A 144,179-nucleotide genomic window follows, 5' to 3' on the forward strand; every position below is an offset into this window, starting at 1 on the left:
TTCTCATGTAATTATAAATTAATTTTTCCCACTAGTTTATTATATTGAACCATGTGTTTTGTGGTATTACATATACCCAACAAATGCCTTGCTTGTCTTTGTATAGTATCTGCAGCCGTGTTTTAGGTAAAATTAAGTGGCGTAGAGAACGACGATTCTTCTGTTTGTTCTACATACAGTTTTGCAAGTATTTTATAAAATCATAAAACAAATGAAGACTGATTTATTAATAAAATGACATGTTTCATAAAACAACAAAAGAAGTGTTGCCATGGACAAATATGATTGGAGAATTCATGCCGCTGTCAGTGTTTCACAAGACATGTTACCATTTGAGTATCTTAGATAATTCCTGTAATAAAGAAATATGCTTAAATTTCCTAAATGCATTGTTTCGCAGACTTATGGTTATGCAATACTTATCATTATCTTTTACAATTAATGTCCTCCTGGAAGTAATTTGAGAACAAAAATTTCATATTACTAGAAGCAATATAAGAATTTGATAATTAGTTTATAAGATAAGTAATCCAGCCAGGCAACTGACAAGATATAAATTATGAGTGATGCTCTGGTTCACAAGTAAGCAAAATGATGTTTATATTTTATTACAAGTCACATTTTCCATCTTTGTGGCCTTTATCTGGTTATTAAATATCTCTACCCTCTATTGGCTCCATCTCAAAGAGCTGAGAAGCAGAGTAAATTACAGTATACGAGCAAAAAAAAGCACAGAAACCTGGCAATTGTGAATCTAGTCAAGTTTGATGATTGAATTTTACAATTTATTTCCTCTATTTTTCTTGGATCCTTGAATGTGCATAGGAATTATTAAATCCTACATAAACTAATTTTAAGAGTTTTTTTTTTTCCTCCCCTGGAGTATTATTTCAGTATCAGTGTCTGCTTCATGTGGAGTGTATGGATTGATATTTATTGTACTTGCTCAGCTATATATTGCTTTGCATCTATGTATCTATCCATCCATCTGTATCTAGCCTATCTGTCCCTATTTCTGTAAGACAGATGAAAAAGCAATTGAAATGTATTTGCAGAACCAATCATTTAGATTAGTATGCTTGTTGAAACACTCTTTGAAGATTCAAGAGAACTGCACAACTTTCCCTTTTTTATGTCTGTTCATATTTTAAAATCATGAGTTTTTACTTGTTTTCCTGTCACAGAGCTAAATAATAAGCTAGAGATTGCTGTTGTGGGAAACATAATGTCTAGTGTGCCATTCAGCAGAGAAAGGAAATCACCTGTGGCTAGTCTAAAGTTTGTTCCTGAAATAGATAGGGATCTGTCATCACCTGATGTGATAGAAACCCAACGAATCCTTTTATCTCAGCTGTGCTGGTGAGAGTGCCTTTGTTTAATCATGATGAAAAAAGATCCCCCGGTAAAAGGGAAATGGGTTCCCCACAGAATAGGTGGCTCCAAACGGCCATTAAAAATGTATGCAGATAAACATCATTTATACGGTATTGCTTTACAGCAGATTATAGAGTTCATGTCGTGTGCCATGGACACCATGGGGGAATTAGGAGAGAAACAGTTTCTATTTCCCTGGAAGTCCTTTCAGGGTAAAAGAGCTAAAGTAGTGGCTAGAAGTAATCCCTCAACAGTTTGAAATCACATTGCTTTAAAGGACAATAACAGATACAAACCAGTATAATATTTGGCACAATTTTCTAATATATTTATTTTAGATAATAAAAATATCAATTCCATGTGCCAAGAATATTTCTCAATTATAACTGCATTATGTTAAGAGAATAATAAATCCATTTATTATTTATTAGCATATATTAAAATAGTGTCCTAAGAATAAAGAAAAAGTACAGTGGTGTAGGTACTTGAAACATGTATTTTTAAAAGATTAAATTTTTCATCTCATGATATTCATCACCTTATGATTCACAAAATGTCTATAACATAATAATTGCTTTACTGCACTAGGGTAATTGTAGTGGCAATGAAAATATATCATCATTGTGTGCATACATGTGCGTGTGTGTGTTTTCCTATGTATTTACAGAAGAGATGATAAGTCATCTAAGAGATGACTAGCTAAGAGATGATAGTCAAAAATACAATCAACAATACATCACAGCAGGATCCTCTAATGGGACCTAATTAAACCTAAAAGCTTCTACACATCAAAGGAAACTATAAGCAAGGTGAAAATACAGCCTTCAGAATGGGAGAAAATAATAGCAAATGAAGCAACTGACAAACAACTAATCTCAAAAATATACAAGCAACTCCTACAGCTCAACTCCAGAAAAATAAATGACCCAATCAAAAAAATGGGCCAAAGAACTAAATAGACATTTCTCCAAAGAAGACATACAGATGGCTAACAAACACATGAAAAGATGCTCAACATCACTCATTATCAGAGAAATGCAAATCAAAACCACTATGAGGTACCATTTCACACCAGTCAGAATGGCTGCGATCCAAAAGTCTACAAGCAATAAATGCTGGAGAGGGTGTGGAGAAAAGGGAACCCTCTTGCACTGTTGGTGGGAATGCAAACTAGTACAGCCACTATGGAGAACAGTGTGGAGATTCCTTAAAAAACTGGAAATAGAACTGCCTTATGATCCAGCAATCCCACTGCTGGGCATACACACTGAGGAAACCAGAATTGAAAGAGACATGTGTACCCCAATGTTCATCACAGCACTGTTTATAATAGCCAGGACTTGGAAGCAACCTAGATGTCCATCAGCAGATGAATGGATAAGAAAGCAGTGGTACATATACACAATGGAGTATTACTCAGCCATTAAAAAGAATACATTTGAATCAGTTCTAATGAGGTGGATGAAACTGGAACCTATTATACAGAGTGAAGTAAGTCAGAAAGAAAAACACCAATACAGTATACTAACGCATATATATGGAATTTAGAAAGATGGTAACAATAACCCTGTATACGAGACAGCAAAAGAGACACTGATGTATAAAACAGTCTTTTGGAATCTGTGGGAGAGGGAGAGGGTGGGATGATTTAGGAGAATGGCATTGAAACATGTATAATATGGTATAGACCTAACAGAAGCAGAAGATATTAAGAAGAGATTGTAAGAATACACAGAAGAACTGTACAAAAAAAATCTTCACGACCCAGATAATCACGATGATGTGATCACTGACCTAGAGCCAGACATCCTGGAATGTGAAGTCAAGTGGACCATAGAAAGCATCACTGTGAACAAAGCTAGTGGAGGTGATGGAATTCCAGTTGAGCTATTCCAAATCCTGAAAGATGATGCTGTGAAAGTGCTGCACTCAATATGCCAGCAAATTTTGAAAACTCAGCAGTGGCCACAGGACTGGAAAAGGTCAGTTTTCATTCCAATCCCAAAGAAAGGCAATGCCAAAGAATGCTCAAACTATTGCACAATTGCACTCATCTCACATGCTAGTAAAGTAATGCTCAAAATTCTCCAAGCTAGGCTTCAGCAATACATGAACCGTGAACTTCCTGATGTTCAGGCTGGTTTTAGAAAAGGCAGAGGAACCAGAGATCAAATTGCCAACATCCTCTGGATCCTGGAAAAAGCAAGAGAGTTCCAGAAAAACATCTATTTCTGCTTTATTGACTATGCCAAAGCCTTTGACTGTGTAGATCACAATAAACTGTGGAAAATTCTGAAAGAGATGGGAATACCAGACCACCTGACCTGCCTCTTGAGAAACCTGTATGCAGGTCAGGAAGCAACAGTTAGAACTGGACATGGAACAACAGACTGGTTCCAAATAGGAAAAGGAGTTCTTCAAGGCTGTATATTGTCTCCCTGCTTATTTAACTTATATGCAGAGTACATCATGAGAAACGCTGGACTGGAAGAAGCACAAGCTGGAATCAAGATTGCCGGGAGAAATATCAATAACCTCAGATATGCAGATGACACCACCCTTATGACAGAAACTGAAGAGGAACTCAAAAGCCTCTTGATGAAAGTGAAAGTGGAGAGTGAAAAAGTTGGCATAAGGCTCAACATTCAGAAAACGAAGATCATGGCATCCGGTCCCATCACTTCATGGGAAAGAGATGGGGAAACAGTGAAAACAGTGTCAGACTTTATTTTTCTGGGCTCCAAAATCACTGCAGATGGTGACTGCAGCCATGAAATTAAAAGACGCTTACTCCTTGGAAGGAAAGTTATGACCAACCTAGATAGCATATTCAAAAGCAGAGACATTACTTTGCCAACAAAGGTTCATCTAGTCAAGGCTATGGTTTTTCCTGTGGTCATGTATGGATGTGAGAGTTGGACTGTGCCATAGCTCATGGCATCTATTGAATTAGTATAATTGTGATGAATTTTTAAAAAGCTGTCTTTCTTTGACTTTACTTTATTCATTGTGTTTTATTTTCACCACACATTATTGTATAAGATGTCCCTTATTAATACCATCATAGTCACATGTAGACTTGGAAATTTATATGTCTCCAAGGAAAAGGATATCACAGTAATTTTTAAGGATATAATTTTCAATAGCTCATATGGGAATTACAATTAACATTTTTATGGTATTTTTATTTTATTTAAATAGACTCATAAATTGCCTATGGTGCAAAATATAAGTTTTTAGAATGTGAGACTTTCCTGGTATTCCATTTGTTGGGAATGTACAACTCTACTGCAAGGGGCATGGGTTCCATCCCTGGGCAGGGAAATCCACATGCCTTGCAGTGTGGCCGTAAAAAGGGTTAGGGCCTATTCTGAGCCATCAAGATATGATTCAGTAATAAAGATGATAATTCTCTTTTCCGTGACAGAAAAAAATCCGTCATTAAAAATGTAATCAAACAACTGAAATGAATGAAAACAAACATTTTTTGGAAATCAAAACTTGGTACTGACCTTAAGCCAAATACAGAGAAATGACAACTGGGCAAAGAATATGCAGTCACTGGTTTCAGTGCTTTTCAACCCTTTATGAGGCTTTCACAAATATGCTATTTATTGTTTGAAATAGAACCACTATGAAGCAGCCTCATGTTATATTGGAGGTGTAGAAAGTCAGAATCAGATCAGATCGGATCAGTCGCTCAGTCATGTCCGACTCTTTGCGACCCATGAATCGCAGCACGCCAGGCCTTCCTGTCCATCACCAACTCCTGGAGTTCACTGAGACTCACGTCCATCGAGTTGGTGATGCCATCCAGCCATCTCATCCTCTGTCGTCCCCTTCTCCTCTTGCCCCCAATCCCTCCCAGCATCAGAGTCTTTTCCAATGAGTCAACTCTTCACAGGAGGTGGCCAAAGTACTGGAGTTTCAGCTTTAGCATCATTCCTTCCAAAGAAATCCCAGGGCTGATCTCCTTCAGAATAGACTGGTTGGATCTCCTTGCAGTCCAAGGGACTCTCAAGAGTCTTCTCCAACACCACAGTTCAAAAGCATCAATTCTTCGGCGCTCAGCCTTCTTCACAGTCCAACTCTCACATCCATACATGACCACAGGAAAAACCATAGCCTTGACTAGATGAACCTTTGTTGGCAAAGTAATGTCTCTGCTTTTGAATATGCTGTCTAGGTTGATCATAACTTTCCTTCCAAGGAGTAAGCATCTTTTAATTTCATGGCTGCAGTCACCATCTGTAGTGATTTTGGAGCCCAGAAAAATAAAGTCTGACACTGTTTTCACTGTTTCCCCATCTCTTTTCCATGAAGTGATGGGACTGGATGCCATGATATTAGTTTTATGAAAGTCAGAATAGGGGAAATTAAAAGGTTTTTAAAAATAATTAGTTAACCACATTTGTAAGACACACAACTTAAAAAAATATCATTTATTTTAAAACATTTAAATTTAAAAATTATTTAATTTTATTTCTACTTTTGGAGATTTATAAAGTTGTTTAATACTCTGTATTTTTTCTGCATTAAATATTGCTTTTAACAGGCATTTAAATAGTTTTAAAGCTTCATTTAAATAAAAATTTTAGTAAAAGTTTAAATTGTTCCTCTCTCTGAGAAATATTATAGTTTCTTAAATATTAAGTAAATAGTTTCACTTTTTCCTTGATGTTATAGAGTTTACTGAAATAAATTTATTTGATATAAATATAAATAAATATAAATGACATTATTTATATAATAAAATAAATAAATTTGCCTATATAGTTGAGCTTTTTCTCTGAGGGGTTATGTATTTTTACTTATCCATATACGGGTATATACTTGATCCTCTCTTTGTGTCAATTTTTCTTTCTTTCTTTTTTTTTTTTTGCCAAATTCTCATGAAATGGAAGACTATACCTTTATAATCTGTTTTCTGTGTCTCATTTAAAAAATATTCTTAATATTTTTATTTGTCATGGCTTGTTAAAAGGGAAATCGTGGGCTCAATTTTCCAATATTCTTACTCCATTTAGCCTTAAAATGATCACTTAATTCATTTTAAAAGTTATTTATTTCTGAGAGGCCCTGTTATTTCTTCTTGGTAATAGCATGTTCTTGTTTAAAATCAGCTTTTCTTGTTTCATAGATATAAAATTATCCTTTTCTATAAAGGTCTCTATGAAGGTATTCACTCATATTCATCCAATAAATGTGGCTTCCAATTGCTTCTTCCTTTAAGAGATATCTTACCACTTATTTCTGATACTAAAATGTATATTAAAATAATCAATCACAGGGCCGTGCAAGGAGTTACCCCTTTATAATATTGTTTTCATTCATAATCTGTTCCCCTCAAATTAGAAGCCATTGAAGTTTGATTCCATATCCAGAGTAATGTCTTTTTGCAAATACTGTATTTTCTTGACTATCTTTGAAATTATTACCTGACTTATTGGAGGTAATCTTTCTTCAACTGTTAAACAGCTCTTTGCCATAGTTTCATCTGTAAACTATTTTCTTTATTGTTATTTTTTTCTGTTTTGGTCTTGTTTTCATCATGTGCCTAGGGATTCATTGTTACTGTTCATGTTGAAGACTAATGGATAAATTTATCATTTAATTGACCTCTCTTCCCAAGTGTCTGTAGTTTGTTTTTCCAAAGGTCTGTTTTGTACAATTAAAAGCTGTGTTGTATCATTTGTTGAATGTGTCTTGACAAGTGACTCGACTTTAGGGCAGGAAGGTATTGAAGCAGCTGCTTGTGTTACAGTCTCCATAGGCCAAATTGAGAGTTTGCTTTGCTTTGTTGAACCCATACCAGAAGATGTCATTTCCCCCCATAGTTCTATACTTTTTACAAGGGTAGGAATGAGAAGTGGATGTCTCTAGTTGCTCTGGTGTATCAATCTAGACTTAACTAAAGAAACTGAACCAATAAAATGTGTATATCCAATATATGTTGTTGTTGTCTAGTCGCCAAGTCGTGTCTGATTCTTTTGTGACACCATGGACGCTAGTCTGCCAGGCCCCTCTGAACATGGGGTTTCCCAGGCAAGCATACTGGAGTAAGTTACCATTTCCTTCTCCAGAGGATCTTTCCCACTTAGGGACTCAACCTGGGTCTGCTGCATTGGAGGTGGATTTCTTACTAGTGAGCCATCTGGGAAGCCCTATATTCAACATGTACATTTTGTTTTATCTGTTCTATTGATATACATATGGAGAAGGCAATGGCACCCCACTCCAGTACTCTTGCCTGGAAAATCCCATGGACAGAGGAGCCTGGTAGGCTGCAGTCCATGGGTCGCTAAGAGTCAGATATGGCTGAGCAAATTCACTTTTACTTTTCACTTTCATGTATTGGAGAAGGAAATGGCAACCCACTCCAGTGTTCTTGCCTGGAGAATCCCAGGGACAGGGGAGCCTGGTGGGCTGCCATCTACGGGGTTGCGCAGAGTCGGATACGACTGAAGTGACTTAGCATTGATATACATATATTAATTAGAAACAAGTCATACATTCTGTTCACACTCAGGGGAGGGGAATATTTAGAGTGTGTCCCCATCTGATTACTGTTTCCAAAAGTGGAAGTAAAGATTGAAAAATTGACAGGCACAGTTCTCTTTAGCTGAACTTTTAATAAATTACTTTTCTTTTCCAAGATTCACTCTTAACTGTATAATTAAGAACTCCAAATTTAGAAACTCCTCTGAGTTTTATATGAAAGATTATTTCTCGTATTAACAATATCTAAAAGAGCCCCTTTCTGTGGAAATAACATTTTAAAAAATTACAGTAGTCTCATTTGAAGATGTCTTCAAGATTCAGTTTGGAGAAGGAAATGGCAGCTTCCTCTAGTAGTCTTCCCTGGAGGATCCCATGAACAGAGGAGCCTAACAGGCTGCGGTCCATGGGGTTGCAAAGAGTTGGACATGACTAAGCACACACTCAAATTAACTCAAGATTCAGTTAATGTTAGGGAAACTGGAAGCCATTTAAAACCACAAATCAATTTAAAACCTCAGAGCAATTTTTCTTTTTAAGTGTTTGTTTTTAAAGAAACTTTAGTTTGTCATTAAGGGCTTCTGCTATCTCTGTTACTTGAAGCATGGTTGAAGTTGCACCTGCATATAACACTTTTTTGGTAGCATGCATAGAACATGTAAAAATGAATAGGCATTCCTACACAACTCTATAAATATAAGTTGAATGTTAAAAAAGAAAAACTATAGCTCTTATCTAATTTTACTGGCCTGCTCAATCAATTTTTTCACTACCATTGAGTACTACTAAGCAGTGGTTCCACACTGTGACATCCATACATTTTATATTTATTTTTGAACAATAAGATAGCACGTTGGCCATGTTCTGTGGTATTTATTTTTGTTTTATTATAGTATTGAGAGTTACAATATTAAATTTTGAAAAGTGGTAGATGATTTCGAAAAGAGACTATAAGCAGGTGCAGACTCATCATGCCCAACTCATTTTCACTGCCTTTTCCTCCTCTTGTTTACTTTGTAATAGTCACCCTTGCCTGACAAAGCCAGTTACTTGAATGGGCAGTCAGTGACAGGAAGAGCCAGATGAATTGTACCACCACTCTGGGTTTCTCTCTCACAATTATGTGGTCATCATGCTGAGAAAAACACTTGCTGGAGAATGACCACTGAATTCCCTTTCACCAAGGTGACTATTATCCCATGGCCAGTGTTGCTCTGTGGGACACTCTAGAAACATCTAAGTGTCTCCTGTGGATGTCATTATTGGTTGGGAAAAACATCTTATTTTTTAAAATGTTACTGATGGTTTATTCTAATGGAAACCAAGATAGGACTTTTTTTTCCTCTGAAAGTAAGCCAGCATACTAAATGTGTGACTGTTATGCCTTCTAAATCTACTTGTTGATTAACAGTATATATTAAAGGTAATTGCATTAATATTGTATATCGAGTAATACAATAATAATCTGCTGAGTGTTTGCTTTGAAAAAACCATAGTTCTGGGTTATGGGAGTGAAATTTAAGACACAGTGCCTGTCTTTTTAAGAATCACTATTTATTAGTAAAACTCTGCAAACCCACTCTCTAAAGTATTAAACTTGTCAAAGCTATTAAGTGTTAACTGGCTGAGAAAAGATTATTAGCAAACATTTTGAATAGAATAGACAATATTAGGCTAATTTCCCTTGTTATGGTATCAGTAGTATTAATAAGAATCTTAACATCTTTAGTATTTTATCCTGCATATTATTGCTAATTGTGTAATCATAATAGAAAACCTATAAAAGTAATAAATCATTATTTTTCTTAAAAGTCACATGGAGAAACTTGAAAACATTGTTAAAAAATGTTATATAATTCTATGTGTGTGGAATGTTCAGAATTAGTAAATAGTATTAGAAATTGTATTAATGGTTGTCTAGGCTTGGAAGTTGAGGGAATAACAACTAGTTGGTAAATTTGGAATGATTAGAAGTATCTTATAATGTATTGTGATGATGATGCCTAGATCTGCGATTATGTATATTTGCTATCATTGAATTATATATTATGAATTGGTTAATCTTATGGTATAAAAGGGCTTCCCAGATAGCGGTAGTGATAAAGAATCAGCCTGCCAATGCAGGAGACATAAGAGACATGGGTTCAATCTCTGGGTCAGGAAGATCCCCTGGAGGAGGGTATCACACCCCATTCCAGTATTCTTCTTCCCTAGAGAATCACATGGACAGAGTAGCCTGGCGGGCTATGGTCCATAGGAAGACCCCATATGACACCCAGGGCAAGTCCATGCACCACAACTGCTGAGCCTGAGCTCTGGAACCCATGAGCCACAACCACTGAAGCCCGGGCACCTGGAGCCCATGCTCCGTAACAACAGAGAAGCCCTCACTTACCTCAACTAGAGAAAAGCCCACGCAGCAACAAAGACCCAGCATGACCAAAAATAATTTTGAAGATTTAATTTTTTAAAAAACATTGTGACTTATTTTCTTAAAATGCACTGCTTACCGTGAATGGTATCATAAATTGGAAACCATCCTGAGATGACAGTTGCAGCCTCACTGTAGAGTAATGGATCAATGTCAATGTACACTTTACCAATGGCATCATTTGCACTATATGTATCATGGTCAATAACTGTGATCTGGAGAGGTTCATCTTGTAAATCTTCATCATCCACCTAAAAGAGGATACTTTAAAAGTTAAATCTTATAATAAAAATATAATAAGAATCTTATAATAAAAAAAAAGAGTTGGAAACAGCGGAAGTGGCTTAGCACAGAACACAACACATGGCATAAAAATGATAAAGCTGTTAAAAATTGTCCTTTGTATAACCTGAATTATGGTACCTCAAGACAGTTTCCCAGAACCTCATATAAAGTAAGAGTTAAATATGTTTTTTCATGTAAGTTATTTACTTGTCTCCTTCCTCCCTTTTCTGTCTTCATTATTACCATCATCACTTCATTGTCATCATTATTAAGACTGTATTTATTTTCCACAAATTTTACCAATAACCTCTGTTAATGTTAAGCCTCAGTATAAAGAGGAAGGTGGCAAAGGAAATTTGCACTTTTTTCAGGACTTTTAATACACTGTTTTTGGCTTCCCGGGTAGCTCAGAGGTTAAAGCATCTGCCTGCAATGTGGGAGACCTGGGTTCGATCCCTGGATCAGGAATATCCCCTGGAGAAGGAATGCAATCCACTCCAGTATTCTTGCCTGGAGAATCCCATGGACAGAGGAGCCTGATGGGCTATAGTCCACGGGGTCGCAAAGAGTCAGACACAACTGAGCGACTTCACTTCACTTTCACTTCTGGTTTTAAGGAATTAGAATGGCTCAAGAAACTCTAAACCCTTTATTTCTTCTTCATTCCTAGAACAATTCTTTACACTTAACCCATTATTTGTCTTTTAAATACCCCTTAACTCTTTCCTTTTTTTATTTATTAACTTATTTTTCTCTCTCTTGATTGGAAGATAATAATATTATCTCCTTTTTTTCAAAAAATCTATTGATTTTTTTTCTGAAAAAATTACCTCATGGTTTACTCTTTGTAACAATAATTAGTCCAGGGTTTCAAACATGGCTTAGTGTATTATTAATCTAAATAAACAGATTCACTATCCATATAAGTTGGTGTTCTAGGATTCTCTCTGTTTTAAGCAGAATAATCACTAATTAAAGACTGTTGCTGCTGCTGCTGCTAAGTCGCTTCAGTCATGGCCAACTCTATGCGACCCCATAGACGGCAGCCCACCAGGCTCCCCCGTCCCTGGGATTCTCCAGGCAAGAACACTGGAGTGGGTTGCCATTTAATCCATGTACTTTCCTGGCATATCTGATGGAATGGAACTAGGTTAGAATCACTGTAGTCAATATCACTGCCTAAATTACATGTCTAGTAGCTGATGTCAATAACATGCCATCAGAATTTTGGTAAAGTCTCACACTCACCACTGCTGGTTCTTGGTACAGGGGTTTCTGCTAGAATTTCTCCCAGTATTGCATCTGAAACTTACATGTCTCTCAAGATGACTCCTGGATGACTTCTGAACAAACAACGTTTCTTCACAATCTTCCTAGTGAAGGAGCACATTGAGTGTTTCTTATTTGTGGAGCCCACAAATGCCTGATGTTTAGAATGTCAGAGTAGGGAAAGGGCCACAGACTTGGTTAACATCATTGAGATTCTACACTTCTTAGTGCAGGGGTTGGCCCTTGCCGCTCACTGACTCAGGAAACACATATGCCCTAGTTTAATCATGGTCCTACTTTTAGCCTTGCAGTTGAGTTAGATATTATATTTCATTTTTTTACAGCCAATTTGAGTTAGAATTTATATTGTGTTCCCCAAAAGTTACCCTGGCTAATATCAATCTAGATGTACATATCATAAGGCCAAAATAGCCCCTACCAAGAGCAGCATAAATAAAGCCCAGCAAATCAACTTGTTTTACAAAAAGAAAGAAATGAAATTTAAACTTGGTGATTTGTTTTAATCACACACACAGTGATTCCAGTTTGGGCCTACCTGATTCTGCTTGCCTCTTTTCCCTTGTTGTTCAGTTGCTAAGTTGGGTCCAATTCTGCAACCCCATGAGCTGCAGCCTGCCAGTCTTTCCTGTCCTTCTATCACTAACACCTTCTATCACTAACACTATCACCCTGAGTGTTTTCTCTAATGCTCTTTATAATGAGAGTTAAGACAGAACTGAAACCTCTTAGTATTTTTGTTGTCTGATGAGGACGCAATCCTGATGGTGACTGTAATTCTTATGCATATGGTCTCATCTCAGTGTACACATTAAATTCTCTATTTTCTTAGAGCTCCAGTTTCTGACATACTGTTTTAAAATTTTTTAGATTCCCATGTGTTTAGTCCTGTTACATGACTCCCCTCCTCTCCAAAATAGTCTTTATTGAAGTAATTAAACATGAGGTAAATGAATTTTAAAATACTCACCTTGAGAAAACTGTTTATAAGGTCAATTGTAATATTTTTCCCATAAAATGGTTTAGATAAACTTAGGAGCCGAATATTTTTTTCATTTTGTATTATAGCTGGGGATTAAATTACTTTCCAATACTTTCTCTAGTGTATATATATATATATAATATTTAATTTGTATCTTATTTCTCAGTGTATATGAATTCTCTCAGCATGTATCCTAAACAGAAAAATTGTGCCATTTTCAACTGTGTTTATGATGTTCAGAATAATCAGACCCCTAATGTAAATTTTCTTTTATGCACATGCATTATTAATTTGCAGAATACTGGATATTATAAAAAATATCAAATCATTCTGTGAACATCATGAATAAAACCTTACATTCTAAGTGACTTTACTCATTTCCTCTCCTGTGCCTTCCACAGGAAATTTAAGCTATATATACATACTTTTTTCTTTGCTATGGATTATTGAATTGAATATTTAATAGAACAGTAAATTTCACTGTCAGACTATACTGATACTTCATATTATTTTATTTCTCATATCTCAGTTTCCTTATATAAAATGACAGATAGTTGTTCAGATCAGATTATACTGATCTTATTCATACAAATTGGATGAATAAAAGTATAATATAAAGGAAATATGATTTTAGATATGAGAAATTTATTAAATAATACAAATCCAGGAGAAAATATAGTATTATTTTGTAAGTACCACAGTGACATATTGTGTCATTCAATTATGTATTTTATTTAATTATTTTAATTCATATATGTTGTTGAATATTTCCTACTTTTAATTAATGAAATATAAATCTCAAGAAGTAAATATTTTTATTTATGTGAAAATTGACCATGTGATTTTTGTCATTGCTGTTTTGCGATGTGATGCAGAACCAACCTAGGTATAAAGGTTATTAAATTTACAGCTTATGCACTTTTAGCTAATATCTCAGTATCTAGCTCAAATCTGATTTTCTATCAATTAACTTGACAATGTGAGTGCTTCAATTACATACAAACCATGTAACTGCTAACTCTACAATATCCCATCCTAAAACATATCTGCAGTATGGAATAAATATTTAGAGGGATCATTTCCTTTCTTTTAAAATTAATTTTCTGATGTTAATATCAAATGATATTAAGTCCTCCACACCCTTCTTTAAAATGCATAAATGGCATGTTGATATAGGCTTCTAAAAATTCATATATTGCCACATTATATACACTTGATATCTAAACTCTGAGCCAAAAAATGAGGGATTAGTCTCAGACAGAATCAATTCTGTGATGGTGCTCAACCAACAAGGTTTCTTCTCCACTTCTCATTCTGTTTTGAGTCATTTACAAAGCAGGGAAATTGCCTTGGACTTTGTCTGAGAGCCAAACCAGAAGTGACAGATTGCCCTGGTTAATTGCACTGGCTGGTTGACCTCTCAATGCCTTTTACAAAATGCATCAGAATATCCCTAGAGGGATCCTATAGAGAGAAAAGAACAACAACAACAAAAATATGGAGCACAATAAGTACTTGTTGCTTGTAAGAAACTACATTAAATAAGTTTTAATATGAGATTTAAAACATATTTTGCCAGAGTTACCTTAGTTACATATTTTAAAATGTAGTCTTAGTAGCTAAATAATTTAATAGATGGTGGCATTAGATTTTGAAAAGGGACAAGTTTGACACTACTGAATTTTTATATTTAATTAATACATGTGTAATTCAGTTTAATTGATTAGAAACATATAGTTTACCTAAAACTAAACATGACAGATGTAAATTGTTGTCTGGTCCAATGTTTTTAATGTATGACTGGTTTTTTTTTTCATAATCTTGGTTACATAACATTGTGTGGGTATTTCTTTGACATTGTACTTAAATAAGTATATAGTTATAGATAACTGAAAAATTATGTAATCAATATTCACCATTTTTTTAAGCAAATGATAGTTTTATACCACCTTGGGGTTCCCTTGTGGCTCAGCTGGTAAAGAATCTGTGCGCAATGTGGGAGACCTGGGTTCGATCCCTGAGTTGGGAAGATCCTCTGGAGAAGGGAAAGGCTACCCACTCCAGTATTCTGGCCTGGAGAATGCCATGGACTGTGTAGTCTATGGGGTCGCAAAGAGTTGGACACGACTGAGCGACTTTCACTTCACTTTCACTTGCTTAGGAAAGAATGTTTCCAATAATGCCTTTAGTTACCCTAAACTAGGAGTTGAGTTTTAGAAAAGTTGGTTAAAGTTTTCTGTTATATAGACTTCTTGGTGACAAAGAATGATTTTCATGTTAAAAAAAAATGTCCATTGAAATAAAATTGTGATGAAATTCTCATTCATTTTAGCAAATGTGTTGGCACTTGGCTTATAATAGTAGATAATTTAAAGCTCTTATGTTTACGAACATGACTTGTACATATTGCTAAAAACTATAAAATTTTTTAAAAACCTAATTTCTGTGAAATATTTTTAAAGAAAAACATATCAAATGTGAAGGAAATTTAAAGCAATAAGTTGAGAGGAAGATCAGGAACATCACAGAAATTGTAGTTGATAAGTGACTCAAAATTTTTATGATTTTGTAAGTAGAATAGATGCAAAGAAGATCTAGATAGGCTAAAATTCAATAGTTAACAGACCCCCAAATTGATGGTTTTAAAATATAAAAGCTTAATTTTCTCTTTCATCTGACTGCCTGGAGTTGAATTTCAGTCTGGAAGGGTAGTTTTGCTTTGTAGTTTTGAGGTTCACATTTCCTCTGTGATACTGTTCTTATTACAGCTCTTAAAGCATTGGTCAACAAATGAAAGTTCAGGAGATAAATATGACCTGCTGTTTATTTTTCAAATGAAGTCTTATTGTAACATAGCTATACCAATTCCTGTATGAGTTGTCTGTTCCATGCTTTTGTGATGCAATGCATACATACAGTGTGATTCATGAAAATCGAGCCCCTATAATGTGATTAGTCCTTTTTATGAAGAGGGAGAGGAGGTTTCACTAAGTACACACATGAAGAGGTTACATGAGCATGCAGTGAATCACCAAGCACTCCACACCAGGAAGAGGGCTCTCACCAAGAATCTGTAGGCACCTTGATCTTGAACTTCCCCCTCTCCAGAATTAAGAAAACTAAATGTCTGTTACTTAGGGAAACCAGTCTATGATATTTTGTCAAAGCAGCCCAAGCTGACTAACTCAAGAAAGTTATATTTATTGTTGTGTTAACATGCTGCTGCTACTGCTAAGTCACTTCAGTCCTGTCCGACTCTGTGCGACCCCATAGACGGCAGCCCACCAGGCTCCGCCGTCCCTGGGATTCTCCAGGCAAGAACACTGGAGTGGGTTGCCATTTCCTTCTCCAATGCAGGAAAGTGAAAGGTGAAAGTGACGTTGCTCAGTCGTGTCCCACTCCTCAAGACCCCATGGACTGCAGCCCACCAGGCTCCTCCGTCCATGGGATTTTCCAGGCAAGAGTACTAGAGTGGGGTGCCATTGCCTTCTCCAAGTGTTAACATATGTCCATACAAAACTCTTCTGGAGAATTCTAATGGATTACTTCTTCATTTCTTCTGGTACATAAAAAGTAATTTTGAATACTCAACACAGTCTAAAACTGAATATGTCTGTTGAGTGATTAAAAAATAGCATGATACAATCACTTACTTTTTTTTTTTTCCCCACGCTGGAAGGCATGTGGGATCTTGGTTCTCTGACCAGGATCAAGTCTGGGCCCCCTGCATTGGAAGCAGAGTCTTAATCACTGGACTGCCAGGGAAGTCCAGCCACTTAACTTTCTTTGTACTTTTTACTTCTGTGTGTTTGTGTGCATGTGCTCAGCCACTTCAGTCAAGTCTGACCGTTTGTGACCCCCCTAGACTGTAGTGTGCCAGGCTTTTCTGTCCATGGGATTCTTCAAGCAAGCATGCTGGAGTGGGTTGCCATGCCCTCCTCCAGGGGATCTTCCCGACTCAGGGCTTGAACGTGCATCTCCTACATGGCAGGCAGATTCTTTACTACTGAGATACCGGAGAGGCCCCCCTTTCACTTCAATTACATCCCAAAGCTGAATAAAATGAGTTCTAGATATTCACAGGCTCAAAACTGATTTGGCAAACAGATGTGGTATGAATTTTCATTGAACCAGGACTTCCCTGAGGGGCTCTCTTTATGCTTTTCAACATAGTCTGATCATATGATGGGGATAGATTGTACAGTTTCAGGTACATGAAGAACTTGTATAGATATAATTTTATCCTATTTCTTTTTATAACATCATCACAGCAAAAAAATTTAAGATTTATTAGTACAAGCTGTAAAAGAGTTATTCTTTGTCTCATTTTATTTATAACACAACTTGAACTAATTCTGTAAATTTAAGGTGAGTCTCAAACATCATCTTTAAGTTTTTTAAGCAAATGATCTTTTATACTTTAAGGAGACAGACCTGCAGTTTCTGATAAACACTCCCATACAAATAAAGATATTTTCTGTGATCCGAGTGGAAAAGTAAAGGAAAAAACCATGCTTACTACAAATGAGTCCCAGATCTAACTTGTTTAACCAAAAGTTCATTTCTCATTTATGTCACAGTCCAATACATGCTTGAATCCACACAAACATTTAGGGATTCCATTCCTCCGTCTAATACATCTATCTCCCTTACTGAACCTTCAGTTCAGTTCAGTCACTCAGTTATGTCCAACTCTTTGCGACCCTATGAATCACAACACTCCAGGCCTCCCTGTCCATCACCATCTCCTGGAGTTCACTCAAACATGTCCATCTAGTCGGTGATGCCATTCAGCCATCTCATGCTCTGGTGTCCCCTTTTCCTCCTGCCCCCAATCCCTCCCAGCATCAGAGTCTTTTCCAATGAGTCAACTCTTCGCATGAGGTGGCCAAAGTACTGGAGTTTCAGCTTTAGCATCATTCCTTCCAAAGAACACCCAGAGCTGATCTCCTTTAGAATGGACTGGCTGGATCTCCTTGCTCAAACTCATGTCCATTGAGTCAGTGATGCCATCCATCACCTCGTCCTCTGTCGTCCCCTTCTCCTGCCTTCAATCTTTCCCAGCATCAGGGTCTTTTCCAGTGAGTCAGTTCTTCACATCAGGTGGCCGAAATATTGGAGTTTGAGCTTCAGCATCAGTCCTTCCGATGAATATTCAAGACTGATTTCCTTTAGGATGGACTGGTTGCAGTCCAAGGGACTCTCAAGAGTCTTCTCCAACACCACAGTTCAAAAGCATCAATTCTTCGGCGCTCAGCTTTCTTCACAGTCCAACTCTCACATCCATACATGACCACAGGAAAAACCATAGCCTTGACTAGATGGACCTTTATTGGCAAAGTAATGTCTCTGCTTTTGAATATGCTATCTAGGTTGGTCATAACTTTCCTTCCAAGGAGTAAGCATCTTTTAATTTCATGGCTGCAATCACCATCTGCAGTGATTTTGGAGCCCCCCCAAAAAATATTAAACTTTAGAACTGTCAACTAGATGCCTAAGGATTTAGGAAGGAGATTTAGAAGTTGCTTACTTCACTTTTGACTAGATTTTATTGGCAGAACTCAGTCACATAACTATTATGAATGGGAGAGATATGGAAACTCTCTGCATATTCTAGCACGAGACTACAGGCTCAGGTTGGCACTGTTTTCTGGTTTATCCACTCTACCCTTTGACTGTTTTCTGGTTTATCCACTCTACCCTTTGAACACCATATGTCAATTCATTCCTTGTTTCCCAAACATAAAATAGTCTTCTGGTAAAAATGCACAGAATTTAGTCAGTGAAAAGAGCCATTTAATTATGCTGACAGTATGTGGTTCAGGATTTGGGAAATACCTTAATCAAGAAATTATTTCTTGGAGTTGCTCATGTGTTTGGAATATGTCAGCATGAATCAATTATTAGCTGGAAGCAGATGCCATTTCTAGGATTGACTGGGCAAGATGACCGTGACAGCTCATCCACATGGCTCGCATTTGATGCTGCTGTCAATTGGGAGCCCATCAGGCTGTCAGCAGGAATTTCCATGTAATCATCAGAGGGGAAATGATAAGGTATACTGATATGGGCTATATGACTCTAAGAATCACAAAATATTAAGTATTTTAATTTGCTAAACTTAAGAATAAGATTAAGAAAAATATTAGCACTGGGATTATATTCAGTAAATAATTTATTTGAGAAAATAATCACATTAGTAAGAATGAGAAAAAGTGAATAATTATGTTGGAAAACAATTTTAATAAAGTTTGTGTTATATTTATATTAGGAATAATTAGGAATAATTTTCATTAAAAATTCAGTTAAATGGTTGAAATACACATCTTTTGCTCTTTTTTGAGCATGTGATGGAAATATTTATTTCTTTATATGTGTATATATATTTGTTTGTTCATTTATTTAAAAAAAACCTCAGTTTACAGAATTGTAGATCTGTACATTGAACACTTGTGATAACAATCCAGATGAGATATTAAGAAATAGATGTTTGTTCAGAACAATAGAAGCTTTCTGTTACTTTCTTCTCTGTCATTAACACCATCACTAGGAGTAACTAACATTCTGATTAATATTTCTAAACATTGTGTACATGGTTGCTTTTATTCAGTGTTATTGTATCTATAAAATGTATCTATACCTTCTTGATATCAATATATAATATAATATATTGTTATATAGATAACTTGTGAATATCCGTTATATCTCAATGAACAATTTGCATGCACACACACAAACACACATCCATTTTAGCTTTGTATATATCAAGAAGTTCAGTTGCTAGTTCTTGGGTATGCATGTCTGGGTTTTATAATTGCTCACAAAGATTTTTCCAAAATGCTATATAGTAGTAAATAACACGTCTAGGTATGTGTCTCCCTCTCCAACACTTGGTGTCTTTCTTTATTTACTTTTTTAACGTTTAGGTATTTTGGAGTACCTCCCATCTCATTATGATTTAAATTTCTATTTTTATAATAAACAATGATGTCGAACCTTTAGATAATCTTATAAACCACTTGGCTCTCTTGTCCATGAATCTTCCAGATTGCCCAGTATTTAATTTATGGGGGCGGTCATTTTGTACTTGATGTGGAAGAGTATTTTATCTTGAATATGATTTCATTTTCAATATATGCATTACACAACTTTTCTCACTCTGTGTCTTGCCTCTTTCTTTAGGCATCAGTCAGTCATTCAGTTCAGTCGCTCAGTCCTGTCGGACTCTTTGCAACCCCATGAATCACAGCACGCCAGGCCTCCCTGTCTATCACCAACTCCTGGAGTTTACCCAAACTCATGTCCATTGAGTCAGTGATGCCATCCAGCCATCTCATCCTCTGTCGTCCCCTTCTCTTCCTGCCCCCAACCCCTCCCAGCATGAGGGTCTTTTCCAATAAGAAGACATAAATATATTCTACTAATGAAGTAAACATTGATCTTTAACTTTATGTGTGGTATCCTTTATTTGGGGGGTAAAAGGTCCTGAGAAAATTTTCTATGTTTTTCTCCAGAAGCCTTACTTTAAAATAACACTTTTCATATAGGACTGCAGACTGGAACTTGTTTGCTATGCTGTGATATAAGGGTCTTTTGTAGTGTCTAATTTACTTTTTATCTAACATAGTTATTAATTTCAGTCATTGAAATTTTTATTTCAAGGATTTCCATTTGTTTCAGGTTTTGTTTGTTTGTTTGTAACTTCAATTCTCGGATGAAATGCTCCAGCATATCTTATCTTTATTTCGTCATATTCACCATGGGTATTTTAAAAATTTTTCCTGAGATTTGTAGCACCTGGAATACTTGTCTGTTTTCTCTTGATTCTTCATCAGTAAATCCCATATTCTGGCTGGTCTTTTAATTTGAAATGTTTGATTTTGTTTACCCAAAACATTACTGTCTCTGAAAGTCATCTTCACCCCAGGAACATTCGGTTTGTTCCTTGCAGCAGAGATTGATTACAGGCACAGCACCTTGAGCCACACAAGGCTAGTCTATTTCCAGTTTTTATATAATCATAACGTATAAACTGTTCAGAGCACTGACTGAGTGTCTTGCATGCTTACTAGCTGTTCTTTTTCTTTTGCCCCTGAATCCAAGCTTTTTGCTTCTCCAGTTCTCCTATGAGAGCACCAAATTCTCTGCTTAGCATTTCAATCTTTCAAAAAGTTGTTTTCTTTCTTTCTCTCTAAGTAACAAATTCTAAGCTTATAATAAAAACCCCACAATCATATATATGACCCTGGGGCTTTTATTACAAAGACCCTGGGGTTTATATATATATATATATATATATATATATAAACCATATATATATATAACCATATATATATATGGTTTCCCTGCTGGCTCAGAAAGTAAAGAATCTGCTTGCAATGCAGGGGACCCATGTTCAATCCCTGGGTCAGGAAGATCCCCTGAGAAGGCAATGGTAACCCCCTCCAGTGTTCTTGCCTGGAGAATCCCATGGACAGGCTAGCCTGTCTGACTCTTTTGTGACCCTGTGGACTGCAAGACGTCAGGCTTCTCTTTCTTCACTATCTCCTGGAGTTTGCTTAAATTCATGTCCATTTAGTTGATGATGCCACCCAACCATCTCATCCTCTGTCATCCCCTTCTCTTCCTGCCTTCAATCTTTTCCAGCATCAGAGACTTTTCCAGTGTGTTGGCTCTTCACATCAGGTGGCCACAGTATAGGAGCTTCAATATCAACCTCGTTCCTTCCAACTATATTCCAGGTTGATTTCTTTTAGAGTTGACTGGTTTGATCTCCTTGCAGTTCAAGGGACTCCCAAGAGTCTCTCCAGCACCACAGTTCAAAAGCATCAGTTCTTCAGTGCTCAGGTTTCCTTATGGTCAAACTGTAACATCCATACATGACTACTAGAAAAACCATATTTTTGACTACACAGAGCTTTTTTAGCAAAGGGATGTCTTTGCTTTTTAATACACCATCTAGTCTTCTCACAGCTTTCCTTCCAAGAAGCAAGTGTCTTTTAATTTCATGTCTGCAGTCAGTATCCATAGTGAGTTTGGAGCCCAGGAAAATAAAATCTGTAACTACTTCCACTTTTTCCTCAACTGCTTACCATGAAGTGATGGGATTGGATGCTGTGGTCTTAGTGTTTTGACTGTTGAGTTTTAAGCCAGCTTTTTCACTCTCCTCTTTCACTTTCATCAAGAGGCTCTTTAGTTCCTCTTCACTTTCTGCTATAAGGGTGGTGTCATCTGCATATCTGCAGTTATTGATATTTCTCCCAGAAATCTTAATTCTAGTTTGTGGTTCATCCAGCCTGACATTTTTCATAATGTACTCTGCACATAATTAAATAAACAGGATGACAATATATAGCCTTGTCATACTCTTTCCAATTTTGAACCAATCAGTTGTTCCATGTAAGGTTCTAACTGTTGCTTCTTGACCCCCATAGAGGTATATTATGTATGTGTGTGTGTGTGTGTGTATACATCACATTTATTTGTGTCACTTGAATGTTTTATACAGTTTTTAATATTGATGTACAAAAAAATGCACACAAGTTTCTAGTGATTAAATAATATAACTGTTTCATTAAGATATAAACCGTGGTTCTATAATCATGCGTCTTAGAGTTATAGCCAAAAGGCTAAAAAGATATAGTATTACTAAATGCACTAAATTTGGATCTCAGAACCTCTTTTGTATTTCTGCAACATAATCTTATAACCAAAGTGCTTTAATTTCCATGGTTACTCAGTCAGCTAATGCTTGCTATGGTTAAAATTTGTATGTCAGATATCTGGGAGATTTTTAATAGAAGTTGACAGTAATATAAAATTATTTCTGAAGTTCCAAATTTTTACAAAACTTGGGTAGGTGAATGCAAAGTACAGATTTTTTTTTGAGTTCTTATTATCTTTCAGAGATATCTTTAATTGCTTTCAGATAGGTGCTCTGCGTTTCTGTCTTTGATCAATGAATCTCAGCAGCTGTTTGCGTGTTTAGGTTTGTTCTCTAGACTCATTAAAAAAAAATCAACTAAGGTGGTACAGTTTAGAAGATTGACTTTAAATGATGGTAATTATTGCAAATCATGTGGGAAATTCAAGTTTCCTCAATGATTACAATTCCAGTAATGATTTTTGTATTAGAACCTTACTATTTAGTTTTCAATGAACCTATTTTATACAGGCTGGTATTTGCTGACTTTTCTGTGTTTTTTACACTTTGATATACTCTCAGGATATTAAAAAAATTAATATAAAATGTTTTATTTTCATTTGTTGAGATATAGCACATATTCTTTTCACATTATTCTACTTAACTAGTAATCTGTTGTCTAAATTTTTTAAATTAAGTGTTCTTTGGTTTTTATAAATCACTTATTCATGAAGATGGAAGATATTATTATATCAACTTGATGCTTATTTAATGCTTGCTTTATTTAATAAAAATTTAATTTTTACCTTGCAGCAGAAAGCTTAATGATCCTTGACTGCTGTCTTTCTGAAAATATGAATGAAAGAGTGACATAATCTATTGCAAGGATTGTGGTCATAATCATAAAATGTGAGAGAGGGAAGAGATTCTTTTTTAACATAATAGTAGTGTAAGTCCACATGGATTTCTATGTATACATTTTATCAAGTGGGTGGAGGGTAAAGTATGACATATACAGCTTATGTTTTCAAGAACATACGAAATTTACTCTCAAAGTTTTATTATTCTATAAACTGGAGCTACACATAAGTCCATATATCATCAGTAAATGAAAAGTTAACTCTATTTACATGCAAATATAATATGGTAAAAGCAACTCATATTGTGATGCTGCTTGCTAAGTATCCAAATTTCTAAGTTAACTTCACATTTTATGAGCATTATTTTTGTAACTGACTATGAATCTTAGTTTTATTTAATATGTCATATAAAGTTATTATGTATTTTCACAAACTTTTTATTTATTTGACAATGTATACTTAGTAAATCTTTTTGAAAAGAGGCAGAATACATAGTGGTTAGATGTCCTGGAGGATGGGATTCAATCCAGATCTGTGTTCACATTCCTGTCTTACCATTGACTAGATCTGTACCTTTGGACAATAGTTCTTGTGCTTCTGGTCTTTGTCCTGTAATCAGAGTAGTGTCACTGTTCATGTCACACATTCTCTATGAAGGTTAAATAAGTCAGTGTTTTTCAACCTTTTTTTTCCCTAAGTTTTTCTAAGGAAACTTTTTAGATTATTTTCTTCCTAATTTCTCACTATTAAATTTTTATAGCATCGATATATGTATCAGTTGAAGGACTGTGGATCTTTCAGTTCAGTTGCTCAGTTGTGTCCGACTCCATGTGACCCCATGAATTGCAGCATGCCAGGCCTCCCTGTCAGTCACCAACTCCCAGAGTTCACTCAAACTCAGGTCCATCGAGTCAGTGATGCCATCCAGCCATCTCGTCCTCTGTCGTCCCCTTCTCCTCCTGCCCCCAATCCCTCCCAGCATCCTCCCAGCATCAGAGTCTTTTCCAAAGAGTCAACTCTTCGCATGACGTGGCCAAAGTACTGGAGTTTCAGCTTTAGCATCATTCCTTCCAAAGAACACCCAGGACTGATCTCCTTTAGAATGGAGGATCATAAATTACTATAACATGTTTTTTTTTTTTTTTTTAATATCTTTTTCTCCTCCAACCCCGAACAGATTTCTGCCCCTTAGGTTGATATTACCCCTGCTGAAGATACATGAAATAATTTGAACTCTTAATGAATGTTTAAGTTTGTATCACTCAGTATATCAATACATGGAGATTCTATTATAATTTATATGGCCTATAGATGAAAATGAAATAAATCCTTGAATGTGTATTAATACAGTAGGGTTTTGATTAAAACAGTTTTATTGAAGATACATATTCCATATAATAAGAAATAACAATTTTACTGAAATTTTATTGTCTCTAAACATAGACTTATGATTTTTATTAACTTTAAAGGCAACAACAATATTTTAACCCACATATAGCAACAGATTTATTACTTATGGAGATAGGTGATTGTGCTGTAAATAGATACATAATTCAATGTTAGAGTAATTCAAAGGTTTGGTAAAGAATAAATAAATCCTGTGCATTCAGATTAATTCTACTTTGACAGTATTTAGAAGTAATTTCCATATCATGAGGACATAAAATCACAACTCAGAAGAATGTGAATTGTGAATAATAGAATGAAGTCTGTCATCCAGCAGGACCCAGATGATGCACACCACTTTTCCATGTGCTCTTCTTGTACATGGCTGGCCAGAGACATGGGTTCCCATCAGGTTTCTGCTTTGCTCATCGGTACTAAGCTAAATTTTCCTTGGTAATATTTGGTACTGCTGGGAACCTCACCCCCTTTTTAAAAATTTTACAGTGACTTCTAGAATATTAGTAAAAAAAAAAAAAAAAAGAGCTATATTTAGATTATATATTTTATTTAGCCAAAAGGAAATATATTTTGCCATATCATGAGTGATACTATTATCAGAAGATAATATACATATTGCCTGAAACAGGAGGTTGTGAAACAATTCATACTAATTCCCCTACAGCCACACCAAGATCTGTGGATGAGGTTGTTAAGGAAATTCTTTCAATTTATATTCAATAATGGGTCACAAAAATTAGCAGTCTCCAAACTTTTCAGTATATTTAAATATTTAGTATTTCTTTATGTAAAACAGACCAATGTGCAAAATCATTGGACATTACTTTCCACATTTCTGTGTTAAATCAGAATAAGATGAAGTATTATACTAAAGAAGAAATAATAATCTGGGAACGTTTCCCAGGACTTCAAACAGCTTCATCTTACCTTCTGTGCTCCTAAATAGAGGACCTTTTCATAACCATGCCAACAAAATGAATAAAGCCTTTGACAGTTCAAAAATTTGGATGATGAAGAAATGGGGACAAAATATATGAGAACATAATATTTGCGTGAGGAATAATTTTTAGAAATTAAAACAAAAATATGTGGACTTCTGATTCATGTTAAATTTTGAGATTGTATCAATCTCACCTGTTTTTATAAATAAAGAAAAATGAGATTTAACATTTTAAAAGAATTACGAAAATTAAGCTCATACAAAATAAACATAAATCAACCAGTGGATATAAATGTGAATGCAATCAAAGAAGAGTAAGAAGGTTGAATACAATATGGTATAAAGCTGCATAACTGTAGAATTATGAAAAAAATGAAACAAAAATTGGACTACATTATGCATGTGTCAGTGACTGATTGAGAGCTAGCTCCAAACAGTTAGCCCACTGAGGGCTCACATGTCACCTGTATAACCCTGGATTAGAGGCCCCATAGGAAAGTGGAGAAATCTGTAGAACATCTGGAGTAGGAAGTGTAAGAAAAGAGATAAAACAAGTAAATAGAAACACCCAACACTAGATACAAATTCAAAGACATGAAATTTTAATACAATGAAAGTCAAAAACTGGTATAACAGGGGGATCAGTCCCTTAACAAATGAGTTAAAACATGCACAGAAGCCAAGTTTAACTTAAGTTCCTGAAAGAAATATTGGGAAACAAAAATCACTAATAGTCAAAAGGAAAAAGAAAAAATACAAGCAGACAAACGTGCATCAAGAAGTACCTATGAAATCCATAGTCATTGATGTTTAAAAAAACCTCTTCCATTGTGCATTTACCTTAGGGAGTTTTCTGTGTCTATAATATATCATATGAACAAAATTATAAAAAACAACTCTCAAAGACAGAGTAAACTTTGTATTAGTCATAATCCTAAGTAGAATTTGTGAATTAGAATTTAGTATTGAGGATTAAATCCAGCCCTCTCACTGAAATGAGCACAGTGAGATACAGAAGGGGAATGTGAAAGAGAAATAAATGAAGATAAGTGGAAGATATTGAAAGATTCCAATACACTTCTAATAGGATGTCCTAAAGAAGATGATAGATAGAGTGGCAGAGAAGCTATATTCAAAATGATGGTGACTGAGAATTCTCTAGAATTAAATTCATAATTCTTCCAAGAAAAAGCTATCATGGACGCTTAACCAATACAAACACTTTCTTATAAATAAAAATCCATTTTCTTTTAACTGACAAACGTTAATAGTGAGAAAATCCCATAGGTACTGGAGAAAAAAAGTGTGCCTTCTAATGAATTACAGACTACAATAAACAAAAAGTAATGGGAAAATGGACTGGCATGTTCAGAAGAGGTGTGGGCAGGTTGATCTACTAAACTAGAATTATATGGGCAGTCAAATTAATATCTGAAAATAAAATCTTATCAAAGACATTTTCCAAAGAAAACAAATTTTTGGAATCACGCTATCAGGAATGACTAGTAAGAGATTAACTACATATATAGTAACACTATGAAAAGTGCTAAAGACACACAAACACACACAATCCTCGCCCCCTTTTTTTTTTCACTTATTATGTATCAAAGCTCTCATTTTTTTAATTAAGAATTTAATTTTTAGGACAGGATTAGAGTCACAGCAAAACTAAGGGGAAGGATAGCGACTGCCCATAAACCAGCTGTACCCATGCCTGTATAGCTCCTCTATTATCAATATCCCTCGTCAGAGCTATGCATGTTTTACAACTGATGAACCTACACTGACACTCCAAGCTGACTTAAATTCTATAGTTTACAGCACAGTTCACTCTTTATTTTGTATATTCTATAGATTTGGACAAATGAATAATGACACATATCCATCTTTACAGTCTCATGAAGAGTATTTTTAAATGTAAAACTCCACTATGCTCTGCCTCATCTTCCCTCCTCCCATTTCCCACCCAAACCCAGGCCATTACAGATCTTTATACTGTTTGCATAGTTTTATCTCTTCTAGAATATTGTATAATTGTGTGCTGTGTGCTTAGTCATGTCCAACTCTTGCGATCCCATAGACTAGCCTGCCAGGCTCCTCTTCGTGGGATTCTCCTGGCAAGAATACTGGAGTGGGTTGCCATTTCCTTCTCCAGGAGATCTTCCTGATCCAGGAATCGAACCCAGGTCTCCTGCATTGCAAGCAGACTCTTTACCTACTGAGCTACAAGGGAAGCTGGTTGTATAATTGGAACCGCACAATATGTATTCTTTTCAGACTAATTTATTTCTTTTCAGTTCCGTTCAGTTCAGTCGCTCAGTCGTGTCCGACTCTTTGCGACCCCATGAATCGCAGCACACCAGGCCTCCCTGTCCATCACCAACTCCCGGAGTTCACTAAGACTCACGTCCATCGAGACAGTGATATGCCATCCAGCCATCTCATCCTCTGTCGTCCCCTTCTCCTCCTGCCCCCAATCCCGCCCAGCATCAGAGTCTTTTCCAATGAATCAGCTCTTCACATGAGGTGGCCAAAGTACTGGAGTTTCAGCTTCAGAATCATTCCCTCCAAAGAAATCCCAGGGCTGATCTCCTTCAGAATGGACTGGTTGGATCTCCTTGCAGTTCAAGGGACTCTCAAGAGTCTTCTCCAACACCACAGTTCAAAAGCATCAATTCTTCAGTGCTCAGCCTTCTTCACAGTCCAACTCTCACATCCATACGTGACCACTGGAAAAACCATAGCCTTGACCAGACGGACCTTTGTTGGCAAAGTAATGTCTCTGCTTTTCAATATGCTATCTAGGTTGGTCATAACTTTCCTTCCAAGGAGTAAGCGTCTTTTAATACTCATTTAAGGTAACCCCGTGTCTTTATGTAGCTTGACAGCTCTTTTGTTATTTTTTTAAAAGCATTGAATTATATTCCATTGTTTCATATACTAAAGGATATGTTGCTGCTGCTGCTAAGTCGCTTCAGTCGTGTCCGACTCTGTGCGACCCCATAGATGGCAGCCCACCAGGCTCTGCCGTCCCTGGGATTCTCCAGGCAAGAATACTGGAGTGGGTTGCCATTTCCTTCTCCAATGCATGAAAGTGAAAAGTGAAAGTGAAGGCGCTCAGTTGTGTTCGACTCTTAGTGACCCCATGGACTGCAGCCTGGTAGGCTCCTCCGTCCATGGGATTTTCCAGGCAAGAGAACTGGAGTGGGGTGCCTTGCCTTTTCCAAAAGGATATGTAGATCACTGCCAAATTTGGCAAATGTGAAAAAGCTGCCATAAACATTTATGCACCAATTATTTTGTGTACATAAATTTCAACTTTGTTTTCTGGATTGTATGATACAGATGGTTTTAATTTTGAAGGAAATTGTCAATGTTCTTCAAAAGTGGCTTGCCCCTTTGCTTTCCCACCAGCAATGAGTGAAAGTTTCTGTGCTTCTCATCTCCTCCGCATTCGATTTTGTCAGTATTCTAGGTTTTAGCCATTCAAATAAGTGTGTAATGATTTATCATTGCTCTTTTTGTTTGCTTTTTCTTAATGACATGCAATGTGAAGCATGTTTTCCTGTGCCTTAATTTGCCATTTGTATATTCTCTTTGTTGGAATATCTGTTAAGGTCTTTGACTTAGTTTTTAATTGGTGTGCTTGTTTTGTTATTGTTGACATTTAAGAGGTCTTTGTGTATTTTGAATAACAGTCCTTTGGAAATATTTTCCCCATTCTTTGGCTTGTTTTTTAACCCTCTTGCCATTGTTTGTCTCAGACCAAATCTTTTACTTTTATGAAGTCTGAGTTGTCAATTATTTCTGTCATAGATTGTGCCTTTGGTGTTCTATCTAAAAAGGCTTTGCTAAACCCAAGGTCATCTAGGTTTTCTCCTGTGTTATATTCTAGGAGTTTTAAAGTTTTGTATTTTGTTTTTTGGCTTGTTTTCTATTTTGTGAAAGGTGTAAAGTCTAACTTTTGTGAAAGGTATAAGGTTCATGTCTAGATTCGTTTTTTATTTTTGGCATGTGAAAGTCCAGATATTTGAGTAATTTGTTGAAATTTGTTAAAAAGACTTTTCACTTATTACATTGTTTTTGATCCTTTGTCAAATATCATTTGGCTATATTAATAGGAGATATTTCTGGACTCTCTCTATATATCACTGACCACTTTGTCTATTCTTTGGAAAATACTGAACTGCTCTATAGCAATTCTTGAAGTTGGGTAGTGTCATTCCTCCCAGTTTGCTCTTCTGCAATAATATGTTGGGTATTTTGGGTCTATTGCCTCTCTATATAAACTTTGGAAACAGTTGATAGCCACATACTAATTTACTGGGGTTTTCATTGGGATTGAATTAAATCTGTAGATCAAGTTATGAAGAACTAATATCTTGATAATATTGAGTTTTTCTATCCATGAATATGGAATATCTCCCCTTATATACAGTACTTTAAAAATTTTGCCTATCAGAGTTTTGAATTGCCTGTATCTCAGAACTGTACCTATTTTCTCAGATTTATATCTAACTATTTCATTTTGGAGGCTACTAACATAAATGATGTTTCATTTTCATTTAAAATTCCACTTGTTCACTGGGGAAATATAGGGAAGCAATAGTGTATCACCCTTGTATCCTGAAAACTTGTTGTAATTCATTTATAGTTTTTTGGGTGTTTTTGTTGATTCTTTCAGATTTTCTACATAGATGATCATGTCATCTGTCTTCAAAGACAATTTTATTTCTTCCTTTCCACACTTCCATCTTTTATTTTCCTTGCTTGTATTATTACATTAGCTAGGACTTCCAGTACAATCTTGAAAATGACGGATGAGAGAGGACATCCTTTCTATACTAGGTTTTATTAGGAAAATTTGTAATATCTCACCATTAAGTATGATCTTAGATATAGGGTTCTAATTTTTTTTTTGGTAGGTAGTTTTTTATTAAGTTGAACCCCTCTATTTCTACTTCACTGAGAAGTTTTATCATGGATTTAAATTGTTCTTCATTTTCTAATTTCCTAAATTGAAAGCCTAGATATAGATTCTTGACCTTTCCTCTTCTCTGATATATGCCCTTAATGCTTAGTTACCTCTCAGCAGTGTTTTCATAGCATTCCAAATATTTTGATAAGTTGTGTTGCTTTTTTATTTGATAAAGTTGTGTTGCCTTTTCATTTAATTAAAAACACTTTAAATTTTCTCTTAAGATTTCATTTTTGAAATGTATTATATAAAAGTATACTGATTAATCTCCAAATATTTGGGAGATTTTCTGTCTGTCTTTCTATTCTTTTTTTTTTTTTTTTAAACTTTACATAATTGTATTAGTTTTGCCAAATATCAAAATGAATCCACCACAGGTATACATGTGTTCCCCATCCTGAACCCTCCTCCCTCCTCCCTCCCCATACCCTCCCTCTGGGTCGTCCCAGTGCACTAGCCCCAAGCATCCAGTATCGTGCATCGAACCTGGACTGGCAACTCGTTTCTTACATGATATTTTACATGTTTCAATGTCATTCTCCCAAATCTTCCCACCCTCTCCCTCTCCCACAGAGTCCATAAGACTCTTCTATACATCAGTGTCTCTTTTGCTGTCTCGTACACCGGGTTATTGTTACCATCTTTCTAAATTCCATATATATGCGTTAGTATACTGTATTTATGTTTTTCCTTCTGGCTTACTTCACTCTGTATAATAGGCTCCAGTTTCATCCACCTCATTAGAACTGATTCAAATGTATTCTTTTTAATGGCTGAGTAATACTCCATTGTGTATATGTACCACTGCTTTCTTATCCATTCATCTGCTGATGGACATCTAGGTTGCTTCCATGTCCTGGCTATTATAAACAGTGCTGCGATGAACATTGGGGTACACGTGTCTCTTTCCCTTCTGGTTTCCTCAGTGTGTATGCCCAGCAGTGGGATTGCTGGATCATAAGGCAGTTCTATTTCCAGTTTTTTAAGGAATCTCCACACTGTTCTCCATAGTGGCTGTACTAGTTTGCATTCCCACCAACAGTGTAAGAGGGTTCCCTTTTCTCCACACCCTCTCCAGCATTTATTATTTGTAGACTTTTGGATTGCAGCCATTCTGACTGGTGTGAAATGGTACCTCATAGTGGTTTTGATTTGCATTTCTCTGATAATGAGTGATGTTGAGCATCTTTTCATGTGTTTGTTAGCCATCTGTATGTCTTCTTTGGAGAAATGTCTATTTAGTTCTTTGGCCCATTTTTTGATTGGGTCATTTATTTTTCTGGAGTTGAGCTGTAGGAGTTGCTTGTATATTTTTGAGATTAGTTGTTTGTCAGTTGCTTCATTTGCTATTATTTTCTCCCTTTCTGAAGGCTGTCTTTTCACCTTGCTAATAGTTTCCTTTGTTGTGCAGAAGCTTTTAAGTTTAGTTAGGTCCCATTTGTTTATTTTTGCTTTTATTTCCAATATTCTGGGAGGTGGGTCATAGAGGATCCTGCTGTGATGTATGTCTGAGAGTGTTTTGCCTATGTTCTCCTCTAGGAGTTTTATAGTTTGTGGTCTTACGTTTAGATCTTTAATCCATTTTGAGTTTATTTTTGTGTATGGTGTTAGAAAGTGGTCTAGTTTCATTCTTTTACAAGTGGTTGACCAGATTTCCCAGCACCACTTGTTAAAGAGATTGTCTTTAATCCATTGTATATTCTTGCCTCCTTTGTCAAAGATAAGGTGTCCGTATGTGCATGGATTTATCTCTGGGCTTTCTATTTTATTCCATTGATCAATATTTCTGTCTTTGTGCCAGTACCATACTGTCTTCATGACTGTGGCTTTGTAGTAGAGCCTGAAGTCAGGTAGGTTGATTCCTCCAGTTCCATTCTTCTTTCTCAAGATCGCTTTGGCTATTCGAGGTTTTTTGTATTTCCATACAAATTGTTAAATTATTTGTTCTAGCTCTGTGAAGAATACCGTTGGTAGCTTGATAGGGATTGCGTTGAATCTATAAATTGCTTTGGGTAGTATACTCATTTTCACTATATTGATTCTTCCAATCCATGAACATGGTATATTTCTCCATCTATTAGTGTCCTCTTTGATTTCTTTCACCAGTGTTTTATAGTTTTCTATATATAGGTCTTTAGTTTCTTTAGGTAGATATATTCCTAAGTATTTTATTCTTTCCGTTGCAATGGTGAATGGAATTGTTTCCTTAATTTCTCTTTCAGTTTTCTCATTATTAGTGTATAGGAATGCAAGGGATTTCTGTGTGTTGATTTTATATCTTGCAACTTTACTATACTCATTGATTATTTCTAGTAATTTTCTGGTGGAATCTTTAGGGTTTTCTATGTAGAGGATCATGTCATCCGCAAATAGTGAGAGTTTTACTTCTTCTTTTCCAATTTGGATTCCTTTTATTTCTTTTTCTGCTCTGATTGCTGTGGCCAAAACTTCCAAAACTATGTTGAATAGTAATGGTGAAAGTGGGCACCCTTGTCTTGTTCCTGACTTTAGAGGAAATGCTTTCAATTTTTCACCATTGAGGATAATGTTTGCAGTGGGTTTGTCATATATAGCTTTTATTATGTTGAGGTATGTTCCTTCTATTCCTGCTTTCTGGCGAGTTTTTATCATAAATGGATGTTGAATTTTGTCAAAGGCTTTCTCTGCATCTATTGAGATAATCATGTGGTTTTTATTTTTCAATTTGTTAATGTGGTGTATTACATTGATTGATTGTCTTTCTATTCTTGATTTCTCAATAATTACAAGGCATCCAAGAATGATACCTGATAAAAAGCCCCACAGTTTCATTGAAAATATTCAAAGAAATACTTTGTGATAGCTACTGAAGCACTCCTAAGGACTCAGACACAAATGGATATTGCATGCTCTAAGGTTTATCACAATAAGTAGCTTTAATCAAAACCAACTATTGGAACAATGAATGCTACTAATATTCAGGAAAGTTTAATAAATGGGCAAGTGACTGGATGCTACACAGAAAGGAGTTATAATGCTAATTCCAAGAACAGCATTAAAAAAAAAAAAGTCTTCTTTGTTCCAAATCTTAAGCTAATATGAATCTTTCTAAGTCTTTCTGATCTCCAGTACTGGCTAACAAAATCAAATAAAAGCTTAAAACATAGTAGGTTTGACTCAGAGAATGTGTTCTCTCAACTCCAAAAGAGATAAAAACGTTTCTTAGGTTACTTGACTAGGTTTATATATATATATATATGTATATATATATATATATTTTTTTTTAAACTAAAACTTGTTTGACTTTGCTATAAAGTGAAAGTGAAAGTTGCTCAGTCGTGTCCGACTCTTTGTGACCCCATGGACTTAGTCCATGGAATTCTCTAGGCCAGAATACTGGAGGGCGTATCCTTTCCCTTCTCCAGGGGATCTTCCCAACCCAGGAATCGAACCCAGGTTTCCCACATTGCAGGAGGATTCTTTACCAGCTGAGCCACAAGGGAATCCCAAGGATACTGGAGTGTGTAGCCTATCCCTTCTCCAGTGGAACTTCCTGACCCAGGAATAGAACCGGGGTCTCCTGCTTCTCAGGTGGATTTTTTACCAACTGAACTATGAGGGAAGCCTTATTTTTGCCATAAAGATAACTAATATACATTAAATTTTGATCTAATATTCTAGCTCAGAAACACCTACAAAACCATCTAAAGGCAAGGCAATGTTCACATCTTCAAACTAATTTAAAATGAAAGAAAAATAAGTGACATTTTTACCTATTTAAATATTTGACAGATATGCACATGTTATTTATATTGAATACATTACAATTCACATTATAAGCAGAGATCATATTTCCAGGAATTGAACAGTATCTTTCTTAACAAACCAATTGATAAACTTGTTTATATGGGGCATGTTGCTCAGTAATTGTGTGGAGACATTATATATTCTCTGTAATAGTCTCATGCATGCTGTTCAAATCAGCAAACAGACTATTCAAAAGACCAATTATCTAAATATATATAAACCCCAAACTTGAAATATAAAAATTACCACACCTGCTTACTAGAAGTATCTAGTTAATATATCAGCAGGATAGAGTATATTTTGTTTGCATTCAATTACAAAAAATTAAAGAATGATCGTTTGGCAGTAGTTCACATTACTGACAAAATATGTTTCTGTAAAGGAGTGTAGAAAAATGCAAAGCATAATAAAATATAAAAATTAAATTAATACATGCCCAAAGGTAACTTGTCTGTCTGCTTGCCAAACTATGGAATAATACTATTTCATTTTTATAAGTTTAGGAATGTCACCTATCCAAAAGCTAGTTTTGAAAAAATACTGATTTCTGTATTTCCTACTTAATTATACAGAGTGCCTGATTATTTTCTAATGAAATATCTTTTTGCAAAATATTACATTGATCATAGATATTTCCTATAGGAAAATACACCTTTTACTTCAGATGATACATTCTTTTTATTCCAAAGGGATATAGTTAGTATATTATGTTTTCTTAATGTTGATAGTAGACATTTTTATTATTAAAAATTTAATCTTAAAGTATTCATGAAAAAATACTAAGTATTAATATAATGGCTTTGGTAAACTTTTTTTTGTTACTGCATATAAAATGAATGTTTTTGACAAATGTGTATATTCTGTATGTTTTCATTTCCTGACATCTGACAAGATTAGAGTTGGTGTTTACCCTGAGTCACTTTTTCTTATCAATTCTAATATTATAAACCTCTAAGTGAAAAGTAAGTTGAAGATATATATATGTGTGTGTGTGTGTGTGTGTTAGTAACTTCTTTCTGAAAATTCTACATTGACATTAAGATAAATGACCACAAAATAGTACATGGGTTCCATTTATTTTATTAAAAACTTATTAATATATATTAACAAACAATTATATGTAAACTCTTTGCATATAATTATAGTAAAGCTGGTCAAAAATATGCACTACAACCTTCTTTAGGAAACAAACTAAATTAACTAAGAAATGGCATAAAAATGTAAAAAATTAAAAATGTTTAATGAGCATTTAATGTTTCCTATCTTAAAATAATTAAAATGGTAACTCGTAAGTAGTGAGCCAGTTGTATAAATAATACAGTATAAATAATAATATACAGATAAGAAAAAAATTGAATAGAAGAATTGAAATTCAGTGCAGAATTTAGCTGAGCTATCTTGGAAAGAAGAAAGATTCTTAATAATTTGTGAAACCCACATGTATGTCTTATCATGTGGAAATAAACTGTGTCCAGGTTATATACTTAAAATGGTACTTCCATGAATTGATTCTAGTTCCTGTTTTATATTTGTTCTTTTGTGTTACATTGTTAACCCTGGCAAATTGCCAAATTAGAACCAAGAAAGATCCATTGCAATGCTGACAATGCTTGCTTGTCAACGTTCATGGTATTTTTCACAAATACCAGTGAACTAGTGTCTCAACTGCTATTTAACAAATGACTCCAGTTCCTCTCCAAGTGTCTCCTAAGGCACAGCCGAAGTATTGTGAAGCCTTTTCTTATTGCCTCTTTCAACATTTTGCTTCCTCTCTTTCACCTTTAAGGCTATATTCCTACCTTATCAGACTCTCATTTCCTTTCTAGAAATTAGTTTTCCTAAGTAATAGTTGTTATGCCTTTTAAAAATCAAACATGCAGAAGAGTCAATAATGTAAGTCACACTCTGCCTTGCAATCAACCTTCAACCCTCTCACCTAAAATATATAATCTATTTAAATTCTTCTATTTGAAAATTGTTATACATACATACATATATATATATATATATATATATCAGTCCATTATTCTCAGTGCTATTCTGATAATTTTACTTTCTTTTATATTTGCAATTGTTTCTTAGGTATGGGAAAAAAATTAGTTAAATAATTTCACCTTAACTCTAGATTTTCCTTTTTTTCTGTTGAGTGCTATTTTTGGTAATTTCTAGCTCTTATTTTAGCTTATTTATATAAATTTGAAAATTATATTTCTTGTCCAAATTCTTCTGGACAGATCTATTCATTACAGAAACTGAGCTATTTTCACAACCCTGTCCTGTTCATTACCTCTCTTATTTCGCCCCTCAAAGTTGAAAATGTGTGCATCCTCTTCTAAAGTAAAATTATTGTCATCACTTTAAAAGTTGTTTTAAAATTTAAAAATAATCTAAAGAGTTTTTATTTGCTATAAATGTATACTATTGCTAATTACAGAAAAATTAACTTGCTTCTAAAATGTATTTCCGTTTCTAAAGCCCCATTTCTCTTATCCATACACTTAAGAGGTTTCTCTTAGAAATTAAGGCCAAACAAGCTAGATTTTACTTTGCTTTATTTTGAAGTACAATTTTATAATTTCTGTGCCAACTCTGTAATTTCCATCCCTTTTCTAATATACACATGCATAATGTGCCTTCCTCTATACTCAGAGAGGAAAATATTTTAAAAACACTTTTTCCCAGTATTGGGGGAGTGTGTAATTTCCTCAGTTCTATCTCTCCACAACAAAGATTTGAAACGGCAGACCAGTGTTGCAGCTTGGTTACAATTCAGTTTTATTCAGCAAGCAAAGGATAGTACACCCTCGAGGCATGAGGGAGGGCCACATATAAAAAGAGAGAGGTTTAGTCTTGGCTCCTCTTTTTATATGATTATCTCCTCCCCCTGAGGCTGCCCTGTGTAAATTGGTGTAGCCAGGAAGGCTGTTTGTTTCACCTGAGGTTCTCACTCTGGTCCTCGGATTTTCTTTTCCTCCATTTTCTCGGGCTATTTCCTTTCTTTGTCTTTTAGCCATCACCATTTTGGACTCCTTTTTCCTATTCTAACTACCTAACACCAGGATAATTTGTGTCTTCTCTCTCATTCACCCAGGTGTCTGACTCAGCTCTGGTTTTGACCAGTATTTTTTAAATTCACTCCCCACCAGTTATCTGGGCACATGTACTTAAGAATAAGATGAAATGGTTCTTCTGTCTTCTGTTTTGGTAGTCATGTCAATTCTAGGCATAAGGAGCGCTACACATGATCTTTTTGAGTCTGTGAATATCTGGAAAATGTCTGTTCTTTCCCTCCCACTTCATTGATTATCTGGCTGAGTATAGAGCTCAAATTCTTAGATAATTTTTCTTAAAGTACCATGGAAGCTTTCCTCGTGATTTCTGGAAACCTTATTTTGGTTTAACTCTCTCATGCCAAGGCTTGGTCACATTTCTTTACAAGTCACCTTTTTTTATGACCTCAAATTTTTTAAATTTTCATGAGGTTAAACGTTGGGTGGTTCTTCCATTCCTCATGCTTACACTTAGGGATTGCTGCATATCTGAAAATCTGTTTTCTCTTACTTGAGACACTAGCTCCTATTATTTATTTAATAGTTGTCATCTCCTTTTTATTTATTTATTTTTTTCTGATTTCTTTCTGAAACTCGTGTGTTTGTTGGTTTATGGATATAACTTCTTTGTCTCTCATATTTGTTACATTTTTTATCCCTATCCTCTAAGAGTATAGACATTTTACTAACTACATTGTCTAACCCAAATCTTTTCTGGAGTACCATGGACAGGCTTTAAAACCCACTGAGTGCCTCACTATATGGATTCTGGGCTCTGGCGGCCTACTCAACTATTTTATCCATAAATTCACTCCCTAGCCATGTACATCCCTAACCTCCCAGTAAGTCTAAATAGGAACTCCTAGTGTCTTCCTGTATCTTTGTTGGATAAATCTCACTTATAAACTTCTATTCATTGATTTAGCTTTTAATTACATACATGTTGTGTGTGCACTCAGTTGCTCAGTCATATCTGACTCTTTGTGACCACACGCCCTGCAAAGCATTTCTGTCCATGGAATTTTCCAGGCAAGAATACTGGTGCAACTTGCCATTTCCTACTGCAAGGGATCTTTCCTACCCAGGAATCTAACCTGCATCTCTTGAGTCTCTTGCTTTTGCAGTTGGATTCTTTATCACTGGGTCACCTGGGTTAGCTTCTATTTAGTTCTGCTTCTCTCCTAACTTTTACTGTTCTCCAGGTAGTCTTATCTGTTTCCACCTTAATATAGTAAATGTTTAAATGTAGGTTTGGAGCAAGCAGATAATTTACAGAAAGAATCAGTTAACTACTCATAGATGGAGCAGAAATTAAACTCATGTTTTCTCATCTAAATTGAATATTCTTCCATTGATGTGCTTTCATTATCATTTTTCCACTTCCCTTTTACTTGCTATTTAAACAATAAATGTAAACAATGACAGAGACCATTGTGTTTTTTTTCTCCTGAAGGCAAGAAAGGTGAGGGAGAGGTTGATTTTGGTGAATAAAGAGGAGGCGGCTGAGAGAATGTCAGCTTGACCCTAGTTTTGATTCTGTGTATCTCCTACCATCATGTCCATATTACAGAATTACATAGCAACTTTAGTTTTCTAAAAAATACCTTCATTTCCACTACCTTATGTGATTGTAGAACACTCTATGTACAGTGACCGCTGAAATGAAAAAAAAAAAAAAATGATGATAGGCATATTTAAACAATTTTCCAAAAAGTACATCTGTAGTAATTGGGAGAGATGAGATTAGCACTTAGAATAGTTACCTCAGTTTCTAGTGCTCTTTTTAACTATTCCTCTAGCAGTTTCATAAGAGACAAAAGTAAAACTATAAAGAAAGATATAAAGTACAATTCTAATGGAGATGTATATTTAGAAATCTGAGTATTTATTTAACCATCCAAACTTTTTATGATTCCTTCCTTATTTTCAAATTGTGGATATAAATGTGGATAGGATATAAGCCTAAATTGTATAGCACTCCTAATATAAAATTTTACTAAAAATAAACTTTCAGTAAATACTAGTTCTAATTTAGTTTATTATTTAACTTCAATATAGTTATTATCTTCATATTATATAAAACACATAGGTCTTTTTATATGAACTGAAAAAAATACCAGAGATGTTTTTAGGCATCTTTCATCCTACTTGAACAGAAACCTACTGCAAAAATAACCTTTATATTATTAAATATGAACTATCTTTCTGATTTGGAAAAAAGCTATGATAAATTGAAAATCCAATTGTACCTCATTTAAGACATCCTACACATTAATTTTATTTCTGTGAAAACTAATTCTTGATTTGCCAAATCAATGTATAACCAATCCCAAACAACTTGGTAAAACAAATACTACAGTGCTTTGCTGCTGCTGCTGCTGCTAAGTCGCTTCAGTCATGTCCGACTGTGCAACCCCAGAGACGGCAGCCCACCGGGCTCCCCCATCCCTGGGATTCTCCAGGCAAGAACACTGGAGTGGCTTGCCATTTCCTTCTCCAATGCATGAAAGTGAAAAGTGAAAGTGAAGTCGCTCAGGTTGTCTACCTGAAAGCTATACAGTCATGTCCGACTCCTAGCGACCCCATGGACTGCAGTCTACCAGGCTCCTCCGTCCATGGGATTTTCCAGCAAGAGTACTGGAGTGGGGTGCCATTGCCTTCTCCGCTACAGTGCTTTACTAAGAATTTAATTACTGTAAGATTGTGCTTTGCTTAGTTGCTCAGTTGTGTCTGACTGTTTGTGACCCTATGGACTGTAGCCCACCAGGATCCTTTGTCCATGAGGATGCTCCAGGCAAGAATAACGCAGTGAGTTGCCATGCCCTCTTCCAGGGGATCTTCCCAACCCAGGGTTCAAACCCAGGTCTCCCACATTACAGGGGGACTCTTTACCATTGAGCCACCAGGGAAGCCCACTGTAAGATTAACTTGTAAAAATATATGTCTGATAATCTTTGTCAAAAGTGTTATAAAAAATGTCACAGCTATATATTCATCACTACTGCCAAACTCCATTAGTATACAAAATCATATTATTTTGTTAATAATTCCAGACATAATGTGTATATTTGGTTATTGAAAAAGTTTCAAAATGGCTATTAAAAATACAAAGTGTGAGGAATGTCCCATATAAAAGAATTGCTCTGTAATGACTATTTAATATTTTTTACCCAAAAATAAACTAATTTGCCACATATGCTGTGTAAAACACTTACTATCCACTGAAATTATTGTACTCTTTCTTATTTGTAGTGTAGTTAGACCAAAGGAAAAAGGAAAAAGAATGCCTTCTCTGGATGAATAGGAAAAGAAATTGTGTAGAAATTATAGAAATGTAAAGAAACCAGATGATACAACTGTTAAAACTAGCAAGTCTAATAATATTGTTTCTTTTGGAGCTGAGATTTGGTTTAATTCGGTTGATACAAATCAAAAGTCAACAGATTCACTGAACAGGTTTTATCTACAGTGGTTCTTTGGGACTATTTCTTTCAGACTTCAAATTATATCCTATAGACCATTTGTTATCAAACCAACAGAACATGAACTCTTTATTCATTTTCTATTCATGAAGCTATAGTACAAAAAGTGAAGGTTAGTTTTTAGATCTCTTTGTAACTATTAGCATTGACCTTTATCATATAAATGCCCATAGCTGGCGTATGGCTAATATTATTGGGAGTCCTATGAGTTTTTGACTTTTGAGGTATTTGGAAGAGTAAGTATCAAATATAAATGCTGTGGTTTCATTGGACATTTCATTATTAATTTATAATTTAATGTTTTATCAGAAAGTGTGAGTTACAATAAACATTCTTTGAGTTTGTAAGTTACTTGGTATATAATACATAGTGAATTTTGTTAACAACCCTTATTTGTTAGAAAAGATGTGTTGTCTCTAATTTTTGTAGTGGGCTTCTGCGTTCTTCATTTCTTCATTAAATCTATTATGACTTCTATATTATATATTTCTATATTTTCTGATTTCTTTTTTTTTTTTTTTTTCTTTTCTTACGGCTGAGTAAACTTGCCAGAGGGAAAGGTACTTTGTTAGTTCATGACAGAAGTGTCAACTGGAAAAAATGCACAATATAAAAATTGAGAATTAAGTTTTATTTGGTGGACAAAACTGAGGACTTCAGCCTGAGATGCAGCCTCTCCAGTAACTCTGAAGGATTGCTCCAAAGACTGAAGGTAAGGGAGGAACCAAGAGATATAGCATTTTTTGCCACAAAGATCAGGTATTCTGAACTTCAAAAGATTACTGTTAATTAAAGAAAACCAGATACCTCAATAGGCTTCCCTTGTAGCTCAGTCGATTAAGAAACTGCCAGCAATGCAAGAGACCCAGTTTCGATCCCTGGGTTGGGAAGATCTCCTGGAGAAGGAAATGGCAACCCACTCTAGTATTCTTGCTTGGAGAATCCCATGAACAGAGGAGCCTGGCAGGGTTTATAGTCCATAAGGTCACAGGAGTTGGACTCGGCTTAGCTACTAAACCGCCACCAGATACCTCAAGTTAATGAATTTAGTACTTTTTTCTGTATGGGAAGATTCAAAAGTCTGGGCCCATTGAAATCATTCCCTTGATTTGCAAAATAGCCTGTTCCTTCCCATGCTGAATTTTCTCAGGGTGTGCCATTAGGGATCACTACAGTGGCTGAGGGCTTGCCAGCAGGCAGCCACTTTTATTTCCATCTTGAGTTCCCTCAAGGCTCATGTCAGGGCAGTCTGAGGGCTGCAACATCCATCAGGGCAGCAACATCCATCAGAGCAGCAACAGCCTAAAGGGGATTTATTGTGAATCTCACATTTTCATGGGATTCTTTGATGGTATAGACTCCTGACATGAGCAAATCCAAGTTCTTAGTAGAAGAAAACATCTCCTATTTAGGCACTTGGAATTCCAACAATGCAAAAATAAAATAAAAACAAACCTAAAAACTGGCCACATTTCAAGGAGAAAAAAAAAAAGAACCATTATTGAGATATGTAAACTGAAAAAAAAATTTTTTTCTAAGGCCAGGAAATTGCCAGGGATATAATAAAATTATTTGCATGGAAGTATTTAAAGAAATGAACGTTGGGAATAAAATTCAAGCAAATGTTTGTGGTTATAAATTCTATCAAACCAATTTTAACAAATAATTAAAGAAAGTTCACAAATAAAAAAAATATGATAGTTGACCTTTAAAACTCATCAAAGGTGTTAAAGAGTTTTGTTTAATGTTAACAGGGAAAAAACTAATGAAGTCAGAAATGAAAGACATAACAGATCTTCATGGCAGTAGACCTCTTACGAGGTACAGTTGAAGCTAGACAGAAGTGGACTCATATCTGCTAAGACATGAATGACAACTATCAATGTTGAATTGTGAACACAACAAAATTCTCATTCATCAAAAAATAAAGACAATTGTAAACAAATACTGAAAGTATTATAATAATCATCAACAAATGTTCACTATAGAACATTCTATAAGACATTTTAAGATGCTAAAATTAAAGAATAAGACAAATGGTAACAAATCAAAGCAAACAGCTTTATATTTCTCCAAATTTATGTGCAAAATTTTATGTTTATATAGACTATGAAATATCACTGGGTATTAAAAAGATATGAGCTATGAAACTACATGAAGAAATCTTAAATGCTTTTTATTAAGTGAAAGAAACAGTCTAAATAACAATATACTGTATGCCTCCAGTTGTATGACATTTTGGAAAAGGTAGAACTATAGACACAGTAATTGGCAAAGGTTACAGAGGAGGAAGGAATGAATAGCCAGTGAAAATACTTTCTATGATACCATTATGATGGTATATGTAATTATTCATTTTCCCAAGCCCATAGAATGTACAGCACCAAGAGTGAATCCTAAGGTAAACTAGAAACACCAGATGATTATGAAGTGTCAATAAACAGTTATAACAAACACATCACTCTGATGGTGGTCATGATAATGGGAGAAATCTGGATGTGCAGGGGCAGAGGTCATATGGGGAAATGTCTGTACCTTCTGATCAATATTGCAGTGATCCTAACACTGCTCTAAACAGATAAAACCTTTAAAAAATGCTTTAGTTAATTCAGATTTCAGTCTACATATACAGTTTCAAAATCAGAAAGATGGAATGTATTTTCTAAATGATTATAGATTTACTGGAGCTTTTTAAATCAAAGACTACCTTCTTCATGATACTAGGCAAGAATAAGGGTTTTCTGCAATAATTTTCCATCTGTGGAAGATTCTTTTGCAGTTTGTTTCTGGCATTCCGGATATGAGAATGCTCCTGGGTGGTTTGCTAGCACGTTACCCACAGACATAGTTTCCTCTAGTAATGCTGCTCAAGTCCTTGTTACATCCTGTGACTGCTGAACACTCACTGGGGCAGGGTATATGCGGAGTAAACTCATGCACATTACAGATTGAATCTCCTGAGTGAACTCATGGGCACCACATAGTTCCAGCTGGTGTTGGCTGTGTGCCCTGTGTAAGGACAGATGCTGATGGGTCCAGAATTTGTCATGCAAGAGATAAATCCACTGATCTCAATTTCATGGTATTTATGTGGATTGTAGGTTGGTGAGATCATTTTGACCAGTCCATAAATCAAAGAACTTACTGTCTGCTGTTACTTATTACTGCATCTCTAGTAATTATATAATTATGCAAAAAGTTTATTGTGAACTTCTTTTTAAAGAATGAATAACTAAATTTTGCCTAAGCTTTCCCAATCAAAGTAACTTTAAATGGTTTTCTAGAAACATAATAGTTATTCTGAGGCATTTTACTTTCATATATTTGAGTTAGGAGGCTTTGTTTAAATACACAGAACTCTAAAATGGTTGCATTCTGTAAACAATGAGTGGAGCCATTTAAAATATAGGCCGAGCAACCATTCCAGAGGACCTGCCTTGCCTGTCCTCTTTTCTGTACCTCTAAACTGGACCAAACCACCAACGTTCTAAGATACTAAAGAAACTAGAATATCTTATTGAAAGGACTGATAAATGAACTTTTACCCAGTGAACACTTCACCCGACCAGTCAATAAAGTACAAATCTAGTTTTACCTCATCTCTCACCAGGACACTTCAGTAGATGGATTATCTCATCTTGTACCAATAAATGCTTCTAAAAAAAAAAAAAAGTTACCTCACCTTCCTCTCCTTTCCCCATAAGAACCCTGAGCCCCTCTCTTGCAATAGAGATTCTCTTTGGGTTTCTAACAAAATCTTTGTACCCTAGATTGCAATTCTTTGATCCCAAATAAATGCTTTGCATCTTGACTTGTACTCTCCTTTTTTTAATTTTTCTTTTAGGTTGACAAATCCTTTATATTCCCTTAAAAAGGGTTAAGGTCAGTAATAATATGTTTTCTATGATCTTTCTTATACAATCTAGAATTTAAAATTTTATATGTAAGTGTACAGTGCCAGGTATTTGTATTATTGTAGCCGAAATTTGAGGTCCAGCTACTCACTGTTCAAGAGCCAATGAAGAGGCAAGAAAGAAAAAAGAAAGTATTAGTTGCTCAGTCATGTCTGACTCTTTGCAACCCCATGGACTGTAGCCTGTCAGGCTCCTTGGTCCAGGGGATTCTCCTGGCAAGAATACTGGAGGGAGTTGCCATTTCCTTCTATAGGGGATCTTCCAGACCCAGGGATCGAATCAGGGTCTCAGGCCTTGCAGGCAGATTCTTTACCATGTGAGCAACCAGGGAAGCCCTAATGAAGAAACAAGGTTGATGGAAAGGAAAGTTGCTTTATTTCAGATGCCAACAAATGGTAGCAGGTGGACTCCTATCCAAAATTCAACTTCCCCCACTGACAGTCAGTGGGCAAGAGCTTTTATAGCCAGAAGGAGGGGGCTACATGTAGAAACAGTACAGTCAACTGACAGTCATCTTGAAGCTGGTCATGTAGTGTTCTGGTGGCACTAATGGTAGAGAATCCACCTGCCAGTGCAGTAGACATCTGAGGCAGATTCGATCCCTGGGTCGGGAAGAACCTCTGGAGGAAGGCATGGCAACCCACTCCAATATTCTTGCCTGGAGAATCCCATGAACAGAGGAACCTGGCAAGCTATAGTCCATAGGGTTTCAAAAAGTTGGACATGACTGAGTGGCTAAGCACAGCACAGTGGTGTGGCCAACATCATTTTGATTGTTTTAAGTATAGTTAATCTCCAGTTCCACGGTGGATTTGTTCTTTGAGGTCAATTCTTGAAATTGTGGCAGCTTATGTCATGGCTGTAGTCTGATCATCATATAGTTAACTTTTTTCACCTTGTGGGGGTTTTAGTATCTACAAGATAGCTTACATAATATGGCTTGGAATTTTATCTATAACCCTTGAGAAGGACCTAAAGGTTCTTGACTTTGCTTAGTGACTAAATTATTATTGTTTTGTCCCTTTCGGTTGTTTTCCTTTGCTTCTGCATTTTCTCAATTCCCTGATTAAACTTATTCGCTTGAAGTTTTCCACAGAGAGGAGGCAAGCATAGCTCATGGGGAGAGGGGAGGACCATAGGGTCCTGCTTCATTTCAGTATTATTGCTGAAAACCCAGCCTCTGTTCACTGGTACCAAATAGAAATGCTGAGAGACACTGTTGGAGGCATAGAAAAAAGCAGTTTTATGACTTTGCCAGGCAAGGAGTCCACAGTGGGCTAACTACTTCCTGGGAAATAGGAAGGTGTCTTACGGTTTCAGGTTGGAGAATAGAGCTATAGGTAAAGATTGGGATTGATAGTCTTGTATTCCTGTTTCCTCCTGGAGACATTGAGATGATTAGGGCTGCCATTGGGTGATTCCAGAACTGGTTTTGGTGGTCCTTGAGGTTATTGTTCTGGTTCCTTCTTTCTGAAATGAATGTTCACAAAGGAAAGGAGTGTTGGGGAGTATTATCTTGGAGAAGTAAACACCAAATGCAAAGTGCAGCTTTAACTAGAAGGCAATCATTTTCAGAGTGCAATTAAGCAAGAAAGAGGTGTGTGTCGGGGGACATCTATAGGAGACCAGTTGAATGGGTGGAAAGAATAAGAGCTGAATAAGGGCTTACATAACAGGGGTGCCTCAACTAGTTTCTGTAGCAGCAGTATGAGTGGCAATAAAAGAGCCCAGAAATGAAATAGTGAAGGTAGGATCAACAAATTTTTTTTCTTCCATAAAGTTTTCAACCCTCCAATAATAGATGTTAGTTTTTATAGAGGGGTTTTTTTAGAGGACATATCTGGGGAGTTGCTATGATGTCTGAGCTCATACAATCTTTGTCAAACCCTGTACTGCTTAGTGTTCATTATGTAGGATTTAAGTAGCCAGTTCACTCTCTTAAAAATGTGTTTAGAGACAGATTTACAACAGTTTTACAGGACTGCTCTTTCTGTTTTCTATCTCTGCTAGCTGCTTTTACCTAACAATCAGCGAGAGACTGTGTGATAAGCATTAACATATACTCTGTCATTTCACTTTTACCATTTTATGAAGGAAGATGATGTTATCCCCATCTTACAAATTAGGACACCAAAGCTGAAAGGGTCTAAAAACTTAGCCCAAGGAGACACAGCTAGCAAAGGCTATTTGCATTATTTGAATTGAGATCTATTTGATTTCTCCGCCAGTGTCGTTAATCACTGGGCTGCATTTACTTCTACAGTATATGTCTTCCTAAATATTAAAGCCATCTTTATTTTAACTGTTTCAATTCTCAGCCATATGTTATACTACTATTTTAAAATGCTTGCATAATGTCTTTTTGCATAATCTATTATTCCAGGAGAGTACACATGCCTCCAGAAATATATTCTAAAATATGAATTGCATTTATTCTGAGCATTGCTTATCTTAAAGTGTACTTTTATTTAATTTACCTGTGCATGAAAATTTTCAAGTTATTTTTTTCTCAGCACTCCAGTGGAATGGATTTTAGGTTTTCTAAACAAGATACTATCCATTATACGTTAAAGCTCCATTACTGCAAAATACATTATAAGTAACAGTTACATTGCCGTAAAACACTATCTATTATAAGTAATATGTTTTGTGCTACACTATGCACGAATGTTTATTTTCATTTTTGGTTGTGATTTTGTATTTGATTTTTTGTATCCTGCCATGACAGTAAAAATATTGCTGGGTTCCTTTCAGGTGCCAGCCAATATTATATTTTTCTTTTCTATTTTTTTTTTTTTTTTTGCTTAAATCATGGTAAGTCGTTACAGTTTGAATTCATGTTTGTATTTACAACTCAAGTAAAATTATTTTTTTAACAGTACCTTGGATTTTTGCTTCTGCTTTATTTGCTTGCTTCTCTGCATCAAGGAAACTACTATTCATTTGTTAAATCACTTAGTATTCCAGCATCTTAAAGATGAGGCATTCTCCTACCTCCACTTCAAGTTTCTTTTATACTCTGTGTTGCTCAATAGAATGCATTGGTTCTCTTGTAGCCTCTGATTAGATTAACAGTTGCTATTACAAGAAGTTTTAATAGACAATGAAGTCATCTGATCTATTTCAAATTATATCAATCCATATTCTATTTCCTGTAGATATATAGAATCCATAATAATCAGGATGGAAACTATTGAATGCACATTAACATGGGAGAGTTATTAGAATATAAAAGGAGAGCGTACTATTTGATATCCAGTATTAAAATCTATATTGAAATGTTAATGCATACAGCACAAGGGAGATGTGTGAGTAGAAAGAAGTGTATGTAGGATAATCACCACTGTTTTTCATCTAAATTTAGCATTTGATTTACCTACTGTACAGTCCTTAAGAAAATTTGAAAAATTTAAACTCGGGCAAATGCTGAAAATATCAGAAAAGAGTAAGTTATGCATGGAATTTTTATTTAAGTATGACTCTTAAAGGACTTCCCAGGTGACACAGTGGTAAAGAATCTGTGTGCCAATGCAGACTTGGGTTTGATCTCTGGGTCAGGAAAGTTCAGGTGGGGATTTCTAGTTCAGCAGGGGAGAAGTTTGGAAGTTGCCACTCTGACCAAGCAATTAAAAGCTGAACAAATTAAAAAATCACCAACTCTTCTTAGATTCATAAACAGTGAATTCACAGGGCAAGACCCTGTACTCCAAACTGAAGCAATCTGAGAATCACAATCTGACAGAACAGAAATACATGAGGCAACACCTCTGCAGAAACCAGAGCTTGAGAAATAAAACATAGACTGTAACTGAAGGATTGCTGGAGGCTTAGAGTGTGCAACTCAGCAGTTTAAAACTCTTGGGGAACCCAGTCATTGGGGCTCCCCAGTTGACATTGAGAGGGGACACAATTTATATATGTTTTTGCTGCTGCTCTATTAATTCTTTCAGTAGATACCAGAGGAAAATAATTTCATGCTTCTGAGAAGGAAAGGGGGAAAGGAACTATATCTTTTGATACAAGTCCAGAGCATTCTTCTTTCTTAACAAGGTCTTCCCTCAGGTCTTCCTTTCTTAACAATGTCTTCCTTCAAGCTGTTTAACCAGAGCCTAATTGACCTAAGGGAAGAAAAATGCCCATCCTCACCCTTCCGTATGGAACAGAGAAAATAATCTCAATTCTCTGTCTTCTTCTATGAGGGAGAAAGGAAATGCCCAAATCCACCCACTAGCCATCTTGTCCCTTCTGAGAAGTGATAAAAACTGAGTGCACACTCACTAAAGTTCAGAGATATAATCATATATCACAGTCGCATTAGTACCTCCCCAAAATGAAGTAGTTAGGCAGAAAAGCTAACAGAAAATACACACAAGATCTACATAACTTAAAGATATACAGAGCCCAGAACTAGACCCACATAAATGGAGTCAACTGTTCTTTGACAAGGAGCAAAGTCAATACAATACAGTGAAGATAGCCTGTTCAATAAATCAACAAATGATGTTGGGACAATTTAACACCTAAATGCTGAACAAGCAAAGAATCTAGACAAATATGTTACACCCTTCTCAAAAATTATTCAAAATGGACTACACACTTGAAGACCTGGAGAATAACAGGAATAATCCATGCTACATTTTTTTTGGTGATGACTTTGTAACTACAGTACCAAAGCCATGATCCATGAATTAAATAATTGATAAGCTGTACTTCACTAAAATTTAAAATTTGTTTTCTGCAAAAGACATAATCAAGAGAATGCAAAGTGAAGCCATAACTGGGAGAAAATATATGCAAAAAAAGTCTGATAAAAAACCAGTTATTCAAATATACAAAGAATTCTTAAAACACAGCTATTTAGTAAATTAATCAGTTAAAAGATGGACAAAAGAGCTTAAGAGACACCTCATTGAGGAAGATTTACAGATAAAAATATGAAAAGATGCTCTACATCATATGTGATAAGAAAAACACAAAATAATAATAATCTGGTTCAGACAGTAAAGAATCTGCCTGCAATGCAGGAGACTTGGATTCAGTCTCTGGGTTTGGAAGATCCCCTGGAGAAGGGGACAGCTACCCACTCCAGTATTCTGGCCTGGAGAATTTCATGGACTGTATGGTTCATGGGGTCACAAAGAGTCGGACATGACTGAGTGACTTTCACTTTGGCTTACCTAGTGGCTCAGACAGTAAAGAATCTGCCTGCAATGCCGGAGACCTTGATTCAATCCCTGGGTAGGGAAGATCCTCTGGAGAAGGAAATGGCAATCCACTCCAGTATTCTTGCCTGCGAAATCCCATGAACAGAGAAGCCTGGTGGGCTACAATCCATGGGGTCACAAAGAGTCGGGCATGACTGAGCAACTAAGCAGAGGATACAAGATGCACGCCTATTAGAATGGCCCAAATCCAGAACACTGACAGTACCAAATGCAGGTGAGGATGTGAAGCAACAGGAACTCTTATCATTTATGGAAATGCAAAATGGTATAGCCACTTTGGAAGAATGTTTGGAAGTTTCCTACAAAACTAAACTTATCATGTGATCCAGCTCCTTAGTTTTTCCAAATGGGTTAAAACCTTATATCTACACAAAAACCAGAACATGGATTGTTATATAAGCCTCATTTGTGGCCGCCAAAACCTAGAAGAAGCCAAAATGTCTTTCAGTTGTTGATTGGAATAATAAATTGTTGTATAGTCAGTCAAGGAAATACTCATCATTAAAAAGAATTGAGCTATCAAGCCATGCAAAAGCATTGAGGAAATTTAAACACATACTATTTAGTGAAAGCAGCCAATTTGAAAAGGCTACATACATATTATATGATTTCTACTATAATATCAAAAAGGCAAAACTAAGGACAAAATAAAAAAAAATCAGTGGCTGTCAGGGATTAAGGAGGTGGGATATATAAATGGGTGAATCATAGATGAATTTTAGGGCAGTGAAATTACTCTGTAACCATAATGTAAACTGTGAACTTTGGTTATAGTGGTGTGTTGACTTAGATCCATCAGTTGTAACAAATGTACAATCCAGTGGGGGATATTTGTAAAGAGAGAGGCTCTGTGTGTGTAGAGGCAGGAGTTATATGGGAAATCTCTATGCCTTCTGATAAATATATTTTAAACTAAAACTGTTCTAAAAAATAGTCTATAAAAAAGCACAAATGTGTTTCACTAGGTTCTCTGCTAAGGTTCTCACAAAACTGAAATCAAAGTGTTGGTCAGGTTTGGTTCTTATCTAGAAGTTCTGAGAAAGAATCCATTTCTAAGCTCTTTGAGGTTAGTGACTTGTTTTTGTAGCTTGAGCTCCCTATTTCCTTACTGATGATCAGAAGACTTAGAGACTTCATGTATTCCTATTCCTATGTCCTGTCTATCCTACCCAGACATAAAGCTTTCTCATATTTAGAATCTTTCTGACTTCTGCACCTGCTCAAAAAAGTCTGCTTTCAGAGATTCATGTGATTAGATTAGCTCCTTTTTGATAAACTCCCTTTTAATTAACTCAAAGTCAATTGAATAGTAACCTTAATGATGTATGCAAAAGCTAATTTTCCATGAAATATAATCACAAGTATGCCATTTCATTAAGTTCATAGTCTTGGGAATTGGGTTAAGGAATCCTGGGGAGTCCTTTTTATTTTTTTATAAATCTCCCATTTATAACACATGTAAAATGCCTATCACATTTTACATGTGTTACATGTGTTATAAATGTGTTATAAATGGGAGATGTCTTTTTAATAGCATATAGCTTGCATCCTGAGAGCAACTTGGACTATCTGCCAGTGGAATATTTTTATTCAATTGAACGTCATCATTTTATTCAATTGAATGTCATCAATTATCAACTTATTGCGTCTGAAAGTCGAGACTTTCCTTTTTGCTTGTTCTGTGAAAATGGATCTGGACTCATTATGTATTGTTCCTTTTGTCAATAGAGGGCGCTAGAGAAAGCTGGAAGGAAATAAGGGTCTTGTTTCTGGGTTCCGGGGTGCTCCAGCATCTGGCTTCTGTGGTGACTTCAGCTTCTTCAGTCCCAGGTTACCAGCCTTGCACACTACTTTCTAGTATCTGTAAACCAGCAGCAACCACACCCAGCAGCTTCCAATGGCAGCCCTTAGGTGGTTTTCTAATGGAAATACCTCCCTAGAGGCCGGTTTTCTAGCACTCTCTGGAGGGCAAGCTGGCACATTCTACCAGCACAAAGCATGATACTTATTTGCACTCAGTGACTCATATTTGTGCTCTTTTCAGTAAAATCTGGATGTTGGTCTTGGTGGAGCAGAGATGTATTTTATTTCTTCAGGGCTTATCTCAGCCTTCAATGTAGTGGCTGCTCCTTATATTTGCTATTCCTGTATTTAGAGTTCGATCTATTCTCATCAGCCAATCACTTACTACTCTAAATTCTTAATATAGTTCAATTATTTTTTTCCTTCCCATTTTTATATTATTGCATGGTCCCTCTTTCCAGATTGGACCCACACTAATTAATATACTAACACTAATTACATTATAATATATTCATTTATCAGTTATTAGAGTCTGGCACTGTTCCACACAAACCCCTATAGGGTAAATGCTACTTCAAATACTCATTTTACATATTGAGAAACAATTATATTAAAATTTAAGTAAATAGAACATATATGAAATAATAGGAATTTACACTTAAGCAATTAACTTCATGAGCTAATTCTACAAATACTTTCAGGCTTAGTTCCAGCTTGTCATTGTGTGTTTGGTAGTAAGCACCTAGGTTCTGTTCTTCATTTTTCAGAATTCTCTTGCTTACTGTGAAATTACTTCAGTTGAATTTGTTTTCCTACCAAGATTTAAGAGTAGTTTCTATTGCTATTCTTGCGATTGTTAACCTTGATATTTTTATGTACATTCTTTCCCGAAAAGGAATCCTGAAGACCTATCCTCTCTAACAAAATACTGGCATTTAAGTATTTATTTTTAACATTTCCTTTTCTTCATTTTTCTTTTTTTCTTCTGTTTTTGGGGGAGTAATACCCATGTACATAAGGGTGCAAATTTGTAGTCTATGGACCATCTGGGTTTCTTAGAATCAGCTGCTATCTACAGCTGACTCAAGGCTAAGTCTCACCCTAAGGAAGGCTTTAGAATTTATGTGATTTTTATTGTAAGTAAGCCCAGGAACAACCTTTCTCTCTCAACTGAGTTATTGCTTCAAGTCAGGATTATCTGAATTCCAGGAACTTTTTTTGTTTTGAGTCTTGGAATAATCACTTACTTTCATAGGAACTCAGTTTTACATTACAAAAGAATGTATATTATTTCTAATCATTTAATACCCTGGAAGATGTTCAGGCTATGTACAACTACAATGGAGTTTTAAGAAATGGAAATGGTATGGAAAACTTAATGTCAGTCCATTTGAAATTTTTGATAATATACATAGTTCTTTAGAAGCATTCAAATAACTGCATAACATTTAATAGTAGTTGGGCCTGGCGTGCTGTGGTTCATGGGGTCGAGAAGAGTTGGACACGACTGAGCGACTGAACTGAACTGAACTGAATGATTATATACATGATATCCTCTCCTACAAGTTATACTCTCAGTACTTAGAATATATTTATGATATTGTTTATTTCAGTAACTCCTCAGATGGAGTTCACAATGAGCAAATTTTTGTAACTATTGCAGAACTACCTTTACAGTTGTTCAATTTATCATTATCTCTTGCCAAAAGTATTTCAATAGCTGCCTGATAACATCTCCTAGATTCAATCTTGTCCACCTTTCTGTTCTCCACACAAAACTAAAGCAATACTCTTCGCTCAAAACTATTTTAGCAAGATTCACAAAGGCAGAGATTTTCTCTTTCTTGTCTCTTTGACAAAATCGAGTTCTTAGTAGAGGGCCTAGCATATAGCAAGCAGTTAATAAATATTTATTGAATAACTGAATGTACTCTTGCTGAAGTTCTAAACAATGTGTCCTCTGGGTGTTGCTTTAACCCAAAGTTCTACTCCTTTTCCAGTCCCTCATCAAGTATCCATCAGTCTTCCTACTCCCTTGAATTATGCCACTGCCTTTCTGGTCCAGAGATGTTTCACTTACTTTTATGAAGGATGTACATCAAAAAATGTCAGTGGAGATGGGAAAAAAAAACAAAACGAAACAGCAGGATAAGAAAGCTAAAAAAAAAAAAAGTATCTCATTTCTTACAAAATATTTTTATAAACATTTATTTCTCTTCAACCCCAAAATGTAATCTGTCAAAAAAATGCTCATAATGTAAGTAAGAAAATGAGATAAAAGTAGACTAGAGAAGCAGTTTTACTGACCCTCAGTTTTCTCAAATATATTATACATAATGAAATAACAGCACACGATTTTAATGTGCTCTAGGCAGCTTATGATATAACAATTTAATCTATTGCTTGATATGTGAATTTATTCCTGTCAGTGAGTCTCTTGGATAATCTATATCACAGAAGAAAATATAGATAAAGTATCTATTCAAAATGGTCCAAAAGTTAGTTGTTTTGCTTTCAAAAAAAATATAGTAGTGCTTATCTTCTGGTGCAAGATTCTCCATATATGAGTTATAGTGACTGAATTCTGTGAGATATAGTAATAGCTTGCATACAGTTTTTACAGTAAAAAATTTACACTAGAATTCAGTTTATTCCCACAAACAAGGATGAGTTTAGGAGCATTCTCATAAAATAGTATTTTAAAGAATATATGATTCCTTGTGACAACCCAAAAGTTTATGTGCAGTAATGATTTCACAGTAACACTGCAAAAAATATTTGTTAGTGAAAAGTTCTTAAAGTAAAACCTTTTCTATTTTTCAGGATATACACATATTTCTCTTTTTTTAATTATTTATTTTTAAGTGGAGGATAATTGCTTTACAATATTGTGTTGGTTTCTGCCATACATCAGCAGTAATCAGCCTTGCTGCTACTGCTGCTAAGTCGCTTCAGTCCTGTCCGACTCTCTGCGACCCCATAGATGGCAGCCCACCAGGCTCCCCTGTCCCTGGGATTCTCCAGGCAAGAATACTGGAGTGGGTTGCCATTTCCTTCTCCAATGCATGAAGGTGAAAAGTGAAAGTGAAGTCTCTCAGTCCTGTCCGACTCTGAGCGACCCCATGAACTGCAGCCTACCGGGCTCCTCCGTCCATGGGATTTTCCAGGCAAGAGTACTGGAGTGGGGTGCCATCGCATATACATATATCCCTCCCTCTTGAATCTCCTGCCACCTCCCACCCCATCCTATCCCTTTAGGTTGTCACAGAGCACCAGGTTTGAGCTCTTTGGGTCATAGAGCAAATTCCCACTGGCTATCTATTTTACATATGGTAATGTATATGTCTCTATGCTAGTCTCTCAATTTGTCCCATCCTCTCCTTCCATAAATCTGTGTCCATAAATCTGTTTCACTATGTCTGTGTCTTCATTGCTGCCCTACATATAGGTTCATCAGTATATTTCTTTTTACATGATCAAATTTATTCTTTGATTTCTCCCAATGGATGTTACATTTAAAATATTTTTACAAATTACATTTTGTTTGCTTCCTGTTTCAGTTGGCTGGGTTTTTCTACATTTATCATTATAGCAGTAAGGAATCAAGATCAGATAACATATAATGGAAATAACTCATATATACAAGTTAAAAACTTTTCAGAGTTCTCTGTGTTAGAGATAAAATACATTGTGACAACTTACTGAATCAGAACTCTGTATATTTGCTCAGTTCAGTGTTTTAGTAATGTGATGGAGTGACTTAAAAGATTATTTCTGAAAAGCAAATTGTATTTGTTTAATACCATATACAATTAGTTACAAATATATGCTCAAAGTAGCCAAATATTAGACTGTCCCATATTTAAAACCTACTGCAAAAAATAAATTTTTCTGAAAAATCTCAGAAAAATGTTAAATCATTCTTAGTTATAAGCAGGTACAATTTTTTTACAGGGCAGTCAAAATAGTAGAATGCTTATAAAATAAATTTTTATTGACAATAGCAATAATAGCATTTCCTTTCTTTCACTGATTTGCTAGGATCAAAATGATTCTTTTCATCATGATCAAGTAAACGGATCATTCCTTATCTGATCTTGGTGACAGTGCCCAGTTCTGAAATGTTCATATAACATGTGATTAAAATATAGTCATTAGTGTAATTAATAACTAAAAATGTTTAATTGGGCTTCCCTGGTGCCTCAGACAGTAAAGAATCTGCCTGGAATGAGGGTGACCTGGGTTTGAACCCTGGGTTGGAAAGATCCCCTAGAGGAGAGCATGGCAACCCACTCCAGTATTCTTACCTGGAGAATCCCCATGGACAGAGGAGCCTGGCAGGCTCGGTCCATGGAGTTGCAAACAGTCAGACAGGACTGAGCAACTAAGCACAGCACAATGTGTAATTAATTAATAAAGTCCAACTTAAGAATTTAATCTCCTAATTATCTGACAATGGCAATATATTTTTAACTTTATTATAAAATTTGCTGAGTATATTTTTAAATACATTTAAAGCTGAGTATTAGTTTTTCTTCCTTGTGTGTGCTTTAATGCATATATATTTGGTTTCATTTTATCAGAACTATCTTTTATGACACTGGAATTAATGTTAACTTAATCATTTAATCTAATCCTTTGCTGAAAGTGTTAATCAAATGACAAAAGGAGTCAGAAGACTAGAATAATGTAACACTGTCATACAGTAATCAGAGAGTTAGAACATAGAGGCCAGTCCTCAACTGCCAAGTAAAGTATAATCAATTTAGAAATGTAACCTGAAAGGTGCTATTTCTGGTTAGCATCTTTAAATGACATGTCAATCTCTGAAAGCTTCCTTCTCAATATCAAAAAGGATTTACATTTTAGAGAAAATAATCTCCGTCAGAGAGATCAAACAAGTCCCCAAATTTCCATCTCATTTACTTTCTTTAAACTTTTCTTCACATTTTTGTTGAGATAGGAAGAAAAACCATACCATGCTATACCTCTATTTTTCCTTGCAAGACTTTGTAGTCTTCTTACAGTTTTAAGCTGTGTGCTATCCTTGTGTGGATTTTTGGAATTGTACATATACATACCAAGATCCGGTCTTAGTTTGGGCTTTTATAATGGAAGTACCACAGAGTGATGGCAAAAAGCAAACTTTATTTCTCACTGTTCTTGAGGCTGGGAAGCCCAGGCTTGAGGCACTGGCAGATGTGGTGTCCAGTGTGAGCCTTCTAGATACATGGCTGACTTATCCCTGTGTCCTCACCTGGTCAAAGGAATGAAGGGGCTCTCTGGGCTCTATTTTATGCCCTTCCTAAAATTATGTCCTCATGACCCATGAATTTTGAGGGTTACAAGCCTTAGTTTGTAGCAGACCCTGACTATCTGTATTTTGATAGGCTGAATGTTTGAACAATTAAGTAATTAAATAATGGAAATGAACTTACAAGTTGGTTAAGAAAATAGACAAACATTTAGGAATACCTGTGTACTTTGCAGTTTACTTCACACATATACTGGTTTATGACTACTTCAGAATTATTTTACACTGATGAAATGAAAATAGAATATTGAATTTCTTAAGATTCCATACTTCATGGTCACTACATATTCATTTATTCATACATTTCTCCTCTGAGAATCAAACTTTCACTTAAATTGTTGCAAAAAAACCCCATGAAATTAATATATTTTCTTTGTATTTATGTCCAATGAGTTTATGCTAAGATCAAGGCTTTTGCCTATACTTTATTTGCCTATTTAGAATTATAAGATGAAAAAAAAAATGTTTACATTAGTCTTACCATGGTTGTTTTAACTACAATGAACCATATGAGATGTATTAATCCTAAAAATAATATAAAAGTGTTGGTCACTCAGTCGTGTCTGACTCTGCAACTCCATGGACTGTAGCCCACCAGGCTCCTCTGTCCATGGAATTCTCCAGGCAAGAATGCTGAAGTGGGTTTCCATTTCCTTCTCCAGGGATTATTTAGCTATAGTGGTTTAAAATGTATAGTTATTTTGAATACGTGGCTTCTTTTAGTGAATGAAAGAAAATTGAATATCATCAAGCATAATTATGTTTAGGCTTCAGTCTTCTGAAAACTGAAACTAAAGGTCTCATTCCTTTGATAGCAAATAATTCTTTTCTATCACTTACTCTGTTAAGTATAAAACTGTATGCATAGAGTATAACAGCTACTATCTTTGACATTTTCATTAACAGTATTTTAGTACATAGTGTGAAGTATGGGCTTCCCTTATAGCTCAGTCAGTAAAGAATCTGCCTGCAATGCACGATACCTGGGTTTGATTCCTGGGTCAGGAAGGTCCCCTGGAGAAGGAAATGGCAATCCACTCCAGTATTCTTGTCTGGAAAATCCCATGGACGGAGGAGCCTGGAGGGCCACAGTCCATGTGGTCACAAGAGTCAGACATGGCTTAGTGACTAAACCACCACCAATGTGAAATATTGGTAACTACTCTGATTACTATTTATCCTTATCTTTTGCAATGGGATTAAAATATCTAGCCATATAAATTTTTATTTTAAGAATATAAATGTTTCCAAATGTATACAACATAGAATATATCAGATTAGTCTCTTTAGTGACAAGATAGTTAACATTTAATATACTAGCAGAGTAAAGGGCTTCTCTTGTGGTTGAGCTGGTAGAGAATCCACCTGCAATGCGGGAAACCTGGGTTCAATCCCTGAGTTGGGAAGATCCCCCAAGGAAGGGAAAGGATACTCACACCAATATTCTGGCCTAGGGAATTCCATGAACTGTATGGTCCATGGGGTTGCAAAGAGTCAGACATGACTGAGCAACTTTCACTCACTTTCATTAGCATAGTAAAAAGGGATAATGTTAAAAATACCTGGTGAACTCAACTAAATTCTGCAAAAATTAATTAGTAAATGAATAAATGATATATAAAGAACAAATATGCAGTCCAGAATTTTATAGGCTGAACTTTTCGATAAGAGAGATTGTTAAAATAAGTGAAAATCCAGCACAGAGGCACAGATACACAGGCAAACATAAGTGCACACTAAAAACTGCTATGCAGTCTTAATAGGAAAAACATAAATGTAGATACACACATATCCTTTGTACAGGTACAAATTTTGAGAGAATATTTCTATAAATTTATTTTCCAAACTTTAAATAGTACTTCCTCTCTCAGTTCAGTTCAGTTCAGTCACTCAGTCGTGTCCGACTCTTTGCGACCCCATGAATCTCAGCACGCCAGGCCTCCCTGTCCATCAGCATCTCCTGGAGTTCACTCAGACTCACGTCCATCAAGTCAGTGGTGCCATCCAGGCATCTCATCCTCTGTCGGCCCCTTCTCCTCCTGCCCCCAATCCCTCCCAGCATCAGAGTCTTTTCCAGTGAGTCAGCTCTTCGCATGAGGTGGCCAAAGTACTGGAGTTTCAGCTTTAGCATCTTTCCTTCCAAAGAAATCCCAGGGTTGATCTCCTTCAGAATGGACTGGACTCTCAAGAGTCTTCTCCAACACCACAGTTTAAAAGCATCAACTTTTGGACACTCAGCCTTCTTCACAGTCCAACTCTCACATCCATACATGACACAGGAAAAACCATAGCCTTGACTAGACGGACCTTTGTTGGCAAAGTAATGTCTCTGCTTTTCAATATGCTATCTAGGTTGGTCATAACTTTCCTTCCAAGGAGTAAGCGTCTTTTAATTTCATGACAGCAGTCACCATCTGCATGATTTTGGAGCCCCCAAAAATGAAGTCTGACACTGTTTCCACTGCTTCCCCATCTTAATGCATTCATTCTGATTATTTATAGAGAAGGCAAAATTATTTTAGGAAATTAATGCAATCTGTTTTTAAAAATCATAACCATACTCTAAGATTGACAGTCGTCCTGTTTTAAGGGAGCATCCTCATGTTTTCATAGCTGTTTATACTCATAGCTAATCAATCTTAATTGCAATATCTTAATAAGATAGACTTCCATAAGCCTTGTAAATATTTTTAATATGTATTGCTAATTATTTTTAATATAATTTTGAATTAATCTATCAAAGAACAAATCTTTTCTTCCAGGGAATTTTTATATCTCTCAAACAGGGTGAAGTTGTCAGAAATGAACAATTTAAAAGGCATAAAACTTTATGTATTGGCTTTTTATATCTTACACATGGATTTGACTTCAGAAATGTATTATCTCCTTCAGTTTTTGAAGTGAGGTATCTGAGATTGAGAGGCTAATTTGGCATAATGAATTATCTTTTACTATATTTGCTTTTATGCTGCCCGGTAGATTATTTCCAACCAGGAACACATGTATACCTGTGGCGGATTCATTTTGATATTTGGCAAAACTAATACAATTATGTAAAGTTTAAAAAAAAAAAAAGAAAATTGCTATTTTGTCCTTTTATCTAAAACTATTAAAATATAAATATAACAATTAAAAATTAAAAAATTATTTACGTAGACATAATCTTTCTCTAAAAACATTTACTTCAATTTTAAATTAATGCTTCAATAAGTCATATTTCCTTTCTCTGAATAGTTATATAATATTTTAATCAGTTAAAACAAATTTGATAAAATTAACACAGATTATGGCCTGCCAAACCAGCCTAGGAAATATAAATGGCAAGTTATTTGACGAGATTGCCAGTTAAGAAATAACCTAAACAACCTGTCTTCTCATGGCAAACATTGTGGAAAGTGGGAAAGTTATACCATGTAAGTATTAAAATAAAGAGTACCTGCTAATGTGAAATATAAGAAAAACTTGGCAAATAATTTTAAATATCATTGAGGACTGGATGGTATTTACTGTCCTGGATTTCTAAGAAGCTGATCTGTAAACCATCTAAATTAAGGTTATGCTTAGTTTAATTTTTTGATGCATGCTGAATGACTAAATAATTATGTATAGAGTACCTAAAAAAGTCTATCTGGCTTGAGTGAGCATACGGCTGGTAAAAAATTTGTTTTGTAATGGGATAGACAAATGAGTAAAGTTACAGAGGATGTAGGATACATGATTATTGTTTTTTTAAAAAGGAGATAAAATGGAATTGGATTTATCAAAGAAGTTAAGTCATGAAATCAGCTGATTAGACTTTCTTTTTGCTTTATGTCTGCATCAGTATTTCTTCATAAGAAGTACAGTTTCTTATGTAAAGCATAACACTCACATAGCATGTTATGTATACTTATCAAGATGACCTTATATATTTTTAATATATTAAACATGAATTTTGGCCTCTACTTTTTACTGCCTATACTTTAAAAAATAAGATCTGTGTTAATAATATGGCATCCTATGGCCAGAAGCACTTAGGTGAGTTCCCAGACAATAGAAGTTGAACAATATTATCAATACTGTATTGAGGCTCTGGTGGTTCCATGAGGCTGCACGGGTTCACCAGTGTGAAAAAGAAATCTTGTACTGAGGGCAATGGGTCCAAAATGGAAAATGTTTCATCCCAGGGCCAGGGTAGTTCCTTCCATGTAGAACTGTAGCTAATTAGATGAACACACACCCTGGAGGTGTGGCCAGCAGGAAGAAGCCTCTGGTCAAAAGCCACAGTTATCAAGACAGTATGGTACTGGCACAAAGACAGAAATATAGATCAATGGAATAAAATAGAAAGCCCAGAGATAAATCCACGCACATATGGACACCTTATCTTTGACAAAGAAGGCAAGAATATACAATGGATTAAAGACAATCTCTTTAACAAGTGGTGCTGGGAAATCTGGTCAACCACTTGTAAAAGAATGAAACTAGACCACTTTCTAACACCATACACAAAAATAAACTCAAAATGGATTAAAGATCTAAACGTAAGACCAGAAACTATAAAACTCCTAGAGGAGAACATAGGCAAAACACTCTCTGACATACATCACAGCAGGATCCTCTATGACCCACCTCCCAGAATATTGGAAATAAAAGCAAAAATAAACAAATGGGACCTAATTAACCTTAAAAGCTTCTGCACATCAAAGGAAACTATTAGCAAGGTGAAAAGACAGCCTTCAGAATGGGAGAAAATAATAGCAAATGAAGCAACTGACAAACAACTAATCTCAAAAATATACAAGCAACTCCTACAGCTCAACTCCAGAAAAATAAATGACCCAATCAAAAAATGGGCCGAAGAACTAAATAGACATTTCTCCAAAGAAGACATACAGATGGCTAACAAACACATGAAAAGATGCTCAACATCACTCATTATCAGAGAAATGCAAATCAAAACCACTATGAGGTACCATTTCACACCAGTCAGAATGGCTGCAATCCAAAAGTCTACAAATAATAAATGCTGGAGAGGGTGTGGAGAAAAGGGAACCCTCTTACACTGTTGGTGGGAATGCAAACTAGTACAGCCACTATGGAGAACAGTGTGGAGATTCCTTAAAAAACTGGAAATAGAACTGCCTTATGATCCAGCAATCCCACTGCTGGGCATACACACTAAGGAAACCAGAAGGGAAAGAGACATGTGTACCCCAATGTTCATCGCAGCACTGATTATAATAGCCAGGACATGGAAGCAACCTAGATGTCCATCAGCAGATGAATGGATAAGAAAACCATGGTACATATACACAATGGAGTATTACTCAGCCATTAAAAAGAATACATTTGAATCAGTTCTAATGAGGTGGATGAAACTGGAGCCTATTATACAGAGTGAAGTAAGCCAGAAGGAGAAACATAAATACAGTATACTAACGCATATATATGGGATTTAGAAAGATGGTAACAATAACCTGGTGTACGAGATAGCAAAAGAGACACTGATGTATAGAACAGTCCTATGGACTCTGTGGGAGAGGGAGAGGGTGGGAAGATTTGGGAGAATGACATTGAAACATGTAAAATATCATGTAAGAAACGAGTTGCCAGTCCAGGTTCGATGCACGATACTGGATGCTTGGGGCTAGTGCACTGGGACGACCCAGAGGAAGGGTATGGGGAGGGAGGAGGGAGGAGGGTTCAGGATGGGGAACACATGTATGCCTGTGGCGGATTCATTTTGATATTTGGCAAAACTAGTGCAATTATGTAAAGTTTAAAAATAAAATAAAATTAAAAAAAAAACCACTATACCACTGACTTTGAAATGTTTTTATGGTTTAAAAGATCCTCTCCCAAAGTCACTGAATTTAACATTACTGTGTTGTTCAGGTTATGGCTTTCAATTTAGGGGTTCATCTCAGAGGTATCACAGCTATCTATTCCTTTAAGACCATTTTAGTGCAAATTAGAGCATACTATTAGATTCTGTCTACCTATATATGGAGTAATCTCATATTTTTATCTTCACAGTGGCACGTTTATCTATACAGTGGCACAAAACAGTGACATAAAGATGGGGTAAATTGGTTAAATTTTTTGATCTCTAAAAATCTGAAATACAGTGTATTAGGTGATAAATGTGTATAGATGAATAAAACTAAGTCTGTGACATTAAAGGAATCCTGTTTTAACCTGAGACACAAACATCTCAGAAGTATCCACAATCTGAAAGATCAAATGTGACCTGCGGTGTTAATTTCTATGAGAGCACAGAACAAAGTGAGCCTGGGATACAAGGATACAAAGGGAGTGTCCTTCACTGTAACCATTTCTACTCGGAATTATCAATAAGTGTGCCAGTATCTTACTAGGATCTGCAGAAATAATTTCCTAATAAAGTCTGCAAACATCTTTCTTTGGGCAAAATGTTATTCTAATTGGGTTCTCCCAGTACTAGAAAGCATATCTCTAGCTTGGTTGTGATTCATAAGTGTAAATTAAATGGTCCTGCCAGCCATTACATTAAAATTATTTTCTGGACATTGATAGCAAGAAAATTCACCACTGAATTACAAGCAGACTAAAAAACAAAGTAAAAAAGGCTAAATGGAACAAAAATCTTTCTATCCAATGTTTTCAGTGGAAGCATGTTGCAGTTTCCCTCAGCTCTTTGGATTAACAAAGTTGTGATCATGAAATATTATGTAAACTTTCTGTAGTTCAACTTTTTTCCTCGTGACCTCATGTGCCGGTTTCACTGATTATCCCATAAGCAAAATATATACACTAGCAGTCCCACTTCATGACCAGGGACATTTTTTCTTGTTGCTTTTCTTTTTTCCCCCACTATCTTTCCACTATCTTTTTCTAATTAGAGGTAGACTCTATCTCTTTATTGGCCCACTTGCTTAATATTTTCTTATTTCAAAAGCAAAAAAAAAAATAAAAGTCAATTATTCTCTCTCACCTTGAGAAAACAGAAGTCATTTTTAGTACTTTTAGTGAAGTACTTTATTAAAAGTAGGAAACAGCTTATTAGTATTATGAGGATTTATCATCTAACAATAAAAAAAGACAAAACAAAAATAAAATGAAATGCTTCTTTCCCATACAAATTAAAACTTCCTTCAAACTGTTTCAAAGTACTTGTGCTTTGCCTCATAAGATGCTATTTTCAAACTTGAAAGAAAGAAATCATTTTTCCTTCTTTCTGACAGATAAATCCATTTAACTCTGTTACAAAAGATTATAAACTATAATAACTGACAATCATAAATATGTATTGCAAATGTCCTTGTATTGTCCTACATATATTAAACTGATTTAACAATTATAAAAATGTAAAATTTCAGTAAATTATGTTCTGATTGCCCTTGTGCTGATAATCAGAAACTTGAAGCAGAGTTTATTGAAACAAGTTACTGTAAAATCTGTAAAGCCATCAATTCATTTATCTCAACCTAGTCATAGCAACTGTGGTATTTTGAACTGTGGTGTTGGAGAAGACTCTTGAGAGTCCCTTGGACTGTCCCTTGGACAGTCCATCCTAAAGGAATCAGTCCTGAATGTTCATTGGAAGAACTGATGTTGAAGTTGAAACTCCAATAATTTGGCCACCTGATGCAAAGAGCTGACTCATTTAAAAAGACCCTGATGCTGGGAAAGATGGAAGGAGGGAGGAGAAAGAGACGATGGAGGATAAGACGACTGGATGGCATCACTGACTCAATGGACATGAGTTTGAGTAAATTCTGGGAGTGGTGATGGACAGGGAGGCCTGGTGTGCTGCAGTCCATGGGGTTGCAAAGAGTCGGACACGACTGTGTGACTGAACTGAACTGAGTCATAGCAAAGAGTCTTGAGAATCAATAACTATATAGGATGTTTTTGCAAGCTCTCTAAATTGTGTGTGTGTGTGCCTTCTCAGTCTGTAAGTCTTGTCCGACTCTTTGTGACCCATGGATTGCAGCTCATCAAGCTTCCCTGTTCATCATCAGCTCCCAGAGCTTGCTCAGACTCATGTCCATTAAGTTGGTGATGACATCCAACCATCTCTTCCTCTGTCATCCCCTTCTTCTCCTACCTTCAATCTTTCCCAGCATCAAGGTCTTTTCTGATGAGTTGGCTCTTTGCATCAGGTGACCAAATTATTGGAGCTTCAGCTTTAGCATCAGTCCTTCCAATTCTGCAAACTCAAGGACTGCAGCACACCAAACTTCCCTGTCCTTCACTATCTCCCAGAGTTTTCTCAAATTGTAGTTCATTGAGTCAGTAACGCCATCTAACTGTCTCATCTTCTGCTACTCTCTTCTCCTTTTGCCTTCAATCTTTCTCAGCATCAGGGACTTTTCCAGAGTGGACTGTTCACATCAGGTGGCCAGAGTATTGGAGCTTCAGCTTCAGTATCATATATATTTATGATGAAAGATATGATAATATATTTTAATATATGTATCAAAATTATTTCAGAATTAAAATATGTAGCTATATTATTTAATCATGTGACAGTAAATCTGTTTTACAATATCTCTATATTTTATTGGAAAGATTTTTTCAGTAATGCTCAACAAATAGTCTGATTATATTGTTGAAAATATATGAAGTTAGTACAATCTGTTTTGATGACATTCTTATATTGCCAGTTTTTACCTGATCTGTTTCTACAGGTAATTTAGCTGCTGGTATGTCTTGATATTTTCTGATTACTATTGTAAGAAAACATATAAAATAAACTAAAAATTAGGGAAAACTTTCCATTCTGCAGTTGCCAAGCATTGTCACTTACTGACCTAAAATAGACTGTAAAATATCTGTGTAGCCTCATGAAAGTCAATAAAAGTGTTAGATTATTTGGAAGTGATTTATAGGCTTATGAGAAATGATTACCCATATAGTAAAGGATATTTTAAATCTTAAATTATGTTATGCTTATGGTTCGAAAAGTAACTATTACAAACCATCTCTAATCTCCATATATCTTTTTATCCATTCTTTAACAAATGTATGGTCTCTTTTGAATAATAGTAACCTTTTCAAATTTGCATTTAGCGTAATCATGTACGTATATATATATAAACATAACAAAAGTGTATTTTTGAAGAATAATACATTATTAGGTTTATTGTTGAAAAGTATCTGAATAATTGCAATAAATTTATAAAATAATTTCATAGAACTACAGAGCCTAGTGACTGAAAAAATAATCATTTTTCTGAGGCCTGAGTCAGTATGACTGTATGTGGAATATACTAAATAAAATGTGTTGGCTTTCTTATATAATTTATCTATACATTATATAGTAATGTTACTTCATTCTCTGGGTGAGTCATTTTTTTCAGCACATATGCATTGAGTGCATATTTCTATTTTAGTTCATTGTATAATTCCATTTTAGATTGCTGCTTCTGATGGATCTTCTATCTTATTCATCACATATTTCGACTACCTTCAATTGTTGTTATGCAGTCACTAAGTCATTTCCGACTTTCTATGATCCCATGGTCTGCAGCATGCCAGGTTTTCCTGTCCTTCACTGTCTCCCAGATATTATGCAAACTCAAGTCCATTGAGTCGGTCATGCTATCCAATCATCTCATCCTCTGTCACCCCATTCTACTCCTGCCCTCAGTCTTTCCCAGCATCAGGGTTTTTCCAATGAGTTGGCTCTTCGCATCAGGTGGGCCAAGTTTTGGAGCTTCAAATTAAACATCAGTCCTTCCAATGAATATTCAGGGTTAATTTCCAGGTTGGCTGGTTAGATCTCCTTGCTCTTCAAGGACTTTGAAGAGTCTTCTTCAGCACCAGAATTCAAAAGCATCAATTCTTTGGTGCTCAGCCTTCTTTATGGTCCAACTCTCACATCCGTACATGACTACTAGAAAAATCATGACTTTGAATATATGGACCTTTGCTGATGAAGTGATGTCTTTGCTTTTCAATACCCTGTCTAGGTTTGTCATAGCTTTTCTTTCAAGAAGCAAGTATCTTTTAATTTCATGGCTATAGTCATAATCTGCAGTGATTTTGAAGCCCAAAGGGAAAAAAAAAATCTACCACTGCTTCCACTTTTTTCCTTTCTATTTGCCATGAAGTGATGGAACTGAATGTCATGTTCTTAGTTTTTTGAATGTCGAGTTTTAAGCCATTTTTTTTTTTCCCCGCTCTCCTCTTTCACCTTCATCAAGAAGCCCTTTATTTCCTCTGTACTATCTGCCATTTAGGTGCTATCCTCTGCATATCTGAGGTTGTTGATATTCTCCAGGCAGTCTTGATTCCAGCTTTTGAGTCATCTAGCCTGGTATTTCACATGATGTATTCTGCATAGAAGTTAAATAAACAGGGTGACAATACACAGCCTTGTCATACTCCTTTCCCAATTTTGAACCAGTCAGTTGTTCCATGTAAGGTTCTAACTGTTGCTTCTTGACCTGTATACAGGCTTCTCAGAAGATAGGTAAGGTGGGCTGGTATTCCCATCTCTTTAAGAATTTTCCACAGTTGATTGTGATCCACACAGGTAAAGGCTTTAGAGTCTTCACTGAAGCAGAAGTAAATTATCTGAAATTGATAAGGACCTGCTATTCCTTATTAGATAGAGTTTTTTGTCTTGTCTCCTTTACATGGTATTTGCTTACTCTGATGTATGTGTGTAATATTTTGATCAAGGACATTGCTGGGCATACTTAGCAATTGACTACCAGTGTATATTCACTTTAATGGAATAGAATAGACATGGTTTTAAATTCATACCCTGTAAAGTGCAAGGAGATAGTTAGTTGGGTGAATTGCAAAATTTCTACCTTCATTTTTCAGATTTTCTTTAAATCAAGGTTTGCTTTAAAATAATTTAAATTTCCACTTTTTAAAAGTAATACACATCATAATTTGCATGCATGTAGTAATTTCAGTTCAGTCACTCAGTCATGTCTGACTCTTTGCGACCCCATGGACTGCAGCACACCAGGCCTCCCTGTCTATCACCAACTCCCGGAGTTACTCAAACTCATGTCCATTAAGTCAGTGATGCCATCCAACCATCTCTTCCTCTGTCATCCCCTTCTCCCACCTTCAATCTTTCCCAGCATCAGGATCTTTTCAAATGAGTCAGTTCTTATCATCAAAGTATTGATGTGGTCAAAGTATTGGAGTTTAAGCTTCAGCATTAGTCTCCAAAGAATATTCAGGGCTGATTTCCTTTCAGATAGACTGGTTGGATCTTCTGCAGTCCAAGAGACTCTCAAGAGTCTTCTCCAACACCGTAGTTCAAAAGCATCAATTCTTCAGCACTCAGCTTTCTTTATAGTCCAGCTCTCACATCCATACATGACCACTGGAAAAACCATAGCTTTGACTAGATGGACCTTTGTTGGCAAAGTAATGTCTCTGCTTTTTGATATGCTGCCTAGGTTGGTCGTAGCTTTTCTTCCAAAGAGCAAATGTCTTTTAATTTCATGGCTACAGTCACCATCTGCTGTGATTTTGAAGCCCCCACCCCCCAAAAAAGTCTCTCACTGTTTCCATTGTTTCCCCATATATTTGCCATGAAGGGATGGGACCGGATGCCATGATCTTACTTTTATGAATGCTGAGTTTTAAGCCAAATTATTCACTCTTTTACTTTCATCAATTATACAAATAATTCCCTACACTGTCTCAATAGAATATTTAAAAATGTATTTCTTATATACTTCATAAGGGATTCCCAATTAGTCTTTTTATTGTCTAATATAAGTCTCATTTGGACTTCTCTGTTAGCTAGCTGGTAGTCTAATTTAGTATTTTTAATAAATGTTACCTTAGTTTGTTTTTATCACTTTTTAATGTCAGAGTGATTCAGAGCTTGGAGATATTTATTAAATATGAAACAGGACACACAATTCAAATCAAACTTAGAAGGATGCAAGAATTGTTTTTTAATGCCAAATTCTTTATTTCACATGGAGGTACATCTGCTAAACATGTGAGTAATTTCAGACAAAAAAAAAAAAAAAAGTCCTCATGTCTTATAACCTTTGCACAAGATCACAAGCTAAGACAGTAGAGGTCTTATTGTCAGTCAGTGTTACCCTGTTTTATTTGTATCTGTGCTTAACATGTATTCATCACTCTTTGAGTCTACATCTAATTAAGAACAGTACCAATTGCATTTAGGTATAAATCATAAATATATTTTGAAAAGATTATATAATTTTCTACTGATATTTATGTTACAGAAATATACAATCATGTGTTAATAAAGTTTAGCTATGCTCCAATAAAATTGTAGATTAAAATTTTAATCCTTAATGATGCTTGATAATTCTACTAATGTATTATATGTGTTTGTTTCTTCATATCAAATTCTGAGCTAGATTTTTCATAGAAGCCACAGTAAAAGATGCATGTTGCATGTTTGCTTATCCTCAAAGATTAGGTTTCCTGTGGTCTAAAGCATAGACTAAAATTTCAATACAGAAGATACTGAAGAGATTGCTACAGTGTGTTTGGGGGTCTCATGTGTATCTGTCCCACAAAATCTTTGATTCTCTGTATTCCCATTCTTAAAATATTGTACCACCATCTATATAGTTGTTGAAGCCAAACCCCAAGAAGATCACCATCATATTTCTTTTCTTATTTTTCTTGTTAAGCTGATTCCATAATCATAACTATATCCAGTATATATCCATTAATTTTTTTCCACCTCCTTTCATGCTAGTTTAAGCTATTTCTTTCAGGTAAGAACCTAGGCTGTTGCAGTAGCTACCCAACTTCTTCAGTTCAGTTCAGTTGCTCAGTTGTGTCCGACTCTTTGCAACCCCATGAACCGCAGCACGCCAAGCCTCCCTGTCCATCACCAATTCCTGAAGTCCACCAAACCCATGTCCAATGAGTTGCCTGCCTCAAATCTTAGCACAGTTCATCTTCCTTATAGAGACCAAAGTTACCTTTTCAAAGCAAAAATAAGCATATTTCTGTTCCAGATATATGACAGTTCTGGTATTATGAAATAAGCTCCACAATCACAAAATAATCAGGTGACAGACAAATGAAAACAAACAATTTTATATGCTTCTGAGTAAGCGGAAACTGCCTAAATAAATACACTGAAATGCTGAAGCAAATCCTTACTTGGAGACGTAATTAATAATGAAGGTTTGTGAGATTAACAGACATGTAGAGGAATTACTGTTAGTAAAGCAACCATCAGAGCAATATATTCACTGACTTCAGATAAGGTAAATGGCTCCCAGATTATATAGCCTTGATCTTTTATTATTTGAAGTATAAGTTTAGACTTGTAATACCCAGAAGTCATTATGCTGTACATCTTAAATATATACAGTTCTGTGTTAAAATATCTCAGTAAAACTTGCAGAAAAAAAAAAAGTACTGTAGAATTGGATGAGCTTTATTTAAATAAATATCACTTTAGGAAAATTTAAAGAGAACATAATAAAGACCATGAATGTGATAAAAATTTAAAATATAAACAGGCAAATATTATTTTTATAGCTCAGTTTAAATATTCCTAAAACAATAAAATGACTAAGGGCAAAGAAAGAAAAAATGAATTTATCTACATTGCATAGAATTTCATAGAGTTAATAAGTTATATTTAAAACATATTGATGTTTTCACATATATTCACATTGGGAAATAGTTTTTTCAATAAAAGCTTTAGATTCCTGAATTTAATAAAAATTCCAGAAGAGGGAGATGTTTGCTCTCAAATAATTTTTTTTTCAGTGTGAATGAATTGAATTTTATAAAACAAAGGAAAAGAAAACTTATGTCATCTTTAATATATGAGAATTATAGATGGTAAATCTCTGTGGTTGTTAAAAGTGTATCTTAACTCTGTAATATATTATAGGTACTTTTGCTGTATGAGGTTAAGATTTTGTATCAATTTATTTGTCTTAATTATGTTTCCTAAAACATGTTCCTATTTATTCAAACATTTTTATAGTGTCTTATCAGTTCAGTCTCTCAGTCATATCCGACTCTTTGCAGCTGCATGGACTGCAGCATGCCAGGCTGCCCTGTCCATCACCAACACCTGGACAAGGAAGAGTTTGAGAGCCCTCCTTCCTTCTTATTTTGTCATTATATTCTTAGTCATAATCGAAGAATAATTTTACAGTGTCAAATATATATCCACATCTATGTGAGAATATTCCTGAAAAGAATATGAGAAAAGAATGCTCAATATAGAGATGTAAAAGTTCACTCCACTCATATAGTTATTTCAAAGACTCTCAAGTATATTCAAATACAACATACTTTTGAATATATTAATCACCTAGTAGTTTAATCACCTGGTCACTAGCTGTTACACTTTAATGTAATACTCCATTACTCCAACACCCATAACACTGGAGGACCCAGTCTGGCTTTATCATGATGCCTTTATGTCTCACTCTGTGTATCCCACTACTTTGCAATTGTGTTTACTGCCCAGAACTGACAGAACACTAGGATTTTCCCCAGAAACCACTTATTTATCCTGAACTTATATCTTGCGTCTTCCCCTCTTGGGAACTTTTCTTTCTCACACTGTTAATTCCCATACAGTGTGTTTTATAGTGCATTTTACCTGCCATAATCAGAGAACTGTAATATCTTTATTATATTGACAAATTTTTTTTCCCTCTACTTTGTCAATTCATGGGGCCTGTATCGCTTTGTATTGTATCTTGGAATATCATGTAGTATTCACTCAATAAATAGTTAATTATTTTATGAGTTTGTGCTATCCTCCTTACATGTCATATACTCCTATCTTAAAGTATCCATGCTTTTGACACACTGTTATTTATGTTATGTTCATTTTTCAAGTACAAGCTCACATTTTCCTCCATCACTGACCACTTCAATTCATTATTCCAATCATCCTTGATGATTCTGTACTGTATTTTTAGATGTATCTATTTTAAACATTCCAGTGCTTAGCATTTATACATTATCGTCTGTTGCTTGGTGACTCATATTGTCCTTATTATTAGATTTCAGCTCTTCAAATCAGTAATACAGAATTATGCTTCTTATGAATCTCTAATGGTTTCCAGGTCAGAACTAGATGCAAAATATGTGCTCAAAAAATGTTGATGGGTTTATTAAAATGATCAGAGAGAATGAAGAGATGACACATGGCAAGTCGTATTTTAAATGATTTTATACAGGGGAACAAATTTTAGCTGTCTTTTAAAAGTTTCAAATATTAGGAGACAAAAATAGTGCCCTTGAACATAAGTGATAGACAGCTGGCTGATAATGTGATGATGAATCATTTGACACTCCTTTCAATTTCTTCCTTTCTAACTCTTAATATGGATGTGTGCTATTAATCAGAAGCAGAGTCCTGCATAGTTTGTGGGTGGATCTCAGAAGAAGTAGCCAAATTTTGTTGGAATATTCAAATTATAATGTTGTCTATCTACTAAAGATATAGTGTCATGTTGATTGTTAGGAGTTTTGATCTAGACATGCAACAGAGGAAGCACAATATACTATAGATTTCTATGTTCTCTCTGTAAAATGCAATCATTTTAAGGTAAGCCATTTCCTACCCACTGCCTGGAATCTTTTCTCCTAGTGCTTTCACACAAAATAGGCTTCTGTTTGCCAGTGAGATTTAAACCTCAAGACCACTACATGTTTTTTCCCAGCAGTGGCTTTTTATTGCAGGCAGAGCTATCAGTATTGCCAGCCAAGATAACAGCCCCATGCTGAAAGGCTTCCTCATTGCTGGAACAGCTCTCAGAATATGTATTTTTTGAAGATTGTCAAAGCAGGGTGAACTTCTAAAGAGATCTTTAAATACAAGAATGGGCATTCTTACAATAATAGGTGTGTTCATATTTGTTGACTCACACTATCATTTTTATGCAAAAAAAAAAAAAAAAAACCCATGAGGTAAATATGATCTTATTCTCATACCTGGAAATGAAAACATGTTATATATAACATGTTTACTTATATAATATTCTTTCTTTTTATTGTATCATATTTACAGATTTTGTTGTTATACAAACAACTCAAACATTATTAAACATTTCTCTGAAACTGTTTCTTATTAAAATTTGTAAATATGAATTTTACAAAATCATTGTTTTTAACAGCATATCATCCTAATGTAGCTATATTTCATTTTATATTTGAATCTTGGGAAGCGTTTTATAATTCACAATGTTTAAGAATTAAACGATTTTCCTGGTTTCAAATTCTATATGTGAGATATACATCTAGAGCTATAGATAGGACATTTAATAATACTAAAACTTACTGGAGTGTTTGAAGTGATACATCTGTGCTTTTAAGTAGAGGGATATCTTTTAGTCAAAGCTATGATTTTTCCAGTAATTATGTATGGGTGTGAGAGTCAGAGTATAAAGAAGTGCCAAAGAATTGATGCTTTTGAATTGTAGTACTGGAGAAGACTCTTGAGTATCCCTTGGACAGCAAGGAGATCAAACCAGTCAGTCCTAAAGGAAATCAAACCTGGTTACTCATTGGAAGGACTGATGCTGAAGGTCCAATACTTGGCCCACTTGTTGCAAAGAGCTGACTCATTGGAAAAGACCCTGATGCTGGCAAAAAAAGTGAAAGTGGAAGTCACTCAATCATGTCTGACTGTTTGCAACCCCATGACCATACAGTCCATGGAATTCTGGGCCAGAATACTGAAGTGCGTAGCTGGTCCCTTGTCCAGGGTATCTTCCCAACTCAGGGTTCAAACCCAGGTCTCCCACATTGTAGGAGGATTCTTTATTAGCTGAGCCATCAGGGAAGCCCAAGACTACTGAAGTGGGTAGCCTATCCCATCTCCAGTGGATCTTTCCGACCCAGGAATCATACCAGGGTCTCCTGCATTGCAGGTGAATTCTTTACCAGTGATGCTGGCAAAGATTGAAGGCAAAAGGAGAAAGAGAGAGCAGAGGATGAGATGGTTAAATAACATCACAGATCCAATAGACATGAATTTGAGTGAACTCCATAAGATAGTGAAGGACAGGGGGACCTGGGGTGCTGCAGTCCATGGGATATCAAACAGTCGGACACAACTTAGTGACTGAAAAACAACAGCAAATGTCTTTTAGGATGGACTTCTCTCAGGGTTTGTACTATTATATATTTAGGACATCCTAGACATAATCTCTCTAATCATAAGCAAGAATACAATAACCCAAAGGATGTAGATGTTAAATAATGGTCAGAAGTCTTGCTTGCAAATAACTATATTTCATACAAGTGAAACCAATTGGTTGAGGTAGACTAGACTGCTTTGAAAACAGAACACAGAATTCATGTTCATAAGGTTAAACTACAATGTGCCTTTTATTTTTTTTTTCCTCTAGGTTAAAACAAACTATATTCTGTGAAAATTTTTACACTTTCTAGAATTGTATTAAGATATATTCTTATTAATTCTTTAAAAAAGTATTATGCTTAGGAAGCAGCAGTTACAGCATGGTCAAATTCCTGATGTGAGAGGAATCAGTTAGTCAGTTCAGTTCAGTCGCTCAGTTGTGTCCGACTCTTTTCGACCCCATGAATCCCAGTACGCCAGGCCTCCCTGTCCATCACCAACTCCCAGAGTTCACTCAAACTCACGTCCATCGAGTCAGTGATGCCATCCAGCCATCTCATCCTCTGTTGTCCCCTTCTCCTCCTGCCCCCAATCCCTCCCAGCATCAGAGCCTTTTCCAATGAGTCAACACTTCGCATGAGGTGGCCAAAGTATTGGAGTTTCAGCTTCAGCATCAGTCCTTCCAATGAACACTCAGGACTGATCTCCTTTAGAATGGACTGGTTGGATCTCTTTGCAGTTCAAGGGACTCTCAAGACTCTTCTCCAACACCACAGTTCAAAAGCATCAATTCTTCAGCACTCAGCCTTCTTCACAGTCCAACTCTCACATCCATAAATGACCACAGGAAAAACCATAGCCTTGACTAGACGGACCTTTGTTGGGAAAGTAATGTCTCTCCTTTTGAATATGCTATATAGGTTGATCATAATTTTCCTTCCAAGGAGTAAGTGTCTTTTAATTTCATGGCTTCAGTCACCATCTGCAGTGATTTTGGAGCCCAGAAAATAAAGTCTGACACTGTTTCCACTGTTTCCCCATCTATTTCCCATGAAGTGATGGGACCAATGCCATGATCTTAGTTTTCTGAATGTTGAGCTTTTTTGCCAACTTTTTCACTCTCCTCTTTCACTTTCATCAAGAGGCTTTTGAGTTCCTCTTCACTTTCTGCCATAAGGGTGGTGTCATCTGCATATCTGAGGTTATTGATATTTCTCCCAGCAATCTTGATTCCAGCTTGTGCTAAGTAAAAAAACAATTACCTTGAAACCCACATTCTGAGTTTTCTTGCTCTGAATTTGCATATCTATATGACAATATAGTATTAATATATAGGTATGATGTATTACAGTAGCCAGATAAATATATTAATTTTATCTATGCAGTTAAAACATGCTGGGAAGAATTTTGAGGTACTTCACCATTAGAGGTGTTAGTATAATATTTTCAGTAATTCAATTGAAAGAGGATTGCTCCTGATATAGTACATGAATAATATAGATGAGAAAAATGGATAGATACATTTAAAATTATAACTGGAGAGATGTCATAATTGATAAAATGTAAAAAAAAAAAGGGGGAGAGAAAATGGTAGAGTAAAACCATTTTATAGTCCTATGAGATGTGCATGGGAAGGCCAAATTTCAGGTCCAAGAGATGGCACTATTTGATATAAGCCACATTGATATCAACCACAGTTTGTCTTAGGAAAGATAGTTCACTGAAAGCAAATTAATGTGTGCCTTTAAAACAGCCTCTGACATCTATTGTAATAGAAATGTCAACTTGACAGCTTGTCAGCATAAAGACTGTAAACAAAGCCATAGGATTTTAGAAGATTGAAGAAGTATTTAGAAGAAGAAAAGAAAACTTAAGAAAAATCTTAAGGTTTCTAAGATGATAGAAGAGGAAAAGCTAAGCATAGAGTCAAGGGTACTTAGAACTTTCAGAGAATAGTAGTGAATGCATCTACCCAGAAATGTTGTAGAGAGTGTTTCAGTAGAGGGAGAGATAAATTCTAATAATCTCTTACAGATCAGGTGCTGGATTTTATGTCTACTAGTTTTAACTGCCAGAAGCACTTTGAAATTTTAGTGGAAAGCAGCAGTTCTTGGTTGTGAAGGGGAAGGATTGGGGGAAAAAAAACAACAGATGCTGCTATGGGACACTAAAGCTAAAATGAAATGGTGTGTAAATGAGTTGTCATACACAGGAAATTAAAAGAGAATTGTAAAAGAGAAACTTAGGATATTAAGAAAAGAGGCAATAAGGATCTAGTTGTGAGGATCCATGATACCAAGCATAGGGGAAGGGAATAGGCACAGAAACTATTTAAGAAGTGCCAGCATCATGATAGGAAGGAGGGCGGATGCGTGAGTATCCACAGACTTTGAGATATGCTTGATTATAGGAATTATTAGTTTATTATCCACTTAATTCTATGTAAAGTAAAAAGTAATGGTATCTACTGAGAGCTACTGGGCTCATGAGAAAAATCTTTTTTTTTCAAAGATAATGCAGGTATTTGAAATAATAATTGTGCATGAAGTGTGAGCAGTGGCACCCCACTCCAGTACTCTTGCCTGGAAAATCCCATGGACACAGGAGCCTGGTAGGCTAGAGTCCATGGGGTCACTAAGAGTCGGACAGGACTGAGCGACTTCACTTTCACTTTTCACTTTCATGCATTGGAGAAGGAAATGGCAACCCACTCCAGTGTTCTTGCCTGGAGAATCCCAGGGATGGGGGAGCCTGCTGGGCTGCCGTCTATGGGGTCGCACAGAGTCAGACACGACTGAAATGACTTAGCAGTATGAAGTGTGAAAGTAAAAGTTGCTCAGTCATGTCCAACTTGTTTCGACCTCACAGACTACACTGTCCCTGGAGCAGGGACAGTGGGTAGTCCTAGAGTGGGTAGCCTTTCTCTTCTCCAGGGGATCTTCCCAACCCAGGGATCCCACCCAGGTCTCCTGCATTGCAGGCGGATTCTTTACCAACTGAGCTATTAGGGAAGCCTGTGCATGAAGTGTAGTTATTACAGAAGTTGAGCTATAGCTTTGATAAATATCTACTGATTGTGTGATACACGAAAACACTACTTAAGTCCTTAAGTGATATAATGATACATGGCAAAATTAGAAATATCTTTGTCCTTTGAAACTATGTAATTAGACTCCAGGGATGAACTTAAACGAGAATATGTGCTGTGATTTTAAAAGTTATTTGATGGGAAAGAAAAAGTGGAGCAGTATTTGCATTGGAGAGTGGTAGAAGATAAATGAAATTCAGCTAGATAAATCTGGAATATTAAAAAGAAGTAATAGCATAGATGAAAAACCAGAGATGAGTAAAGAAGTTGAGCTTAATGAAAGAATAAAGAGAAAGGGAGAAAAGAAAAGAAAAAACAAAATTATGTGTATATATGTATTTATGTCATAGGGGACTTAAGAATTAGAGCAGAAAATGTCAGCAAATTAAATTTTTTACTAATTAAGTTGAATTGTTCATCGCAGCACTGTTTACAATAGCCAGGACATGGAAGCAACCTAGATGTCCATCAGAAGATGAATGGATAAGAAAGCTGTGGTACATATATACAATGGAGTATTACTCAGCCATTAAAAAGAATACATTTGAATCAGTTCTAATGAGGTGGATGAAACTGGAGCCTATTATACAGAGTGAAGTAAGCCAGAAAGAAAAACACCAATACAGTATACTAACGCATATATATGGAATTTAGAAAGATGCTAACAATAACCCTGTGTACGAGACAGCAGAAGAGACACTGATGTATAGAACAGTCTTATGGACTCTGTGGGAGAGGGAGAGGGTGGGGTGATTTGGGAGAATGGCATTGAAATATGTATAATATCATGTATGAAATGAGTTGCCAGTCCAGGTTCGATGCACGATACTGGATGCTTGGGGCTGGTGCACTGGGACGACACAGAGGGATGGTATGGGGAGGGAGGAGGGAGGGGGGTTCAGGATGGGGAACACATGTACACCTGTGGCGGATTCATTTTGATATTTGGCAAAACTAATACAATTTGTAAAGTTTAAAAACAAAATAAAATTAAAAAAAATAAATAAATAAGGAACCAGAATTATGTGTTACTACAGTAAATGGAGTTATTAAGTTTGATTCAATTCACAAAATTTTGATGAAATAATTCAAGTGGAATAAGCTCAGAGAAAAGGAGCATCATCCTGAATCTTCCAGGGAAGAGATGGTGGGAGTCTAAAGTTGGGAAATGTGAGTATGGAAAAATAGATAGATGAGATATTTTAAGGAGAACCTAGTGATACATTCGGAGAAGGCAATGGCACCAGTACCAGTACTCCAGTACTCTTGCCTGGAAAATCGCATGGACGGAGGAGCCTGGTGGGCTGCAGTCCATGGGGTCGCTAGAAATCAGACACGACTGAGCGACTTCACTTTCACTTTTCACTTTCATGCATTGGAGAAGGAAATGGCAACCCACTCCAGTGTTCTTGCCTGGAGAATCCCAGGGACGGAGGAGCCTGGTGGGCTGCCGTCTATGGGGTCCCACAGAGTCAGACACGACTGAAGCGACTTAGCAGCAGCAGCAGCAGCAGTGATACACTGACTCAGGAGAACATGGTAAGATGGCACCAAGGATGAGTCTAATGGCTTGTTAATTACTGGTCAAAAAGATACCGGTCACTCAATACGACAGAGCATATTTTGGAAGACAGTTATGAGTTAAGTTGTGGACACACAATGATTGATGATCCATGTGAAAATAAATGATTATATTTGATGATTTGAAGTTAGAATATTGATATTGTTTTGATGGATTTTGGTTTGTTTTGTTTTTGCCCAAACAATACATTTTATTATGGACACATTCCATTATTATGGAAATAGGTTGTTAAGATTCCTGAGCTATACCTTCATACCTGATGTTTCTGAGATTCAGCCAACCACAAATCAAAAATATTTTAAAAATTCCCAAAATCTCCGAGAAGCAAAATGTGAATTTTCTATGCTCTGGCTATTATTTACATAACATTTACATTGTATTTAGTATTATGTCATCTATATAACAAAGTATACAGGAGGATGTGTGTAGGTTATATGCAAGTACTATGCTATTTTGCATAAGGAACTGGAGAACCCATAGATTTTGTTATCCAAGGGAAAGTCCTGGAACCAGTTTCCCTTGGATACTGAGGGACAGCTATATTTAATCTTCTCCAAATAAATATTTAATATTTTATGTTATGATCACTTTCTTTAATCTTTCCTTTTTCATTTTGCCAATTATCTTCTTTGCAGAGATATTTCACTCATTAATGCAGTTGGATATGCATTGAAGCCTATTTCCTTTCACTTAATTTTTGTAATTTAACATATAGTTTTTAATTGTTAAAACTATAAGTTATTCCAGTGACAATATTAAGTAAATTTTTGTATGAAAGATACAGATATGTTCAAGACTTCCTTATCCATTTTTATATTGTATCATTCCCTGGATATTATCAAATTTTATATTTTGATTCAATACTCAAGAATATAATTTCTATTTGCATTTAATCTATATTACAGGTATCTCTACAAATTAGTATAAGGGTTTATATTTGAGATTTTAAACATAATGTATGCTATTATTTCTTCCAAATTATTATTTTGAGATGAAAAACAATGACTCACACCAAAAGTTAAGAAACATTAATAGCAGTTGTATTTTCATTTTCTTGTTGTTCAGTTGCTAAGTCATGTCCAACTCTTTGAGACTCCATGGACTATAGCCCGCCAGGCTACTGTCTCCATAATGGGATTTCCTAGGCAAGAATACTGGAGTGAGTTGCCATTTTTTTATCCAGGGGATCTTCCAGACCCAGGGATCAAACCCATGTCTCTTGCATTGGCAGGCAGATTCTTTACCACTGAGCCACCAGGGAAGTCTGTCTTTACATTAGTTAACCTTGAATAATGTTAAGTGGAAATTGCTAGACATAAAAGGAAACAGTTTATTTGACTCCACTTAATAAAATATCCAGAATAGGTAAATCCCTAGTGACAGAACACAGATTAGTGGTTACCAGGGGCTAGGAGGCAGGGTACAATCTGGAAAGTTGCTGGTAATGGGTATGAGGTTTCTTCATGAGGTGATAAAAGTGTTCCAAAATTAAATAGTAAAGATGATTTCAGAACTCTGTGAGTATGCTAAAAGCCACACAGTTGTACACGTTGAAAGGATGAAACCTCTCAGTTTCCTTTTGAATGATACAATATGGTTTAAACTCTTTAAAACTCTTTTCAATCTTTCATATTATATATATTTTGTTATATCCAACTTGTTTCTGTAGGAAAAAAAAAAAAGGTATATCCTTTTCTTTCATTATTTTCCTCCTTAGGTCTACCAAAAAGTGTATCTTTGTGGTTGTTGTTCAAAGTTATTGTTTCTTTTTTCCCAATTCTTCCTATGGGGTTTTGATGATTTGTTGTTGTCGTTTTGCTCAGAAATATCCTTTAATTTTAACTTAATTGAAGATTTTTGTGAGAGAAACTGTTCAAGTACCTATCATCTATGATCTACATTGCTGTGTTTCATAAATTACATTTTAACTAGGTACAAACTTCCAAGTTACAATTATTTTTCTTTAAAAATTTAAATATTCTAGGTTATGAAACAAATTACCCGCCACCCAGGTCATATGAAATGTTTCTCTAGAGTAATATGTGTTTACTCTATTGCAGTTTTTTAATTTTTGTTTTTTCTTTGAGAATCTGCGATATCACTGTTATAATTCTAGCATTATTTTCCTTCTCATCCTATTCCTTAATTCTCAATTCACACATTTATGTCCTTTTAAAAAGTTCTCTAAAATAATAAGAATTTCATGTACTATCTTTCCCTCATTAATTATCCTGTTTTTCTGGAATTCTCTTTAGGTATATTGTAAATTTATCATTTTAGTTTTAATATTTTATAATTTCTTAATAATAATCTATATTTTTTGTCTCACTGTTTCTATCTACCATGTTACTCTGTGTACTTAAAGCTTTATTTGTCTACCAATATGTTTATTTTAGCAGCACAATGTCTTTATTTATACTTTTCTATTTTTTTCTAACTTCCTTTTCAAACAAAGCTACTGCTGCTCTTTACTACTCCTAATATGGATATTATTGTCACTTTTCAGCCTCTATACAACTTAATATTTCTTCCATCATTGTAAGAGTTTTTTATATCAATTATTTTCTTTTATTGAATTTCTTATATGAAGTATGTGTTTCTTTGAATTTTGTAGAGAAGTAGAAGCAGCAGCAGAAATTTATGAGATTGTATTATTTATATTTTTTCAACTGTAATATTTCTTTCAATTATAACAAAATATTTTCTCACTTTTTTTAAGCCACTTACTCATTTTGTAAAAAATAAATATCTCCAGATCTGCTTTTTGCCTAAAAGTATCTTCTATCATCTAACATCGCTACAGATTACTACTCTCTCAAGTCTTCATGTAGAAGACTCATTATAGTGTACAGACTTTCCTGATATATGTTATTATCATAAATAATTCATGAGATACTCCAAACTTCAGACTTTTTTATTGACACAATAGCAGAAATTGGGAAATTTCCTACATGGAGATTTCTCATTCAGAATACAAAAAATATCATCTATTCACTCCATATCACAATTACACTTCTTGAAAGATAATTCCAGAATGGATGCACCAAAAGATATCAGTGTGACTCTCTGGGACAAATTAGAAAAAGAGTGACGAAACCTTCCCTGCCATTAGTTAGATATTCATAGTGGTGTGTGAATGGGAATATTTTATTTATTGGTGATGGACAAGGAGGTCTGGTGCTGCAGTTCATGGGGCTGGAAAGAGTGGGACACTACCGAGTGAATGGATTACAGCTAATCTTCCTAGCCAACACTTTGCATTTTAATTTTTATCACTTTATTATTGTCAATTGATCATTATGATTTAGAGATTACTGAATAAAATCCCTTATTTCAAACGTTGTTGAATATTGTATCACTGTCTTTATATTCTAAATATTTAGATACCAGCAGATGAATTTTGATTTCATTTGTGTAAAAACCTTGTAACTCTTTTATCACATAGTTTCTTTTTGATATGCTTCTGTGATATATAATTTTGTTGTAATTTTGTTATATATTTTGATAGGAATTGCATTTCTAGTAATACTTCCTTCTTAAGGCCCATATGGCTTATTGTCTTGCCTAGGATATACTGTGGGAACTGCAAAAGTGTGCTTCAGAAAATGAGATTTTGATATATCTGCAAATTACATTAGTTGCGTTCCTTGTCAAGGACACCTAAGAATTCCTGAAAAGATTATTACTTGTGTCACTTGAGTCTTCTAAATACAAAAAAAGTTTTAATGTTCACACTGAAGATACATTATTATCTCCATTATTATTACTTGTGTTACTTGAGTCTTCTAAATACAAAAAAAAGTTTTAATGTTCACACTGAAGATACATTATTATCTCCAAATTATTTTTACAATTGCAATTTCTTTAGTCTTTAAAACAGGAAATTAAAATACCTAGCTGAACAAAATTAAAGGATTTTCTTTATAATTTTTATCCCTGAAGTTATTTCCAATAAACAACTGAAATATTATTCAATATAATGACTATTTCAGTATACAACTAAGGAAAACATGTCATTCTGCTAAATATTTGTATTTATTTTTTACAAATTTTATATAATTTTACTTAAGATAAATTTTCTATGGATATCTCTCAGAACATATTGATCAAGAAAGAGATCATAGTAATATTAAGAAAATGATGCCAATATAAACTGACAGGTTTAACTGTAGAAGCTTTTGTGTAAATACACTAAATCTTTGTTCAAAAACTTAAACTTTTGCTCAAGAGCTAATTTCTATTTAAAGACTGTAGTCACCAAAGGTATCCAAAATTTGGCCCTGAAGAAAAGCTTTTCTATAATGTGTTTACTTCAACACTGTGGTTGCATACACTTTGCCTACCAGAATAGTTTACTTTTATTTCCCTGACCATATCAGTTCTAAAACACCTCCACGATAAGCTTTATCTAATATATCATTTTCTATAATTTTTTTAAATGGACACATTTAGTTCATTTTTTCCCCTTATTACTTACATTTTCCCTTTTCCTCCAGCACCCACCCATACCAGTGTATCCAGTAACATATTAACATCAGTTGAGTTCAGTCACTCAGTCATGTCTGACTCTGTGACCCCATGAACCGCAATATGCCAGGCCTCCCTGTCCATCATAAACTCCCAGAGTCCACCCAAACCCATGTCCATCGAGTCAGTGATGCCATCCAACCATCTCATCCTCTATCGTCCCCTTCTCCTCCTGCCCTCAATCTTTCCCAGCATCAGGGTCTTTTCCAATGAGTCAGCTCTTCACATCAGGTGGCCAAAGAATTGGAGTTTCAGCTTCAACATCAGTCCTTCCAATGATCACCCAGGACTGATCTCCTTTAAGATGGACTGGTTGGATCTCCTTGCAGTCCAAGGGACTCTCAAGAGTCTTCTCCAGCACCACAGTTCAAAAGCATCAATTCTTCTGCGCTCAGCTTTCTTTATAGTCCAACTCTCACATCCATACATGACCACTGGAAAAACCATAGCTTTGACTAGATGGACCTTTGTTGGCAAAGTAATGTCTCTGCTTTTTAATATGCTGTCTAGGTTGGTCATAACTTTCCTTCCAAGGAGTAAGGCGTCTTTGAATTTCATGGCTGCAATCCCCATCTGCAGTGACCCTGAAGCCCAGAAAAATAGTCAGTCAACTAAAGTAGCTTTGGTTTTTTTTCTTCATTTGGCTTTAGAGTCATGTACATAGAGATGTTATCATAGACTTATTAAAAAACGCATAGTTCTTATACAAAATTTTATATTTTATTACTTAATGCTAGGTATAATTTATTTCATAATTGATATCGGCCTAATACATTCTTTTCAGTAGTTTTACAAATGAACTGGTCAGTGAATATTTCTATTATTTCCATTTTATTTTGTTTGTTTGCTGCTAAAAACTATATGGCAGAACTACTTTGAGCTTCTATCCTCATTTACAAGTGCAGTTTTTTAATACTGAGAAATGGATTCCAAATGGAATTGTTGGTGCAAAGTATAAATGTATTTTCAGTTTTTATAGAGCTTGCCAGATGGCTTTTTAGGATTTTATTTTTAACAATCTACATCTGTATGAGCAAGGTACATACATCCCTGTTGACAGTAGATGTTATCACTTATTTTGTTAGTCTGATGGGTATAAAGTGATACTTTACACTTACTTTAACTTGCATTTCTCTTACCAAGAATGCATTTCAACATCTTTTCACATTGGAATTTGCATTTGAATTTGCTGTTCATTCAGATTTGCTATAATGTGACTTATATTTCCACATTCCTGCCATTTTTTTTATTATGGATTCTGCCTTGTTCCTGAGACACACTTTGTAGTACATATGTTTTTCTTAAATATTTTGTGAATCTGTTGCTTTAGTTACTATCATGATATTTTTCTTTGACAAGAAAATGTATTTTAGTTTGTCAATTATGCTTTTTCAGTTAATAGTGTATTTCTTCCTCTAAGATTGTACATTCATACTAAGAGATATTTTGGCTGACTTTTTATTGTTTTGTATTTAAAATACCTTTAATTTATTTTTGTATTGTAAGATATACAACCAAATTTCTACCATTAATTCTATTAAAAGTTGCTTCATTTTTCTTGCACCCCTTGCAGTTGGTGCTATGTCTTAAAACATTTAATATAATTGTTTGCTTCTGAAGATACTATTTGGGGGCATATTTTTGATGAAAAATTCAACTTTCCTAATATTTATATGGATTTTCTAAATATATATTTCATATTAAGAAATTTGTGATAGTACTTACTTTTCTTGAAATCAATGCCTTTTAACTGTCAAATTTATGTATATAGAACTTTTTATAGCATTGATTTAATCCTTTTTATGTTTTGTGGTCCTAATGCCATCCTTTATTTTTTTCCTAGTGTTAGTAATTTCTCCCTTTTTTCTCTTTTTTATAAATCTTCTTAGAGGTTTGTCAACTGTTTTGACTTTTTAAAAAACTAGCTTTAGTTTTCATTTTCCATGTTTTTTCTATACTCAATTTTGCTGAGTTCTGCTTTTGTTTTTATGATTTTCTTAGTTCTGTCAGTTTTGAATTTTTTTTGTTTCTTTAAGTGGGAGTTTAGATTATTGATATAATCCTTTTTTTAATTAATTTGAGCATTTAATAACACAAAGTTCCCTTTCAGCATTGCTTTGACAATCATCCATGCCTTTGGTATTTGTCTTCATTCAGTTTAATGTCTTGTTTGATTTTTAAAACTTCCTCTCTGACCAGTAGATTATTCAGTTCAGTTCAGTTCAGTTGCTAAGTCTTATCCGACTCTTTGCGACCTCGTGCATTGCAGCAACAAGGCCTCCCTGTCCATCACTAACTCCCGGAGTTCACTCAAACTCACGTCCATCGAGTTGGTGATGCCATCCAGCCATCTCATCCTCTGTTGTCCCCTTCTCCTCCTGCCCCCAATCCTTCTCAGCATCAGAGTCTTTTCCAATGAGTCAACTCTTCGCATGAGGTGGCCAAAGTACTGGAGTTTCAGCTTTAGCATCATTCCTTCCAAAGAACACCCAGGACTGATCTCCTATTAGTAGATTATTACTAGTTGTCAATTATAAATGAAGATGCTATAGACATGCTTCTTAAAGTTGTGTGTTTTTGTTTTCAAATCATTTGTGTAAATTCCCAAGAGCATTCTGACTATATTCTGCTTTGTGAAAAACTGTCAAACTGTCTTTCAGAGTGGCTTTAACATTTTTCATCCTGACCAGCAGTCTATCAGAGTTTCTATTGTTTGATATGCTCATCAGTGTTGGCTGTTGCTAATATTTTGGATTTTAGCCATTCTGATAGGTATACAGTTTTATCTCATTTTAATTTGCAGCTCCTTAATGTCATGTGATATGAATATTTTTGTATGATATTTTGTAATCTATCTTCCTTGGTTGACATATTCAGCCCATTTTTAAATTAAATCATTTTATGAATTTCAAGCTTTATTGGCCCTTTACATATTTTGATCACCAGTGTTTATCAAATATGATTTTTTCCAAATATTTTCTCTCAGTCTGTGACATATTATTTTATTCTGTGGACAATGTCTGTTGGAGAGCAGGAGATATTTAACTTTTATGTTTCATATAAAAAGTCATTGTCATCTCCAAGTTCATCTGAATTTTCTCCTATGTATACTTTTGTGCTTTAAACATTAGTGGCAAATTTTATGAAACACACAAAGTCTGTGACCAGATTTTTTTTTTTTTTTTGACCTTTGCACAAATATTCCAGCACCATTTGATGAGTTTCAGTTCTGGGATTCTGCTCCAAGTAGGCTGTAATTCTCTGTATTTGCTTGTCTCCCCAGTTTTCAGGGCAGCTGTTTGCCTGTGACCTTAATTATCTGATGGATTCAAAAGAGCTGTTGGTTTTCACTTTGTCCAGTATTTTTTTTTTTTTTTTCGTATTGTGACACTGGTGGTGATTGCTTCCATACTCTTTAGACATCATATTGGAAGCTAGAAGCCCCATATGACCATGTATTTTATTTTCTAGTTAAAGAAAAAAAAAAGCTCCTCCTGTTTCATAAAATATACCCTACAACTATTTTCTGAAAATATGGTTTATGATATAACTCCTCTCAGTTCATTTTTTCTTCATTGTGTTCAGTATATTTTTATTCTCTTGGAAAACATCCAGTCTCACTATTCAGTTCATTCATTTAATCATTTATAGTCTATTCCTAAATTATTTTTAGACAGATATTAAATAGAAACATCCTTAATATTACATGTTTCTTAAAAAAATTGTAATTCCTGAAATTCAGCTGTTTGCTGTATAAAAATATATGGAATGATTTAAATCAGAGATTTACAAGCTATAACCCATGAGTCAGATCTGATCTACTATCTGTTTTTATAAATAAAATGTTTTGGAATTCAGCCATCTTATGTCTATGGCTCTTTCCACATTATAGCATTACATTTTAATATTGTGACATAAGCCAATTGTTCCCCAAAGCCTAAATTATTTACTATCTGTTGCTTTAAAGATAAAATTAGCTTATCTGTGCTATAACTAATAATGATCATTGATCCTGGAAAATCTGCCAAAAAATAATTAAAATAAAAAATACATTGTTTTTAACAGAACTGTCACTTCAAATTAAGTTATATAAGTATTATTCACATTTTTATAGAATATAATGCTTAGGCTGATTTTAAAACTATGCTAGAACAAACTAGGTATTAAACAAAAGTTACTAATTCAAGATAAAATTTGTTATAGTTTATTATTTATTGTGATACAATTGATGTATTAGTTTTAAGTGTACAACTTAATGATTTTATATTTGTATATATTGCTAAATGATCACCAAAATAATTCTAGTTAACATTTATCACCATAGGAGTTAAAAATTAGTTTTTTTCTTGTGATAATAACATTTACTATCTGTATACTCCCTTAGCAATTTTCAGATATAAAATAAAGTATTTAGCTATAGTCACCATGTAGTATATTACATTCTCAAGATTTAATTATTCTGTAACTGGACGTTTGTTTCTTTTGACCATCATAAAGTTACTAATAACAGGAAGTTTTTAAAAATGTCAGAATTCTCAAAATGTAAATAATTTTATGTAATTGTCAGAAATTCAGCTACAGTTTTTCATTTATTTATACCTACCAAAATTGCTAAAAATGACTAATGTAGTGGCTTAAAATTTACAATACAGCTGCAGAATTTTTTTCTTCTGCCATGGCTATTTTGCCAGATTTTGGCACAAATAAAGTTTGCAAAAGTGACTGAACTTTAATGTGATAGACATGAAATTTTTCATTGGATAATGATGTGATATTAACTATAATATGATATTAAGTATACTATGTGATATTATCTATAATATCACATAGCATTTTGAACTTACCTGCCTAACATATTCCTATTATTCATTTCAGAAGATAATGAAAACAAGCAAAAATCTGAAATTGGAGTTTTCAGAAGAAAAAGAAAAATCACATATTCACTTAGCATTTTGGAAATGTTCCCAAGAGAGATTTAATTGAAATGCTGAGCTAAACTTCTTAACAGTGCACCAATATTTGTTTTAAAGTTGCATGAAAGAGAGCTTATATTATTTTATTCATTCAGCATTTGTCACACATTTTCTGGTTTCCAGTCTTACTAATCCACTTCGATTGATTTATGTTAGAGTGAAATTTATGGTTCAAATTTCTTTTTTTTTTTTCACACGGCTGTCCATCTTTCCCAATAGCATTTATTGAATAGATTAGTCTCTCCTCATTGTCTTAGGGAATATAACTAATGGGATACTTTTATATTAATCTGTGTAGTTAACTGAAATTGCAATTTGCTTGATGACTTCCTTTATTTTTAGAAACATGGAAAATATGCAGTGTACTTCTCTGTAGTATATGTCAGCTAATTGAACATGAGATATCTCATTTAATGCACTCTAAAAGGGGTCACCTTACATATCAGCAAATTTCAGTTAATTGGTGGGGGTAAAGTACCGTATAAACTGCTAATTCCTTATAAGCCAATAGATTCAGACATAATTACCTAAATAGATGAATGTATGTAATTACAACTTGAGGCCTTACATGTAGCTGTTACATTTCTGCTTTGGTAATTACCTCTTTTCACATTCTCTATTCTCCATGGATTTTTGAGAATCTGAGTAGTGAAATAACTCTATAATTTTCTCTCCCACTTCAATCAACAACTCCAACTTAACCTCTAACCACAGTCATCTCAAACATTCAGGAGTAATGAAAAGTTGTACTTTTCATCATTTGCTTATTAGCTCTCATTATGAAATCACAGATTGTATTCAATGAATAAAAGATGGAGCAAATTAAAGGCACAGAAGAAATAATATCAAAAAGACAATTTGAATTGCCACTTTGGCAATGTACTATGGCCAGCAATATATAGAAAAACTGGCATATTTTCAATATGAGTGTAAAAAAAAAAAAAAAGCAGAACACTAAAATTAAAAGGTACATCAGTTCAGATCAGTCACTTAGTTGTGTTTTACTGTTGGTGACCCCATGGACTGTAGCACACAAGGCTTCCCTGTGCATCACTACTCTCGAAGCTTGCTCAAACACATGTCTATCAAGTCAGTGATGCCATCCAACTATCTTATCCTCTGTTGTTACCTTTTCCTGCCTTCAGTGTTTCCCAGCATCAGGGTCTTTTCAAATGAGTCAGTTCTTCGCATCAGGTGACCAAAGTGTTGGAGTTTCAGCTTCAATATCAGTCCTTCCAGTGAATATTCAGGACTGATTTCCCTTAGGATTGACTGGATGATCTCATTGCAGTCCAAGGGACTCTCAGGAGACTTCTTCAACACCACAGTTCACAAGCAAGAATTCTTTGGTGCTCAGCTTTCTTTATGGTCCAACTCTACATCCATACATAACACTGGAAAAACCATAGCTTTGACTAGATGGACCTTTGTCAGCAAATGTCTCTGCTTTTTAATATGCTGTCTAGGTTGGTCATAGCTTTTTTCCCAAGGAGCAAGCATCTTTTAATTTCATGGCTGCAGTCACCATCTGCAATGATTTTGGAGCTCAGAAAAATAAATAAATAAAGTCTCTTACTGTTTCCATTGTTTTCCAACTATTTGACATGAAGGAAGGGACCAGATGCCATGATCTTTGTTTTTGAATGTTGAGCTTTAAGCCAACTTTTTCACTCTCCTCTTTCACTTTCATCAAGAGGCTCCTTAGTACTTCGCTTTCTGCCATAAGGGTAGTGTCATCTTCATATCTGGGGTTATTGATAATTCTTCCAGCAATCTTCATTCCAGCTTGTGCTTCATCCACCCAGTATTTTGCATGATGTACTTTTCGTATAAGTTAAATAAGCAGGGTGACTATATACAGCCTTCATGTACTCCTTTCCCTATTTGGAACCAGTCTGTTGTTTCATTTCCAGCTCTAACTGTGGCTTCTTGGCCTGCACACAGATTTCTCAGGAGGCAGTACAGGTGGTCTGGTATTCCCATCTCTTGAAGAATTTTCCACAGTTCATTGAGATCTACACAGTCAAAGGCTTTGGCATAGACAATAAAGCAGAATTAGATGTTTTTCTGGTATTCTTCAGCTCTTTCGATGATCCAATGGATGTTAACAATTTGATCTCTGGTTCATCTGCCTTTTCTGAATCCAGTTTGAACATCAAAAAGTTCATAGTTCATGTGCTGTTGAAGCTTGGCTTGGAGAATTTTGAGCATTACTTTACTAGTGTGTGAGATGAGTGCAATTGTGTGGTAGTTTGAGCATTCTTTGGCATTGCCTTTCTTTGGGATTGGAATGAAAACTGACCTTTTCCAATCCTGTGGCCACTGCTGAGTTTTCCAAATTTGCTGGCATATTGAGTCCAACACACTCAGAACACCATGTTTTAGGATTTGAAATAGCTCAACTGGAATTCCATCACGTCCACTAGCTTTGTTCATAGTGATGCTTTCTAAGGCCCACTTGGCTTCACATTCCAGGATGTTTGGCTCTGAGTGAGTGATCACACTATCATGGTTATATAGGTCATGAAGATCATTTTTGTATAATTACCCTGTGTATTCTTGCCACCTCTTCTTAATATCTTCTGCTTCTGTTAGGTCCATACCATTTCTGTCCTTTATTGAGCCTATTATTGAATGAAATATTCTCTTGGTATCTCTAATTTTCTTGAAGAGATCTCTAGTCTTTCCCATTCTATTGTCTTTTTCTATTTCTTTGCATTGATCACTGAGGAAGGCTTTCTTATCTCTCCTTGCTATTCTTGGAACTTTGCATGGGTATATCTTTCCTTTTCTCCTTTGCCTTTCACTTCTCTTCTTTCCTTAGCTATTTGTAAGGCCTCCTCAGACAACCATTTTGCCTTTTTGCATTTCTTTTTCCTGGGGATGGTCTTGATCACTGCACAATGATCACACATCTCTGTCCATAGTTCTTCAGGCACTGTCTATGAGATCTAATCCCTTGAATCTATTTGTCACTTCTACTGTGTAATCATAAGGGATTTGATTTAGGTCATACCTGAAGTTCTGACCTAAACAGCATATTAAAAAGCAGAGACCTTACTTTGCCAGCAAAGGTCCATCTAGTTAAGGCTATGGTTTTTCCAGTAGTCATGTATGCATGTGAGAGTTGGACTATAAAGAAAGCTGAGCACCAAAGAATTGATGCTTTTGAACTGTGGTGCTTGCTGGAGAAGACTCTTGAGAGTCCCTTGGACTGCAAGGAGATAAAACCGGTCCATTCTAAAGGATATCAGTCCTTAATATTCATTGGACAGACTAATGTTGAAGCCAAAACTCCAATACTTTGACCACCTGATGCGAAAAGCTGACTCATTTGAAAAGACCCTAATGCTGGGAAAGATTGAAGGTGGGAGGAGAAGGGGATGACAGAGGATGAGATGGTTGGATGGCATCACCGACTCAATGAAGATGAGTTTGGGTAAACTCCGGGAGTTGGTGATGGACAAGGAGGCCTGGCATGCTGCAGTCCATGGGGTCACAAAGAGTTGTGTACACGACTAAGTGACTGAACTGAACTGAATGGTCTAGAGGTTTTCCCTACCTAATTCAATGTAAGTCTAAATTTTTTTTAATTTTTATTTTATTTTTAAACTTTACATAATTGTATTAGTTTTGCCAAATATCAAAATGAATCCGTTGTAATGAGTTCATGATCTGAGCCACAACAACCCCTTTGCTGACTGTATAGAGCTCCATCTTTGGCTGCAAATATATGATCAATCTGATTTTGGTATTGACCATCTGGTGATGTCCATGTGTAGAGTCTTCTCTTGCGTTGTTGGAAGACGGTATTTGGTATGACCAGTGCTTCTCTCAGCAAAAGTCTATTAGCCTTTCCCCTGCTTCATTCTGTACTCCAAGGTCAAATTTTCCTGTTACTCCAGGTATTTCTTGACTTTCTATTTTTGCATTCCAGGCCCCTATAATGAAAAGGACATCTTTTTGGGGTGTCAGTTCTAGAAGGTCTTGTAGATCTTCATAGAACTATTCAACTTCTGCTTCTTCAGCATTACTGGTCGGGGCATAGACTTGGATTACTGTGATATTGAACGGTTTGCCTTGGAAATAAACTGAGATCATTCTGTCATTTTTGAGATTGCATCCAAATACTGCATTTCAGACTCTTTTGTTGACTATGTGGCTACTCCATTTCTTCTAAGGGATTCCTGCCCCCAGTAGTAGATATAATGCTTATCTGAGTAAATTCACCCATTCCAGTCCATTTTAGGTCACTGATTCCTAGAATGTAGACTTTCACTCTTGCCATCGCCTGTTTGACCAGTTCCAATTTGCCTTGATTCATGGACCTAACATTCCAGGTTCCTATGCAATACTATTCTTTACAGTATCAGACTTTACTTCCATCACCAGTCACATCCACATCTGGGCATTATTTTTGCTTTGGCTCTGTCTCTTCTGTTTCTCCACTCTTCTCAAGTAGCATGTTGGGCACCTATGAACCTGGGGAGTTCATCTTTCAGTGTTATTTATTTTTCCCTTTTCATACTCTTCATGGGGTTCTCAAGGCAAGAATACTGACGTGGTTTTCCATTCCCTTCTCCAGTGGACCACATTTTGTCAGAACTCTCCAACATGACCTATCAATCTTGGGTGGCTCTACATGGCATGGCTCATGGTTTCATTGAGTTAAACAAGGCTGTGGTTCATGTGATCAGTTTGATTAGTTTTTTTTTTTTTTTATGATTGTGGTTTTCATTCTGTCTGTTTAAGAATTACATATGCAAAGGCAAATAAGCTTGCCCGGAGCAACTTTATTAATGAAGTGATATGTGTTTTCTCATTCTAGAATATCTGGAATTATACATGGCCTTTGAGTTCCCTAATTGAGTGCACTGTTCTGGAATCACTTTAAAAACTTGAAAATAAGTAAAATCCTGGATATGCATTAATAAAATATTAACTAGATGTTATGTTTCTGACTTTAGGGGAAAAAAATACAATTCCAGATAAATTCATTTTGCTGAAAAAAGACAAGGATGCCGTTATTGGAACAGAGACATGCTTTCAAAAATCTGTGTTAAAATTTAAGTTTCTAAAATAAAGTGATATTTAAGTAAAATTTTGAAAATGTCCAATATAGAGCCTCTTGATGAAAGTGAAAGAGGAGCATGACAAAGTTGGCTTAAAGCTCAATATTCAGAAAACTAAGATCATATCATCCGGTCCCATCACTTCATGGCAAATAGATGGGAAAACAGTGGAAACAGTGGCTGAATTTATTTTTCTGGGCTCCAGAATCACTGCAGATGGTGATTGCAGCAATGAGATTAAAAGACGCTTACTCCTTGGAAGGAGAGTTATGACCAACCTAGAAAGCATATTAAAAAGCAGAGACATTACTTTGCCAACAAAGGTCCATCTATTCAAGGCTATGGTTTTTCCAGTGGTCATGTATGGATGGGAGAGTTGGACTATAAAGAAAGCTGAACGAATCGCCAGACCAGGTTTGATGCATGATACAGGATGCTTGGGGCTGATGAACTGGGATGACCCAGAGGGATGGTATAGGGAAGGAGGTGGGAGGGGGCATTCAGGATGAGGAACACGTGTACACCCTTGGTGGATTCATCTTTATGGATGGCAAAACCAATTCAATATTGTAAAGTAATTAGTCTCCAATTAAAATAAATAAATTTACATTAAAAAAAAATAAAAAGAAAGTTCAACCAAAAAAAAAAAAAAAAAAGAAAGCTGAGTGCCAAAGAATATATGCTTTTGAACTGTGGTGTTGGAGCAGACTCTTGAGAGTCACTGGACTGCAAAGAGATCCAACCAGTTCATCTTAAAGGAGATCAGTCCTGGGTGTTCTTTGGAAGGACTAATGTTAAAGCTGAAACTCCAGCTGATGTGAACAGCTGACTCATTTGAAAAGACCCTGATGATGGGAAAGATTGAGGGCAGGAGGAGAAGGGGATGACAGAGGATGAGATGGTTGGATGGCATCACCGACTCGTTGGGCATGAGTTTGGGTGGACTCTGGGAGTTGGTTATTGACAGGGAGGCCTGGCGTGCTGCAGTTCATGAGGTGACAAAGAGTCGGACATGACTGAGTGACTGAACTGAACTGAACTGAAAGTGTAAGTAGTGATATTTATTGAGCAGAAGTTAGTGATATGACCAGAAAAATATTTAAAATGTGAGTATTGTAGTAAATAATTTAACAAAGAGCCTTTCTTGTCTTTGGTTAAAGTTTTGATTTTATATGAGGCATTTAAAGACCATGAGAGATATCAGGAAAGTAAGTGTCTTGACAGAATCAACATATCACTTCAGGAATATCATTCTTTTTAGTATAATTGGGAAACAGAATAGATATAGGATAATTATGCATCCAAAAACTTATTAAATTCTTATTAGAATAAGAATTTTAAACAAATGGGATCTAATTAAAATTAAAAGCTTCTGCACAACAAAAGAAACTATAAGCAAGGTGAAAAGACAGACTTCGGAATGGGAGAAAATAATAGCAAATGAAGCAACTGACAAACAACTAATCTTAAAAATATACAAACAACTCCTGCAGCTCAATTCAAGAAAAATAAATGACCCAATCAAAAAATAGGCCAAAGAACTAAATAGACATTTCTCCAAAGAAGGCATACAGATGGCTAACAAACACATGAAAAGATGGTCAACATCACTCATTATCAGAGAAATGCAAATCAAAACCACTATGAGGTACCATTTCATGCCAGTCAGAATGGCTGTGATCCAAAAGTCTACAAGCAATAAATGCTGAAGAGGGTGTGGAGAAAAGGAACCCTCTTACACTCTTGGTGGGAATGCAAACTAGTACAGCCACCATGGAGAACAGTGTGGAGATGCCTGAAAAAACTGGAAATAGAACTGCCATACGGCCCAGCAATCCCACTGCTGGGCATACACGCCGAGGAAACCAGAATTGAAAGAGACACACGTACCCCAATGTTCATCGCAGCACTGATTATAATAGCCAGGACATGGAAGCAACCTAGATGTCCATCAGCAGATGAATGGATAAGAAAGCTGTGGTACAGGCCTCGCCCCCAGGGAAGTGGCCGGGTCACAGGCGAGCTGATCCAGCACCTGGAGCAGCTATCGCTGGTGGACTTTGGCAGCCAGGAGGCCGTGGCCCGGCTGGAGAAAGCCATCGCCTTCGCCGACCGGCTCCGCGCGGTGAACACCGACGGAGTGGAGCCCATGGAATCAGTCCTGGAGGACAGATGTCTGTACTTGAGATCCGACAATGTGGTAGAAGGCAGCTGTGCTGAAGAACTACTACAAAACTCCCACCGAGTTGTGGAAGAGTATTTTGTGGCTCCACCAAAAAAAAAAAAAAAAGAAAGCTGTGGTACATATACACAATGGAGTATTACTCAGCCATTAAAAAGGATACATTTGGATCAGTTCTAATGAGGTGGATGAAACTGGAGCCTATTATACAGAGTGAAGTAAGTCAGTGCTGGGGTCCAGCCCCAGTGGATCCAGGGAATTTGAAGCGGGGATGGCGTCGGCGATCAGGAAATAATAGCTTTAATTAAATATTAATTAGAGATATAAAGAGTAATAGAATAAGGATAGCTCAGCAGGAAAATTCAGTGGGGAAAAGAGGCTGAATAACTTGGTTTACGTGGAAAGCTAATAAAATTCTAAGGCTAGGAATTTACATCACCTACATAGGCCACAGGCATCCTCCCATTCTCCCGAAGGAGAGGAGACACTAAGGCCTCCCCAGTCAGATCTTAGAACCCCAGGTATAATTAGTAGGCTTGATGAGTCTCCATGCTCCAATTCAGCCAGAAGGTGAAAGAATGACATGGGGAGACCAAGTTTCGGTGAACAAGGCCCACACTTTATTTTCCAAAGTAGTTTTTATACCTTAAGTTATGCATAGGGGATAATGGGGGCAGGGGTAGAGTCAGCAGTAAGCCAGGCTTTCTTCCTGCAAACTTATCATATGCAAAAGTTTAGGTGATTTACATCATCTTCTGGCCTGGATGGCCTGTTAACATTTTAAGACCCTTTCTTCAGAAAACTTAATCTTCTCTAAAGGTGATTAGTCAGGCACCACCCTCCAAAAGCATTAGATAAAGTTGCATTCCTATAGAGCAAAGGTGTGGTGGGCTATAACAAGAAAAAGAATTAACTCAAGGGTCTAAGGTTACAAACATTAATGCTATTAGTTATATTTCTATACACCAATTATATTAATCAAATACACTACCAGGGACACAGTAGGTAAGGGATATGGAAACTTAGCAGCAAACATTGGCCCAACAAGTGAAAAACCCTTCACCAATACAATTTCTAATCAATCTTCTAACTGTTCAAAGGAATCTGTATTCAGATAATTTAGAACATCTCATGCCTCTCACAGTTGTGAACTAAAACACTCTTGTCACGCCCAGGAACTTTATCAACTGGAGCTGTAATTTAACTCTTTTTCAGAGAGAGGTGGTGGGGGACAGCCCCCCGTAAAGTCAGAGGTGTAGGTGAGAGCACAAAGAAGTCAAGTAGGCAGACTCTGGTTTTGGGGGTAGATGCTTGAGAATTTCCAGGGGGACTCCTGAGGCTTGATCCCGCCTTTGTGTATGTCGAGCCTCCTTCTTCATGACCTTTGCCACGGGTGGAGTTCCTCACGCTGGCTCCTGGCAAGTCAGAAAGATAAACACCAATACAGTATACTAATGCATATATATGGAATTTAGAAAGATGGTAACAACAACCCTGTATGCAAGGCAGCAAAAGAAACACAGATGTATAGAACAGTCTTTTGGACTCTGTGGGAGAGGGAGGGGGGGATGATTTGGGAGAATGGCATTAAAACATGTATAATATCATATAAGAAATGAATCGCCAGTCCAGGTTCAATGCAGGATACAGGAAGCTTGGGGCTGGTGCACCGGGATGACTCAGAGGGATGGTATAGGAAGGGAGGTGGGAGGGGGGTTTCAGGATGGGGAACACGTGTACACCCGTGGCGGATGCATTTTGATGTATGGCAAAACTAATACAATATGGTAAAGTAAAAAAATAATAATAAAAATTAAAAACAGAATTTTAATAGATCTGGACTAGCAATAGAACCCCACTCCAGTACTCTTGCCTGGAAAATCCCATGGATGGAGGAGCCTGGTGGGCTGCAGTCCATGGGGTCGCTAGGAGTCAGACACGACTGAGCAACTTCATTTTCACTTTTCACTTTCATGCATTGGAGAAGCAAATGGCAACCCACTCCGGTGTTCTTGCCTGGAGAATCCTGGGGATGGTGGAGGCTGGTGGGCTGCCGTCTATGGGGTCGCATAGAGTCGGACACGACTGAAGTGACTTAGCAGCAGCAGCAGCAGCAGTATTGATTATTAACTCAGAGGGATAAGTTATAGAAGACACTCTGTGGCAAATGTGACATGAAAAGAGATTAACAATAGCGTGATGCATGGATGCCAGTTACTCTCCATGATACTGGAGAATCTGAGTATCCTGAGAGAATCACTAAGAGAGAATTTTTCTTCTTCTATACTCATAGGTATAACATGATGGGTAGGAAAAATGCTGCCAGTTTCAAAGGCTGAAATTTCTGGTGTCCTTAAGTAGTTATAACATATCTGCTAATATAAACAAGCTATATTTCAAAAGAATATAGAAAAATGATTCAAAATGCAATCCAGTAACACATGAGGTATGTAAACAGCTACATTCTCCTTGTCCTTAATGGCTCACGGAAATCTGCATCTTCTCTTGAAAAGCCCAGCCTTGTCTCTCATCCAGTTACGCATCATCATGGGAATTTTATTGGGATGTCAGCTCACCATTCATAGCTGCTTCTGCAGCTGATGAGAAATCTGAACCCCTGAGACCCTCCTTGACCTAGTGCAAATGCTCATAAACCTTTGCAAAATGAGACTGCAGTAGTTGAGAGAGTGATGGCAGCAAGAGGATGTTTTACCTGTAGAGCATCTAGTGTGGTCTTCTCTTCTTGGAGGGCTTCCATGATATCTCAGTTGGTAAAGAATCCTCCTGCAATGTAGGAAAGCCCTGTTAGATTCCTGGATTGGGAAGATCTGTTGCAGAAGGGTTAGGCTATCCAGAAAAGAGTCCTTTCTCTTCTTGGAAAGGATGATACCCCCTTGTCCTTTTTGAAATCTTTTTTGTAAAAACTCGCCTATTAAGTAAGGGGGTCTCTCTGTTGGCTTCGAAGAGAAGCATTTTTGCTATAATCTTTATAATGTAAATAACTGACAAGTCCTTAATCAAGTCCTTATTTCAATGGCATAAATAGAGCCATGGAAAGTTCAATAATGTCTAACCCATGTCATCTACAAGAGTTTACATAAAGGTTTAAAACCAAATATTGATAGTGAAAAACAAGTAACTTTTCTTGGCATGTTTCCTTCATATAGACTTTAAAAAAGTCAACATTAATAAATAACTATAAAAACGGCTTAACATTTTGGATAATTCTAAATACATAAAACAATAATTGAATATTATTTATTTAAATGCCAGAGGGAAAAAAAAATTTAAAGCTTGACTTAATGAGAAGGGGAGTATTAATTTTATTTAAGATGTAATTTTAAATTATACAAGAATTGTTAAAATTAATTTTTAGTCCTGCTAATCATGTAAAATATGTGAGCTTTTGTCTATTCTCTACAATGAAAATAGTATGATTTACTCAGGAATAATACCACACTTATTCTTGGAATAACATATAAAAGAGATAATATATGTTTGTTTCAATAGCCTCTTCTACTTGGCTCAGCTGTTTTAAAACACATTGGATTTTATAGCTTTTATTATTATTATTATTTAGGCTGACTAAAGTTTAATTTACATTAACTTTATGTTCCTGTAGGAAAGAGTGGTTATTTGTGACCAAGGGATCCACTTACTACTGGATTCTACCATTGATTTATTATGTGTCCCTGAGCAAGGCAATTAGATTATTTTTGACTCTATATCTTAATTTATAAGATGCAGGTGCCACTATTATGCAGAAATGGTGGAATAAATTTTAAATTTCCAGTGAAGAAGAAACTATGGGACAGAGGGCATAATGTGATGGAAATCTTGTCAGCTGTTTTAAAATGCTAACTTTAAATTGAATGCGAGCTACTTAGGCTAACCAAATTTCCCAGCCTATATAATGGTGAAAAGTAAGTGCTAGAGAATTAAAAAGAGATAATATATCTAATTCTTATTTTCCAACAAAGAAAAAAAATGCAGTTTTACATGTTAATAAAGTAATGTTTCAGCAACTTTAGCTAGCTTCCACAAAGCAGTAAGGACATGATATAATGCCAATCAGAACAAAAATTGAGTTAGAAATAAATTTTCTTTCTTTTTCATGACAAGCTATGAAAAAATAATACTGCTAGTCTTCAGTTTTATAGAAGATTTTCAGCATTAAATGTGATTTGTATTGTTTTGCATAAAATATCTCCCTCAATAACCATTCAGATGCCTGAAATTATAACATTAGAATGTTATTTTCTTTACAGATATGAAAATTTTACTCAATAATATGAAAAAACTTCCCTTAATCAAGACATCTGAAATCCTGAATTAAATATAACAAACATCTTCTAGGTGACCTAAAATAATAAGTATAAGCAAATGACCAGGATGAGGATAGAATCTAGAATGGAAATTTCACCTGAAATAATAGCTTCCATGGAAACTCTGTACAGTATTGAGAGAGGGTTTGAAAGTTGGCAAGAAATAAAATGTAAGCCATGATCCAAGAAAGAAGACTCAATTTATGTAGAAGTTTGATCTAGAATAAAAATAGAATAAAGCCAAAAAGAGACAAGGATACTGAGAGAAAAGAAAAGAGGATAGGAGAGAAGAGAAGAGGAGAAAAAAAAGAGAAATTTGCTTCACTTAGGATTTTGTTAGCAAGGAATACTTTTCTCCAAATTTATAGTGAGAAATCTTCCCTCCTAATATTACATGGTCATTAAAACACAGATTATAAAATCTGTATGATCTATTAATATAACAATATTTTACCTCTCTGTACCAAATTTTGCCTGCTGTGTCTAATCTAAAAAAAACAAAAAGTCTAAAACAAGATATTATATTCCACATTTATTACAGTGAATCTACCATTATCAAAGCATGACTTTTAATTGCCAGGTCCACTTTTTCTTATAAAGAGTGAAAGAGAGGAGCCTATCCTTATGTTACAAGAGTTTCACCTGTAAATGAGAGAAATAAATATATTTGTATTTCACCAGCTAGAATTCAGATACAGGGTAAAAATAAACCATAAGGAGACATGCAAACTATTTTCTCTGGCTAAAAATCATGTATATTGGTTTTCTTAATTACAGTTACAGTTTTTTAGTTGTTTATTGTAATAAGAATTTCACACAAACTATTGAAAATAAGCTTAAATTATTTTATATATCCCCTTTATCTTAAAAATATCACTGTATTTATAATAAAATGTATCCTTATGAGTTTAAAATGAAATTAAAAGACGCTTACTCCTTGGAAGGAAAGTTATGACCAACCTAGATAGCATATTCAAAAGCAGAAACATTACTTTGCCAACAAAGTTTCGTCTAGTCAAGGCTATGGTTTTTCCTGTGGTCATGTATGGATGTGAGAGTTGGACTGTGAAGAAGGCTGAGCACCGAAAAATTGATGCTTTTGAAATGTGGTGTTGGAGAAGACTCTGGAGAGTCCCTTGGACTGCAAGGAGATCCAACCAGTCCATTCTGAAGGAGATCAGCCCTGGGATTTCTTTGGAAGGAATGATGCTGAAGCTGAAACTCCAGTACTTTGGCCACCTCATGAGAAGAGTTGACTTATTGGAAAAGACTCTGTTGCTGGGAGGGATTGGGGGCAGGAGGAGAAGGGGACGACAGAGGATGAGATGGCTGGATGGCATCGCTGACTAGATGGACATGAGTCTCAGTGAACTCCGGGAGTTGGTGATGGACAGGGAGGCCTGGCGTGCTGCGATTCATGGGGTCACAAAGAGTCGGACAGGACTGAGCGACTGATCTGATCTGATCTGATCTGATGACTAAATCTGTTGGCATCTTGGAGAACAATTTTGTGGGGTATACTTTCAAGACATCTTGGCATTTTCTGGGCAAATTTGATTTGATTAGTTAAATAAGCCTTTCTTAACATTTGAGACAAGTATAATAATTTTTCATATGGCCAACTTAAGGGATCAAGAGAGCAAATTAAAATGCAAGCAAATGGTTCTTAAAAGGAACCAAAAGGTTCTTGAAACCACAGGTACAGTTTCTATTGTCCTTTGAACATGCATTTTAGTGTGTACTCTAATTCTGATTTCCTTTGGCATAATTGTTTCCTTGACATAACTCTATTACTCAAAATTAAATTAGTGATAGAAATACCCTTAAAATTGTCCTTGAAACATGCACCCATTCCTTAAGAATTTAAAGACACTAGAAAATAAATTGTAGAGATAGAGAACCAGTATAGACTATGTGAGAAACTACAGACTGTATGAGAACTTATTTGAAAGTGTATCATTGTTTTCAGATAACTTTTTGGTAGACATCATAGCTTTTCTATTATTAAAGCAAAGTTAAACTCGTTATTCAATTTCTCCTCAAAAATTGTTAAAATGACCTGTAACGAATGTTAGTGAAGATACCGAGAAAATGGAACTCTGTACACTGTGGGTGACTTTGTAAATTGGTGCAGCCATTGTGGAAAACAGTACGGAGTTTCTTCAAAAAACATCAACAAAAAAAATTACACTATCATATGATCCAGAAATTCTATTGCTGGCTGTATATCTGAATATAACAAAACTAATTTGAAAAGACATGTACACTATGTTCATGGCACCATTACTTACAAAAGCAAGATATGGAAGAAACCTAAGAGTACACCAACAGATTAAAGCATAAAAGATGTTACACAGATAGGTAGATAGATAAAGATACATATCTTTCTCATATATATAGATCTATATATAGATGTAGATATCTTCTCAAAATGAAGCACATGTAAACTGAGACTATGTTACATTTTGGCAGTCTGAAAGTGATGGAAGATGTACTTGAATATTTAGTAAAAATAACAGCAGTTAGTGTGACTAGAAGCATTAATGAGTCCTCAATCTCTGTAATTTGGGTTGCTTTCTTACAAATAATATTATTGTCCTCCAATTAAAAGTTGGCTGAAAGCTCAACATTCAGAAAACTAAGATCATGGCATCTGGTCCCATCACTTCATGGCAAATAGATGGGGAAACAGTGGAAACAGTGTCAGACTTTATTTTTCTGGGCTCCAAAATCACTGCAGATGGTGACTGCAGCCATGAAATTAAAAGATGTTTATTCCTTGGAAGGAAGGTTATGACCAACCTAGACAGCATATTAAAAAGCTGTAAAAGAGCTTTTACAGATTAAAGAGACATCACTTTGTCAACAAAATCCGTCTAATCAAGGCTATGGTTTTTCCAGTGGTCATGTATGGATGTGAGACCTGGACTATAAAGAAAGCTGAGCGCCGAAGAATTGATGCTTTTGATCTGTGGTATTAGAGAAGACTCTTGAGAGTCCCTTATACTGCAAGGATATCCAGCCAGTCCATCTTAAAGGAGATCAGTCTTGGGTGTTCATTGGAAGGACTGATATTGAAGCTGAGACCCCAATACTTCGGCCACCTGATGCGAAGAGCTGACTCATTTGAAAAGACCCTGATGCTGGGAAAGATTGAGGACAGGAGGAGAAAGGGACGACAGAGGATGAGATGGTTGGATGGCATCACTGACTCAGTGGACATGGGTTTAGGTGGACTCTGTGAGTTGGTGATGGACAGGGAGGCCTGGCATGCTGCAGTTCATGGGGTCACAAAGAGTCAGACATGACTGAGTGACTGAACTGAACTGAATTATATGTCCAGTACTTGGTCAACATTAATTTACACATGTGGAAGAAAACAGTGAACTTCAAAGCTATTGGACATTTTTATAAATTTAAGGTGTGAAACCATAACAACATGATATATGGTAAGTCACTTGAGTCGTGTCAACTCTCTGTGACCCCATGGACTGTAGCCCACCAGGCTCCTCTCTCCATGGCGATTCTCCAGGCAAGAATACTAAAGTGGTTTGCCATGCCCTTCTCCAGGGGATCTTCTCTACCCAGGGATCCTGCATTGGCAGGAGGGTTCTTTCCTACTAGCACCACCTGGTAGCCCAGGTTAACATGACAGAAGCCCTAAATTTTTAATTTGTTACTAAATTGAAAGATGGTATACTAACAGGAAAATTACATAGGCAAGAGGGAAATTTTATAGATGCCACACCTTAGTGTTCTTTATAGGAAAGACTATATGTAAGACCACTGTATTTATCAAATATAAATTAAAGTTTAGATTACTTTAAGAAAAAAGATGAAATGGACTATACAGTCCAAGGAATTCTCCAAGCCAGAATACTGGAGTGGATAGCGTTTCCCTTATTCAGGGGATCTTCCCAATCCAGGGATCAAACTCAGATCTCCCGCATTATAAGCAGATTCTTTACCAGCTGAGCCACAAGGGAAGCCCAAAGACATCAATACCAACATAAATAGGATTAACTTAGACAGTGCTGAAGTAAAATAGTGCTGTCGGCTTATTTATTAATATAATTAATAAAAATATCCTCCAGGTCAGATGGAGGTGCAGATTAATAAATTACAAATTAAATTCCAAACACTGCTAAATTATATTTTTCAGCTGGCTTGAGTTGCAACTATTTGTAGATAAAGCCAGATTATATGAGGCAAGTGTAAGATTTTCCTATTGGCTTAGTGCTAGTTTCTCAGGGACAGACACTCAGGCAAGTAATAGAAACTGCAGCAGAGCAGAGTTTGAGATGCCACCCTCAGGACAGAAAAGATTTTGTTCTGTAACACTGCTTATACCCCAAAACACCCTTAGTGTACCCTATAAAATCATTTAAATTCATACAAGGACTGAGTTTCGATTTTAAGAAAAAAATGAAGAGAAAACAATAAAGGGGGAAAAATGGGAGTAAGAATACTAAGGATGAGACATCAGCATAAGCACAATTAAAACTGATAACTGATTTCTTACATGAGAACCTTCTAATTACTATTAAAATAATGATTTGACCTAGATAAAAGTTTATTTCTGAGAATCACTGGAAGCACATTATTTATTTCATATATCTATTCATATTACTTATAAAAGGGCAAATGAGTATATACCTCATTCTAGCTTTGAAAGAGAAATAATAAGACAGCACAGATTCCATATCAATGACAGCATTTTTAAGAGTACTGAGTGTTAATACATTTGCTTATTATTTTTCCTTTAATCCATTTACACTCACAGTGAAATCTGGACTAACTATAAGCCTCAGAATATCTTCCTTACACTTTTACTCTCTCACAGATCTAAAATCTTATATTATGTAAGACAATTGCCATCTTTTCAAGTGACCACCAGGCCCTGCTCTGGCATTAAGATTCATATTTTACCTCTCAACATAGGCACAAGACTGTTACAGTCTGGGCAATACTAAAGCTCCAAAATGTAAATTACATTGGTCAGTTTCCACAATAACTTATTGATGTATTATATAAAACTCTGCCCTATAAAAGGAAATTTATTTTTACAGTGCATAAGTGATTCCTTAAATAATCAAAGAAGAAATGCTCTAAACTAGATTTTAAAATCATGAATCATCTTTAAACATGCCAATGTTGGAGACAAAGGCTCGATAGCTGGTCTGGGAAGATCCCTGAAGGAAATGGTAAGCCACACCAATATGCTTGCCTGGGAAATCCTATGGACAGAGGATCCTGGTGGGCTACAGTCCATGGGGTCTGAAAGAGTTGGACATAGCTTAATGACTGAACAACAACAGCAACTAGTGTGTGTGTGTTCTAAGTATATGTGTTTGTGTGGGTGTTTGTAAAATAGGTTGTGGTGAATCTTAATAAATTTATTATAAAAAGTAAATTAGTTAAGTTAGGAAAATGAGGTACAAGGTTGGAAAATATTTTTTAAATTTGTAAATAGCCTATACCAGGTGTCTCTGACCTCTGGGATTTAATGCTGGATGATCTGAGGTGGAGCTGATATAATAATAATAGCAATAAATTGAACAATATATATAATGTGCTTGAATCATCCTGAAACCATCTTCACAACCCTGGTTGGTGGAAAAATTGTCTTCCATGAAACCAGTCCCTGATGCCAAAAAGGTCGGGGGTCACAACTTAGATGAAGTGAAATCTGTAATTTTTCATACTTATAATTATGCTAAAGATGATGACTTTGCTGGTGATTAATGACTGGCTCCAAATAGGAAAAGGAGTACGTCAAGGCTGTATATTGTCACCCTGCTTATTTAACTTATATGCAGAGTACATCATGAGAAATGCTGGGCTGGAGGAAGCATGGGCTGGAATCAAGATTGCCGGGAGAAATCTCAATAATCTCAGATATGCAGATGACACCACCCTTATGGCAGAAAGTGACGAAGAACTAAAGAGCTGCTTTATGAAAGTGAAAGAGAAAAGTGAAAACATTGGCTTAAAGCTCAACATTCAGAAAACTAAAATCATGGCATCTGGTCCCATCACTTCATGGCAAATAAATGGGGAAACTGGAAACAGTGGCTGACTTTATTTTTCTGGGCCCCAAAATCACTGCAGATGGTGATTGCAGCCATGAAATTAAAAGGCACTTACTCCTTGAAAGGAAAGTTATGACCAATCTAGATAGCATATTAAAAAGCAGAGACATTACTTTGTCAACAAAGGTCCATCTAGTCAAGGCTATGGTTTTTCCAGGGGTCATGTATGGATGTGAGAGTTGGACTATAAAGAAAGCTGAGCACCGAAGAATTGATGCTTTTGAACTGTGGTGTTGGAGATGACTCTTGAGAGTCCCTTGGAATGCAAGGAGATCCAACCAGTCCATCCTAAAGGAGATCAGTCCTGGGTGTTCATTGGAAGGACTGATGTTGAAGCTGAGATTGCCATACTTTGGCCACCTGATGCGAAGAGCTGATTCATTGGAAAAGACCCTGATGCTGGGAAAGATTGAGGGCAGGAGGAGAAGGGGACAACAGAGGATGAGATGGTTGGATGACATCACCGAGTAAATGGACATGAGTTTGGGTAAACTCGGAGTTGGTGATGAACAGGGAGGCCTGGCATGCTGTGGTTCATGGGGTCGCAAAGAATCAGACATGACTGAGTTACTGAACTGAACTGAATGACTGATTGTTTGATTGAGGATACCAGGCTTTCTTTGGCATCCTTTGACTATAAGGAGTTGTTGGGGTTCACAACACTAACTACTATTTTTGTTAGTTTTTGAATAAAGAGTTTAAGAAACAGATGTCAAATGGTGTGTCTAAGATGGGACAACCTTTGAATATCACAGCTAATTCCTAATCACAAAATTCAGTAAGGTTGTGATTTGTACTCTTAGGCTAGTGACTTAATAATAAAAGCTATGATATATCTTTAAAATATTTTAAAAGTATAATTGTATATAATAGTGATAATAAAATGATAAAATTGTGAAAACCATCATATTAAAATGAGACAAGGAGGCTACATATAAGAAAAAGTAAGGTCCAGTGACTACACTAAGAAACATGATCTTTTAGGAAATTTTCAACTATGAGTAATAAGTATATTGTGTTTTGTGTAACTTACACACTTTTCTTTGAACAAAATAATTAGATTGTAAGGTGCCAAAAACTCAGAATTACTCTCTTCATGGAGCATTTACCCTCCAAATGAAAATGTTATCTTTTTGAAGAAAATGCAACCAAAGTTTTAAATAAATGAGTCAAATATTATTTTGTTAATTAAATATGTCCTTCATTAACTGAGATAGAGGAAACACAGCTAGCTAACTGCTTTATCTTTGTATATCTTTAGCTTGTTATAGGCTACCTCAGCCAGTTCTCTGTATCTGGATTCCACATCCTCAGATTCAGCCAAGCACAGATGTATTCATGGTTGGTTGCATCTACAGACACAGAACCCACAGATACTGAAGGGCTCGATGAACTAAGCCATTTCATATAAAGGACCCAAGTATTGGAGGATTTGGGTTGCCCAGAAGCTTGCATATTCTAAGGGATCCCTCTTAATAAATTCAAAATTGATAGCTAAGGGAATACCTCTCTGTAGTCTCTTTATTTGGTGACCAATTATTTTGTCTGATAAGTCACAAATTTCTTCTGATTTTCTTTTTTTAATTTCCATTATTCCTTTAAAGTATTCAGCCATACGTTTTAAAAGCCAATTTCCAATTCCACTTTTTCTTTCTGTATGTCTATTTTAAAGAGAAGCTTCCTTTCTAAGTGTAGGTGTTCACTTAGTATTTAAAAAAAAATAATAATTTTTCTCTAAAGTCAAATTTCACTCATTTATTACCTCTTCCATATTTCCATTACAAGTTAAAATCTCTGCTCCATGTACCCTTAATGGAAAGGTTTCTGAAACAGCATTACATGGTACATATCATATTTTTCAAGAACATTTATTTGAATTATGAACAGCTGTGCTATTTAAAATCTTGTACTGGCTTTTTGCACTCAGCTGCTTTTAACAACATTTCCCTCTCAGGCACTAACAATTAAGTGAGCTATTTGATTAAATAAGCATTAACAAAATCCTTAATTCAGAAGGAAATTTCTGTCTGTCTTTCTGAAGTTTAAGATAATTTTTAATCATTGACCTTGACTTGGCTATAGGCCAAGGTTTAAATGCAGCTTATGTAGATCCAACAGTTGGTCCAGAATTCCTAATGGAATAAGTGCAGTAAGACTTTCCTTCTCCTTAGAACAAAAACTAATGGATGGATGGCTCATTTACAGAGATCTAGAAAAGGACAGAAAAAAAAAAAAGAAGAGAGAGAGAGAGATTTATGTGGCTGGTAGAATGAAAACAAAACAAACAAACAAAAAGAAGACTGAGGGAGGCAGATTTTAAAATGTGAAAGTTTAAATTGGTTTTAGTGTGAATTATTTTATTTGGACATACATACAGAGTAATGAAGAGAGGATATTTTGAGACCTCAGGACATAGATCACATAAAGTTGATCAGATTGTTTATTTCATTTTACTTTCTCTCCTTTCTAAAGTTGTTAAATGATATTTTTAACATGGCAAAAAAACTCCCATATTTTCATCCTATTTAATTTTTAGTAATACTTTGTCAGTAAAATTAAGATAAGTAAAGAAGCTAAGCTTTTATTGAGAGTATATTTAAGAAAACAATTTTGCCTCTATGTATAGAAGATTTCAGCTTTCTTATAGATGAAACCATGACACAAAGGATGGAAGCCAGTACACTTCTAACATGTATGCTTATAAAAGAGGTTTCCATTTCCCAGCTAAGCAGAGGCAAGAATCAATATTAGAATTAATTTCTCAACTATCATTAAGCTCAGAATTTAGACTAAGCAAAATGACCCAGATGTGATTTCTCAAGTGAGAGAATACTCTGGAATTTCTGTTGAGGAATCCAAGGCAAAGTTTAAGTAATTGTCTTTGTGTGAATTAACAAATACAATTAAAATATTGGGGTTTTGTGGGGTTTTGTGCTGATTTAGATATGAGACTTATCAGATCTATGCATTTATCCATTCTTATGAAGAACTTCCTCAAAAACTCAACAGAGACAAGATAATTAAATGTTAAACCAAATAAAGGAGATGAGATTTTGTACAGTTAGACAAATAAAAAAGAAGCATCAACTGTCACAAACAAAAGTATCTTAGTAATAAATAGTATAATGTAAAATTGCATATAATATAAAATGTGGTATCTTAAATGGGATATGGAAACAAAATATATATTAAGTAAGAAGTAAGAACATTTGAGTAAATTATGGAAATAATTATTAATGTATCAATATATAAAAACACCTACTTCTGCTTCATTGTCTATGCTAAACTTTTTGACTGCATGGATCAAAACAAACTGTGGAATATTCTTAAAGAGATGGGAATACCAGACCACTTTACCTGTCTCCTGAGAAACCCTGTATTCAGATCAAGAAGCAACAGTTAGAATCAGGCATGGTACAATGAACTGGTTCAAAATTGGGAAAGGAGTAAACATCAAGGATGTATATTATTACCATGATTATTTAACTTACATTCAGAGTACATCATGGGATATGCTGGGCTGGATGACTCCAAAGCTGGACTCAAGATTGCCAGGAAAAATATCAACAACCTCAGATATGCAGATGATACCATCCTAAGGACAGAAAGCTAAGAGGAACTAAAGAGTCTCTTGATGAGGGCAAAAGAGGAGGTTGAAAAAGCTGGCCTAAAACCCAGCACTCAAAAAACAAAGATTATGGAATCCAGTCCCATCACTTCATGGCAAATAGGAGAAAAAGTGGAAGCAGTGACAGATTTTATTTTCTTGGGCTCCAAAATCACTGCACATGGTGACTGAAACTTTGAAATTAAAAGATGTTTGTTCCTTGGAAGGAAAGCTATGACAAACCTAGACAAAGTACTGAAAAGACATCACTTTGCAGACAGAGGTCTGTAAAGTCAAAGCTATGGATTTTCCAGTAGTCATGTATGGATGTGAGAGTTGGACTATAATGAAGGCTGAGCTCCAGAGAATTGATGCTTTAGTACTTTGGGTGGGAGAAGACTCTTGAGAGTCCCTTGGACTGCAAGGAGATCAAACCAGTCAATCCTAAAGGAAATCAACTCTGAATATTTATTGAAGGACTGGTGCTGAAGCTGAAGCTCCAATATTCTGACCACCTAATGTGAAGATCCGACACATTGGAAAAGATTTTAATTCTGGGAGAGATTGAGGGCAGGAGGAGAAGGGGGTGACAGAAGATGAGATGGTTGGATAGCATTGCCAACTAAATGGACACGAGTTTGAACAAACTCTGAGATGGTGAAGGACAATGAAACCTGGAGTGCTGTATAGGGTCACAATGAGTCAGACATGACTTAGCAACTAAACAATGACAATATATGCATTAATTGTAATAAATATGCCATACTAATTGATGTTGCTAATAAGGAAACTCAATGTGGAGTATATGAGAATTCTTTGTACTAACTTTACTTTTTTTTCCTTTTTTTTTTTTGTGTGTGTGTGTGTGAATCTAAAACTCTCGTTAAAGTATAAGAAAAGCAAGGATAAAGAAGTCAATGAAAGAATAAACAGATTAATACCAAGACTATTTACAGATAGTGCTCTCTAATCTAGGGATCTAATTACATTATAGAAGGACTTATTTGGTTGTAAATTATAGGATAACAGTATAAATTAAGAAACAAAATCTTATTGAAACAAATCAAAGTTCATGTTGTTGAAAAGACTCATTGGTACCAAATCTGAAGGACTATTGGGACATGAAAGAACTTCTGGGCACCTTTTTTTTCTTCAGAAGAAAATTGCAAAAAGATGGTCTTCAAAACAAAACAAAATATTAGTGAAGCCTTATATTTTTGATGCTCTAATATCTGAAACAAGCAAAATGTGTTGTTTGATTATAAAGGGAAAAAGCTGTGCTTGTAAGTTCCAGTCTTTGAGCACATCAAAAATGCTGATCTTCTATAGGGCTTGGAGAAGCATGAATGAAGTTCAGGGATTGGCAGACTTTCAGAAATGGAAATGTTTAGGAATGGTTGACCTTTATCTGTAGAAGTATATTTAATGGATTGTTGGTGTTGCTTATTGGCTGACTTACAGAAGTGCTCATTGATGTGAATTGTCATTGATTTATGAAATGAATATAAACTAGTTTCAGTGGTTATATTTTATCTTGGCAAGGGAAAATAATTATTTTCTAAGAACAGTAGGAACATTTATTATCACATCAAATAGAATATAGATAGTTCATTGTTCACATTTTTATTTGATAACCAATGTGCTAGCTTCTATAATGATATCTGATGTGTTTTAAATCCTGTATGTTATCTGTTAGTGCCAAAGCTCTTTCAATATATATCTCCTGATTCAATCAGGAGGTGTAGAAAAAAAAACTGCATAATACTTAATAGCATTTTCTTCTAATTTTTATTGTGCTTTCTCCTATTTCAAAGGAAGGTAGAAATCTACTGAGTGTCTCAGATAATCATGACCCAAATGGAAATAAAGTTGCATGTATTTCCATTCTGCTATAACCATAGGTTCCAACAAGGTGATCAATAGAGTTTACAAGCAAACTTCTGCCTTTGAAAAATGTTTCTTATTATATTTAAAGGCACTATGAAGTGATAATAACATTAAACAATTATAACACCCATTTTTAAATTTGTAATATTTTTCACATTTTGTGGAAACCATACAACACAATTAATAGTAGTCCTATGAGATAAATACAAAATGGAATAATATGACTAGCAAGTCTTTTCTGTAAAAGAAGAAATACTAAATGGGAAATGGGTGTCTCATTTTAGGAGTTTTAATTTAAGTAAAATTTTGAGACAAATCACTTTAAATATTCTTTAATTTATACCATATTGTAAATCCCTTTCTCAATGTTTATAATGATATAAAAAGTAAAGAGTATTTAAACCCAGGTCATTAAGCCAGTAACTAATGCAGTTACTAATGTGAATGATAGATTATGAATAAGATTAAATTTTAAGAAATTCTGCATTAGGCAATGGGTAGGAAATTTATTTTTTCAGGTCAATATTCTCATAGAGACTAATCCAGAAAGTTGGACATAACACAGATACATTGTTTGTTAGGATTTAGAGAGGTCGAAAGAAAAAAGAGCCAGTATCTGGAAAGAGAAGGGAGTCAAAAAAAAAAAAAATGGCCTTTTCCTCTCAAGGCAATTGCAGATCCCAGCAGAAAAATTATTAACTAAGAGGATGAGTAAGTGATTAGAGCTTTCATCTGTGGCACTAATTTGGAGGGCTTAGGTAAATAACCAGGCTTTTAGAAGTGACCTTAGGAGCCATACTCTATGAGTAGTAGGGATTTGGAAATAGACCACCCACCACAATAACTGAATCCAGAGTCAAACCATCTTAATACCTGAGTCCATTAAGAATATCTGTCTTAATTCTAGCTGCCTCCTGAAATTAAAAACACTTGTGAAAATTAGGATCATCTAGAATTTTACATTATTTTGAATTTTTCTTTCCTGTGGTCTGGAATTCTATTTTTTATGAGAAAATAATCTATTGGAAAATAAGAATTTTAAAAAGGGAAAAAGCAAAATAGAACAAATTCATAATAATTCTAAATATTGGTGTTGCCAATCATGAAGTTAATTACAATTAATATGATAAGAAATTAACCTACACAATAGAGATTATAACAAACAATTAAAAGTATATAATAGAAATAAGTAAATTGTATAACTGAAAATAGTGGTGGTGGTTTAGTTAGTTGATAAGTTGTGTCTGAACTCTTGTGACACCATGGACTGTAGCCTACCAGGCGCCTTTTCCCTGGAATTTCCCAAGCAAGATTCTGGAGTGGGTTGCCATTTCCGTCTCCAGGGGACCTCCTTACTCTGGCATCAAACCTGTGTCTTCTCTCCTGAATTTCAGTTAAATGCTTTTTGAGCCATTAGGGAAGCCCATAAATGAAAATTCAAAAGATTACATTAACAACTGAGTGAATGGCTTTAATGAAAGATGGTGAACAATTGAACTAATTGGTGAAGTGGCATATTTCAAATTCATAATTTTAAAAAGAATTATCAGTAAAGCCTGAAGTCAGGCAGGTTGATTCCTCCATTAAAAGCTTCTGCACAACAAAGGAAAGTATTAACAAGGTAAAAAGACAGCCTTCAGAATGGGAAAAAATAATAGCAAATGAAGCAACTGACAAACAACTAATCTCAAAAATATACAAGCAACTCCTGCAGCTCAATTCCAGAAAAATAAATGACCCAATCAAAAAATGGGCCAAAGAACTAAACAGACATTTCTCCAAAGAAGACCTACAGATGGCTAACAAATATATGAAAAGATGCTCAACATCACTCATTATCAGAGAAATGCAAATCAAAACCACTATGAGGTACTATTTCACACCAGTCAGAATGGCTGCGATCCAAAAGTCTACAAGCAATAAATGCTGAAGAGGGTGTGGAGAAAAGGGAACCCTCTTACACTGTTGGTGGGAATGCAACCTAGTACAGCCACTATGGAGAACAGTGTGGAGATTCCTTAAAAAACTGGAAATACAATTACCTTATGACCAGCAATCCCACTGATGGGCATATACACCGAGGAGACCAGAATGAAAAGAGGCACATGTACCCCAATGTTCATCACAGCACTCTTTATAATAGCCAGGACATGGAAGCAACCTAGATGTCCATCAGTGGACGAATGGATAAGAAAGCTGTGGTACAATGGAGTATTCAGTTCAGTTCAGTTCAGTCGCTCAGTCATGTCCAACTCTTTGCGACCCCATGAATAGCAGCACGCCAGGTGTCCCTGTCCATCACCAACGCCTGGAGTTCATTCAGACTCACGTCCATCGAGTCAGTGACGCTATCCAGCCATCTCATCCTCTGTCTTCCCCTTCTCCTCCTGCCCCCAATCCATCCCAGCATCAGAGTCTTTTCCAATGAGTCAACTCTTCGCATGAGGTGGCCAAAGTACTGGAGTTTCAGCTTTAGCATCATTCCTTCCAAAGAAATCCCAGGGCTGATCTCCTTCAGAATGGACTGGTTGGATCTCCTTGCAGTCCAAGGGACTCTCAAGAGTCTTCTCCAACACCACAGTTCAAAAGCATCAATTCTTCGGCACTCAGCCTTCTTCACAGTCCAATTCTCACATCCATACATGACCACTGGAAAAACCATAGCCTTGACTAGATGGACCTTTATTAGCAAAGTAATGTCTCTACTTTTGAATATGCTATCTAGGTTGGACATAACTTTCCTTCCAAGGAGTAAGCGTGTTTTAATTTCATGGCTGCAGTCACCATCTGCAGTGATTTTGGAGCCCAGAAAAATAAAGTCTGACACTGTTTCCACTGTTTCCCCATCTATTTCCCATGAAGTGATGGGACCGGGTGCCATGATCTTTGTTTTCTGAATGTTGAGCTTTAAGCCAACTTTTTCACTCCCCACTTTCACTTTCATCAAGAGGCTTTTGAGTTCCTCTTCACTTTCTGCCGTAAGGGTGGTGTCATCTGCATATCTGAGGTTATTGATATTTCTCCCGGCAATCTTGATTCCAGCTTGTGTTTCTTCCAGTCCAACCTTTCTTTACTCAGCCATTAAAAAGAATACATTTGAATCAGTTTTAATGAGGTGGATAAAACTGGAGCCTATTATACCGAGTGAAGTAAGCCAGAAAGAAAAACACCAATACAGTACACTAACGCATATATAGGAGAAAGCAATGGCACCCCACTCCACTACTCTTGCCTGGAAAATCCCATGGACGGAGGAGCCTGGTAGGCTGCAGTTCATGAGGTCGCTAAGAGTCGAACACAACTGAGTGACTTACCTTTCGCTTTTTACTTTAATGCATTGGAGAAGGAAATGGCAACCCACTCCAGTGTTCTTGCCTGGAAAATCCCAGGAATGGGGGAGCCTGGTGGGCTGCTGTCTGTGGAGTCACACAGAGTCAGACACAATTGAAGTGACTTAGCAGCAGCAATGCATATATATGGAATTTAGAAAGATGCTAACGATAACCCTGTATGCAAGACAAGAAAAGAGACACAGTTGTATAGAACAGTCTTTTGGACTCTGTGGGAGAGGGAGAGGGTGGGATGATTTGGGAGGATGGCATTGAAACATGTATAATATCATATATGAAACGAATCGCCAATCCAGGTTCAGTGCAGGATACAGGATGCTTGGGGCTGGTGTACTAGGATGACCCAGAGGGATGGTATGGGGAGGGAAGTGGGAGGGGTGTTCTGGATGGGGAACAAGTGTACACCCATGGAGGATTCATGTTGATGTGTGGCAAAACCAATACAATGTTGTAAATTAATTAGCCTCCAATTAAAATAAATTTAAATTAAAAAAAAAATTTTAAGTACCAGAACCAAAATAAATAAATAAGTACAAATAAAAAGAATTATCAGTATAACAAGCCCAAAAGTGGCAAATGATGGAAAATATAGAAAATAATAAGAAATCAAGCAAAACATTGTGAAATAGCTAATACATGTGTGATTTAAATGTCAGAGGATGATAGAAATAATAAGGCAGAAAATACATCTGAAGAGACAGTGGCTGATAATATTCCAGGAGAAACCACAATAAGTTATAGTGTAAAAAACCACTAAGGAATCCAAGAAAGAAAAAAAAAAAAAAATGAAGAAAAGCACGACTAAGCACTAAGTAGGCAAAACTGTGGTAAAGACTAAAATACATTTTAGGTAGTAGTCAAAAGTAAAAAAGAAAAAATTACTTATTTCTAATAACTACTTTCCCAAATGAAAATGGCAGCCTACTTTGCAATAGAATAAAATGAAATACAGAAGATAAGGAAATCATATCTTCAAATATATTTCTATAACTAACATCAAATTTCGTACTGTGTAAAATATACTTTAAAGTTAAGTAATGATTAAGTAAAGAAGCCAACAATAAAAACATCATCATCAACTTAAGCCCCACAACACTTAAGATAATAAGCAACAACCAATATAATCTAGGAAATAATAAAGTAATTATTTGATTAAAATGAAAATGATCAGCAGTGAAGCCTCAAGATGAGGGGGAAAATGAAGAGCAATAATAACAATAAATAGGTAGGAAACTCTAAGTGAATATTTATGGAAAAATCAATTTTTATAATCCATGATACATTTAATGTAATAAAACAATGCTGAATTGAATTCCCACTGCAATTTTAACAATAAGCATAAAACAACATATATACAAAATATATAGAAAAAATAATAATTTTATAAACATTCCAAAATAAACAAATGGAGAGAGGAAGATAAGGAACATATAATCATGAAAAAAAGAGAATACAAAGTATACAAAGTATACAAAGAGAAACAAAGTATAAAAGCATAGAATTATATAAATTACCTTAATAATCTGTATGATTTTCCACTACCATAGTTCCCTGGAGTTCAAACCCATCAATATTGTTCAAGGGTCAACTGTAATAAAAGCATTGGTAATTGAATCCTCAATTATAAAGGTGAATTTAAATATAGCCATGCCAAATAAGGAGAAATAAATCAGGAAAGATATATGATATCATATAGCACTGAGAGTATATAAGAAACAAAAACATTTTTTTTTTTTAGAGAACTGTACTCAGAAACTGAGAATATTATGCATTACTTTGAAGTGCATATGAAACAGTGAAATTCATTTTTTCTTACTTTATGAAGAGATCATGCCTAAAATAAACTGCAGCCTTTAAAATGAACTGTTATCTGAGTTTTAAACAATTGCTTATGCCAATGAAACTACCAAATTAACCAAGACATAGAGAATTTCCATCATCTGCAAAGATGCTTTTTTAAGGCACATTCTCCTGTCTAAGGAGAAGGCAATGGCACCCCACTCCAGTACTTTGCCTGGAAAATCCCATGGATGGAGGAGCCTGGTAGGCTGCAGTCCATGGGGTCGCTAAGAGTCAGACACGACTGAGCGACTTCCCTTTCAGTTTTCACTTTCATGCATCCGAGAAGGAAATGGCAACCCACTCCAGTGTTCTTGCCTGGAGAATCCCAGGGACGGGGGAGCCTGGTGGCTGCCGTCTGTGGGATCACACAGGGTCGGACACGACTGAAGTGACTTAGCAGCAGCAGCAGCTTAGCAGCTCCTGTCTAAATGGATTCCAGGTGATCACCAATTTACTTCCTTGATTCTACATATCAGTTTACTTTTTATACAATTACTAGAGTACAGAAAAAGAAAAAAAAAAAAAAGTCCTTCTCTATCCTTGTCTACATAGCATAGCAATGATCCCCAATCACGGAAACACCTATTGGGACATGAGTCCAGGATAGGAACCAGGATGTTCATGTCAGCAAGCATGACAAAATGATAAATGCATTCTTAAATATTTGTCACAAATGTACATATATATGTATATATACACACATGAATCCTAAAGATGATGCTGTTAAAGTGCTGCACTCAATATGTCTGCAAGTTTGGAAAACTCCTCAGTGGCCACAGGACTAGAAAGGTCAGTTTTCATTCTAATCTCAAAGAAAGATAATGCTAAAGAATGTTCAAACTACCATACAGTTGCACTCGTTTCACATGCTAGCACGGTAATGCTCAAAATCCTTCAAGCTAGGCTTCAGCAGCATGTGAACCAAGAATTTCCAGATGTACAAACTGGATTTAGAAAAGGCAGAGGAACCAGAGATCAAATTGCCAACATCCATTGGATCATAGAAAAAGCAAAGGAATTCCAGAAAAACAGCTCCTTCATTGACTACTCGAAAGCCTCTGTGTGGATCACAACAAACTGTGGAAAATCCTTAAAGAGATGGGAATACCAGACCACCGTACCTGCCTCCTGAGAAACATGCATGCAGGCCGAGAAGCAACAGTTAGAACCTGACATGGAACAACAGACTGGTTCAAAATTGGGAAAGGAGTATACACCAAGGCTTACCAGGGTCCAGCCCCAGTTGGATCCAGGGATTCCCTTGGGAGGACGGTGTTGGCGATTAAAGGATAGCAAAGCAGAGATTAGAGGCTCATTATAACTGGTTTACGCAGAGAATCAATAAAACCTGTGGCATTAGGTTTGCTCTGACCACGGAGGGCGCAGGTGCCCTCTCAAATCGCTGAAGGTGCCCCACCTTAGGCACCTTCTCGAGTGGGTCTTAGAAGCCCAGGCAAGTAAGTGGTCCCAGAGGACCCCCGCACTCCAATTAAATGTCCTGAAGGAAGAACAGAAAAGAAAAGGAGAGAAAAAGAAACAAGAAAGAACGACACGGGGAGACCAAGCTTTGAGCAAGGCCCATAGCTTTATTTTCAAAGGGAGCTTATATTCCTACCTTAAGTTGTGCATAGAGGATAATAGGGGGTGTGAAATCATGCAAAGTCAGCAGTCTTCGATCCTTATCCAGACCAGGCTTTCTTTTCTCCAAACTTATCGTATACAAATGGTTTAGGTGATTTACATCATCTTCTGGCCAGAAGGCCTGTTAACATTTTATGACTCTGATAAAGGTTTGTCAACCATAAGACTTATTTTCTCTAAGAGTAATTATTTTAAAGTTTGGCGCCATCCTCCGAAGGTGTTAGATAAAGTTGCATTCCTATGGGGCAAAGGTGCAGTGGGCTTACAACAAAGGAAAGAATTTATTACCTTAAGGGTCTAAAGTTGTTAACACCAAGGCCACTACTTATTTTTTCTATATACCAACTATATTAATTAATACACTTCTAAGCATACAATACAGGGGATGTGGAAACTTGGCAGCAAGCATTGGCTCAACAATGAAATCTTCTACTAGTCCTATTCTAACAATTTCTAACTCCCCAGAGGCTCTATACTATTTGAATATCTTAAGCTTCCTGTGCCTCTCACGGCTGGGAGACTGTAAACAATCGTATGCATAGCTGTAGGAGTCCGGCTAAACCTGTCAGGCAAGTTAGAGAGCCCTCTGAGGGGTTTGGATTTAAACACTCCTATTATGCCCAGGAGACTTATTAACTAGAGCTTTAAGTTGATTTCCTTCAGAGAAAGGTGGTCGGGGATAGCCCTTCGTTAATGTCAGAGGAGTTGGTGAAAGTCATAAAATAGTAAAACAGACAGATTCTGGTTTTGGGGTAGACGCTCAGGCAGATCCAGGGGAGCCCCGTGAGCCCTGACTCGCCTTTGCATATCAGGCCTCTCCGCATAACCTTTGTCATAGGTGGGAACTCCCATGCTGGCTCCCCACAAAGACTATATATTGTCACCCTGCTTATTTAAATTTTATGCAGAGTATATCATGTATATCATGTGAAATGAGAGCTGGATGAATCACAGGCTGGAATCAAGATTGCCAGGAGAAATAGCAACAACCTCAGATATGCATATAATACCACTCTAAAAGCAGAAAGTGAAGAACTAAAGAACTTCTGATGAGGGTGAAAGAGCAGAGTGAAAAAGGTGGTTTAAAAGTCAACATTCAAAAAATTAAGATCACGACATCCAATCCCATCACTTCGTGGCAGATAGATGGGGAAAAATTGGAAAACAGTGACAAATTTTATTTTCTTCGGTTCCAAAATCACTGCAGATGGTGACTGCAGCCACGATATTAAGACACTTGCTCCTTGGACGAAAAGCTATGACAAATCTAGTTCTGTTCAGTTCAGTCAATCGGTCATGTCCGACTCTTTACGACCCCATGAAGCAGCACACCAGGCCTCCCTGTCCATCACCAACTCCCGGATTCTACCCAAACCCATCTCCACTGAGTCAGTGATGCCATGTAGCCATCTCATCCTCTGTCATCCCCTTCTCCTCCTGCCCTCAATCTTTCCCAGCATCAGGGTCTTTTCAAATGAGTCGGCTCTTCACATCAGGTGGTCAAAGTATTGGAGTTTCAGCTTCAACATCAGTCCTTCCAATGAACACCCAGGACTGATCTCCTTTAGGATGGACTGGTTGAATCTCCTTGCAGTCCATGGACTCTCAATAGTCTTCTCCAACACCACAGTTCAAAAGCATCAATTCTTCGGCACTCAGCTTTCTTCACAGTCCAACTGTCACATCCATACATGACCACAGGAAAAACCATAGCCTTGACTAGATGGACCTTTGTTGACAAAGTGATGTCTCTGCTTTTTAATATGCTGTCTAGGTTGGTCATAACTTTCCTTCCAAGGAGTGAGCGTCTTTTAATTTATGGCTGCAATCACCATCTGCAGTGATTTTGGAGCCCAGAAAAATAAAGTCAGCCACTGTTTCTACTGTTTCCTCATCTATTTGCAATGAAGTGATGGGACCAGATGCCATGATCTTAGTTTTCTGAATGTTGAGCTTTAAGAAAACTTTTTCACTCTCCTCTTTGACTATCATCAAGAGGCCATTTAGTTCTTCTTCACTTTCTGCCATAAGGGTTGTGTTATCTGTGTATCTGAGGTTATTGATATTTCTCCCAGCAATCTTGATTCCAGCTTGTGCTTCATCCACCCCAGGGTTTCTCGTGGTGTACTCTTCATATAACTTAAATAAGCAGGATGACAATATACAGCCTTGACATATTCCTTTTCCTATTTGGAACCAGTCTGTTGTTCCATGTCCAGTTCTATCTGTTGCTTCCTGACCTGCATACAGGTTTCTCAAGAGGCAGGTCAGGTGGTCTGGTATTCCCATCTCTTTCAGAATTTTCCACAGTTTCTTGTGATCCACACAGTCAAAGGCTTTGGCATAGTCAATAAAGCAGAAATAGATGTTTTTTTGGAACTCTCTTGCTTTTTCCATGGTCTAGCGGATGTTGGAAATTTGATCTCTGGTTCCTCTGCCTTTTCTAAACCCAGCTTGAACATCTGGAAGTTCACAGTTCATGTATTGCTGAAGCCTGGCTTGGAGAATTTTGAGCATTACTTTACTAACGTGTGAGATGAGTGTGATTGTGCGGTAGTTTGAGCATTCTTTGGCATTGCCTTTCTTTGGGATTGGAATGAAAACGGACCTTTTCCTGTCCTGTGGCCACTGCTGAGTTTTCCAAATTTGCAGGCATATTGAATGCAGCACTTTCACAGCAACATCTTCCAGGATTTGAAACAGCTCAACTGGAATTCCATCACCTCCACTAGTTTTGTTCATAGTGATGCTTCCTAAGGCCCACTTGACTTCACATTCCAGGATGTCTGGCTCTCAGTGAATGATCACACCATCGTGATTATCTGGGTCATGAAGATCTTTTTTGTACAGTTCTTCTGTGTATTCTTGCCACCTCTTTTTAGTATCTTCTCCTTGTTAGGTCCATACCATTTCTGTTCTTTATTGAGCCCATCTTTGCATGAAATATTCCCTTGGTATCTCTAATTTTCTTGAAGAGATCTTTAGTCTTTCCCATTCTTTGTTTTCCTCTTTTTCTTTGCTTTGGTCGCTGATGCAGGCTTTCTTATCTCTTCTTGCTATTCTTTGGAACTCTGCATTCCAATGGGTATATCTTTCCTTTTCTCCTTTGCTTTTCGCTTCTCATCTTTTCACAGCTATTTGTAAGGCCACCTTAAACAGCCATTTTGCTTCTTTTGCATTCCTTTTTCTTGGGGATGGTCTTGATCCCTGTCTCCTGTACAATGTCATGAACCTCAATCCATAGTTCATCACTCTGTCTATCAGATCTAGTCCCTTAAATCTATTTCTCACTTCCATTGTATAGTGATAAGGGATTTGATTTAGGTCATATCTGAATGGTCTAGTGGTTTTCCCCACTTTCTTAAATTTCAGTCTGAATTTCTCAATACGCAGTTCATGATCTGAGCCACAGTCAGCTCCTGGTCTTGTTTTTGCTGACTGTATAGAGCTTTTCCAATCTTTGCCAAGAGTATAATCAATCTGATTTTGGTGTTGACCATCTGGTGATGTCCCTGTGTAGAGTCTTCTCTTGTGTAGTTGGAAGAGGGTGTTTGCTATAACTAGTGTGTTCTCTTGGCAGAACTATATTAGCCTCTGCCCTGCTTCATTCTGTACTCCAAGATCAAATTTGCCTGTTACTCCAGGTGTTTCTTGACTTCCTACTTTTGCATTCCAGTCTCCTATAATGAAAAGGGCATCTTTTTTGGGTGTTAGTTCTAGCAGGTCTTGTAGGTCTTCATAGAACTTCAACTTCAGTTTCTTCAGTGTTACTGGTCAGGGCATAGACTTGGATTACCATGATATTGAATGGTTTGCCTTGGAAACAAACAGATCATTCTGTCATTTTTGAGATTGCATCCAAGTACTGCATTTTGACTCTTTTGTTGACTATGATGGCTACTTCATTTCTTCTAAAGGATTCCTGCCCACAGTAGTAGATATAATGGTCATCTGAGTTAAATTCACCCATTCTAGTCCATCTTAGTTCATTGATTCCTAGAATGTTGATATTCACTCTTGCCATCTCCTATTTGACCACTTCCAATTTTCCTTGATTCATGGATGTAACAATCCAGGTTCCTATGCAATAATGCTCTTTACAGCATCGAACCTTGTCTGACAAAAATAGACAGCATATTAAAAAGCAGAAATATCATTTTGCCTACAAAGATCTGTATTGTCAAAGCTATGGTTTTTCCTGTAGTCATGTACAGATATGAAAGAAGGCTGAAGGCCAAAGAATTAGTGCTTTTTAATTGTGGTGCTATAAAAAGCTCTTGATATTCCCTTGGACAGAAAGGAGATCAAATCAGTTAATCCTAAAGGAAATCAACCCTGAATATTCATTGGAAGGGCTGATGCTAAACCTGAAGCTCCAATATTTTGCAAAAAGTTGACTCATTGAAAAACACTCTGATGCTGGGAAAGATTGAAGGCAAAAGAAAAAGAGGGCGGCAGAGTATGAGATGGTTAGATAGCATCAAGTGACTTAATGAACATGAACTTGGGCACACTCTCAGAGATAGTGAAGGACAGGGAAGCCTGGCATGTTGCAGTCCATGGGGTTGCTAAGAGTTGGACAGAACTTAGTTACTGAACAACAACATGTTTCCTTGTGAGCCTTTAAATGTCAGATACACAACAGTATTTTTAGGGACATAATGATGTACCTCCAAGATCCTTTGTCCTTAAGCATCATATATTTGTAGAGTTCCATCAGAAGTTTATGATGGTAACCTAAGATAGATATTTAGGAAAGATATTTAGATACTGAAACAGTGAAAAGGAAATGTTCTAAAACAAATGAAGGTAATTTGAATTTCTCATATAGGTCAACAATTTTTTTTCTATAAAGAAAAGTATATATTTTAGCCTTCACAGATCATACAGTCTCTATTTCAGCTACTCAGATTTGTTTTTGTAATTCACAAGGAGCCATTAGATAAGATCAGCAAAACCTTATATACTAAAAACGGCAGCTGGCCAGAATTTTCCTGATGGCCATTTAAAATCATTCAAGTATATAAAACTAACTAAAATAAGATTAGAGTGGCTAGAAATTATAAAGTTATCCAAAAAATCTAAAGTCACTATGATTGGTCTCTTGTTTGGAGTGTAAGTGACTTAGTGCTTGTCTTCTCTTTTCGTTTCAATTATAGGCTGTCCCCATTTTGCTATTCTAAATAAAGGTGAAATACGTATGTTTTTAACTAGGAGTCCATCATTCTCTGGAGTAGGAAATAGCAACCCACTCCATTATTCTTGCCTGGATAGTCGCATGGAGGGAGAGAGGAGCCTGATGGGCTACAGCCGATGGGGTCGCAAAGAGCTGACACGAGTAAAGTGACTTAGCATGCATGCGCCATCACTCTCAAACCTATTTCTCAATTAAAATTTAGTCACGCCTTACATTTTCCACACCTCAAAGCTAATAACAATAAGAATACATTCAAAATTTGCTCATTTTTCCTCTATATCCATAAATAATCCCCACAACAACCAGAAACTAGTTTTATTTTGATAAGTGCATTGCAAGGATTGCATGTATAATAAAAATGCCCATGCATAGTTTTTATATCAGCCTCCCTCACCTAGAACACTACAGTGAAAAAGCATTATATATTTGCTTTTGAGAAATAAAGTATACCTTGCAGGCTCAAGATTTTATTGCAGAATGTATGCTTCTGCTTCTCAAAGTTTAGTATACATATGAATCACCAAAAAGACTTTGTTAAAAATGCAGATTATACTTCAGTAGATCTGAAATTAGGCTGAGAGTCTGCATTTCTAAATGCTCCCAAGTAATATTCATGCCACTGGTGTATACACCAAGATATATAGTAACGGTGTATATAGCATACTTTATAGTATGTGCTACATGCATACTATATATATAGTATGTAGTACGTGTGTGTGTGTGTGTGTTACCTTGCTTTAGTCATGTCCACCTGTTTGTGACCCTGTGGACTATACCCTGCCAGGCTCCACTGTCCATGTGATTCTCCAGGCAAGAACACTGGAGTAGGTTGCTATTCCTTCCTCCAGAGAATCTTCTCAACACAGGGATTGAACCTATCTCTGATGTCTCCTGTATTGGCAGGTGGCTTCTTTACCATTAGTGCCACCTTTGTATAATATATGCTATGGTGTACAGTATATTACACTGTAAAACTTGAGTTTACAGTATATATAATAGTATGTAAAATATATTATCAATTCAGTTCAGTTCAGTTCACTCAGTCGTGTCTGACTCTTTGTGACCCCATGGACTGCAGCATGCCAGGCTTCCCTGTCCATCACCAACTCCCAGAGTTTACTCAAACTCATGTCCATCGAGTCGGTGATGCCATCCAACTATCTCATCTTTTGTCATCCTCTTCTCCTCCTGCCTTCAGTCTTTCCCAGCATCAGGGTCTTTTCCAAGGAGTCAGTTATTTGCATCAGGTGGCCAAAGTATTGTATAATTTGTATACAAAAAAAAATGTATTATATACTTTGTATACAAATATTTGTATATAAAGTATTGTATACAAGTTATAGTATATTATAGCTTATTTTAATATACAAATAGTATTCTTGACTAATGTATGATGATTATATAATTCTGCCTGTTAACCAAATAGATGATACAGAATTGATTTCTAATTCAGTATGTTTCTTTATGTATACTAGCACTGGGTTACATGTTTCCCAGCCCTAGTAATCTAAGGATGTGCTATAACATAGGTTAGACAAAAGGCATTTAAATATTTTAGAATATAGAGAAGTGTGTTTATCCTCTTGTCACTGTGAGTTTATTCAAGAACATATCAGAATTTATTACATGTTGATGTGACCTATCCTGTATTTCATTATAAAATTTGTAAGGGTTAATTCTCATATTGATTATTAGAATTTTGATCATATGCTCAGAGCAAGAGTTCATTTTGTGGTTCTATTTTTAAAGAAGAATGAATTATTTTAAGAAATGTTCTGTGTAACACACTTTTAAAATCATATGCAAAAAAAAATAAAAAATAAATAAATAAAATGAAATCATATCCAATTAAAAGGCTAATCTGTAAATTATATTTCAAGGCTACAAGCCAGATACTAGAATACTCTGCCTACAGAAGGAAGGTTTCCCTGGAGTAAATCTTGCTGGAGGGTTATTTTCACATTATATGCTGTTTGTTTTAGTCTATTGTATTTAGAGGAAAGAGTTCCGTTTTCTTCAACCTGATTAAATATATGCTAAGTATATTAAACTTAGTAATACTTTAATTGTTGTGACACATGAACTCAATATCACTAGTGATATTCTTTCATTATCACAAAATTAGTATTTAGTCAGGATATAATAGAGATGATATTTCATCTGTGTTGTGAAGTCTACAAAGTTCCTTTTTGCACCTTAAAATTAACTTTTCTTTCCCCAATCTCAGTGAGTTATTTTTAATGTATTATATGTGCTGACTTTGAAAGGTTTTGCCTTAGGTCATGTTAATGGTTTTATTAAACATTCAATTTATAATTTACATTGGTTTTTCTAGTTTCAAATTTGGATTTCAATGTGAATGTGTAAAAAGTCCAGTGATCTAGATTTGATTGATAACCAAGAAATTTTCCATAGTATGCATTTGTCAAGACAAAATTTCTATTAATAATTCCTAAACATTTTTCAAGATCATCACACTGACTGTGTTATTACATTTGCTTATTTGCAGCTTTATTGCTATATTTTACAAAACAATCCACAGTCTATATCTGGGTAAAGAAATAAAAATATAATAGATGTTATGTTGTTTAAAAGTCTTTTCCCCCTTTGATTACTCACCTGGAGTTTGGAAATCCTCCTGCTTACCCCTAGAGTTTCTGCTTAAAAGTCTATTACTTCCCAAAGCCAGGTAACTGCAGGTGTTTCCTATGCAGGTGTTTGACTGTAAAAATCACTGCCAGTCAAGGCAAATCACAGCATTCTTTCTAGCAGCAAAAAATAACCCACAGAATTTATTTCAGGCAAATATAAGCTATAGGATACCCACAATAAAAAAAATGCAAATTCAATATTGAGTTTTTAAAGTGGAAACCAGGAATGCCAGGAGATTTTCTTGTGTATACAAACAAAAGATGCTGGTTTGGAAAAGTTAAGCAAAAGGTAATATTTTGTAAAGTGATAGTATGTGAATCCACTAAAAAAAATGGCTTTATAAAGATATATGGCAAAACCAATACAATATTGTAAAGTTAAAAAATAAAATAAAAAGATGAATAAAGAATAAAATATTGTGGGATAATTTTAAGCAATGTATCTCCAAAACAATGTATAGTGCAGTCATATACATATACCACTATTGTAAAACTGAAATTCTGGTGTATATTCCTTTCTTTCTCATCTAGTTAATTTTTTGTAAATACAAAAACCAATATCAGTGCCATATATACACTTCACTTGTTACACTTAACAGATATTCATTATTAGATTGTTTAATGGAGAGAAAGTGTGTCATGAGGACTGACAAAGTGGAAGGAAAGATTGATAGACTGTGTAACAGTTATGAAATAATTCAGAAAGTATTAATATCTATACATTGTGTTGAGTATCTGGATTTAATATGCACAAGTTTCTAACTAGAGTTTGGAAGATCTGTATGAGTAATGTCACAAAAATAGCCCTTTCCCAACTGCTGCCCACAGAGAAGGTCATGGCAGCTACCATGGCATTGCATGACTAGATTCCAATCACCCTGGAAATGTTTCTGAGTAATAACATGATATATAGTGGAATTATAATTATAATTATAATTATTATATAATATATATTATATTTTATATATTATAAAATTATAATTATATATTATATTTAAAATAAATATAAAATATATTGATTATATAAATATTATTATTATATTATAATAATATAAATTATTATTATTATATAAAAGGAAAGGACTTTGCTAGACATCTGTTGAATTTTCATTTGAAAAAGCTAATATTCCTATGCATACCCTTCCACTTCTAACAGCTTTCTTGACCTGGGCTTCCCTAGTAGCTCAGCGGTAAAGAATTTGCCTACAGTTCAGGAGTTGGAGGAGATGTGGGTAAGATCCCTGGGTCAAGAAGATCCTCTGCAGAAGGGCATGGCAACCCACTCCAGTACTAAAACAACTGAGCATCATGCATACATGTCATGGCAACAAATAAATCCATATTAAGGATGCGATGAGAAGTCTTTTGGCTTGCATTTCAACTTTTTCAACTTAGCAAGTGAACAATAACTAAATTGTACCATATGCATTATATATTAAGGACAGTAATACCATAAATGTGGTATCTATTTTTTATCTCCTTTGTTTGTATGTTTATCATATTGTTTCACATAATATTTTGAAACTATGTTGTTTGTTTGTCCATTGAATGATCTCCTTAAGAGAAAGGCAGTCCATAAATTTTGTTCTTTGAGAGTCCAGAGGATAATTGAATCACTAGTAGAAACTCAATAAATATTTTTAATCTGATCTCTAAAGATTTTTCTGTCTAAATCCAGTTCAGTTCAATTGCTCAGTTGTGCCTGACTCTTTGCAACCCAATGGACTGCAGCACGCCAGGCTTCCCTGTCCATCACCAACTCCTGGAGCTTGCTCAAATTCATGTCCTGCGAGTCGGTGATGCCATCCAACCATCTCATCCTCTTTCATCCCCTTTCTCCTCCTGCCTTCAATTTTTCCCAGCATCAGGGTCTTTTCCAATGAGTTGACTCTTCACATCAGGTGTCCAAAGTATTGGAGTTTCACCATTAGTCCTTCCAATTAATTCTCATAGTTGATTTTCTTTAGGATTGACTGGTTTTGGTCTCTTTTGCAGTCCAAAGGACCCTCAGGAGTCTTCTTCAGCATCACAATTTGAAAGCGTCAATTCTTTGGTGCTCGCCTTCTTTATGGTCCAACTCAAACACCTGTACACAATTACAGGAAAACCATAGCCTTGGCTGTATGGACTTTTATTGGCAAAGATTGACGTCTCTGTTTTTTAATATGCTGTGTAGGTTTGTTGTAGCTTTCCTTCCAAGGAGCAAGTGTCTTAATTTTGTGGCTATAATCACCATCTGCAGTGATTTTGGAGCCCAGGAAAATAAAAATCAATATGTTTTTTCTTTTGACATAAGTGGGATTATGCCAATAGAGTTAAAGACATTTTACGTATTATTATTTTTGTTGCCAAATTTACATTTGGGACTTCCCTGGTGGCTCAGACAGTAAAGCATCTGCCTACAATGTGGGAGACCCAGGTTCATTCCCTGGGTTGGGAAAATCTCCTGGAGAAGGAAATGGCAACCCACTCCAGTATTCTTGCCTGGAAAATCCCATGGACAGAGGAACCCGGTAGGCTACAGTCCATGGGGTTGCAGAGAGTCAGACACAACTGAGCGACTTCACTTTCTTTCATTTTCTTTACATTAAAATTTCACTGTGTGCTATAGTTTTATTCATATTTCTTTAATTATAAGTAAGTGTAACATGTAGATGGTTTGTTAAATATAATTTCATTAAATATGAAATATTTGTTAATATTCCTTTCACATTTTTATTGTTATTGATCTCAAAATTTACAGTTACTGTTTAAATATTAATTTATATCATTGTTTCAAACATACTTTACAGCTATAATTTAACCAATATTTAGTTTTTCTATTTTAAACACAATCAGTTCAGTTCAGTTCAGTCACTCAGTCGTGTCCGACTCTTTGAGACCCCATGAATCACAGCACGCCAGGCCTCCCTGTCCATCACCAACTCCTGGAGTTCACTCAGACTCACGTTCATCGAGTCAGTGATGCCATCCAGCCATCTCATCCTCTGTTGTCCCCTTCTCCTCCTGCCCCCAATCCCTTCCAGCATCAACTCTTTGCATGAGGTGGCCAAAGTACTGGAGTTTCAGCTTTAGCATCATTCCTTCCAAAGAAATCCCAGGGCTGATCTCCTTCAGAATGGACTGGTTGGATCTCCTTGCAGTCCAAGGGACTCTCAAGATTCTATTTAAAACTAATGATCCCTCCTAAAACCGTAATTTTGTTGTTTTTCCTTTGATGCAAATATAAATTTCATTTTTGAAACTTATTTTATTAAATAATTTATTGAGAAATAGAAAATGAGTAAATGGCATTTAAAATATTAGTTCAGAAAATAATCACAAATGCTCTTGTACTGTTCCTGGGAATGTAATTGATACAGCCACTATGGAAGACAGTATAGAGATTCCTTTAAAAACTAGGAATAAAAGCACCATATGACCCAGCAATCCCAATTCTAGGCATATACCCTGAGGAAACCAAAATTGAAAAAGACACATGTATCCCATTGTTCATCACAGCACTGTTTACAATAACTAGAACATGGAAGCAACATAGATGTCCTTTGACAGACAAATGGATAGAGAAGTTGTGGTACATATACACAATGGAATATTATTCAGCCATAAGAAGAAATGCATTTGAGTCAGCTCTAATGAGATGGATGAACCTAGAGCCTGTTATACAGAGTGAAGTAAGTCAGAAAGAGAAAGATAAATATCATATCATATCAGATCAGATCAGATCAGTCGCTCAGTCGTGTCTGACTCTTTGCGACCCCATGAATCGCAGCACGCCAGGCCTCCCTGTCCATCACCAACTCCCGGAGTTCACCCAGACTCACGTCCATCGACTCAGTGATGCCATCCAGCCATCTCATCCTCTGTCATCCCCTTCTCCTCCTGCCCCCAGTCCCTCCTAGCATCAGAGTCTTTTCCAATGAGTCAACGCTTCGCATGAGGTGGCCAAAGTACTGGAGTTTCAGCTTTAGCATCATTCCTTCCAAAGAAATCCCAGGGCTGATCTCCTTCAGAATGGACTGGTTGGATCTCCTTGCAGTCCAAGGGACTCTCAAGAGTCTTCTCCAACACCACAGTTCAAAAGCATCAGTTCTTCGGTGCTCAGCCTTCTTCACAGTCCAACTCTCACATCCATACATGACCACAAGAAAAACCATAGCCTTGACTAGACGAACCTTTTTTGGCAAAGTAATGTCTCTGCTTTTGAATATGCTATCTAGGTTGGTCATAACTTTCCTTCCAAGGAGTAAGCGTCTTTTAATTTCATGGCTGCAGTCACCATCTGTAGTGATTTTGGAGCCCAGAAAAATAAAATCTGACACTGTTTCCACTGTTTCCCCATCTAATTCATATATATGGAATATAGAAAAGTGGTACTGAAGAATTCATTTGCAGGACAGCAATGGAGTAACAGACATAGAGAATAGACTTATTGACATGGAGAGAGAGGAGGAGAGGGTGAGATGTATGAAGAGAGTAACATGGAAACTTACATTGAGTAAAGTTGCTCAGTCATGTCCAACTCTTTGCGACCCCATGGACTGTAGCCTACCAGGCTCCTCCATTCATGGAATTTTCCAGGAAATATGTGTAAAATAGATAGCCAATGGGAATTTGCTGTATGGCTCAGGAAACTCAAACAGGGGCTCTGAACCAATCTAGAGGAGTGTGTAGGAAGGGAGATGGGAAGGAGGTTCGGAAGGGAGATGGGAAGGAGGTTCAAAAGGGAGGAGATATATGAAAAGAAAAGAAAAGAATCACAAGTTTCTATATCTCAACTCAGTTAAAAATTATACTAATGAAATAAAAACATGTATGCCTTTGTAAAATGTCAGAATATAAAACATTTTGATGTTTTACAACTTATTTATATTCTAAGCATTGCTATCTAAACATCATACACATTAAGATAAATCTGTAGTTGCCTATAGTTCCCCATGGGTAACATATACTTTTGATTTTTACAATGATATAAACTTGTAATCAGCCTGACAGTACATTGGTGAATACTGAAACTGTTCAAATTTCCATCAGAGTGGCCAGTATAACCTCACCTAGATAGTGAACATAACCTTATTACATTCTAAACTTTTTTTCCCTTGGAGATAAAATCACTGTGTCACACAAATACAAAAATAGGAAATTAAACTAGATAAGAGTGCAGCAATGACAGACAAAGACAGTATAAAAGAGATATGCCATATCTACATCTACCAGAATCAACTGGAGTCAGCTACACCCAGGAGGGATGAGAAGTCCCATCCTGCCACTGATAACCCAGCTACAGCATTCAGGCAGTGTCAGAATGAAACCTTAACTGATCCTAACTTCCAGGATGATACATAATACCAGAGGTGCCTTGGTGAAACATTTCTTTACTTACAACTTTAATAACCTAGGTTATAGAGATGGAAAAAATCTGTAAACTATCTTTAGAAGACATTTTATTAACCTCTAGAACAACCTTGTTTCAATGTTTGGCATATGTATTCAAATCTGAGACCACATGGCAGAATGTTTCTCAGTTAGATAAGTTATTTATTTATCAGGTATCAGAAGAAAATTCACTACAACATAGGGCCATTTATGCTTTCATATCTATAAAAATATATTTTGTTTGGCAACTTACTGAACATAGACTATAAATAAAGTGTCATTGTACTCAATATAAAGAAAGAAAGCAGAGACCTCACTGTACAAACTTTTAAAATAAATTCAAATTAAAAATTGTAGTAATAAATTTTATCTGACAAATTTGAAGAGGAGGTTCCATATTTTCTCTATCATTTTGGCACATTAAAGAATGTATTAAAATATAGTTTTCATACATACAGTTTCCTGCATTATACTTTGATGCCACAGAAATATTTTCATGACTGGATGCTTTTTGTAATTACAACTAAGGAAATATAATGAAATTTTCCTATGTATAGAAGGCTTTTCTAATAGAAATTTTAAATTGTGTGTCATACAAAGAGTATATTGAATGTGATAATTATAAAAACATGTTTTTTATTTAGTCTTTGGTGATGAAGGAGAAAATTCAGGCCCAATCACCTCAGGTATCTATCCTGGCATTACTGGCATTATTTTTAAATGTTTATAAAAGGGAATCTCATAAAGCAAATTAAACTTTTCTGTAAATTTATTTCCTTAACTTGAAAGTCAAGAAACAAAATGGAAACTCAGTAATGTCTTAATGGGAAAAGAGAAAACAACTAGTTGTAAAATTTGATAAATTTGAATAGAAGGTTCAACTTTGCCACAGATTCTGAATGCAAATCTATACAATGTGGACCTGAAGAATCCTGAGATCATTATTGTTAACTAATATCTGATCTTTTAGATAACTCTGGAAGGTACTTATGCAATTCATTTCTTTAAATTATTATCATTCAGTACATATTCACTGAGATTCAGCTATAGGTTAGTGCTTCCAGGTAGCTCAATAGTAAGGAATCTACCCGTCAATGTAGGAGCTGTGGGTTTGGTCCCTATGTCTGGAAGATATCCTGGAGAAGGACCCCCCATCCAGTATTTTTGCCTGGGAAATCCCATGAACAGAGGAGCCTGGTGGGCTAAAACCCACGGGGGTCGCAAAACAGTCAGACACAACTTAGAAATGAAACAACAGCATATTTATTGAAATTCAGCTGTGAGTTAGGTGTTAATGAGAGGTCATGGAGATATAAAATCCAGAGTGACAGCTATCTCTTTTCAGATGTTTTTTTTCAGTTTCTTGAAGAGTCAGACAATGGACATAAACTCTTAGTAGATTATGATGAACAAAATGAGAGAGAAAAGGTTTTCAGATGGGTAGTATATCCAGCAAGAGGACTTATGGGAAACCTGTGGGGATGGTTGAGTTGACACAGAAATTGTGTCTTGGCATTTATAGTACAGAAGCCAGAAAGTCCCTGCATAGCAAACAATTACTCAGCATCCTGCATGATTCAACCACTCTGTGGGGCTTTTGTTTTTTTTTTAAAGATATCTAGAATCTACTTTAGTTTCACATACAACTATTTTGTGTGTGTGTGTGATTTAAAAGCTATACATGTATTGGTTGGGGTTAAGTGAGCTTAGCGGAGAAGGCGATGGCACCCCAATCCAGTACTCTTGCCTGGAAAACCCCATGGATGGAGGAGCCTGGTGGGCTGCAGTCTGTGGCGTCACTAAGAGTCGGACATGACTGAGCGACTTCACTTTCACTTTTCAGTTTCATGCATTGGAGAAGGAAATGGCCACCCACTCCAGTGTTCTTGCCTAGAGAATCCCAGGGACGGGGTATCCTGGTGGATTGCCGTCTATGGGGTCACACAGAGTCGGACACAACTGAAGCGACTTAGCAGCAGTAGCAGCAGCAAGTGAGCTTATATAATTGTCAAAATTCATCAAATTGTACACTTAAAATCTGTGTATTTCATTCTATGTACATGATGATTCTATTAAAAAAAAAAAGAGTAAAGAACCTTCCAGAATCATGGTAAGGAATTGAATGCTGCACATACAACTATTAATTAACAACCTTATTAATGTAAATATACTCATACTTTAAAAATAATTGTGTCTTTGTAACTGACTCATATTATTTAGCATACTGTCCTCAGGGTTTATCCATGCTGTCACTTATACCAGAATTATCTTCCCTTTATAAGGCTGAAAAATATGCTGGACCCTATGATAATTCTATTTTTAATTTTTTGGGAAATCGCCATGTAGTTTTGCATAGTGGCTGCACCATTTTACATTTCCATTAATAGTGCACGAGTTCCAATTTCTTGCCATCCCCACCAGCACCCATTATTTATAAATTTATTTTTTTGATAGTGGCCATCTTTATAGGTGTAATGTAATATATAATTATTATTTTGATTTGCATTTTCACCATTATTAGTGATACTCAACATATTTTCATATGCTTGTTATCTATTTGTTCATCTTTGGAGAATTGTGTATTTATTTGCCCATTTTTAAATCAGGTTATATTTGCAGTTTAGTTATAGTAGTTCTTTGTATATTTTCATATTAACCACTCATTTGATAAATGATTTGTAGATATTTTCCCATTCTATAGGTTTCCCTTATACTTTCATGCACAAAATACATTTTATCATGAAGATTAAGATTTAAAATTACTCTGAATATCTAATTCATGACAGAAAATATATTACATAAAGACATCTCAAATGCTCACTGAAAACACATAGAAGATAAAGGAATGTTGCCTCTTTTTAAAAAAAGAAGACAGAATAATGTGAAAAGAACAATTAAAGTGAGCTAAATTGCCAGAAAGACATTGATTATCTAGAAAAATAATTGTAACAATAATGTTTAGATTTACTAAGTAAACAGGAAATACTCAAATTTGTATGAAAAAATATAATTGGGGACTGATCTGAGAGCAGCACCTCCGAGCCAAATCACGATGCAGTTGCAACAAAGGTCTTAACTGTTGCTATGGAGATCTCTGAAACTAGGATGCCTATTAAAAGTTGTTCAGTTTTGAGACAAAGTGGTTGGGCATATGTATGAGTGTCCTTTCCTTGGGTGAAGTCTTTCCCTAAGGAAAGGACATTAACATGCACCCATTTTGCCTGTTTTAACTGATTAGGTATTATAATTCTTTCTACTGGCCATTTATTGCTTTCCTATGGTAAATGGTGTTTTTGTGGGAGTTTATGTTCAATACAAATTTATTTCAATTTTTTCCTATCCCCATATGTGCATTCATATGTTCCTGCTTTTCCATTCTTTGTTCTACACATCTGTTTGCCAGTTCTCAAGAATACATAAACATACTCAGTATATTTATAAATGGAGGAGAAGGGGATGACAGAGGATGAGATGGTTGGATGGCGTCACTGCCTTGATGGACATGAGTTTAAGCAAGCTCCAGGACTTGGTGATGGACAGGAAAGCTGGCGTGCTGCAGTCCATGGGGTCACAAAGAGTCAGACATGACTGAGCAACTGAACCGAACTGACATTTATATATAGTCTTAATTCCGGAAAGTTCTTTCCATAAACATTAGACACCAGGTAGACTTCCCAAAGCTCTCTTCATTCAAAGAATTAACCCCACTATTGAGTTTTTGAGGCACTCTTATGTAAGGCTATAGTGAAGCAGCCCATTTTTAACTTGAATCTACATCCTGAGCTGACTAATGCATGAACCAAGCTCAGCTACCTTTTTACTTCATCAGTTTGTCATACATACCAACTCCATATGGTCAAAAGTGTGACTTGAGGGGAACTTGTTTGTGGAAATTTTGAGAATAACATGGGAATTTGGACCACCTAAATATGAATCTTGCTTGTGCCCTCTGGCTTTTCACATGCTTGACTATAGATGTACCACTTTTATCTTATGATGTATTGCTACTCAAAGTATCATATCTTTTGATGTAGTGAGTGTGAAAGAATCCAGCTCATGAGCATACACCACTGTAGTATCATGGCCACTTGATATTTTATGTCGAGTCCAGTATACTGTAAGGAGATTGTGTTTTTAATGATACAAACCTTTCCACTGCAGATGGCATGGCTTTGCTCCATTACCCTAGACATATATTTTGTGATTCTCGTCTTGGATGTTTCCATCATTGCCACATGGTATCATATCTCATCACAGATTCTTCTATAACCATAGTGTTTGGCTGATACTTTGGCCCAAACAACTGGTCTGTTTACACTATGGACTACACCCATAGCAGAATCATTTTTTACTTTAGGCAATATTTAAAGTTAGGTTGGCTTCCCTGGTGGCTCAGAGGTTAAAGCATCTGCCTGCAATACGGGAGATCTGGGTTCGATCCCTGGCTTGGGAAGATCCCTGGAGAAGGCAATGGCAACCCACTCCAGTATTCTTGCCTGGAGAATCCCATGGATGGAGGAACCTGGTGGGCTACAGTCCACGGGGTCTCAAAGAGTCGGACATGACTGGGCAACTTCATTTTAACTTTTGTCTTTCCTACACTTTCACTTTTGTCTTTCCTATAAATTGGTAGAGGTAGTATTCTCAAGTATAGAATATATTATCACTTCTAGTACCCAAAGAGGTTTTCTAGTATTATGATTCTTTCTTAGTAGTGTAAGGCATAGGATGTTATAAGATAGTCTACTTTGGAGAGCTTATTTGGTTGTCCCACTAGAAACATTAAATTTTCTTCTGATATAACGCATTCTTAACATTTCATGTGTCCTCCACCAACTGTATGTCTTATGAAAACTTTCCATGTTTTTATACCCTTCAGATATATACTCAAAATGCGGATGTTCTTAGATATTTGGAAGATATTATGACGGGGAAAGAGCAGAAGATAGATAATTTTATCCTTAGTGTTTAAGTGTATTTCTGGTGTGAAACACAAAATGGTCCTCTTGTTCAATAGGGATCTGTTAGGTTTTTCTTCATGCCAGTGTGGTGATTTAAGTGACGATCTGGAGGAGATCACTGTGCCTGAATAAAGTAATTTAAGGGGGCAGTAAGCATTGCCTCTTGAGAAATTTGTATGCAGGTCAGGAAGCAACAGTTAGAACTGGACATGGAACAACAGACTGGTTCCAAATAGGAAAAGGAGTAAAGGCTGTATATTGTCACTCTGCTTATTTAACTTATATGCAGAGTACATCATGAGAAATGCTGGGCTGGAAGAAACACAAGCTGGAATCAAGATTGCCGGGAGAAATATCAATAACCTCAGATATGCAGATGACACCACCTGCATGGCAGAAAGTGAAAAGAACTAAAAAGCCTCTTGATGAAAGTGAAAGTGGAGAGTGAAAAAGTTGGCTTAAAGCTCAACATTCAGAAAACGAAGATCATGGCATCCGATCCCATCACTTCATGGGAAATAGATGGGAAAACAGTGGAAACAGTGTCAGACTTTATTTTTTGGGGGCTCCAAGATCACTGAAGATGGTGACTGCAGCCATGAAATTAAAAGACACTTACTCCTTGGAAGGAAAGTTATGACCAACCTAGATAGCATATTCAAAAGCAGAGACATTACTTTGCCAACAAAGGTCCATCTAGTCAAGGCTATGATTTTTCCTGTGGTCATGTATGGATGTGAGAGTTGGACTGTGAAGAAGGCTGAGTGCCAAAGAATTGAGGCTTTTGAACTGTGGTGTTGGAGAAGACTCTTGAGAGTCCCTTGGACTGCAAGGAGATCCAACCAGTCCATTCTGAAGGAGATCAGCCCTGGGATTTCTTTGGAAGGAATGATGCTAAAGCTGAAACTCCAGTACTTTGGCCACCTCATGCGAAGAGTTGACTCATTGGAAAAGACTCTGATGCTGGGAGGGATTGGGGGCAGGAGGAGAAGGGGACGACAGAGGATGAGATGGCTGGATGGCATCACTGACTCGATGCATGTGAGTCTCAGTGAACTCCGGGAGTTGGTAATGGACAGGGAGGCCTGGCGTGCTGCCATTCCTGGGGTCACAAAGAGTCGGACATGACTGAGTGACTGAACTAAGCATTGCCTTCCTATAAGGATAAAATTATTATTTTTACTTTTTTAGCCAACTAAAAACTTAGTTTCTGTATTGATCTTCTTCACTCTAATAGTTCTCATTCAATAGACCAAGCAACCAATGTAGTCATTCTGCCACTTTACAAGTGTGCCCATTCCAATTATATATTCAGGCACTGGGAAAAGTGCCATAAAGTACACCCATAGATTCACCATATTCACTGTGAATTGGACATAGAACTAAGCTCCACTGATCATCTAAGTACTGTAAACTCCTACTCTAATAAGGGTGAAATGATGATGCTTTGAGTCCTTAAATCCAGTATCCAGTATGTTTTGGTATTTCCTTTTTACTTATGTATGTTTGCCTGAGTAAATAGCTATAGGGTACTTGGTGGAACAAATAGAGGAATTATTATTGTTCATTCTTGCTACAGTGTTTCAGCATCCTTTCTCAGAGAAAGACTTCCCTTCAGTCAATGGGTTTCTGAGCTTCTTAGTGGTTCAAGCTTAAAAACGGCAAAAGTTTATGCCAGTTTATTGGCAGTGCTGCCTGTTGCCTCCTGATCATCTACCTGAATGCATTTTGTTTTACACATAGCATTATCCTTTTTGACTGTTAATGTTTCTTACCCCTGGGAAGTCCATGTTCTATTAAATATCTCCGTAGCTCTCTGGGGGTCAAGCCATCCTGTCAGTTTTGTATCTCTACTTATTACAACAATTGAATTCATTTCACTTTATCTGATTAAGTACCAACACCTGGCCTCCACTATTTATTTATTTTGTGTGTGTGTGTGTGTGTGGGGGATCTTATCAACTCCATTACCATCAGGAAACCAAGTTCTCCAACATCTCTTCTCATCAGCCCTTGTCTAAAAAAGACCATTGAGCTACTTAAAAATAGCAGTTCTTCCCACACCAGTGCATTTCTATGTCTTCACCTATTGGCTGTCTGTGAAAGCCAAATGGGTCAAAGCAAATGATGGTGTTTACCTACACAATGAAGTCTTGTCCTCACTGACTCACTCTGCTGGATATGGGGTCTTCACCAGAATAAGTCAATGAAATATGCAGCTACTGATTTATTTAAATATGTAATCACTAATTCTATAAATGTATTATTTCAAATACTCAGCAGGGAGAATCAAAAGCAATTTGTTTTCCAATAAAAAGACAGGAGCACATCACTGTCTTATCCTCAAGATTATTTTACCTATCCTGCTATCTGCCTTATTACAGTCTATAGCATTTTGATTGACTTGACATTCTATATAGCAACATACTGGATCTTTAAATTGATAACATTCCAAGTGATTCTGGTGAAAAGAATTTGTTGTTACTTGGATGTCTGTTAGATATCCTGGATGCTCCATAAAGATAAATTAAAAACAAGGAGTGAAAATAAATTCAGTGAATATTCATAGGTATTTCAATATATTGACATTTTCATGGATCCATTGTCTTGGGTGTGTTGGGGGATTACTTCTCAGTAGAATGACAGTACAGTAGACAGATTTGTGCTAGACAGAAGCCTTATTTTCAAAAGGGTTATGGTTGGCAGATTAATCTACTTTTATGCTAAAAAAACAAAGTGCTGTAGGCTGATGCCATTCCCACACAAGAATTTAAATAGCAGGTCAGAGAATCAAAAGGTCTCCTGGATCTGGCATTCTGATTGTAAAATGACCCCATTCATAAGCTAATAGCTGAGTCCTGTTATGGAGGCTAGGAGCCCAGACTCCAAGAGATACCTGTGAGAAGGCTGCTTTCAGAAGTTACAATTAAAAAAACAAAACAAAACAAATCAGTTTCATAGAGTTGAAATGGGTCATCAGAGATGCAGTTCTGTACATGCAGCCCTTTCCTATCAATATAATTCTTTCTGACACTTATGAGATGGGGAATTACAGGAGTATAACACATCAATTACTGCTATACATTCTCATCGAAAAGCAATAACAGGACATTAAATTAGTCCAGAGGGGCTTATCTGCAAGGTCATCTTTATATTTGTTCTTCTGTGTACTGTGATGTGTCTTTTTAAACTCAGACTGCTTTTAGATGTTCTTTTTAATACTGGTTTGGAGTAATTTCATCATGATGTGGCTTGGTATAGCTGTCTTTATAGTTCTTGGACTTGGCGTTTGTTGAGTTTCTGTGATCTGTGAGTCAAAAGGTTTTGCTCTCTGGCTATTTACAAAAAAAAAAAAGTGGTGTACCCAGCTGTTTGTGGATGCTTTAAAAATGTTGGCTCTAATTGGATTGGGTGGCTCTTTCCCAGACTCAACTTGTTTTCTCACATGCATATTCTGATCAGTACTCTAATGAATAACGAAGGAAGACTCTGAAGATGCCTGGATCTCTCTCTCTCTGTGTAACTCTCTCCTCTACATTAGTCTTCCCTAAATTCTAGCTTCCTTGTCCTATTCTCATCATCAGCTCCATTTTCTCTACTTAGGATGTCAACTAGACTACCTGGTTCTCCCTCCTTGATCTACTCCTGAAAATTCTCTAAAGGCAGTAAATTTGGGTGAGTACTCGCCTCACAATGCTTGCTTGCCATGTCTTTAGGATCACTGATTTGCATTGACACTGTCATTTTTGAGTGTCAGAGAAGTAAATTTACAGTAAATATGGATACTACTGCATCTTAGCAGGAAGCAAACTCTGTAGGTTCAAAATAGAAATCCTGTTACGTTTCAGGGTGCTTCCAGTTTGCCATATTCTGAATCTGCTGAAATCTTTGCTCAGCTTCTTATTCTTCCAGTGTGCAGGAAAGGTAAGTGAGCTGGCCTACACTTTCGCTGAGCTGTTTTATTGAAATGTGATATGTATCTCAATGCCACAGACCCCTGGTGAAGACATAAAATTTTCTGATTAATCATGTGTTCTGTAACCCTGGGTCTAAAGAAATATGGGGTGCTTTGTACAAGCTTGACAGTGTTTTTTTATGGATAACCATGAAATTGATGATATGCACCTGTTCTCAGTGAGTATTCTATGGGCTCTGCCACTGAAGGCTTATTGCATAGCAAGAATATACCTTCTAGACAGCAGGGTACTATGAATTCTGGATGTGACTTTATTTTGGGTTCCCTGATTCTGAGTTGTTCCATGAATACCAGTAGTTCTCCATCCAAGAGAGAAAACACTTGCAGCATTGTTCCTTCAAAGGGAGGCTGAAATTTACACTTGGCTTCTTCTTAACCCTTAGTTTGATGCAGCCTTTAGCTATTTTTCATACCTCTGTTATACTGTATCATTTTTCTTCAATAAAGTATATAGTTGAAGCACTTTCATTCTGGATCTTAAGGTTTTTGTCTGTGTTTAGGATTCATCTTTGATTTGGGGAAGGTTCATGTTCCTGTACTCCATTTAAGTTTTGGAAAATGAGAAGAAATAATGTTAAGTGCTTTAGGCACCTTCTCTAGGACATTTTCTCATCTTCAAATCTCAACCTCCATGAAAAAACCTTGAACACGTATGGTAAATCCCCAGCTTAGAGAGACTGCTGCAAACATCCCGTTGCTCTTCTCAACTTTTTCTTTATTTCCTTTAGCCATTAATCAACAAAAAAATCAATGTCTTAAAAAATATGAATTCTCTGCTCTCATTTGTCACTCTTTTCTTAGATATCTAGATATCTTAGACCTTCAAACTGCCTATTCTAGTCATTTTCAATGAGTCTTAGAAGTTGTTTTGTATATTTTTCTAGCTTTATGGTATTTTACACCATAAAGATTGATATGATTCTAATTACTAAAACTGAAGACCTGAGATGCATCTTAAAATCTTACACATTGGTCTGAAGTTATAAAGCACAGTTCAGTTCAGTTCAGTTGCTCAGTCTTGTCCGACTCTTTGCAACCCCATGAATTACAGCACCCCAGGCCTAACTGTCCATCACGAACTCCCGGAATTCACTCAGACTCATGTCCATTGAGTCCGTGATGCCATCCAGCCATTTCATCCTCTGTCGTCCCCTTCTCCTCCTGCCCTCAATCCCTCCCAGCATCAGAGTCTTTCCCAATGAGTCAACTCTTCGCATGAGGTGGCCAAAGTACTGGAGTTTCAGCTTTAGCATTATTCCTTCCAAAGAAATCCCAGGGCTGATCTCCTTCAGAATGGACTGGTTGGAGCTCTTTCCAGTCCAAGAATCTTCTCCAACACCACAGTTCAAAAGCCTCAATTCTTCGGCACTCAGCCTTCCTCACAGTCAACTCTCACATCCATACATGACCACAGGAAAAACCATAGCCTTGACTAGACGGACCTTTGTTGGCAAAGTAATGTCTCTGCTTTTCGATATGTTGTCTAGGTTGGTCATAATTTTCCTTCCAAGGAGTAAGCGTCTTTTAATTTCATGGCTGCAGTCACCATCTACAGTGATTTTGGAGCCCCCAAAAATAAAGTCTGACACTGTTTCCACTGTTTTCCCATCTATTTTCCATGAAGTGATGGGACCAGATGCCATGATCTTAGTTTTCTGAATGTTGAGCTTTAAGTCAACTTTTTCACTCTCCACTTTCACTTTCATCAAGAGGTGTTTTAGTTCCTCTTCACTTTCTGCCATGCAGGTGGTGTCATCTGCATATCTGAGGTTATTGATATTTCTCCCGGCAATCTTGATATCAGCTTGTGTTTCTTCCAGTCCAGCGTTTCTCATGATGTACTCTGCATTTAAGTTAAATAAGCAGGGTGACAATATACAGCCTTGACATACTCCTTTTCCTATTTGGAACCAGTCTGTTGTTTCATGTCCAGTCTAACTATTGCTTCCTGACCTGCATACAGATTTCTCAAGAGGCAGGTCAGGTGGTCTGGTATTCCTATCTCTTTTAGAATTTTCCATAGTTTATTGTGATCCACACAGTCAAAGGCTTTGGCATAGTCAAGAAAGCAGAAATAGATGTTTTTCTGGAACTCTCTTGCTTTTTCCAGGATCCAGCAGATGTTGGCAATTTGGTCTCTGGTTTCTCTGCCTTTTCTAAAACCAGCTTGAACATCTGGAATTTCACAGTTGACATATTGCTGAAGCCTGGCTTGGAGAATTTTGAGCATTACTTTAGTAGCATGTGAGATGAGTGCAATTGTGCGATAGTTTGAGCATTCTTTGGCATTGCCTTTCTTTGGGATTGGAATGAAAACTGACCTTTTCCAGATTTGCTGACATATTGAGTGCAGCACTTTCACAGCATCATCTATCAGGATTTGAAATAGCTCAACTGGAATTCCATCACCTCCACTAGCTTTGTTCGTAGTGATGCTTTCTAAGGCCCACTGGACTTCACATTCCAGGATGTCTGGCTCTAGTTCAGTGATAACACCATCATGATTATCTGGGTCGTGAAGATCTTTTTTGTACAGTTCTTCTGTGTATTCTTGCCCCCTCTTCTTAATATCTTCTGCTTCTGTTAGGTCCATACCATTTCTGTCCTTTATCAAGCCCATCTTTGCATGAAATGTTCCCTTGGTATCTCTAATTTTCTTGAAGAGATCTCTAGTCTTTCCCATTCTGTTGTTTTCCTCTATTTCTTTGCATTGATCACTGAGGAAGGCTTTCTTATCTCTTCTTGCTATTCTTTGGAACTCTGCATTCAGATGCTTATATCTTTCCTTTTCTCCTTTGCTTTTCACTTCTCTTCTTTTCACAGCTATTTGTAAGGCCTCCCCAGACTGCATTTCTTTTCCATGGGGATGGTCTTGATCCCTGTGTCATGTACAATGTCACGAACCTCATTCCATAGTTCATCAGGCACTCTATGTATCAGATCTAGGCCCTTAAATCTATTTCTCACTCTCACTGTAAGAAATTTGTAAGGGATTTGATTTAGGTCATACCTGAATGGTCTAGTGGTTTTCCCTACTTTCTTCAATTTGAGTCTGAATTTGGTTATAAGGAGTTCATGATCTGAGCCACAGTCAGCTGCTGGTCTTGTTTTTGTTGACTGTATAGAGCTTCTCCATCTTTGGCTGAAAGAATATAATCAATCTGATTTCAGTGTTGACCATCTGGTGATGTCCATGTTGTAGAGTCTTCTCTTGTATTGTTAGAAGAGGGTGTTTTCTATGACCAGTGCATTAACTCTATTAGTCTTTGCCCTGCTTCATTCCGTATTCCAAGGCCAAATTTGCCTGTTACTCCAGGTCTTTCTTGACTTCCTACTTTTGCATTTCAATCCCCTCTAATGAAAAGGACATCTTTTTTGGGTGTTAGTTCTAAAATGTCTGTAGGTCTTCATAGAACCGTTCAACTTCAGCTTCTTCAGTGTTACTAGTTGGAGCATAGACTTGGATTACTGTGATATTGAATGGTTTGCCTTGGAAACGAACAGAGATCATTTTGTCATTTTTGAGATTGCATCC

The 144,179-nt window shown here is 36.0% G+C and overlaps 1 protein-coding gene across 1 annotated transcript; it reads left to right on the forward strand.

Annotated features, from left to right (window-relative positions):
* Window positions 1-18,802: 18,802 nt before the first annotated feature.
* LOC147361819 (glutamyl-tRNA(Gln) amidotransferase subunit C, mitochondrial-like) lies at window positions 18,803-108,300 on the forward strand. The gene is made up of 3 exons (XM_086328416.1): window positions 18,803-18,913; window positions 95,557-95,857; window positions 108,239-108,300. Exons 1-3 carry the CDS (start codon window positions 18,803-18,805, stop codon window positions 108,298-108,300), a joined length of 474 nt encoding a protein of 157 aa, XP_086184542.1.
* Window positions 108,301-144,179: the final 35,879 nt, after the last annotated feature.

The sequence above is a fragment of the Bos grunniens genome, chromosome 12, assembly GCF_055505025.1.
Source record: "Bos grunniens cultivar Pamir isolate PY7600 chromosome 12, Bosgru_T2T1.0, whole genome shotgun sequence".
In the NCBI taxonomy this organism is placed as follows: Eukaryota; Metazoa; Chordata; class Mammalia; order Artiodactyla; family Bovidae; genus Bos; species Bos grunniens.

What these genes read in the sequence shown, in the direction of transcription:
- LOC147361819 (XM_086328416.1), top strand. Translation starts at nt 18,803, where the DNA reads ATGACCGTGACAGCTCATCCACATGGCTCGCATTTGATGCTGCTGTCA. An exon ending in ATCAGAGGGGAAATGATAAG is followed by an intron (nt 18,914 to 95,556) that starts GTATACTGATAT and finishes CCTCGCCCCCAG; the next exon opens with GGAAGTGGCCGGGTCACAGG. An exon ending in AAAAAAAAAAGAAAGCTGTG is followed by an intron (nt 95,858 to 108,238) that starts GTACATATACAC and finishes ACTTGGCTATAG; the next exon opens with GCCAAGGTTTAAATGCAGCT.